The sequence below is a fragment of the Arvicanthis niloticus genome, chromosome 1 (assembly GCF_011762505.2).
Source record: "Arvicanthis niloticus isolate mArvNil1 chromosome 1, mArvNil1.pat.X, whole genome shotgun sequence".
NCBI lineage: Eukaryota > Metazoa > Chordata > Mammalia > Rodentia > Muridae > Arvicanthis > Arvicanthis niloticus.
In genome coordinates, this window is record NC_047658.1 from 34,182,728 (window position 1) to 34,326,906 (window position 144,179).

Consider the following 144,179-nt stretch of genomic DNA (forward strand, 5'->3'; position numbering starts at 1 on the left):
CTGATGTACAGCTAATTCAACCAGTTGTTCCCAAGAACTCGAGTTTTTCTCCAGTCATCTATCAGACTATTTCTAAGTATCCTGCCTTCTGCCCTATTTTGCCTTCTGCAAAAACTTTTCTGTTTCAGCCCCTGGATCTATAACTATACTGATTAATTATATTTCTAATATACTCTCTCTACCTGACAGTGTCTCACCTCCTATATTCTGTCTCAGCTCATTTGTCATCACTTTTTTTATTGGGGTGTGATTCTTACAAGACATTCTCTCAACAATTGAGAACATTAGTAATGCATTTTTGTTTGTTATTCTTTTGAAACAAGTTCTGTCTATGTAGCCCTCCTGTTCAGCATAACACTTAGTAGATCATACTGGCCTTGAACTCACATATATTTGCCTATGTCTACATCCAGAGTAGTAGGATTAAAGGTGTGTACAACCACAGTATGCCAAAAAGATCATTGGTAGGATGTTGTATACTTTTAAACCAACTTATCAGAAGGTAGAGTCATCTGAAAGGAGGGAAACTCAACTGAGAAAAAGCCTCTATACTTGGGCTTTAGGCAAGCCTTTATGGAATTTTTTAAATTAGTGATTGATATGTGATTGATATAGCTCGTTGTGTCTGTGTTGACACTCCTGGGCTGGTAGTCCTAGACTATAATAAAAACAAAGCAGGCTGAGAAATTCATGGAGAGCATGCCTGTAAGCAATTCTCCTCCATGAGCTCTGCATCAGTTCCTGCTTCCCAAGTTCCAGCTCTGCTTGAAATAGATATTTTCCTTCAATAATGAACAGTGATAAAGAAACATAAGTCAAATAAACTCTTTCCTCCACAAGCTTCTTTGGTCATGGTGTTTCATCATAGCAATGATACCCTGATAAAGATAGGAAGTGTTTCTCTTCCTCCTCCTTTTGTATATTTTCTAAGGTTAATTCTAACCTTATTTTTTTATCACAATATTGTGAGATAAGTGTGTATTTATAGTATGCTTATGTATATGTGTGCATTTTTGAATGCATGTTTATGTTTATTTGTCTGTACATATGTGTGTATTCATATAAGTGTGTGTGTCAAGTATGTTGCAGCTAGCTATTTATCTTGTCTCCTGCTTTTCTTCCTGTAAGGCATAAATATTTAGCTTGCAATACACAAAAGCATTTGACCAAATTTGTGAACCCCTTAAATAATTCACAAGCCACATTTTTACACACCTGTGTATATTTGTTTTCAAACCATCAGAGAAGTTCATGTTTCCCAGTATCTCTTTCCATCCTTTCAACAATGTGCTGTGTTCATCCTACTGAATCTCTACTTCACTGAAGAAATTCTAACCATGTCTTGTCCAATTCCTTTTTGCTTGACCATTGTCACAACTGAGTAGAAGCAAGTAAGTGGGCTTTCTCTCAAGCAGAAGTAGTTTCCTTTGTTATCTAACTTTTTTAAACAGACATGTATCAATTATACATAACCACAGACTTCATAGAGACAATTATATACTCCTAAATTGTGTTCTTTGAGCATGTGTATATGCATAATGATGCACTTTCTTTCTATCCTATCCTCTCCTGACAGTTTCCTTGACTATTGCAATCTCACCCCTATTTTCTCTTCATAAGTTTGATGGATCAGGCCCTTGATACATTTTATTCTGATAGTGGCCCTCACTGTGCTCCCTGTGTACCACTTTCTCTCAGTGCACATTTGTACCTGTACTTCTCAATTTTTATGCAGCTCCTTATTCAGTTGGATGCTTTTAAAATACACAGGATCCCATGGAGTCCCCTATTCTTTAAGATTAAAGGGATAGTGAAGGAAACCTAGCCAGCATGGCAAACAAGGCTCTGGCAGGCCTGCTCCTCTCTCCCATTCCCTTTCCCTTGCTAAATGGTAATTAGCTTGCATTTCTAAAGCTAGCCACCAAGATGTATTTCCTTATGTGAAATTTTTTCCTTCTGTGGCTCACTTTGAAGCTCTATGTATCTAAGTATTTGAGTACAGCAAACCAAGGCCACTTTGGCTCACCTAATTAACATAACCAATCAAAATTAAACATCACATTCTAATACAAGCAATCACATTTTAACTTTGTAAGTCACACCTGTCTCCTACCCTCATCACTACTCATTTTTCTGCTCTCTCATGTCCTATAAAGATGTCAGTTTAGCATTTTTATGGTAGACATGAGTATATGAACAAGTGAATCTATGACTCGTGTGCCTTTCTTGAGGTCTCTTTTTCATCTGCTTGTTTGCCTTGATTTTTTTTTAAAAATATTGTCATATTTTATTATTATCTTTTAGCATCCTGATCTTGTCTAATGATGGACAAAGTAGGAGTGGATCTGTATGGAAGGGAAGCTAGGCAGTTACTGGTAAGAGTAGAAGTGGGGACTATAATCAGGATAGGATGTACAACAGTGATTTATGTTCAATGAAATAGAATCAGAATGACAAGAACTGCTGAATGTTGTCTTGTTATTTTGTAATTAAACTACTCCTTATTTAGAAGTATCAATAATGACCCAATATGCTTGACTGAATTATTGATAACATACTGTACTGTACATATTAAATAAATGTTAAAATTCCAGAAGTTCTAGGGCATTAATTTTCAAACTTTGTCATGTTGTAACACTTCAATATAGTTCCTCAAATTTAAGTGAGTCTCAAACATAACATTATATTAGTTGCTACTTTATAACTGTGAATTCTTTATTCTTATGTGTTATGATGTAAATATTTGTATTATATTTATTCTATACTTCTCTGAATCTATGTTAATTTAGTATTGATTAGCCTCTAGCAGAAGGGTGAGGGATGCTTGATAGTAAAGTAAGGATATTTGACTTTGCTTTCTCTTTTATGTGTCCATTAAAATAATCAATAAGCAATGCTGTGAGGATATTTCACAAGCTAGCACAACTAAACTGTTCAAGATATCATATGTCTGGCTTACAGTATAATTCTTTGTTGACTTATTTGCAGAATTCCTAGTGAAACAATTAGAATAATGAGAAACAAATAGCTGGCATGTTTGGTCATTGTTTAAAAGATCATATTTGAGGTTTATCACAATTCTAGCTTCCTAAGATGAGAAGACAGGAATCTTGGAAGCTAAAAGACATATGCTATCTCTTTTACAATACTTATATCCTTGCATTACAAGTAGGAATAGCGAACAGAAATTACTTGCACGCATATTACTGCTCCTTTACAATTTTGTCAACAATATATTACATACATAAATGGCTGCGTTTGATCCACTATTACTTGCATATGACTATGCAGAATTAAAATTCCATACTTACTGTTATAGTTTACTATAGAACCATGAGACCAAATATTCAATATAGATAAAGTAATGCTCGCAGAGAATGAAGTTTCAGAGAGGTAGGAACTTCAACAAGAAACTGTCTAAACCTTAGTATAAGAGGATAGCGAGAACTATTCTCAACAATAAAAGAACCTCTGGGGGAATCACCATTCCGGACCTCAAACTGTACTACAGAGCAGTAGTGATAAAAACTGCATGGTATCGGTACAGAGACAGACAGGATGATCAATGGAATAGAATTGAAGACCCAGAAATGAACCCGCACACCTATGGCCACTTGATCTTTGACAAGGGAGCTAAATCCATCCAGTGGAAAAAGGACAGCATTTTCAACAAGTGGTGATGGCTCAACTGGAGGTCAACATGTAGAAGAATGCAAATTAATCCATTCTTATCCCCTTGTACAAAGCTCAACTCCAAGTGGATAAAGGACCTTCACATAAAGCCAGATACACTGAAACTAATAGAAGAGAAGTTGGGGAAGACCCTCAAATACCTAAGCACAGGGGAAAAGTTACAAAACAGAACACCAATGGCTTATGCTCTAAGATCAAGAATCGACAAATGGGACCTCATCAAATTGCAAAGCTTCTGTAAGGCAAAGGACACTGTCAACAAGACAAAATGGCAACCAACAGATTGGGAAAAGATCATTACCAATCCTACATCTGATAGAGGGCTAATATCGAATATTTACAAAGAATTCAAGAAATTAGATGCCAAACAACAAAATAACCCCATTAAAAAATGGGGTACAGAGCTAAACAAAGAATTCTCAACTGAGGAAACTCGAATGGCCGAGAAGCACCTTAAGAAATGCTCAACATCCTTAGTCATCAGGGAAATGCAAATCAAAACAACACTGAGATATCACCTGACACCAGTCAGAATGGCTAAGATCAAAAACTCAGGTGATAGTAGATGCTGGCAAGGATGTGAAGAAAGAGGAACACTCCTTCATTGTTGGTGGGGTTGCAAGCTGGTAGAACCACTCTGGAAGTCAGTCTGGCAGTTCGTCAGAAAATTGGACATAGCACTACCTGAGGACTCAGCTATACCACTCCCGGGCATATACCCAGAAAATGCCCCAACAAATAACAAAGAGATATGCTCCACTATGTTCATAGCAGCCTTATTTATAATAGCCAGAAGCTGGAAAGAACCCAGATGCCCTTCAACAGAGGAATGGATAAAAAAAATATGGGACATTTACACAATGGAATATTACTCAGCTATTAAAAATAATGAATTCGAGAAATTCTTAAGTAAATGGATGGAACTAGAAAATATCATCCTGAGTGAGGTAATCCAATCACAAAAGAACACACATGGTATTTACTCACTGATAAGCGGAGATTAGCCCAAAAATTTCAAACAACAAAGATTCAACTACCAGATGACATGAAGCTCATGAAGAAGAAAGAACAAGTGAGGATGCCTAGGTCTTTCTTAGAAGGAGTAACTAAATACCCAAGGGAGCAAATATGGACACAAAGTGTGGGACAGAATCTGAAGAGGGGGTTGTAGGGAGACCATTCCATCTGGGTATTCATTCCATGGGCAGTCACCAAAAATAGACTCTGATAGGGATGTCAGGATGGAAAAGCTGACAGCAGCCAGATAAGGCTGTCTCCTTAGAGGTCCCCCAGATTCTGACATACCTAGAGACAGATACTCACAGCTATCCATTAATCTGATCAAAGGTTCCCAATGGAGGAGTTAGATAGTAAACTGAAGGAACCTTAAGGGCTGGTGGCCCCATGAGGAGAGCAACAATACCAACCAGCCAGAGATCCCCAGGGTCTAAACCACCAGCCTAGGAGCACATATGGAGAGACACATGACTCCAGCTGTATATGTAGAGAAGGATGGCCTTGTTGGGCATAGGTGGGAGACAAGGTCATTGGTACCCTGAAGGCTGAGCACTGGGGGGGGATATGAGAGTGGGGCAGGGGCCTAGGGGTAGGTGGGTAAACACCTTCATAGAAGCAGGAGGAGGGAGGATGGGATATGGGGTTCCTGGGTGGTGGGGGAAATGCAGTAAGGGGATAAAATTTGAAATGTAAATATTATATCCAATAAAAGAGAGGAAAAAATAGAAAAATGGTTAGAACCAACATTCTTAATAAAATATCAGCCCTCTTTAAAAAAAAAACTATCTTGATACTAAATTTTGTTTTGAGAATTGTGTATTGCAGAATGATCAGCGTTGGTGTATCTACTCAACAAGCAAGCTGGGCAGACCTGCTCAAACCTCTGAGGTCCAGGAATTCCATCTGGAGGCAGCGAAGACACAGCATCAGAGGATTGTCAATTTGCTCTTCCCCCCACTCCTCTTCTAATATCTCAACGCCCATAATCAGATTGAAGAAACTCATGAAGAGTCAGTGCCCCTATTCCCTGGGCTTGGGGACTAAGGTGGTAAATGTTGGACTCTTTCTAGGGAAAAGTAGTGGTTTTGTGGGAATAGAGAGGATTAGCTAGGGTTTATTGCATAGCCATAACCTATTAGTAGAAATCTGTATAATTAATATCAAGATGAAGATATAAATTCTTAAATGGCACCAATTTACTTTGATTACAAATTTTAAGGTTTTCATTGGCATGAGCATCTTAGTGATATAAGAGTGAGATGAATATTGTTACTCTCATAGGCATTGTACCAGTATAACACATTTAGGAATACAAAGCTTAGACCCAGTCCTTCTTTAACTTTTTAAAACTGATTTGAGATGGTCAGCCTGTGAGTTAAGGGACTATAGCAAATTCATGACTTGGAGTTTATTATAAGGGTGTTCTCTATGTTTTATTTAGAAATAGCTGAGTGGAGTTAACAGGCAACAGTCCAGATTACCTTACATGGATAGCTGGTTTTCAAAACATCAGAAATCCTTAGAATTGACATGACAAACATTTCATTATTAATGTTCATTTTCATTAGAGAACTGTCTGCTCTGGACAGCTTCCTATATTGAATTCTAAGAAGAAATTGAGCATCCTTGGAGTTACTCCAGTTGTGGTGAGACAGCCACTAGGCAAGAATTGCCACTTTCCTTCTACAGACAAATTACTGTCCAGAAATGGACACACTTGTAGAATAGTCGACTGATTATATCTGCCTAGACAGAGTAATCAGCTCTTAATAATTCTGCAGCACTAAGGTCTGTCAGATGATCCTGGGCCAGAAGGCAGAAGAACAGATGCTCCAACGTTTTGAAGTAGAGCGAGTGTCCAGGTGTTCAGAGGTCTCTATAAATTGTCTAAGTTTTAGAAACTATGATTTGTGCTTCCCACAATTATAGTTAACTCAGTCATTCTGGATTTCTGATGGGGTTGAAAACATATAGCTATTGACCTTAAGAGAAAAGACTTGAGTGGATGGTTGTCAGCTGACATTCATCCTAAAGCCAGGTTCAGAACTACATGTTTTAGTTAGAATAGATGACAGAGGATCTGGTTAGTCAACAAAAGGATGGACTGGGTATTAGGACTATCCTGTACCTCACTGGTACAAATTGGCATAATTATGTTCTAATTGTATTTTGAGAGAAAAGTTTCATTTTAACAGGAAAGGTGATGTGTAGGAGGAGCTAAGGTAGAAGGAGTACTGAGAGGAAGAAAAGGAGTAAGAAGAGGAGAAGAAGAGAGGAGAAGCTAGGTGAAGAAAGAGAGAAAGAGGGGGGAGACAGGGAGGCAGAGGTTCAAGTGTCTCCACCAGTCAAAGATAGTTGTTATATCTAGGTTGGTCAGTGGGTTACACCTCTGATTGAACAATTCCAAACTTACAAAGCCTATGATTAACATTATTTTTTTTAAAAATGTATAAATGCAAAAAGGAAAAGGGGGCTTGGGATAGGGGTTTCCTAAGGGGGGTGGGGGGAATGGGGAAAGGGGATGCCATCTGAAGTGTAAATAAAATATCTAATAAAAAAATTTAAAAAAAAGGAGTAACCAAATACTCAAGGGAGAAAATACAGAAACAAAGTGTAGAACACAGAAGAAATGAGGGGGTGGTCTGGAGACTGTCCCACATGGGGATCCAGTCCATGTCCTGACACCAAATGCAGATACTGTTGTGGATGCCAGTAAGTGCATGCTGACAGGAGCCTAATATAGCAGTCTCCTTAGAGGCTCCACCAGAGTCTGACATATACAGAGGCAGATGCAGTCAACCATTGAACTGATTATGGGATCCCTATGGATGAGTTAGAGAAAGGACTTAAGGAGCTGAAGGGGTTTGCAGTCCCATGAGGAGACTGGCAATATCAATCAACCAGAGTTCCCAGGGTCTAAATATCCAGCCTGGGAACACACATGGAGAGACCCATGGCTCCAGCCTTATAAGTAGAGAAGGGTGGCCTTGTCAGGCATTGGTGGGAGAAGAGGCCTTTGGTCATCTAAAGGCTGGATGCCTTAGTGTGAAGAAATGCAAGGACACAGAGACAGGAGTGTGGTGGGGTAGGGTCACACTCTCATAGAAGCAGGTGGAGGGGGATGGGATGGGGGTTTCAGGAGAGGAATGGGAAAGGGAATAACATCTGAGATGTAAATGAATAAAACATTCAATTATTTTAAAAAATAGAAATGCTGAAAACTCAACCTTTTAATTTGTATGCTTATAACCAATATATAGCTCATGGTTTACAATAACTTGAAACTGTTCTTTTTTAGATACTGCTAATTCTTGAATTTTGTAATTACTTATGCAATGCAATTAAATTTAATAGAATGTACTGTTCCCTAACTTTATAGGAAATTTAAGAGCTCATACTGAATTGCTTGGACCCCTTAGGGCAATGGCACAACAGATTTGTATACCAGAAAAATTTTAGGCCTTAAACAGGAACAGTTAGCCACAATCTCATTCTACATCATTAAAATAGTAATAGCTTGAAACAACAATTTGGTATTTATAGAGAATGTGCATGTCAAATTTATAAAACTTGTTCTGAATGTACTCAAGTTCTACCTGTACCACATAATGGTGTTAATCCTTGAAAACTCATACCTAATCACTTATAGTAAATAGATGTTACTCATATTTCTGATTTTGGACAATTAAAATACAGACATGTGATTATTGACACCTTCTTCGGCTTTCAAGTTGCAAATGCTTTAACAGGAGAAGCAACTAAAAATGTAATTAGTTATTTATTACATTGTTTTTCTATGTTGGCTGTTCCAAATCAGATTAAAACAGATAATGGAACTGGCTATTGCAGTCAAGTATTTGAGATATTTTGTCAACATTTAATATTAACCATATTACTGGGATTTCTAATAATACTCAAGGACAAGGTTTTGTGAAATGTGCCCATAGAATTTTAAATCAATATCTTCATAAAATAAAAACAGGGGAAGTTACATCCCCATGCACCACAAATTTATTTAAATCATGTTCAATTTATTTTAAATTTTTTAAAAATTTGGATGTCAAGAAATTTTCTGCTGAGTATCTATGGCAACCTACAACTAGGCATACTTATGCCTAGATGAAAAGGAAGGATCCAATTACTGTCATGATCCTGATTAGGTATTTAATATGGGGAAGATGGCATGTTGGTGGTTTTTCTGCAGGATGCTGAAGGAGCATGGTGGCTTCTAGAGTGATTGGTGAGAAATACTGATTCTGGGACAAAGAATAATTCTGACATGTGATCTTGCTGAATGCCCAGACAATGGGGACTGGAAAACTGTATTGGATATAGGTTCCTGATGCACCTTTATTTTCCTATATCCCAGATGGGACAAGCTGCCTTGCCTTGAGTTTTTAGACTTTGTGGGACAGAGAATCAAAAAGAGAAGTTATAATGACTCTTGTATTTTTCTTAAATGTGACCAGTTATTCAGACTCAATCATGGACTGGCTTAGAAACCAATCCAATATTGGAAATAACAGTCTTTACTCAGAAGGCCAATTCTGGACATTTTCAAAGACACATTTTAAATTTTCATATTTGGAAGTTAGATGCATTTCTCTATGATGTTATTTTAGCAAGAGATAAATTTGAGACAGGATAGGGATTTCAAACAAGTGTTAGTGCATGTGTTAAAAATCATTTAATTGTCATGTTAAAATTAGTTTTGTTTCTTCTACAGCATTCAATGTAAGTTGTATTGATTGTATACTTTCTAATTGTATTAGTATGTTGAAACCTGGCATGTCTATTATGGGGTTCTATCAACCAGATTTTGTTTTATTGTCCTGAGTATTATAGGGCCTAGGAATTCTGAAAAAAAGCTTGCAAGAACTGGAAGAAATTAGTCAGTCTTTAAACAGAAGCAAGAGGGTAGTGGGCTTGATTATTGCTGATATAACAGCTTTAACTACATTAATTGCTAGCTCCACTCCTGCAAATGCTTTGACACAAGAAGTTAAGACAGCTACCTTTGTTATCCATTTAGCCAAAAATGTTACTAATGTGTTCAGTATACAAGATGATTTACATAGGCATTTTGAACAATAGATTGATGCTCTTTATCCTATTAAAATTACTGGAAGTAGGTTCAGAGTTTAAGAGTAAGGGGCCATCTAGAATGTCATGACAAATACCACAAATAGGATTTGTGTTAGTTCTAATATTTGCAATGATAGTCATTATAAATAGGAAAAAGTTTAAAGACACTTGCATGGCATTTTGCAGAATTCAAGTACCTCTCTGGATGTTTTAATTTGTATACTAAGATTATAAGTTTAAAGAATGCTGCTCTGCTGAGCTTTGATGCTGCAGATACTGCTGATAAAATTATCATGGCCTGAGGTCTGTATTTCCATTTTGGTCACATTTCACAAATGGCATATGTACCTGGATCATGTTAGCCTTTTTTTGTCCTGGGAGTAATTTTATTCCTGCCTGTGATGTTAAAATTTTTTGTTAACAACATCAATATGTTGGCAGCCAAAGTACATGGCTTGAATCTAAAAATGGACCTGCAAACAGAGTTTTTAATATAACAGGCTATCAAACCAAGAATGGGGAAGTTTCTGCACAGTCGTACCAACCTAAGACAAAGTGCATTGCTTTTGATAATGCATACTTCACAGCAAGTAAGTAAGGCATTCTTGTCTGAATGACCTAACACTAGATCAGTCATTTTATGAAATAAAAGATGGGGACATATGGAGAGCTTTGGGGGCTGCTTGGCAAGAATCTGACATTGGCCATGGATAAAAAATGGGCTGCTTGGCAGTAATCTGACATTGGCCAAGGACAAGGAAATGGGCTTCAGGCAGGAATTTAACATTGAGCTAGAACAAAGAAGTAATTTCAGCCAGGAATCTAAATCTTAGGCTAGAACAAAAATCAGGCTTCAGGCATGAAAATGACTTTGGGCTAGGATAGGAAAGTAGGCTGAGATATTTTGGTCATCTTGATAATCCCTTAGAAACAGTGATCAGGGAAGTTATCATGGAACTTTTTTTAAATTGTCTTGTTTGTTCTTTGACTATTTGTGTTTATTGTCTTATTGTAAGTAAGAAAAGGGGATGTGTGTCAGGCCCGACGTCTAATCTCCATTCAACCTGCACCCTTCAGTCACGTACACAGGTTGATGGCATGAGATGTGGACTTGCTTAGAAATAGATCTTTGGGGAATTTGAAATCTCTGTCAGGACACCAAGTAGTACAGATCCCAATTCAGTAGTGTTAGAGTCAGCAACGATGGCATGGTACCTTAGAAACAAGCAGACTTCCCCCAAGTCAGCACAAGTTAGCAGGAGAGAACAGAACCATAGAGGACACAGTAGAAGTTCTCTACTCTGCCTCATTTAAGGAAGTAAAGATGAACTAAAACATGAGACCTTTTAATCATTACTAGCTACACATGTGCCCCCATTACTGTCCATTGAATACTGTTTATTCTCTCTCCAAACAAAACAGCATGAGAGTCTGCATCTGCAAAATACCACTTGATTCTGCATCATGTGACACAAGAATTTTGCACTTCAATATTGCCCATTTCTCCTTCTGATTTTCCTATACTTACATCCTGTTGTTACTGTTCCTACTTTATTTATGCCTCTCCTTTGTATTTCACATTCACATATGTATTTTAGCAATGGCAGAGTGAAATAATTACAGGGACATGAGTAGACAAAAAACAGGCACAAACTCACTTAAATACTCACTTGAATGTAGTGGGGAACTTCTTCCTGTATAACATTTCTAGAAGAAATGAAAAGAAGTCCCAGGGATAGAAGCAAAGACAGGAGCATTAGTGGAAATGGAAGACTCTTGTTCTTTTTAAAACATCTAATCCGAAGGTTATTAAACAAAATTCTAGGTATGGGCTGTTGTCACCTCTAATACTGGAATATCGTGTTTATTTTACTTTCTATAAAAGACTTATTTCTTTAACAAGGAATACAAATCATAATTTATAATTATAATATAATATAATATAATGTCACCAATAAAGTATAATGTCACCAATATATCCACTTCCTGGGGAACATTCCTTACAGTGTTCCCTGGAGTGAGTTATCACTAAATTTTATTGACAATCCTTAAGAAAGACTTAGATATTGCCATAAATCCAATTCTCATTTTAGTTAAGGGGACTAATACCATCATGACTAGTAAAATTGCATACCACTGTCAGTTTCCACACTCAGCAGAAATACAGAGAGTACTAGGATTCTCCTCCTATGTGTCATTGATGTATAATTTTGTATCTCTCTGTCAAGATTTCTCCTTAATAATTCTTAGAGGAAGAATTATTGATTGTGTTAGAATGGAGGGCTCTATTTGTCTATTGTAAATGTTGTAGGGGGCTGGAAGTTCTGAAGGGATTATTATTTTGTTCAGAACTCACATGATACTAGAATTTAGTACTTACAGGCCCTTTGAGATATCATTATGAGAGGCATAAACAAGCTTACTCAATGGCTTATCTCCATAGTGATGATGGATAGTTTGGGGTCTGTGCTTTTTCTTTACTGTGGTCATCATATGGAATGTGATGCGGCATCTTTAGGAGGTATATGGTACAGCAGAGGCAGGACATGTATAGGAAATGCAGGTATGCCTTTACAGATGCCACATCTGTAGATGATGCCCTGTCTCTATGCAGTCTCCCTTCTTCTATATTGTGTTTGTGTGTGTGTAAAGAATTCTGCATGTATTGAAAATGACAATGGGTTTATACTTTCCAATGATGTGGGAGAAGGTAAGAGAATGGTATGGAAATTAACTTTATGCCCAAATAATGTGTTTCGGTGATAGAAAGCCTCTCTAATATGGGAGACACTAGATTTCTTCCACAAAACTAAAATTGACAATTGAAGGGGGGATGAATACATTTTGTCTAAAAGTTTAATATTTTCTCCAGGCTTTTGAGTCTGATTCTAAGATAGGTAAAATTTGGAAGCTTCAGAAAAATTCCCAAAGCTCTGAGTCTGGTGATAAAAAACTCATTTCTAGTAACAACCAGAAACAAATAGTATCTATTGTTTTCTTTATAAATTAGAAAAATTAGGGTACAATTGAGACTTAATGTTTGTTCTTCTTATCAAATATCACCAAACACTTCACTGATTTAAAATATATTCTAAATTAGATATTTTTTCCTTCATGCTGTCTTCTTTGATTTCTCCTATACTATGTACAGGGAATTTGAAGATTTGTTTTAATTTTCCAGTTGCTGTCACATAGACAAGTTAACCTTCCACTTTAAAACTAATATACCTGTGAGTTAAAGTATTGACATACTTCATATTAGCTTGCTTACAGATTATACATTTAAAAAAATAGAATGGATCAAATGAAACACTTTCTTCTGTTGCTTTGTTTGTTTGGTGAATTCTAGAAGACCATAAAATAGTAATAATTATTTCAGGTTACTGAAAATAGATAAAGGAGTCATTTTCAGAGCACCAATTATAAGCAATTAAAGTATACATTAGATATAGTCATGATCACTCAATCTGACATGGTCAGAAGAAGTAAAAGAGGTTAAACACTGTGACTCTGTGTTTTAATGCACTTCGCAGAATACCTAGAATGATTATCCTTCATCATTTTTTCTTATATGTAAGAATGATATATACTCCCTTGTCTTACTTCTCTCTTGGTCTTTACACTATTTTTCCATTTTATACAGCAGCTCTTGTGTTACTTATAATCTGGTCTGTTTGGGTAGATCTTCTATATATAAGGCAAACCACTATTATCCTAAGGGTAAATAGTTTCATTGCAAATGTCTACATTTCAAGCCATAGATTCCTCTGTCCTGATGATACTTGAGACTCTCACCTCCCTCCCACACACATACACACATACAGTTAGGTACCATTTGCCAGTATTTCTTTTGATCTCTTCTTTTTGAATTTTCTCTGACTACTTTCTGTTCATAGTCTACTTGCTCAAACTAAAAAAAAAAATACTTCTATATTAAAAGATAATAAGGATAATAGATATTAACTGGCAGTTCATTTTCAAACTGATCAGAAATTGGCAAATAGCAGTAGCATGTGTCTGAAAAGTTGGTGGCATATATTGAAATGACAAGTGAGCTTCATGTTATTAACATCTTTTGGCTAATCCTACACCCAGGGCCAAGACAGTGGTGTGAATCTTAAGTTGATGTCTCCCAGAAAGATATCCACCCCACACATTGTTTGATAATGTAGGAATGTGATTAGCACCTGGTGTAAGGTAGGACATTAACCCTACCTGAAATCTATAGCAGATTGTTCTAATTCCCACATAGAATACCAAAGATATTCAAAAGACCATTATTTGATTATGTGTGTCCAGCCTCTCCTACCCAGATGTTATATTAAATTTTTCCTTAAATTAATATGGCCTCAGAGAGATATGACATATACATGTCAGAAAAGACTAAAAGAGGAATATTCCCTACACATAACCTACAGAATCTTATTTTCTAGATTTGTCATGGTTATTGAACAGTGAACTCACATAAAAACCTGCATAAAACCTCCACAAACTCAAATGACATAAAAAATTCAGAAAGTAATGGGAGATATATGGAGGCCATATTACATGTTGAAAGAATATATGCAGTAGAAAGATGCAAGAAAGATTGAGTTACATTTCTTGGGTTATATACTACTATTTATAGAATAACAATGTCAAGGGAATTACCTATAACGTAGATAAATTAGATGCAGTAGATTTAAAACAAACAAGTATATAAATGTGAGCTTAAAGTTCATGGGGGGGGCTAATTTTGGTGATGACTCCTGATTTGGGGGGATGAGAGTGAATATATGGATGTTTGTTGCCTAGCATTTATAAAGAAAAGCTTTCATTCATATATGATAAAAATATTTGTGGAGGACAATATATGTGGTTCTGATTACAATAAATACTCTTTCAGTCCATCTAAATTATTTTGACTAATACACAGAATATATTTGTAAAAACTGCAGAGGGCATTCTTTGAAAATAAATGAATATTTATAAATAATTGGCTAATATATGTATATAGATAGATAGATAGATAGATAGATAGATATAGATGGATATAGATATATAGATATATTAATTTTTATGGTTGTTGAACAGTGAAGCCACATAAAAACCTTCATAAAATCTTCACAAACTCAAAATGACATGAAAAATTTCAGAAAATTATGGGATGTATATGGAGGCCATATTACATGTTTAAAGAATATGTGCAGTAGATCAATATATATATTTGTGTGTGTCAGAAATATTACTTTATGTAGATATTTATTCCTAAAATTATTTTAATATGTCTTCTTCTTCTTCTTCTTCTTCTTCTTCTTCTTCTTCTTCTTCTTCTTCTTCTTCTTCTTCTTCTTCTTCTTCTTTCTCTTTTATTTTTATTTTTTTGCTTTTGATGCAAAAGCAAGAGGTTTGTTTTCCAGTATGTCCGGTCAACACTCAATCAGTCCCTCTAGGCGAAGGATGAGAGGGAACCCTGAATGGCTATTACAAGCAATTTTTATACTTTTTAGGGGCACAGGTTACATCAGCAAGGTTATGGTTCAAACTTATTGGCTAAGTATATTGACCTTTAAATCTATTGGCTAGCAAGCATGACACACATTTTAACTCTACCCTGGACTTTCCAGAGGGTCAGGTAACAGCCAGTCAATACATTTTGAGAATGTTTTACTCAAGAATGTTCCTGTGGGTGGAGAATGAAACTTGGCCTAGCCTTGACCCCAGGTGGGAGGAGGAAGTTGTAAGGAGGGTATGGGACTGAAAAAAAAAACCCTTAAGGTTTCTCATTCCCCCTTTTTCTTGTACAAACTCCAATCCTGGTGTTATGCTCAAGAATTTTGGGTAACTAGCTTATATCCTTCAGGTCCTGTCCTCAAGGTCTCATATTGTTGGTGCAGGACCATCAGCTGCACTGCTCTTATTCTTTCTTTTATGGTGACTATAATCTTGTTCAATACACAGAGTCCAAAAGTCAACAAAAGAAAGAGAACAATTAGGGTTCCTAACTGCGACACGCTACCTCGCCGATAAGGAGCACGTCACACTCAAGATTCTTCTGACAGCGTCTTTTATTGTTACAGCTCTTTTAGTTAGAAGGATGCAAGATGGAGAACAAAGGAAGGACCCCAAGCCCCAGAATGTACTGACTTATATACTATTAAAGAGACATGATCTGTCTTCATTGGCTTATAGACTGGGGTCTCATTTACATATCCACTGATAGTACTATCAGCGGGAGAATTTGCGCCTACGCATGTGCACAGCTGCAGACACCAAGGCCAAGAAGAACCAGGAACAGGAAGCCAGCGCCATCTTCTAATGGCTAGCGTATAGCTACTTCAGCAAACGCAGCATGGCTCCTAACACCTAACAATGTGGATATGAGGGTGGTTAACAAAGGGGAAGGGTTAAACCACGACTCAAACCAGCCCTTACTCTGTTTTCTTTTTCTCTTCTGTTTCTCTAGCCCTTCTCTCACCTTGGCCATTGAGTCTTTAACAACTCATCTATATAAAAGCAACACTCCTCAACTAAGGAAGCACATAGTATTTCTTGCTGGAGGAAAATTTTAGTTTCTTGTAGAATTCATCTCAAATAGACAGACAAAGTATCAAGTGTAGGGATGGAGTTGCCATTCCACAGTCAAAAGCTCTGACTCAGAGTTGTCTCGGTCTGAACAAACTGCAAGGATAAAAAATGGAACAGAGACTGAGGGAAAGGAGGTCCAGTGACCAGCTCAAATTGAAACCCATCTCAAGGGGAGGCACCAACGCTTGATTTTATTACAGAAATTATGATTTAACTACAGACAGGAGCCTAGCAAGGCTGCCCTCTGTAAAACCCAACAAGCTGCTGACTGAGACAGAAGCAGATACTTACAAATAACCAATGGACAGAAGCCAGAGACCCCTGTGGTTGAATTAAGGAAAGGGTGGGAGAAACTAAGGAAGAGGGCACATCCATAGGAAAACCAGCAGTCTCAACTAAACCAGACTACTGAGGTCTATCAGACATTGAGCCACCAGCCAGGAACTATAAACTATCTGGTTCTAGGCCCCCAACACATTCATAGCAGAGAACTGCCTGGTCTGGCCTCAATGAGAGAAGCACCTAAGCCTTGAGAGACTTGAAGACCCAAGAAATGGGAGAAATGGGAAGGTGTGTGGGAGGGTGAGAGTGTGGAGACATTGTTTTGGAGATCAGGGAAGAGAAATGGGATGAGAAACTGTTGGAACAGAACTGGAGGGGATAACTACTGGATTTTAAAAGAAGATAATAATAATAATAATAATAATAATAATAATAATAATAATAATGATGATGATGATGATGATAATAATAGTAATAGTGATTTTAAAATGTATTGAGGACACTTTCTACTATGAAACTAAAGTTAGAAAAATGATAAAAATTAAAAACTGGAAAACTAGTTGTTAGAACATGCTCACATGATAAAATGAGATGCTTCTCCAGATTTGCTTCAACAAGTCAGCAGAAACAACCAGGTAATCATCAGCTGCCAAAAATGACACTGTTGCCAATGAGTCTCATGCTTTTTATAAATCCCATGCCATTACCCATTCCCTATTTATTTTTCTAGTATCCCCAAGTTCAATCAGCTTATCTGACTGTTTTCACAAATGTAAGGATATTTGCTTCTGCTTGTTTTTCTCACCCACAAAATTTTAATCCAAATTATAGAGTCCAATTCTTCACCTATTGCTTCTCTCTACCCTAGAAAAGCACCTCTCTCTTCCTCCCACAGCCTCATATGCCTTTGGCCATCTATACTAAAATGGGCATTTCCCTGTACCTACTCTCTCCCCTAACTCTCTCACTTTGGCTCCCCAGGAGCCATCATTTTCACCTTCAGTAACATAAGACTTTTTCCTCTGCATCCTTCTACTCAAAACTATTCTCTATATGTTTCCTTGTGACTTCCTAGGGCTATACTTTTTGAATCTTCTTGCCCTCAACTTCTAGATGCTATCTGTTCCATGCTGCAGGTCTTCTACACCCTCACAGTATCTACAATATTTGTATTCAGGTGGAGTTCCTACTCATTTCTCATTGTACCTTACAGGATCTTCTCCTTGTCTATATCCAATAGTCTCTTTTGCTCCTAGGCCCTACTGTCCTGTTATCCATCATGGGATGAACTTTCTAAGGCTGTGGCCTGCTACACAAGTCTGGGTTTCTCTACAGCAGACACTTACTGGATCCCATTTCCCTTGAACTCTCCTGGCTTTCATTCACTACCACCTGTAGTCCTGCAGCTTCAGCTTTCACGTTTGATTAGAACACCTTTGCATAGAGTTTCCATTGTAACCCCCTACTCTACAGCCAGGAATTTAAATTTTATTATTATAGCTTGGCTACAATATAAGGTAATATCTAAGAATTGGTGCAGTTGATTTCCATAATCTTACATATTGGAGAAACGTCTGCCACCATGCAAGCAAATGATCTCAAATCTCCTATTTATAATATTTTACTACGTTAAAAACTTCTATATTTTTTATTTCTCTGTGCTCTACCCTCAGAAAATCTCTTAATGCTATAAGGAAACTCTATCTAAAGATTTTTAGGTTCATTTGCTTCCATTTAAAACTCATAAAAATATGTAACAATATTTGTCTTTTAAATTACATTTTAAGGATTATAAATAAAATATGTATATACAAATAAAAATCTGTATAAGGTAATATTAAACATATTATATGTGTTTTAAGACTTGTTTAGGATATATTTTGTGTGTGACCTGTATGCATGTATGTATGTATGTATTTTGAATTCAACACTGTGTGTGTGTTTGTGTGTGTAAAGCTTACTCAACTCTGTGTATATATATATACATATAATGTGGATTCTTTTCTTTTTTAAAAATATAGATCTCCTAGAGAAACAGATGTCTTTTGAAATAACTACCATATAGATCCCAACCATCTCTGCTGATGTCTTCATTAAGAAGTAAGCAGCCATGAGACTGTCAGCTATCTTTACTAAGGTTAAAGTGTATATAACACTTGAATTAAATGTCATCTTCATATAACAACTTGGCATAGAACAACTTCTTAGTCCTAGTCAACTCTTTGTTTATCACAGTACCTTCTTTAGGCAAAAGAAGCAACAGTCTCTAAAAATATTTTGGATTGTTATATATTTTTGTAAGATAATCAGAATTTAAATTTACATGTGATACAATCAAGTCTGGTTTATAATATAGTGTATATGGCAGTAGAAAATTAAGGTTACAGAGGACTATTGAGGTTAACAAAAGCTGACATATAGAGATTTATAGCTAAATACTTGTGATTTTTGCTTAGGTACTTCCAGACATAGCCATTAAGGCCAAGGTGATTGTTCTTCAGCTAACCCAACCTGCCAACCTTGTAGCTACACCTTTGTAGTCTCCATAGGTCCTACTTGGGCTATGTTCTGCTTCCTGCTCTCTTCTACCATCCCACCTTTGAAATGCCTGTTAATCTCACAGCTCCTCTTAGACAGCATGGTTTTGTGACTCTCTTCCTCAAACTTTTCATTTGGATGAAAGGATAACACTTACAATTGAATTTTTTGCTCACCCTGTCTTCTATGAAAACCCTGGTACCAAATGTTGAGATTCTCCTCTGTTTTAGGCAGACTAAACCACTGACCCTATTGACTGTGATTACAATTTGACTCACAGAATGGTCCCATTGAGTCTTCCCTGCACCCTGAAGACTGTTGGCTGCAGTGATGTTTTCTTCCTCTCATCTGAGAAAACAGTGTCTTGAATAACCTTTCATTACTCCTCGTGATTCCTCTTAGAAAACCTGCATTCTCTATACCTGATACCACCTTAAATGACCTTATATTTATACACCTTTCCATTTAAATTTTTAATTTTATTGAGAACCTTTGAAATAATAACAAGAAAAAGGAGAAAAAGAAATAGATTCCCTATCCCCAATTTCTCTTTTCTCCCAACCCTGTTTCTTTCTGTTTGGTCTCCTCACATTGCTTAAATATCTTGTCTATAAACTGTAACAGATCAAGGTAGGTCCAGGGACTAAAACACATGATCCTGCTAATGGCTGCTCTGAATCAAGTTGCTTATCTAACCACTCCTGAGGTATGCATGATTATTTGTTTGTAAATTTGATTCCAACTTAGTTAAAATCCCATTCTTCCTTATTGCTCTTGCTCTCAGCTTACACACATTGATGCTCAGATGCCTTTGTCCAGTCTCTCTTTCTGGCTTCTTGCAGCCAGTCTGTACTAAACCAGGCATGTTCTTCTTCTTTCTCTTCATGAACTCAGATTTCATTTCAAAACTTGATCTGGCTTAAAAGTTTGAAATTGGCACACCTAATTTTCAATTCTCACTGCCATAATCAAATGATGCCCAATTATTTTTATCCAAACTTTTCTGTTCTATGCTCAGAAGGTCTCTTCCCTCATAGGTTCCAATTCCCCATTCTTAAAAGTCTTTATCTCTGATTTTTTTCACTCTAATCTCAAAAAAAATGAAAAGGAAAGAAAATATTTTAAGATTATGCTGTAAACTCCTTTCTAAGGAATTGTAGTTAGCTCATTGTGTATTACTTAACATCGCTATTGTATACAAAAATATTCGGCTTAAAATTTTTATAACATAAATTAAGTTTAACTTAATATATCAATTAAATTTATTTAATAAAACAGCTTTAAGTACATATGTTTAAATACTATTTAGGATATATATATATATATATATATATATATATATAATTGTAAGTATCTCTAATTCAACTCCATATGTGCATATGTGCATGTAACTTGGATACAACTCATAAATACCAACCATGTAGAGATGGCTTACAAACTGACATGTTACTTTACCATCTTAAGAAGACCACATTGTATTAAGTAGCAGCTATGAAACTTCTCCCATGGTCATGAATTGGCAGGATTAACATAGAAATATGGTCATATTGCTGAAATTAATCTATAGATTCAATGCAGTCCCTATCAATATTCCAACTCAATTCTTCACAGAGTTAGAAAGAGCAATTCTCAAATTTATTTGGAGTAACAAAAATCCAGGATAGCTAAAACTATTCTCAAAAATAAAAGATCTTCTGGGGGAATCATTATTCCTGAGCTCAAGCTGTACTACAGAGCAGTAGTTATAAAACCTGCATGGTATTGGTATAGACAAAGGCAGGAAGATTAATGGAATAGAGTTGAAGACCCAGAAATGAACCCACACACCTATGGTCACTTGATTTTTGACAAAGGAGCTAAAACCATCCAGTGGATAAAACACAGCATTTTCAACAAATAGTGCTGATTGAACCAAAGGTCAGCATGTAGAATAATGCAAATTGAACCATTCTTATCTCCTTTTGATTATAATTTCAGCTCTCATACCCTTGGTCCAGGGCTGGCTCAAACACACTGATGACTCAAGGGCCAGCTACACTCTGCTGCCCTACCGAGTCAAAGCTTAGAGTACACTCTCCCAAATGCTGTAGCCTGTGAGAATAGAAACTCAAGGCTACCTTTCCCAATTGAGATAATTGGTAAGATAATTGGAAAGAGGGACATCACTTCCCTGTCACATCCATCCCATGGCAGACTAGGCTGGATCAGACCCCTCAGAGCTTAAATACTAAGGCAATAACCAAAGAGCATATATGGTCTGGAACCTGGCTTCCAGCACATATGATACAGCAGAAGATTGCCTTTTCTGGTCAAAATTGGAGAGGATGCTTCTAATCTTGTACTGACTTGATGATCCAGGGATGAAGGATGGTAGTGGTGGGGAGGCATGAGGTGAGTGTAGTAGGTGGGTGAGGGAGCACTCTCTAAGAGCCAAAGGGGAGCAGGAATGGAATGGAGAACTCTGTAATGGGGTACTGAAAAGGGAGGAAAAATTTAGAACATAAATATATAAAACAATTTAATTTAAAAAAAGAAAAGAAATGTTAAATTGGCCTTGGCATACATCCCTGTTGTTTGTCTTTTCGACATCTCACATGAAGAATTAGGTAAGGAGTGGGGTAAGGGGATAAAATCTGAAATGTAAATATAATACCCAATAAAAAAAGAAAAAAAAAGAATTAGGTAAGGAAGTGGTAAAAGTTTTGTTGATATATATATATATATATATATATATATATATATGCATATTCATATGCATATATACATATAAATATATATATATATATATATATATATATATATATATATATATATATATATAACTGAATAGAAGAGCCATTCCTAATATTAACTTTTTCATCACAAATGTTATATTTGATTCAATCATCAACTTCACTTTTGCATAAAATGAGAAAAAAAATTCTACCAATTCTACCAAATATGAAATGATAACTTCAGGACTCATTCTTGCATACTATCCATGTATCATAATAAGCATAATACTTAAACAATGAAAATTTCAAATCATGAAATAAATTCTATACTTTCCATTCAGACACAACTTTGTTAAGGCTTTTTAATCACCTTATTCACTGTTACCTGAGCACTGTCAATGTCTATACACATCACATAATGTAGAAGTGGGGTTTTATTTTTAAAGATTTCATGATTCTTAGAGCACTTGCCTTTCTCAGAGACCACAATAATATTTCATGTTGTAATAAGGAAATGGTGAGGTGTTTAAGAAAACAGTATGTGTGGTTTCATGTCAATAACCATATTATGAATTCTCTCTGCCTAATATATAATCTCTACTTACAAAATATATATTAAGGTTTATCTAATAAAATATTAATATATTATTTATTTCTCCTTTAAAATTAGATTGCTCAGCTACAATATGGCATGATATGATAAAATTTGTTTTAGAAAATTTGCTCTCAATTACCACATTATATTTAGGCACTTAGTGTTTAAAAAACATATATCCTCACCAAGCTTAATGTAATCACAATTGAATGATGGGGAAAATTCCAATAAGAACGGTGTAGAAATCTTTGACAATGTCTTGGTTTCTGCTTCCTACAGCTACATCAAAGTGATCCATCTAGGCACCCATCTCCTTATGCTCCCAGTGCTAAACTTCTACTGAAATTCGTTTCAAGTTTTGAGTTGTTCATGTAGCCCAGTTCCTTCTGTTCATGAAGAACCAGTATAGTAACTCCTGCTTAGACAACATGAGAACTCCTGAATTTGTGCTTTCCTTGTGTAAAGCTATTACAAATATGAGCCCTTGGGAAAGTCTGTGTAAAATAGTAAATCATATGTTGTTCACTTTTCTATTTTCCTTTTTTTCTTCATTTCTTTCTCTTTCTTCTCTATATTTACAGCAACACACATTTACTAATGCCAGATTTTGGTATCAATGAGACATTCTGTGAAACATGCAAATGTCCTACTTTGATATTTATTAATAATGAAGTACTTGCAATGCTGCCAGCATGTGTTTGTATAGTTGTCAGTAGTGTATATCAATTGACCAATAATTTTTATCTTAAATTCTTTCTGTATCAGATGTTTTATAAGAAGAAAAACTTGGACATAATAAAACTATAGATGACCAGAAAAAACACTAGATAATATGTGATATATATGACTGAAAATGTTTTGTGATTGCATCAGTAATTCAGACAAAGCTGTATAACTACTTAAGCACATTTGATATAGAAATAAGTATTATGAACAGAATACTAATAAAGAGATAGTGGTGTGTCAGTGGGAGATTAATTTTCAGAGAATGACAAGGAAATTGGTAGGTAATTTTTTTTTTCAATGGAGACATGAAATACTAATTTTATAACATGGAGAGGAAATTGATTTTCTAATTTTCTCATGACTTGCCTGATCTCACATAAAAGAACAGACAAACAAGGAACAGAAAAAACTATAAAAGCTAATATTTGTGGAAGGGCAATGACAGTTATCCATGACTATATAACATAGATTGGAAAAGCTGAATCTCTGAAAACTTTGATGGCACTAGAATAGTTACAAATAAAATGTCAGGGTTATTTTTGTTTGCTCTGAGAGAACATTATGCAACAAGAATGATGATGTGTGAAAATCCTACAAGTCAAAGAGATGATAGTGTCAGTGGGCCAGATAAAAACTCTCCCCGACTTTGCGAATATTACAGCTTTCAGAGAGAATGTATTCTGACAGTCGAGAGCCAAAGCATATCCGAAATTCACAGCACATATTTAAACTCACACAAGAGATTTATTGGAAGGAAAAGACACAGGAAGATGGTTTCCCCCATTCAGGCTAGAACCAGCAGAGAACTGAGCAGAAAAGAGGGATTATATAATGTTTATTGGGGGCAGTGCTTTCTGGAAATTTCCAGCGTTTCAGTTTCAGAGCATTTTTTTTTTTTTTTTTACTCAATAGGACAGAAGGCTGGATCCAGCTTTTAGTGCAATTAGAATATTCTGTGTGTGAAAAGTGCTGGTTGAAAATCATCAGAGTCAGGGTCTAGCCAGTTTTGTGCCTCAAGTTGCTTAGAGCTATAGCAATTCTTCACAATGGTCTCCCCAAAGAATGTAACAAGCAGCAAATCCCTGTACTCTTTCAGAAATTTATTCTGAAACTGAATCATGCCCATTGAAGATGATGCCGGAATCCAAGACTCACAAAAAATAACCGCCATATTTTAAAACAGAATCAGTGGCTTCAGAGAAACACACACACACACACATTTCTTTCACAGAAGATAGTATTTCTTAACTCAGAACTGTAATCCTATGAATCATACAATTTCTACTTTCCATTGTCTTTATTTCCTGTAGATTTTAGGAACAGTCTTCCTTCTTGTGAGTATCTCATAGGCAGGCTTTGGTTATACCCAGAACCAGTTGAGTCCTGGACTACAGCTTGACTGATTAAAAACTCTCACTACAAACAATTTTGTTAGTTCTCCTTTTATTTGAATGGAGGAGATTTTGTATCCAAACATGAATGGATTTTAAACCAGTCAGGGAAGAGCAAAGAAGAGAAAGCAAAAGCTTGGTGATCATGATCTGAACTGCTGATTCATCTATCTATTCCTCCCCCTGAGCAAATAGAAAGTGGAAGACAGGAAAAACTGCTATTTATCTTGGGCTCTCTTTTCAATTAACAATAGAACAAAAACAATCATTAGTACCTGATTACTGATTATCTATCTGGAGTCTGCAAGTGAGGAAATCTATCAGAAAGGCCCAGTTTCTGTATGGAAATTTCTTATTGTGACTCTGGGCAGCCAAATGAAACTTTCTTTTGATTATTTGTGATATGATTGTATAAGTTATCCTCATGTTCTATGATTATATGAATGAATTATACCAATTTATATCACATTATTCTCTATTATAATTTCCTCAAAAAGCTGCTAGGATTGTAACAAGAAATAGTGGGCTCAGTCTCTTTGTCAGAAATAGAGCCAATTAACACAGGTTAATTTCAGTGATATTATGATAAAGAAATAACTTAAGACATATCTATTTTACAAATAAAACTGTATTTATATGCAAATTCTCCACAAATTTTTACGTGTGTATGTAGTTTAATGTTACATACATGTGTGCATCTAGATTGCCACCTTAGGACAATTTATATTATTATTTATTAGTGACAATATATTTGATAAAAATAGTTTATGCCTTAGCATTAGTTGAATAGTTTGTGATTTAAAAAGTATACTCAGTTTCCTATCATTGAATATCTACCGCAAAATAAGAGTATCACTATTCCATCTAACCTCATATACTTTCTTACTCTTTAATAACAATTGATTTTTAAGGCATCTATAAGTGGATAGGAAACCACTTGTATCCACAAACTTCGGAGTTCTAGGTCATCACTGGGATGTATTCATCAAACTTCACCCCACTGATGGATAGAGAAGGTCAAGAGACTTTATACATAGGGCCAGAACAGGTTCAAAACAGAGAGAAATACTAATACTAAGAAGGGAAAGTAGACACAAAGTACCATACTTAACTAAGACACAATTTGTAATTAATACCTGCTGTGAAGAAAGGCAAAACTCATTTTTCCCAATAGAGTGCAATTGGTTATATTACCCACACCCAGGGCAGGAACCATAGACAAGAACAGAGAAAACAGATCCATTATTGTTTCATTCTTCCTTATGGGTATTTGATTCATTTTATTTTTGTACTATTTTGCTTTTTGAGTGTTTATTTGGTCATTTTTTTTAATTGGTTTGTTTTTATTTTTGGGGAGGTAAGACAGACACAAGGATAGTTACCTTTACACAAACAAGAATGGTTAAAATTTTATTGGTAGGGAGACAAGAAAATCTGGGAGTAGCTGGAAAAGTAGAACAATGATAATTAAAATATATTGTATGAAAAACATCAAATAATAATAGAAAATGAAGTTACATACTAACAAATACAATTGAAACCATTCAACAAATAGCAAAGTTTTTACACTATTATATTATGTGACCTAAATACGCAGGCACAGCTTAACATATATAAAGAGCTCATATAAAGAACTACTACATTAATACATTTAATGACAAAGAACTACACAATCATTACAATGCACAGTAAAAGAAAATAAAAATCTTTGAAAATCCATAACCACTTCCATGATTTGATAAAACAATTCAATTATTAGTTACAAAAATGAAATTTCATAAACATAAGTGAAAAACTAATATATACAGATCTTAAATACCTCAGCACATCTGCCATTTTAAAATAAAAACATTTGATATACACTGTCGCTACTTCCATTGGACATGGTCCCAGATGCTGTGTTCAAGGTAGTCATTAAGTAAATTAAATACTAGACTTTTTTCTTAACTATCAGAAAATGTACAAGTTATGAAAAGCAGATTCTCACATAAGCAAGAGACTAGACAAAACTAACAGATTAGAATGGGGATAGAATCAAGTAAGGAATGGGAGAAGAGAGGAGACTGTGGAAGAGAAAACAGGGAGAAAAAGCTAGGGTGAAGAGAGTGGATTGTGGAAAGGAATACAGGAGGAACAGATAAAAATATCATGTCACTAGAGGGGTACTAAGAGGGGTCGTAGGGAAACATAATACAATAACAACATTATAAATTACATATATATATATATGTATCTCTCTCTCTCTCTCTCTGTCTCTGTGTGTGTGTGTGTGTGTGTGTGATCTAAATGAAATCACCAAATAATAAGTTTCCATTTGCTATCATTTGTCACCAACAAACTTTCCAGTACTGGAATTGGTTTATTTTTAATTTAGTTACCCGCCCAAAAAGGGCTGTCATAAATAGAACAGAAATTTTCAAACAACCCAAGTTGCTGCTATGACTATGGGGTTTTCTCCTCAAACTGACAGGAAGGTCCCATTTTTGATGACCGTACTTAGAAATTTCATTAAAATTGAGATGTCAAGTTAGTGCCCACATAGAACTTACACTGCTATATTGCAGGGTCTTTAGTAATGTACTATGTCCTTCTCACATATACTATGCCTTCCAATTAAGAAATTTTATTGGATATCTGAGTGTAAAAATAGGTGGGTCTCTCATTCTTGTGCCTTGTCTTGGGCTCATGTTTTTCTGTTGATTTTTCTTGCACAATGTCATTATCATAGTTGTAGTTTTTAATAGACTTTTAAAATAAATCTCTAATAGACTGACTATCCAAGTCAATTGTTAATGTTCATAAATTAAACACACACAGAGCCTTTATATTTAATTTGACTTAAGCAGCACAATATCTGAGCAACTGCTTAACTTCTGTTCTGTGAGAATCTACCTCCCACAGACAAGTGTGAGTTACTACTTATTAATTTTTTTGTTCTGTTTTGGCTGCTGTTGACTTAACTGAGCAGCCCTCTGGGCCATGTCATCATGGCCTGATTGCATGGTAGCTTTCCTTTTCTCCCATGCACACACCTTAGGTATGGCATCTTTCTGTCTATCCTCTTCCTCGTGCTCCCATAACTGGGAGCCTTAAATCCTGCCACTGTCTCTCCTCCCCAGCTATTGGATGCTGGCATCTTTATTTACCAATCATAATTAACTGGGGGTATGTTCCCAGAAGCTACTTAAAGATCCTCTCCTCCAAACAAGTATTGAGGATCCAATTAACAATAAAATACAGTTACATTGAGGCAGGTGATAACTCCACGCCAGTAATGATTAGTATATTAATACTATAGATAGTTTTATTTCATTTTTTATATTTATTTTTTTATATTTTAAAAGGAATTGATGAGTGTATGAATAAATAAATAGATAAATAAATAAAAATTCTCACATATAACCATTCAGAAAGTCAAAATGTAGTTTTTCTAAAAATGAAACTATATACATAAACTAGGACAAGCCTCAGGGTCAGCAGTAATTGAACAACAAATAATTGTTGATTCCACAGTTTTCTGAGTTTTTGAGTGTGTATTTACCTGGATACAGTTTGGTAAATTTTTTTTGTTGTTTTATGTTTGTTGTTTGTTAGGTGTTTTTTGATTGTTTGTTTTCAATGTAGTTTTCTTTTCCTGATTGTGCAGGATTTGGTTTCTATTCGATTTTTGTATTTTTTTTATGCAAAGAGGCTTAAATTTGGGAGGGAAGTGGAAGAGAATCTGAAGAACTATAGAAGTGGTATGATATAATTGAATATTTTAATTAAAAAGGTTGTTTTAAATAACTAAAAATATAATATGCAACAATATCAATCAATGACACTCCACAGAGCTCCCAGGGACTAAAGGACCAAAGAAAGAGTACATAGAACGGCCCATAGCTCCAGCTGCTTATGTAGCAGAGGATTGCATTATCTGGCATTTATGGGAGGGGAGGCCCTTGGTCCTGTGGAGACTTGATGTCCTATCATAAGGAAATGGTTGAGCAATGAGGGGGGAGTGGGTGGGTGGGTTGGAGAGCTCTCTCATGAATCGGGGGAAGGAGGAATGAAACAGGAGGTTTGCAGAGATGAAACCTGGAAGGTTGATGCCACTTGAAATGTAAAGAAAAAATATAACCAATAAAAATTACAAAATATATTTCAGTACATAATTATTTTTTGTAATTTAAAAAAAGATGGCAAGTAATAAAAATATGGTTACATCTAAATGTAATTTAAGCAAACCTGTAGTAAATGAGAAAATATAAAATTTTGATTCAATTTTACACATAAGCAAGCAAAAATGAAAGTCATTAATGAAGAGATTTTACAATACCACCAGCTAAGCATGGTGATCTGCATCTTTTGTGATCTTCTTATGATGCTGAGAGGAAGCATGGATTCAGTAATGAACTTGAAGTCTCAGATGGCAGCACAGAGACACTCTATCAGAAAGATATAATATGCATTAAAAACACACTGAGGTAAATGTAACATGCACATATTTTAAACTACAATCATAAGTAAATATAGATAAATATTTCATAATTAAACTTAAAATACATGCTGAGAGCTTTTGTAAAGAATGGTGTAGAGATTAAAGAAATGTTCAACATCCTTAGTAATTAAGGAAATGTAAATCAAAATGACCCTGAAATTCAATCTTATACTGGTCAAAATGCCTAAGGTCAAAAACACATGTGATAGTACATGCTGGAAAAGATGTAGAGTAAGAAGAACATTCCTCCATTGTTGATGGGGGTGAAAAATTTTACAACCACTTTGGAAATTAATTTGACAGTCTCTCGGGAAACTGGGACTAGCTTTACCTGACACCCAGCTATACCACTCCTGGGTATATAAGCAAAAAAAAAAAAAAAAAAAAAAAGACACTATATATATCACGGGGACACTTCTCACCTATGTTCATAGCAACTTTGTTCATAATAACCAGAAAATGCAAGCAACCTAGATTCCCTATACTGAATAATGGATAAAGAAAAGGTGATACATATACACAATGGAATATTATTCAGCTATTAAAAACAGACATCATGAATTTTACAGAGGAATAGATAGAACTTGAGAATAACAGCCTGAGTGTGATACCCAGAGCCAGAAAGCCATATGGTAAACACACATATATGAGGGGACATTAACCAAAAAATACAGACAAATATGACACAATCCATAGACCCAAAGAAACTGGATAATGTGCAAATCCAAAGGTAAGATGCCCAAATCTCATTAATAACTAGATAGTCATAACAGGAGGATTAAAAGACAGAACCGGACTGGGTTGGAGAAAAAGTAATAAGGGGACCAGGGATGGTGACCAGGTTTGGCTAGGGGGAGGGGGGAGAGGGCTGGGAATAAAAATTAAAATAAATACAAGGACATCTCTGGTGACTAGCTGCAGGACTGTGATGGGAGAGGATACTGAGAGTATAGGAAGATGACATTAGCTGAGATTTCTACCAGAGGGGGATATAGTGACTAAATTTGCCACATTCTATATACAGGCAGGGCTCCTAGAGAAAGGAGGTTGTCATCAATTAACCCACAAAGTTTTCAACAAAAAAAAATTGTCTTGCCTAGAAAGTGTACCAGGACAAAGATGAATCAGAGAATGAGGAAATAGCCATCTGATGACCGCCCAAACTTGAGAACAATCTCATGTGAAAGAAACATCCTGACATTGTTAATGATACTCTGCTATGCTTGCAGACAGGAAATTAACATAATTCTTTCCTGAGAGGTTTCATCTAGCAACTGATAGAGACAGACACAGAAACCCACAGTGAAATATTAGGTAAGGCATACAGAGAGTCTTGTGGGAGAAGTGAGCAAGACAGGAGTCAAGGCCACCAAAAGAAGACCAACAGTGTTAAAAAAAACCATGGGACCACAGTGACTCTCAGATCCTGGGCTATCAACTAGGGACCATGCAGGCACTGGACTTAGACTTCTTAAGCATTTGTAGCAAATGTGAGCTTGGTTTTCAAATGGGTTCCCAAAGGAGTGGGTTGGAGACTGTTTTAATCTCTCTTCTCTGGCACTGGATCCCTGTCCTCTACCTGAACTGCCTGGTTGGGCCTCACTGGAAGAGAATGTGCTTGGAAACCTTCAGCAATAGATGACTCAGGGTGGAGTGATAGCCAAGGGGACCCATCTCCTCCTAATAGAATGGGTTAATGGGTGTTCAGGGATTTGTAATGGTGGGAGTAGGAACAGAGGAGGCATGAGGCTTTCATTGGTATGTAAAGTAAATAGGTAAACAAAATTTAAAAAAAAAAATGGACAGTTCTTCCAAGCAAGATAACAAATGAAACATGAAAAAAACAGGGGGATGCCATAATACATATAAAATAAACAAGTTAATGAAGTGTTTCCATATAATTCATGAATTAATACAATAAAAGTGCAAACAAAACCTTAGCTATTGACATAATATATAGGTAACCATATTTGATCTATTAACAGACTTTCACATTCAAATCTTTCTTATTTCATTTTCTTTAAGTTTTATGCAAAATTGCCTTATGCTAAGAGCATAAGATTTTTTTCAAATTCTTATTTCTGATATTTGTGTCTATAATTAAGCTTGTATTGTTTTACATGGAATGTTAGAAAAGTATCTAATGCTTTTGATGATCTGGTTCTTGTACTGAAAACCCATGTAAATCCCTCTTCTGTTAAAATAGGAAATCAGTTTACTTTGATGTGCTAACTTCATTCATATACCAGAAACTGATTTATAATTTTGTGGTATAAAAAAATGTTTTCAGTACTGACAGCAGTAGGTTGAATTAGCACGTTACACAAGACTTTAAAGTAGGTTGCCCCTTAGCACACTTTACTTAGAATAATATTAGTCATTCATTTTAAATGCTTTCGTTATGAAATCCCTGTATGTATAAGGAATTTTTAACAGAACAAATTTGAAAATGACCACAAAAACTTTTTAAAAAGTAGGAAAAATACCCACATACATTTTATATGTTCTGATTATTTCACTAGAATCTTAATATTGTGGATAACCCCCGAATTCAAAAATCAATGTAGAGGTTATGAGTATACTCCTCAAAAGACAGATAATTTATTCTTGGTCCTATGGCCAAACAATTTGAAATTTGTAAGTAGATCTATGACAGTCAGCTTTGAAAAAAACACCCCCAAAACCAAAATTGAATTGAAAGCTTGATATATACTTTCTTTATCTGAAATCATTATAACTATGATATTCCCTATTGTTATTTCTTTAAATATATACTTCAGTGGAATAAAATCTATTCCTCAAAAAACATGAAATTAAACTAAGGGTAGTGGTCTGTGTCTTTTAAATCCTAGTACAAAGAGAATTAGAATCATGTGGATCTCTCTGAGTTTGAAGCCAGCTCAAATTACATATGAAGTGCTATATCCTAGGTAACATAATAGTTCTTTTCTAAAGAAAAGTATTAATTCTAAATCATATGTGTGGAAATATATGTGCATTTGCTAGTTTATGTGTGCATGGATGTGAGGTTTGAACATAGATATGTAGTGAAAAAGGGTAAAGATTACTTCTTTTTTATTCAATTTCCCCCATACATTTTGAGGTTATTGTGAGTCTATCATTAAACTCATATCACTATAAATTTAGATCAATACATTATTAGACTACCTAGCCCATGGTGGGAATACAAATAGACAATGTTCTGTCAATCTTTTGCTTGTTTATACATATGAAGATTCAAAGGACCCAAACTCAAGTCTTTATGCTCAAATTCATGCATATTATACAGAAAGTAGTCTCCCCAGAATGGAGCACATATATAATGTAGCCTTTGTACACTTAAGTAAAACAGTAATTGCTAATATATGTAGCCAAAGAAGTAATGATTTAGAAATATATTACAGTTAGCACAGTTAAACAACTTTGGAATATGAATTATATAATATGAAGGTTAGCATGGGGCAAATAAAAAGCTCAATTTTGTTTGATAATATTTACTTTAGAGAGGTAGGGAATGTGGAAGAAATCCTGAACACTGGATTAGTTAGCTTTCATATGTATCACGGGAGATGTAGTAAACTTAGCTACTCTGTTTTTCTAGTTTGCTATGCTACTGCTACTTCAGTTTTGTTTGTTCTCTCTCTCATGCATTATATATTATGGGGAGTAATTTCATTCAATGCATTACCTACTACAAAAATGATAGTCAAAACTTAGAAAAAATTTTTAACAATAATAGAAAATTATGAGCTCACTGTTACTAAGTGTAGACATCTGCAACAATAAAATAACGGATTTTAAAAGCATACAAATGAGAAGAAAATATCACACTAGGTATATGAAATGCAAGTCTGATAAAAATGTAAAAAAAGTGTCTTACCTACACGAGTAAATCTTTGTTTACACATTTCTTCAAAGCTATACAAGGATACAAATAGAAAATAAAATGCATATCAATATGTTAAATCTTATGAAGGCACAAATCTAAACAGTCTTAACATAGAGTCATGACTCTATACTGCTGGACTCATGAGCCATACTGCTAAGTGAAGAAAAACATTTTTGTAATAGTTTTCAAATGGGAAATAGATCAAAAAAGGTAGAATTAGCAACTAAATTTGCTATGTAAATTGTATGTGGTGTTTTTAGGAGTTTGAATCTTTTCTGTTATCTTTCACTTATTTTAATAGAATTTCATGTTTGAGTATTATATTTACCAACATTTCTAACCCACCAAACTCTTCCCATAAACGTAGATACAATCACTCATTATTTCTCCTTCTCCTCCTCCTGGTGTTCCTGGTCCTCCTGGTCCTCCTGTTCCTCTTGCTCTTCCTGCTCCTCCTGCTCCTCCTGTTTTTTCTCCTCCTCCGCTGCTGCTGTTGATGCTGCTGCTGAAGTTGCTGGCATTGCTGGCAATGCTGCTGCTGCTGCTGCTCCTCCTGCTGCTGCTGCTGCTGCTGCTGCTCCTGCTCCTGCTGCTGCTGCTGCTGCTGCTGCTGCTGCTCCTGCTGCTGCTGCAAGTGCTGCTGCCGACGCCTCTGCCTCTGTAATTTAAATGTGAAAGATAATAAGAATATCAGATTAGAAAACCTCACATATTTAACCATGCAGCCATCACTTGTTTTTCTGCTCAGGGTTCCAGATGGAGATCTATAAAGAAGTTTTTTAGAAAAGCAGATACTCATGCCCATATATTAGTTTATAAGTTTAACTCCATGGTATGTTCAACAGAAAACAATATATTTTTCCTTTAAAAAAATGAAACAATAATTAAAAAAAACAAAACTTAAAATAAAATTCACAGGTATATAAGACAAAAATTTAATTTTCACTACAAAAGAAAACAATTTTTCACAATACACTCATGCAAAAATTATAAGTTCTTAACTGACAGGAGGTATAGGAAGTTTTTCCTGAATCCAAAACTGATTCACAATAAATATTAGACAGAATTTATTCTCTATTCTCTCTCTCTCATATACATATATATATGTATATATATATATATATATATATATATATATATATATATATATATATATATAATTTTAATGGATTCATCATGGATTCAAAATTGGGTATAGGTGTTAGTCCCACTGTCTACACCCTGACATGCTGTGAGGACTGATGAATATGTATTTTTATGGAAGTCTGTGATAAGAGAATTAAAAAATATGTATTTCATTTTTATCTAGGGATCTTTCATGAGGTAAGTGTTGAATAACCTGAATAATTGAATGGAACTCTTGAAAAATATTCAAGAGGGAAGCACAGAAGCACAAAGCATAGCTTCTAAAACTTAGCCAATTTATAGAGACCTCTGAACAGCTGGACACTCCCTATACTACAAAACATTGAAGCATCTGTTCTTTCACCTTCTAGCCCAGGATCATCTTACAGACCTTAGTGCTGCAGAATTATTAAGGGCTGATTCTTTGTGGAGGAGTGACAAGAAAGATGATAAAATTTAGAATATAAGGCTATTTGTTGTAAGAGTATGTCTTCTTGAATGCCAACAATTACACAAACAAATTTGATTTTCAAAATACTTCAAGAACTTAAATACTGATGACAGTAAGAGACAGTTTTCTACAAAGAAGAACAGCAATTGGTGATCCAACACAAAATGATCAGACCTGAAAGATATATAAAAAACATTATCCAAACTAAATGGCTGTATTTATGACTTCAAGAATAAATATGTACATGTATACAGATAATATGCATGTATAAAAAAGCAATGTATTTGAAAAGGAGCAAAGAATGTTATAGTTTTGGTTAGGAGAGAGAAAGGGGAAGGGGTAAATAAAACTGTATTATTTCAGAATAAAAAAAGATAAGTTTAAAAATTAATTTCCAAAAAATAGAAGTGGAAGCAATGTCTACTCCCCACCCCATCTATTATTAAATCAAGTCAATATAAAAATTTACCAAAGTTCTTCCTAAGTAACTGGTGAGTTTATTGTGAAAACTTAAAGAGCATTTTTATTGTTATTGTTGTTGTTGTTGTTGTTGTTCTGGTCCATTGTGCTCAGAAAAGTGCTGCCCAGAAAAATCATTACCCAGTAATGATGATGACTTTCTTACAGGTCACATGACACAGCCAACCCTCCATAATCTTTCTTGGTCTGAATTTTCCAGCCTCTTACAAGGCTACATTCAGTAAATGTTGATTTTCCACAATAAATTTTCTGAGCATGTCGATACTAGAGTGAGGATCTCTTGCCTTTTCCTGTCATTTAATTAGTTGATATATACAAACTGTAAGCCCAGATAAGGTGTCTACTTATCAGGTGGCACAGAAAATTGCCCAAGATGTTTGATGTTTGGCTTGGAATGTAGAACTAGACAGCACCTGGATCTAATCCTCTATCTCTTCTTTTCTTACTAGCTCTTTTTTCTCAAGAGTCTCTGAAATTTAGATAGTGTTATATAAATTACTCACTATTTTCTCAATGCTGGGGTTTACTGAACCCTGAAGCACTTTAGCCATAATACTTCTCTTTGAAAAAGCCTTATTGAATATCTGTTAGATTTTTTTCTGAGTAAAAAGCAAAGGTGAAACAAGTGATGAAAATTAAGAAAAGAAAACATGAAATTAATTTACAAGTAATATAATATTAGCTTATGAGGATAAGCACAAATATAGGGGATTATCTTACCACGTACTACATTTAAGCAAAAAATATCAGATATATTTCACAGGAGACTATGCCTTTTTTCCACAAGTATTTGTATAAGTCACCCATAAAACCATATAGATTCTTTTTTTCCACTAGCATGGATATTTAATCCAATAAGATATTTAGTTCTAGGTAAAACCCTCATACCTTTATTGAACTTTGTGGCAGATAGATGCTAACAGGCATTTTTTTAATGTCAAATATGAAAGATTCAAAAGTAATTAGGATTTCAGTTTACTTTTCCCTGTCATCTTTAGTGGCACCTATAGGGGATATATGAGCTATTTTCCAAGGAGAGTATATTTTTGACTAGTCCTGAAATTTTATAATTAAGCCTCACCAAAAAAAAAAAAAAAAAAAAAAAAAAAAAAAAAAAAAAAACCAGCATCCTGAGAAACAGAACCTTCCTTTTCATCCAGTCCCAGAATGTAACCAAGAAATTTGTTAACAGACTTTTTTTGATTTAGAATTCTTCCTCTAAGAAATCTGGGAACAAACTTACTAAGAACACAACCCATTTCTATCACTGACATTCATAATTTAAACATTTGTGCCTCAACAATTATCTGCTTTTATATGTGTGCACTTTTTACACTAACAGGCAAAGGCTACTGTAATTTATCCTAGTCATTTTGTTTGATATTACTTGTGCAATACAAACTAAATTGTCCAATGATTCTAGTACAACCTTTGTTTTGCACCCATTTTCAACTAATTTTTCATGCTTGGTTATTCAGATGTACAATCATTTCTCTTAAATGAGCCCCAAAATCTGTTAAATCCTCAAAATTTAGTTTTATGTCAGATACAAAGAAGCAAAAAGAATACAGATGAAGCACCAAATAATAAAGAATACAGATGAAGCACCAAATAATAAGAGAAATTACTGAGCCAAAACCTTATAGTTAAGTATAGAGTTACCAGGAACATAGAAAAGAAAAATTTGGTAAAGACTTTGATAAAAATATTTTATGTTCTAATCAAATGATAGGAAGTTAAAAACTGATGAGATACTAATGATAAAGTTAAGCCAGATATATCTTGATAGATTCAATATGTTATCTTCAATTAATTCTTCCACATATCAGTATGTACGTAAAATTATGTACAATTAATGCTTTTAGATTAAGCACAAAAACAGAAACTTCAATTTTATAAAATTACAACAGAGCACACAGTAGCCACAGTATAATAAGTAATAATATTGAAAAGACTGTCAATGACTCTAAAGAGTAATTAAAACAAAATAATATAACTAAACTAATTAAACTAATATACTACGACTCCTGAAAAGTGGCTGGTTTTGAAAACCTCATTAAATTGAAATTCAAAGTCAAAAAAAAAAAGAGAGAAAATGTGGTATATTAACCTTTTTAATTAAAATATATGCAAGCTCTTTGCTTTGGCTGTTTTTAAGTAATGAAGTATGCAGAAATTTGATTTTGAACATCAAACTATATTTGTTTCCAACAATAATAATGTAAACCTGACATTAGAATTTTGGTTAAATGTAATGTAAAACATCTGATATGTTTGATGATATCAAGATGGTAACAAAGAAGAATTACAGTATTTGTATTTTAGTATTGTCAGAGGGCAGTGGCATACTAAATAAAGTGATGTCAGAAAATGTTCTAGACAGTCTCATGGTGCCAAGTGATCACTGCTGTACTGATATAAAAATCCTTTACAGAGCTGTTCTGCCAAAGCAGATTAAGGAGCAACAAGTTTCCTGTCTCTGTCAGATACTGAAGGCTGACGTAATACACCATCCTTGCAGATGAAGCAGAACTCCAAGTCTGAGTCCTGAATGATAGATCTAAAAACTGAAGCAATGAACAGAAACAATAACAAATACCTAGCTCAGCAAACAGGAGCAGTTTCATTCAGAGCAGGAATGTGAAGAATCATAGCAAGTTACCTGATGACGCTGACGTTTTCTTTTCATTTTCATCTGCAGGTTTCCAGAGCACTCCTCCTTTTTCAAAAAGCAGCTTGTTGTCAATCTCCAGCAATAGCTTGGTATGAGCTAATAGCTAGACATCAACCAGGAACACTACTGGAAAATTTTTATGGGAATAAATTTCTTTAGCTCTGGTTGACGCAGAATGGCTGAGTATACTTAGGAAAATAGAGAAAAGATGTGAGACCAATCAGAAGAGAGATCTCAACAATGACGAAGAAAGCAAAAGCCTTTTGTTACCATGGAGATTTCTCCATCAAAGCTCCTCCATCTCTTCTCTCCCCTCCCTGCCTGTTGCATCAGGAATGAAAATAAAGATGAAATAGGAGAAAGACCAAAATATTATGTAGTTATTCTTTGGTTTCTGGCTCTGATTAAAAACAGAGAAACCTATACCCTAATGACTGGGCCTTTGACCTTATATCTGGCTAGTGACACATGTAATAAAGCCTCCATTTGTTTCTAGGGATTTCTGCTTGTAATCACGTGCTGTCAAATGTACTCCAGTGCTGAACCTTTGTAATCTTCCTGTGACAATATCCTGAGGAGGTATGGTTATTTGGATATTTATTATACTGGCTCATATATTTAAACACATTGCAACTTGCAAACCATTCACTTGAATCGTCTAAAGTTGTACTTGTGCCCAATTTCATAAAGCAATTTACCATGTAATACAGTGTCTTAAATTATAAAATTGGTGAGGGGATATTAAGATGAGCTAATTTAGAAAGAAATTTCCAAAATCTAGACATACTGCAGTCTTTTCTTTCTGTGTTGATATATGTGTGCCTTTTTATGCAAGGAATCACATTGTGTATATTGATATTGAGTTTATATGAGAACTTATAGTATTGTTATTAAGGTGTCATTATTTTCTAAATATGTAACTCAATATTTACATATCATATAATGTTTTAAAAATCTAAACATAACATACAATACATTAGGGTTACCCACAATATGTATAACTTAAAATCCAAGGTCAATTAATTTGATACCTTTTTAATATACACTCAGCCCATTTAGCACTGTTGATATGTACTCAGATAAAGACACATCACTAAACCAAACAAGTAATGATCATATGAATCCAGAGATACAGGAGTGATAACCACAGAGGATAAATGATTCTCCACTAGTTCCTCTACATATATCAGGAATAAAAATTAGAAGTGACATAGAAGGAGAAGCAATAAAATTATTATGTAATTATTCTTTGGTTTCTGGCTTAAATTATAAAACAAAGAAGGCTCCACCCATCTGAACCTACCCATAACCATAGGCAGCTTTTGCCTCCAGGCTTCTGAAAGATCCAGGATTATAAGTCAAACCCCAACCCCCAATACCTGTCCTCTGACCTACCTGGAAACCCCCAGAACCCAGGGGATGCAAGCGTCTCTGCCAGCTGGAGGTCCGCATTTCTTCAGGCTTGCACCTGCCCCTGGAAGAAGAGCCTCTGCTCTCCCTTCCCCAACCCAACACACTCAGAGGCAGCATGTTCCCCAGGACTTCTTACAGTTCTAGGATCAGAGGAATGCCCCCAACTCCAGCCCCAATACTTGGCCCAACTTAGACTCCCCAGGACACAGGGGACACAGGAACCAATGCTCAGATAGAGATGCAAGTTCCTTCCAGCTTGCACCTGAGCCTAGGATCAGACACTGTGCTCTGGATGTCCACCTATTCTGACCACACCCAGAAGCATCTAGTCCTCCATGACTTCTGACACAGCCAGGATCACAGGATCACAGGATCACAGGATCACAGGATCACAGGATCACAGGATCACAGGATCACAGGATCACAGGATCACAGGATCACAGGATCACAGGATCACAGGATCACAGGCCCAATGGAGGGAGATGCTCCAATAAGAGACAGCAAGGCCAGCTCACACAAGAGATAACCAGATGGCAAGAGGCATGTGTAATAACATAAGCAACAGTAATAAATGCTACTTGGCAATATCAGATCCCAGTTTTCCTACCACTGAAGTTTCTGGATACCCCAACACACCTGAAAAGCAAGATTCTGGTCCAAAATCCCATCTCATGAATAAGATAGAGGACATTAAGGAAGACATAAATAACTCCCTTAAGGAAATATAAGAGAATACAGGTAAACTAGTAGAAGTCCTTAAAGAGGAAACACATAAATCCTTTAAAGATATACAGCAAATCACAAACAGGTGAAAAAAGTGAACAAAACTATCCAAGATCTAAAAATGAAAATAGAAACAATATAGAAATCACAAAGGGAGACAACCCTGGAGATACAAAACATAGGAAAAAGATCAGGAGTCATAGATGCAAGCATCACCAACAGAATAAACGAGATAGAAGATAGAATCTCTGGTGTAGAAGATATCATAGAAAACATTGACACAACCATTTAAGAAAATGCAAAATGTTAAAACCTCCTAATTCAAAGCATCCATAAAATCCAGGACAAAATGAAAGGACCAAACCTAAGAATAATAGATATAGAAGACAGCAAAGATTCCCAACTCAAAGGGGCAATAAATATTATATTTATTATCTATATTATAAATATATAAATATATAATAAATATTATATATTATTTATTATTATATTATTCAACAAAATTATAGAAGAAAACTTCATTAACCTAAAGAATTAAATGACCATAAACATGCAACAAGCATACAGAATGCCAAATAGATGGGGCTAGAAAAAATTCCTCCAGTCAAATAATAATCAAAACACCAAATGCACAGAACAAAGATAGAATTAAAATCAGTAAGGGGAAATGTGAAGTGACATATAAAGGCAGACCTATCTGAATTACACCACACTTCTCAACAGAGACTCTAAATATCAGAAGATATTGAGCAGATGTCATATAGACCCTAAAAGAAAAAACAATGAAAATAGACCCATATTTGTCACCTTGCACAAAGATCAAGTTCATGTGGATCAAGGACCTCAACATAAAACCAGATACACTGAATCTAATAGGAGAGAAAGTGGGAAAGAGTCTTGAACTCATTGGCACAGGTGGAAATGTCATAAGCAGAACGACAATGGCTCAGGCTCTAAGATCAAGAATTGATAAATATGACCTCATGAAACTAGAAAGCTTCTGTAAGGCAAAGGACATAGTCAGTAAAACAAATCTGCAACCTACAGATTGGGAAAAAAAATCTTCACTAACCTCACATCTGATAGAAGGCTAAGGTAGAAAGTATATAGTGAACACAAGAAACTAACTGCCAAAAAACTAAACAAACCAATCAAAAATGGGATATAGACCTAAACTGGGAATTAACAACAGATCAATTTCAAATGGCTGAGAAACATCTAAAGAAATGTTCAAATTCTTAGTGATCAAAGAAATGCAAATCAAAATGACCATGAGATTCCACCTTACACCAATCAGAATGGCTAATATCGAAACCTCAGGTGGCAACACATGTTGGCAAGGATGTAGAGAGAGAGGAACATTCCTCCATTGGGATTACAATTTGGATTACAAACTTGGTTTGTTGGATTACAAACTTATACAACCACTCTGGAAATTAATCTGGAGATTCCTGAGAAAGTTAGAAATAGATCAACCTGAAGACCCAGCAATACCAGTCTTGGAAATACATCCAAAAGATACCCCACCATTCCACAGGGGTACATGTTCCACTATGTTCATAACAACCTTGTTTGTGATAGTCAGAAGCTAGAAAGAACGCATATGTATCACAATAGAAGAATGGATACAGAAAATGTATTCATTTACACACTGGAACACTACTCAGCTACTAAGAATAAGGCAAGTCAAGGACAGGTAAGATTCTTCACAGAGCCTTACCAACCTAAGACATAAGTGAATTGCTTTTGGTAATGCATATTCCGAGACATGTAAGGAGAAAATTCTTGTCAGAATGACCTAAGACAGGCTAAGTCTTGGTTATGAAATAAAGAAGGAGGAGAGTCCGAGAGCTTTTGGGGCTGCTTTGCAAGAATGCGTCATGGGCCACAGACAAGAAAATGGGCTGCTTCCCAGAAATATGACATTGGCCAAGGACAAGGAAATAGGTTTCAGGCAGGAATCTAACATTAGGCTAGAACAAAGAAGTAAGTTCAGGCAAGAATCTAAATCTTAGGCTAGAACAAAGAATTAATTCCAGGCAGGAATCTAAATTTTAGGCTAGAACAAGGAAGTAGGCTTCAGACATTAAAATGACTTTGGGCTAGGACAGGAAAGTTGGCTCAGATATTTTGGTCATTCTGATAAGTCCTTAAGAACAGTGATCACGGGAGTGTTCAAAGAATTTTGTTTATTGTCTTATCAACCTAGAACTGACCTAAATACTTGCATATAATTAAAATGGTATAAAAGCAAAAAAGAGGAGGGGAGATGAGATTTGGGTGTGTCTAGGGAGAGAAAATGGGGAAAGGGGATGTCATATGAAATGTAAATAAATAAACTATCCAATAAAAAACCAAGGACATCATAAGTCTTTCAGACAAATGAATGGAACTAGAAATACTATCCTGAGTGAGGCGACTCAGACACAAAAAGAAATGTATGGTATAAACTCAATAATAAGTGGATATTAGCAAAAAAAATATAGAACACCCAAGATACTGTCCACAGAACTGAAAAGGTCAATAAGCTCAACAATCCAAATGAGGACACCTCAGCCCTACTTCAGCAGGGAAAGAAAGCAATCACCAGGCGAAGGGGTGGGGGGGAACTGTGAGGGAAAGTAGATAGGTAGGGGAGAGGGGAACATAATCTGATATTGTTTGGGGAAAAAGGACTGAAGCCTTGCAGGCCACCAGAAAGAATGGAAACAGGGAACCTCAGGAATTAGGACATTGGGAGGACCTTCAGAATATATCAGAGACCCAGGAGGTGTGAGACTCTCAGGAATAAAAAGGAGGGAACTTACATAAAATGCCCTATGGTGGGCAAAGGGAACTCTGCCTCCATAGAGACCACTTCCATCAGAAATACAGGGCATCAATTGTGAGATGGTGATGCCATTCCACAGTCAAAACTTTGACCCATTATTGTTCCTGTTTAAAAGAGGTACAAGGATGGAAATGGAGAGGAGCCCAAGGGAAAGAAGAATGAGCAACAGGCCCAACGTGGAATCCAGCTCAAGAGGAGGCCCCAAGGCCTGACACTATTAATGAGTTATGGAACACTCACAAAAAGGGACCTATCAGAACTGCCTTCTGAAAGTCCCAACAAGGAGCTGAAAGAGTGAGATGCTGATACTTTCACCCAACCAATGAACAGAAGCTACTGATCACTGTGGCTGAATTAGAGAAAAGATGAAAGAAGCTGAGGAGAAGGGCAACTCTTTAAGAGGACCAGAAATCTCTATTAACCTGGACCACTGAGATCTCTCAAACACTGGACTACCAACCAGGCAGTATACACCAACTGGTATAAAGCCCACAACACATATACAGCAGTGGACTGCTGCCGGGTCTGGACTGAGTCAGAAAAAATGCACCCAGCCCTCAAGAGACTGGATACTTCAGGGAGTTTAGAGATCTGTTGAGGTGGGTGGTTGGTTGTGGGGACATGCTCGAAGAGACAGTAGGGCAGGGAAAAGGTATAGGATGTAGAATTACCAGAGGATGGACCAGGAGGGGAAGAAATTCTGGAGTATAAATAAACAAACAAGCAAACAAACAAACAAATAATTTAAAAAAGAAAAGGGAGCCATAACAACAGCAACTGAAGAAATCCAAAAAAAAAAAAAAATCATCAGATTTTACTATTAAAGCTTATATTCAATAAAATGGAAGATTTAGATGAAATAGATCATTTTCAAGACTGATACTAGGTACCAAAATTAAATTAGGATCAGATAAACCATATAAACAATCCCATAACTCCAAAGAAGTCAGAAATGGTCATTTAAAGTCTTGAAAAAAAAACTCAATCATGGACTGGACTAGAAATCAATCCAATATGAGAAATAACAGTCTTCATTTGGAATTCTGTTTCTGGACATTTTCAGAGAAATATCTGGAAGTTAGCTGCAGTTCTCTATGATGTTATACTAGCAAGAAATAAAGTTGGAACAGGATCTGGATTTCAAACAAGTGTTAGTGCATGTGTTAAGGCTCTTTTAATTGTCCAGTTAAAATTACTTTTGTGTCTTCTGCAGTATTTAATGAAAGTTGCATTGATTGTACACTTTCTAATTGTGTTAGTATGTTGAAACACAGCATGTTTGTTATAAGTGTCTATCAACCAGCATTTATTTTATTGCCCTGAATATCACAGAGGCTTGGTATTCAGAAAAAAAAGTTTTCAAGTATTGTAGAAGTGTGTCAGGTTTTGAGCAGAAGAAACAGGGTAGTGGGCTTGATTATTTCTGGTATAACAGCTTTAATTATAATAATTTCTAACACTACTGCTTCTGGAATTGCTTGACACAAGAAGTTAAGAAAGATATTTTTGTTAATCATTTAGCAAAAAAAAAAAAGTTAACATTTCTATTTTGGTCAAGCTTCAAGAATGACATATATAGCTTGATCATACTAATCTTTTTTGTTCTGGGTATACTTTTATTCCTGCCCATTGTGTTAAAGCTTGTCTTAACAACATCAAAATGTAGGCAGCCAAAGTACATGGCTTGAAACTGAAAATGGACCCATAGATGGAGTTATTAAATTAACAGGCTGGCAAGTCAAGGACAAGTAAGATTCTGCACAGAGCCTCCCCAACCTAAGACAGCAGTGCATTTTCTTTGATAATACATATTCCATGATGAATAAGAAAGGCATTCTTGGCAGAATGACCTAAGACAGGCTCAGTCTTGTTTATGAAATAAAACAAGGAGAGAGCCAGATAGATTTTTAGATGCTTTGCAAGAATCTGACATGGGCCAAGACAAAAAAAATGGGCTGCTTCCCAGGAATATGACATTGGCCAAGGACAAGAAAGTGGGCTTCAAGCAGGAATCTGATATTAAGCTAGAACAAAGAATTAATTCCAGGCAGAAATATAATTCTTAGTCTATAGCAAGGAAGCAAGTTTAAGACATGAAAATGACTTGGGGTAGGACAGAGAAGTAGGCTCAGATATTCTGGTCATCCTGATAAGCCCTTAGGAACAGTGATCATGGGAGTGTTCATAGAATATTGCCTTGCCTGTTCTTTGACTATTTGTGTTTATTTAATTGCTTGTTTCTTGACTATGTGCATCAATTGAATTGCTGGTTCCTCAACCTGAAAATGACCTTAATACTTGGAGGAAATTAAAATGATACAAAAGGAAAAGGGAGAAGGGGGATGGGATAGGGTGTATCTAGGGAGACGAAATGGGGAAAGAGGATGTCATCTGAAGTAGAAAGAAAGAAGGGGGAGGGAGAAAGAGAGAGAATATCTGAATAAACAAGCAAACACACAAACAAACAAAAGTAAAAAACAAAGCCCAGATCTAGATGGTTTTAATGTAGAATTTTATATGACCTTAAAAGAAGACCTAATACAGATACTTTTGAAACTTTTCCAGAAAATAGAAATAGAAGGAACACTACCTAATTAGTTTTATGATAACATAGTTATGTTGATACTTAAACCTAACAAAGACCCAACAAAGAAAGAAAATTTCAGAACAATTTTCTTCATGAATATTGACTCAAAAATACTGAATAAAATTCTCTCAAAAAGAATCCAATAACAGATCAAAATGATCGTTCTCCTTGATCAAGTAGGCTTCATTCCAATGATGGAGTGATAGTTCGATATAAGGAAATACCTCAATGAAATTTACAATATAAACAAACTAAGATTAAATAAACACATGATCATCTCATTAGATGTTGAAAAGTCCATAGACTCTGAGATACTGCAGAGAACACATATAGCTGATAAACAACTTCAGCAAAGTTCCTGGATAAAATAGTAACATAAAGAAATCAGTAACCTTCTTCTACTCAAAGATAACCTGGCTAAGAAAGAAAGTAATGAAATGACAACCTTCATAATAGACACAAATAATATAAAATATCTTGGTGTGACTCTAACAAGCAAGTGAAAAATCTGTACAAGAACCTTAAGTCTCTGAAAATAGAAACCGAATGTGACCTCAGAAGATGGGAAAATCTCTCATGCTATGGATAAGTAGGATTAAAATAGTAAAAATGGCCATTTTACCAAAAGCAGTATACAGGTTCAATTCAATTTCCATAAGAATTCCATCTCAATTCTTCACAAAGAATGAAATGGCAATTTAAAAATTCATGTGAAGTAACCAAAACCTAGGATAGTGAAAAATAACTTGTTCTCAACAAGTTCTCAACAAGAAGAACTTCTCAAATAATCATACCTGACCTCAAGCTGTACTACAAAGCAATCATAATAATAACTTTGTGATATTGGTACAAAAACAAACAGGTAAATCAAAGTAATAAAATTGAAGATCAAGAAATGAACCCACATATTTATGCACACTTGATCTTTAACAAAGAAGCCAAAAATACCCAATGGATAAAAAGATAGATATTCAAAAAATGTTGCTTGTTCACAACAACAGTTGGTCCACATATAGATGAATGAGAGTTGATACATTCTTATTTTTTTGTAAAATCACAAGTCCAAGTGTATTATGCAACTTCATATAAAACAAGATACACTGAATCTAACAGAAGAGGAAGTAGGAAAGAGCCTGAACACAATGGCACAAATGAAAAATTCAGGAACAGAACAAATAGCTCATGTTCTAAGATCAACTTTTGACAAATGGGAACTCATAAAATTTAAAATCTTCTGTAAGATATAGGACACTATCAATAAAACAAACTGGCATCCCACATATTGGGAAAATATCTTTTTCAATCCTACATCCCATAGAGGACTAATATCCAATACATACAAAGAATTCAAGAAGTTAGACTCCTGAAAAGCAAATACCTCTATTAAAATGGAGGACAGAGCTAAATAAAGAATTATTAATCGAGGAATATCAAATGGCCAAGAATCACCTAAAGAAATGTTCAACATCTTCAGTCACCAGGGAAATGCAAACCCAAACAACTAAGATCAAAAACTCAGGTAACAGCAGATGCTAGAGAGGATATGGAGACAGAAGAACACTCCTCCATTGTTGGTAGGATTGCAAGCTGGGTACAACCACTCTGGAAACCAGTATGGAGGTTACTCAGAAATTTAGACATAATACTACCTCTGGGCCCAGCTATACCAATCCTGGGCATATACCCAAAAAGTGTGTTAACATATAACAAAGACACATGCTTCACTATGTTCATGACAGTCTTATTTATAAGAGCCAGAAATAGGAAAGAATTCAGATATACTTCAAAAGAAGAATGGATACAGAAGTATGGTACATTTACACAATGGAGTCCTACTCAGCTATTAAAAAAACAATAATTTCATGAAAATTTAGGGAAGTAGATGAAACTAGAAAATATCATCCTGAATAAGGTAATCCACTCACAAAAAACACACATGGTATGTATTCACTAATAAGTGGATATTTGCTCAAAAGCTCCAAATACCCAAGATACAATTCACAGACCACTTGTAGCTCAGAAAGAAGAAAGACCAAAGTGGTGGTACTAAGGTGCTTCTTAGATGGGGGAACAAAATACTCACAGGAGGAAATATGGAGGCAAAGTGAGGAGTAGAAACTAAAGGACAGGCCACCCAGAGACTGCCCCATTTGGGGATCCACCCCAGACAGATACCAAACCCAGACACTATTGGGGATGTCAAGAAGTACTTGCTGACAGGAGCCTAATATAGCTGTCTCCTGAGAGGCTCTGCCAGAGCCTGATAAATATAGAGGTGGATGCTTTCAGCCAAGCATTGGACTGACCACAAAGTCCCCAGTGGAGGAGTAGTTAAAGGACTGAAGGAGCTGAAGGGGTTTGCAACTCATAGGAAGAACTATAATATCAATCTTCCAGATCCTCCAGAACTCCCAGGAACTAAACCAACAACCACAGAGTACTCATGTAGGACATGTATATACACATCTAGCCATGTACGTAGCAGAAGATGACCTTGTTTACCATCAGTAGAAGAAAAGGCCCTTTGTTCTCTGATTGCTTGATACCACAGTGTAGGGGAATGAGAAGGTGGGGAGATGGGAGTGGGTGGGTGGTTGGGTGAACACCCTCATAGAATCAGGGGGAGGGAGGATGGGATAGAGGGTTTCTGGAGAGAAAAGCAAGAAAGAATATAACATTTGAAATGTAAATAAATAAAATATCCAATTAAAAATGGGTACAGAGCTAAACAAAAATTCTCAACTAAGTAATCTCAAATGGTTGCAGAGCACCTAAAGAAATGTTCAACATTCTTAGAAATCAGGGAAATACAACTCAAAGTGAAACTAAGATTCTATCTCACACAAGCCAGAATGGCTAATATCAAAAACTCAGTTGACAGCAGATGCTGGAGAGGATATAGAGAAAAGGAAACACTCGTTTATTTTTGGTGGGATTGCAAGCTGGTACAACCACTCAGGAAAACACTCTGGTGATTTCTCAGAAACCTGGAAATAGTTCTATCTCAGGACCCAGGTATCCCATACCTGGGCATATACCCAAAGGATGCTCCAACATATAGCAAGTTCACATGGTCCCCTATGTTTATAGCAGCCTTATTTATAATAGTCAGAGGCTGTAAACTACACAGATATCCTTCAAATCTGGAATGGATACAGCAAATGTGGTACATTTACACAATGAAATACTATATAGCTATTAAAAGCAATAACTCCATGAAATTCACAGGCAAATGAATGAAATTAGAAAATATCATTCTAAGTGAGGTAACAAAAGAACATACATGGTATGTACTCACTGATAAGTGGATAGTAACCCCAATGTTCTTAATACCCATTATACAACTCACAGATTATATGAAGACCAAAGTGTGGATGTTTCAGTCCTTAGAAGGGGAGTAAAAACTAATTATGGGAAGTAGAGGGAGGTAGGAATATCAGAGGGTGAGATGAGGGATAATAAAAGGGGGAAAGATTCAGGTGTTGAGATGAAGGAAAAGTTTTGAGGGTCAGAAAATTGAATGAAGGTTTGTAGCAGTAGGGGATAGGGAACTGGGGGTAGCCAGTAGAAAGTCCCAAATGCCATGGAGGCAAGAGTTTGCCAGGACACAATGGAGATGACATTAGCCAAAATGCCCAAGAAAATGAACATAGAACTTTTAGAGGCTATAACCAGTGGATAGGCACAGCCCCCTGGATAGAGACACTGAATCACCTCAGAAATTTTAACCGAGACTTTTTTCTATCTTAGGAAAATACAGGGAATTAGATGAAGAGAGACTGAAGAAAAGGCCATCCAGAGACAGCCTCACCTAGGGATGCATCCCATCTGAGACACCAAACTCGGACACTATTGGTGATGCCAAGAAGTACTAGCTGCCAGAAGCATGATATACTTCTCTCCTAAGAGGCTCTGCCAGAGTCTGACAAAAACACATGTAGATAGTCTTTGCCGACCATCATAGGAATGAACACAAGAACCCCAAAGGAAGAGTACTGAAAGAGCTGAAGGGGGTTGCAACCCCACAGGAAAATGACAATATTAACTAACAGGACTTCCCAGAGCCCCCATGGACTAAACCAACTATCCAAAAATACAAGAGGAAGGACCCAGTGGCTCCAGCTCCAAATAAAACATGGGATTTCCTTATGTGGCATCAAAGGGAGGGAAGGCACTTTGTCCTTTTGAGGCTCAATGCCCCAGCATAGGTGGATACTTGGGCAATGAAGTAGGAGTGGGTGAGTGGATGGGTAGTGCATGCTTATAGAGGCATGGGGAGGGGAGATGTGATAGGGGACTTGCTGAACAGAAACTGGGAAGCAAGATAACATTTGGAAGGTAAAAATGTAAAATAACCAATAACAATAAATAAATAAATAAGAATAAACCTATACATTCATCCAGGTAATATGTATTCAACAATAATTACTGAAAACACACAACATGTTTTAAAAGAAGCAAAAAATATTACATTGGTTGTAGGGTGGTGGGCTGTGAGAGGCAGCTGGGTACCTGGTCGAGCATAGGCCTCAAACTCAGGATAATACCCTAATGGGACCTATGGTAAGGTGTTCAGCCTTGCTCCTGGGCCCTGGGCTCTTTCACTTACCCACAACCCCTCCCAAAGAAATGTTTGTGGCCTTATGTGACATAGTACATGTAGTATAGGTAGAGGGCATGACTACAGGCTGCAGAGCCTCAACATATCTCCATATTAATGAGATACCTAGAGGCCAGAGGGTGTAGTCAATTAAGCATTCCTTCCCAGACCCTCCTCCTTGCAAAAGACATTTAAGCTCAGTCTCACCCTGAGGACCCAGGGTACAGCTTCATCCACTTTCTGCCATGACAATAAACCATTTAAAGCCATGGACTTCCTCTTGTCCTTGGGGCCCACCATGGAGAACCCTAGAGGAAGACTTCAACCAATGAGCTTCTGCCTAATCTACCCAAGCAAGCTAGATGAGTCAGCCATGACCCAGGTCTGGTCCATCCAGTATGTCTCCCACCCCAGTCTCAATCTTTCTGCAGCCTCAAAGTCCGGTGCTCCTGCCTTCCTGAGCCGTGGCAGACATGCAGGATTGACAACTCAGCCCAACAGGACCCACGTCCACACATGAGCCAAAGCCCACAATGGGTTATTATATTGATGAATAAGAGAGAGAAAGGAGAAGTGTTAAAAACTCATTTCCACCAAGTAGATATAGAAGCAATGTCCACCCCCCCCAAACTAACATTAAAATAGCAAGTCAATATAGAAATTAATCAAGGTTCTACATAGGTAACAGGTGAGATTATTGGAATATTTTACAGAGCATTTCTGATTGTTTATTTTCTGGGCTGGCTGTATGCAGAAAAGAAGCTGCCCAGAAACACATTACCCAATAAGAATAATGACTCTTAAAAAACACATGAAAGAGCCAACCTCCCATAACCCTCTTTGGTTTGTATTTTTGAGCCTCTTACAAGGCTACATTCAGTAAGTTTAGACTTTCCTACAATAACTTGTCTCAGCATATGAATACTGAAGTAAGGATCTCTTTCCTTTTCGAGTCATTTAATGAGGAGATGTAAACAAACTGTAAGACCAGCTAGGATGCCATTTTATCAAGTAGTACAGAGGATTGCCCAAGATGGTTGCTGTTTGGCTTGGAATAAAAGACTAGAGAACACCTGGATCTATGTCTCTCATACTTACTTCCTTTCCAGCTGCCTCTTTTCTCAACAATCTCTGAGTTTTATATATTGTTGTATAAATGATTCATGAGTTTTTCACTACAGTATTTTGCTGAACTCTGAAGCACATTTGTCATAGGACAGACTCTGGAAAAGCCTTATTGAAAATTCATTGGATTTTTTTTTTATTCTGAGTACAAGCCAAAAGTGAAGCAAATGATGAAACTTAGACAATAGATTCCTGAATTAGTAGACATGCAATATAGTATTCACTTATGAGAATAAATACAAATGTAGTGTATTTTACATGAAATAACATTTAATATCAAGTGTTTCTTCACTGGAGATTATGTTATCTTTTTTCACAAATATTTTTATAAGTGACCCAGATAAAAAAAATAAACACATAGATTCTTGCCTCCACCAGGAAGAACATTTAATCAAGTAAAAATTTGGTTCTATGTAAAATCCTCATACTTTTATTGAACTTACTGACAGATACACATTGACTGGCACTTGTTAATGTGAAACATTCAAGACTCACAAGTGATTAGGATTTGATCTTACCAGTCTTTATCCTCTTTAATAGTACCTATAGGGTTTATATCAGCAGTATTCCAAGAAGAGTATATTTTTGACTAATCCTAGATTTTTATATACAAGCCCCACATTCAAACTAATAATCATAATGATAAACAGAACCTTCCTTTTCATTCAGTCTTGGAATATGACCAAGAAATGTGTTAACACATTTTACTGATTTAGAATCCTGCCTCCATGGATTCTAGGTACAAACATAAGAACACAACCCATTTCTGTCACTGTCATTCATAATTTAAAATATTTGGGCTTCAACAGTTATCTGCTTTTATGTGTGTGTACTTCCTATAGTTACAGATAAAGGATATTGTGATATTTTCCAGTCATCTTCTTAGGTTTCATACATATAATACACAACAAAGCTTCCAAGGATTGTACTACAACCTCTGTCTTTTCACCAATTTTCAACTAATGTTCCATGCTTGGTTTTTCATATGCACATTCATTTCTCTTAAACGAGCCCCAAAATCTCATAAATCCTCAAAGTTTCGCATTAAGTTAGATACAAAATGCAAAAAGAACACATATGATGGACAGAAAAATAAGACAAATTACTGAGTCACAACCCTATAGCTAACTATATGTTTACCAGGATAATGAATCTTAACTTGGTGAAGATTCTGATAAGAATATTTTCTGTTCTAAACAAATGTTAAGAAGGTCAAGAAAGATAAAAAACCAACAATAAATTTAAGCCAGATATAATATACCATGATTAATTCAATCTATTATCATCAATTGATTCTAACACATATCAATATTTAGATAAAATTCAATGCAGTTGAGGCTCTTAGATTATGCACAAGAACAGAAACTTGAATTTTGTAAAATTACCACATAACATACAACACCCACAGGATGGTAAGTAATAATTCCTATAGAAAAGTAATTCAGTGATACAAAATAGTTATTAAGACAAAACAATATAAATACATACTATTATGCATGAAAAGTAGGTGGTAGCTCGTAACGTTAGTAAGTTGAGATTCAAAGTAAAGAAAAAGAAGTTTTGGTATATTGATCTTTTTAATTGAAGTATATGTAAACTCTTTGCTTTAACTTTCCTTAAAAAAAGAAGTATGCAGTTATGGAATTATGAACATAGAACTATTTTTCCCAACAATAATATTGTAAACCTGATGCTAGAATTTGGATTGAAATGTAATGTAAAATGTCTGAGATCTATGATGATATCAAGATGATAACAAAGGAGAATTGCAGTGTTTGTGTTTTAGTACTGTCAGTGGCATACAAGGTAAGGTGGTATCAGAAAATGCTCTAGACAGTCTCATGGTGCCAGGTGATCACAGCGGACCTGATATAAAAGTCCTTTACAGAGCTGGTCTGCCAAAGCAGATTAAGGAGCAACTGGTCTCCTTTCTCTGTCTGATATTGAAGGCTGACATAATACACCATCCTTGCAGATGAAGCAGAACTCCAAGGCTGAGTGCTGAATGATAGATCTAAAAACTGAAGCAGTGGTCAGAAGCAATAACAAATACCTAGCAGAGCAAACAGGAACAGTTTCATTCAGAGCAGGAATGTGATGAATCATAGCAAGTTACCTGATGATGCTGATGTTTTTTCAATTTCACCTGCAGGTTTCCAGAGCACTCCTTCTTCAAAAAGCAGCTTGTCAATCTCCAGCAAGAGCCTGGTATGAGTTAATAGCTAGATATCAACCAGGAACATTACTGAAAATTTTTATGTGTATAGATTTCTTTAGCTCTGGTTGACAGAGAATGGCTGAGTATACTTAGGAAAATGGAGAAAAGATGTGAGACCAATTAGAAGAGAGATCTCAACAATAATGAGAAAAGCAAAGCCTGTGGTTAACATGGAGATTTCTCCATCAAAGCTTCACCATCTCTTTTCCCTGCTCCCTGCCTGTTGCATCAGGAATGAAAATAAAGATGAAATAGAACGAGACAGATCAAAATATTATATAATTATTCTTTGGTTTCTGGCATTAATTTTAAAAGAGTAGACTGTCCAGTAATGCTTTTCCTTTGACCCTGTATATGGCTAATATTACCTATCATAAAGCTTCTATTTGTGTCTAGGAACTTCTGCTTATAAACATGGGCTGTCAAATGCACACCATTGCTGAACCTTTTTAGTTTTCCTGTGTTAATATCTGGAAGAGCTACACTTATTTGGAAAATTTTCTCACAATTTTGTATGTTTATCCATATTTCAACTGGCAAAAATTGCACTTGAATTATCTAAAGGCATTCTTGTGTCCAATTTCATAAAGCTATTTACCACATAATACATATTTTTAAAATTATAATTGTAAAGAAATACTAACAGGAGTTTATTTTAGAAATGAAATAACTAAAACCTAGGCATATTAACATCATTTTATTGTGTGTGGATACATGTGTACTTTTTATGCAGAGACTCACATTGTTTATATGGTTATGGTGTTTACTTGAGAACTTATAGAGGTGTTATTAAGATGGCATTATTCTGTATATATTTAACACAATAGTCATATGTCATATAATGTGTTAAAATACAACTATTACATACAATATATTTGGGTTACCCACAATATCTGTCACTAATAATGTGAAGCCAATTAACATGAATTCTTTTTAATATACACTCAATCCATTTAGCACTATTAATATGTGCTCAGATGCAGAGAGAACTAGAGAAGCATGAGTACCCTCTCTTGCTAATCTTCTCTGAAAAATATTACTTTCCTTCTGTAACCATTTCATCAAATGCCAACCAGCTACTCCAATTTTCTTCCATCCCAAATCTGATGCATTCTTGTAAAGTTATCCTCAAATATCAACTTTAGATTTTGCATAATTGAGTGAAATTTTGGAAGATATTACTGTGTTTATACTCTTCCCCTGTGAGCAGCATATACATAGATGAAGACAAGCAACACAGAAGACTCTCTTATACTTTCCATGTCACAAATGACCCAACCTTCTGGCAAAGTACAAACCAACATGATTATAGTTTCCAATTATTTCCAACTGTCTTTTCTTTCAGTGCAGTAATTTTCATTAACTTCTTCAAATGTATACTGTGTTTGTCATTTTGAATTGCATAGAGTTTGTTAATGTTAAGGGCTGAAAATTTATTATAGTGTCAAGTAATACATGCATAAAAATAATAAAGATAGAATACAATAATTCAGCAATTTCTAAATGAATAATTCATGTTAATAATAAGAATTATTGTAATCCCTTCTACAATGTTCCTCATCTGTTTGTGTTCCTAATGGTTCAAGCCATTTCCATACAACTCTCATAGTGTTAAGTCCCTCATTTTCTTCCATTCATTCAACTTTTGATTTGCTTGTTTGTTTGTTAGTTTTGGGTTTTGGTTTGTTGTTGTTATTGTTGTTGTTGTTGTTGTTCTTGTTCTTGTCACACAACTTCCCAATTTTATTTGCTTTGTGTTGTTTGTTTGTTTTTAACATATCACAATGTATATTCCAAGAACTGATGATGGCAAAACAAGGCACACATTTTCAAGTATATAATACCTATGTCTCTGTGCTATCAATTTTCTGGCTCTACTTAACTCAACAAATGTTAGTTATGTGTTCTGACTCAGATTAAGTGTGCATTATAGCAAATCTGATGTTAGTTACTTCCACAAGATTTCTACTAATTTTTCAATAGAACTTTTGCAGGCCAGTCAGCATTACAGATCAAAAATTTTGATATTAAGTTGCAGACTACGCTTTTAGTAGTCTGTAGAGAATATTCCAAATGAGAGACACCGCTATGTAGGTATGCATGTTCCCTTTTAGAAACTTGGTTAACCTCTTTGTTTTAGGAGATTTGTGTAAGTGTTATGATTAGCAGTGACATTTTTTGAACCTTCCTCTTTGCAGGATATGAGAACAAATACAGAGATACACAAGCAAATATGAAGCAGAGAGTGGAAGAGAAGAGAAGAGAAGAGAAGAGAAGAGAAGAGAAGAGAAGAGAAGAGAAGAGAAGAGAAGAATAGATAATACTGCTGTAAATGGAATGTCTCCATCAAGTCACTCCACTCAGAGTTCAAAAAACTTCTTGGAGAATGAAAAGTCAAAAAGGATGAATGACGCCAAGAAGATTAGGCTCACTAAGCCAAGTAAGGAATGTTCATTTGAACTCATAGATATTGGAGCAGTAACCACAGAAGCTACATGAGTCATCACTAGTTCCTCTGGATGGAGATATATATATATATATATACATATATATATATATATATATATATATATATATGTATATATATATATATAATTTATTTGTTTTATTTACTTATTTACATACTAAATGTTCCCTCCTCCAAGGCCCTTTCTCAGTTCCTCCCCTTCTCCTTTTCTCTTTTGCCTCTGAGAGGGCAGCTCTGCCCCTATTCCTCAAGCCTGGTGCATCAAGTTCCTACAGGATTAGGTACATGATATCCCTCTAAGGTTACATGTGGCAGCCCTCTGCTATATATTGGCTAGGATCTAGCCCCTGTATGCTCTGTGATTGGTGACTCGGACTCTGGGAACTCCCAGGACACAAGGTTAGTTGATACTGTTAGTCTTTCTGTGGGGATGCCGTCTTCTTGAGGACCTTCAAGTCTTCCCCTAACTATTCTATAGAACTCTATCCAGTGTTTGTTTGTGGATATCTGCATCTGTCTCAGTTACCTTCTGGGTAGAGTCTCTCAGAGGGCTCTTATGCTAGGCTTCTAGAAAACAAAAGGACATCAAATGATACAAACTGGAAAGGAAGAGGTCAAAGTACCACTAATTGTAGATGATATTATAGTATACTTAATTGACCTCAAAAATTCCAGCAGAAAACTTTTACAGCTGATAACTGCAGCAAAGTAGCTGGATATAAAAGTAACTCAAATCATTAGCTTTACTCTATTCAAAGGAGCCCCCAAAACCCAGAGAAGGCTGGACTCCCAGGAGATGGAGGTCTAACATGTCCATGTAGGTAGGCCATGACAATCCTCCCCCCCCCCCAAAAAAAAAAACAGGTAATAATTGTGTCTTGCAGGGACCCAGGAACTCCCTCACAGTCAGTTGCACAGGATCCTTACAATCTGTGCCAGTGCTGAAAGCAGCCCTAGGGCAGCAGCTCTGCATACAATCCCCCAAAACCCAGAGGAGGCTGGACTCCCAGGAGCTCTAACACACCAAGGAACATAGTAAAATAGGATTACAGGATCTCAGGAGCTTGGGCACCCCAGGATTTTAGGATCCAAGATATAGCCTCACTCCAAGGAACTATCACAATCAGGATCTCAGGATCACAAGATCACAGAGACAGCTGGACTCTGAGGAGTTCTAATACAACCATGATAACAGGAGAGACAGGCTCCAGTCAGAGACAGTGCCTAAAGGTAGAACTATAAATAACCATATGGTGAAAGGCAAGTACAAGAACATAAGCAACAGAAACCAAGGTTACTTGGCATAATTGGAACCTAGCTCTTCTACCATAGCAAGTCCTGAATACCCCATGACACCAAAAAAACAAGATGCAAATTTAAAATCACTTCTCATAACAATGATAAAGGACTTTAAGAAGAACATAAATAACTCCCTCAATGAAAAACAGAACACAGGTAAACAGGTAGAAGCCCTTAAAGAGAAAACACAAAAATTCCTTAAAGAATTACAAGAAAACACAACCAAAGCGGTGAAGAAATTGAACAAAACAATCCAAGACACAAAAATGGAAGTAGAAACAATAAAGAGATCACAAAAGGAGACTACCCAGGAGATAGAAAACCTAGGAAATAGATCAGGAGTCTTGGATGCAAGCATTACTAACAGAATACATGAGGTAGAAGAGAGAGTCTCAGGTGCAGAAGATACCAGATAATACATTGACACAACTGTCAAAGAAAATGCAAAATACAAAATACTCCTAACACAAAACATTGAGGAAATTCAGGACACAGTGAGAAGACCAAACCTATGGATAACAGGTATAGAAAAAAGCAAAGATTCCCAACTTAAAGACCAGTAAATATCTTCAACAAAATTATAGAAGAAATCTTATCTAACTTAAAGAGTAGCCTATGAACATACAAGAAGCCAACAGAAACCCAAATAGATTAGATCAGAAAAGAAATTCCCCCTATCACATTACAATCAAAACACCAAATGCACAAAACGAAGAAAGAATATTAAAAGCAGTAAGGGAAAAAGTCAAGTAACTTATAAAGGTGGACCTATCAGAATTACAGCAGATTTATTACCAGAGACTATAAAAGCCAGAAGATTCTCAGTAGATGTCATACAGACTCTAAGAGAACACAAATGCCAGCCCAGGCTACTATACCCAGCAAAACTCTCAATTACCATAAATAGAGAAACCAAGATATTCCATGACAAAACCAAATTTACATAATATCTTTCCACAAATCAAGCCCTACAAAAAAAATAATAGAGGGAAACCTCTAACACAAGGATGAAAAATATACTGTAGAAAAAGCAGGAAAGTCATCTCCTCCCAACCAACCCAATAGAAGATAGCCACACAAACATAAATCTACATTTAATAACAAAAATAACAGGAAGAAACAATCACTTTTCCTGAATATCCCTCTACTCAATGGATAAATGGCCTGAAAAAGAAATTAGGGAAAATGACACCCTTCACAATAGTCACAAAGAATATAAAATATATTGGTGTGACTCTACCAAGCAACTGAAGATTTGTATGACAAAACTTCAAGTCTCTGAAGAACAAAATCAGAGAAGATCTCAGAAGATGAAAAGTTCTCTCATTCTCAATAATTGGCATGAATAATATAGTCAAAATGGCTATCTTACCAAAAGCAATCTACAAATTCAATGCAATCCCCATCAAAATTCCAACTCAATTATTCATAGGGTTAGAAAGAGAAATTTGCAAATTTATTTAGAATAACAAAAAAAAAAAAAACCCACAAAACAACAACAAACAAAATCCGAGGATAGCAAACACTATTCTCAACAATACATGAACATCTGGTAGAATCACCATCCCTGACCTCAAGCTGTATTACAGAGCAATAGTGATAAATAGTGATATTTGTACAGAGACAGGAAGGTAGATCAATGGAACAGAATACAGAATTGAAGAGCCAGAAATGAAGTCACACACTTATGGTCACTTGGTCTTTGACAAAGGAGCTAAAACCATCCAGTGAAAAAAAAAAGACACCATTTTTAACAAATGGTCCTGGTTTAACTGTTATTCATCATGTAGAAGAATGCAAATTGATCTGTTCTTATCTCCTTGTATAAAGCTCAAGTCCAAGTGGATCAAGGACTTCCACATAAAACTAGATACATAGAATCCAATAGAAGAACATGTGGAGAAGAGCCTCAAACATATGGGCACACAGGAAATTTTTCTTAACTGTACACCAATGGCTTATGCTCTAATGCCAACAATTAACAAATGAGACCTCATAAAATTGCAAACCTTTTGTAAGGCAAAGGACAAAGTAGGGCACTTTGTAAATTAGTGATTGATATGTGATTACTGTAGCTCATTGTATGTGTTGCCACTCTGTGGCTGGTAGTGCTGGACTATATAAGCTAGAAACCACTCTGAATAAGCCATGAGGAGCAAAACAATAATCAATACCCTTCTATGGGTTTTGCATCTGCTCTTGCATCCCAAGTTCCAGCCCTGCTTGAGCTCCTGTCTTGACGTTTTCCTTCAGTAATGAACAGAGATTGAGAAACATAAGTCAAATAAACCCTTTTGTCCACAAGCTGCTTTGGTCATGATGTTTTATTATGGCAATTTTAGCCATGATGAATATAAGAAGTGTTATTGTTCCTATTGCTTTTATATGTTTTCTAAAATTAATTTTAACCTGATATTATATATTAAAATATTGTATATTGAATATTTTATATGTGTGTGGGGGGGTGAGTGAATGTGTGTATGTTTGCATGTGTGCATATAAATGCATCTTTATTTGTCTTTAGATGTATGTGTCTGTGTGTGTGTGTGTTTACATATAAGTGTGAGTGTCAAGGGATTTGCAACTAGCTATTTCCCTTGTCTTCCCCTTTTTCTTCCTGTAAGACATAATTATTTAGCTTGGAGTCCACAAAAGAATTTTGTCAAATTTGTGAATGCCTTGAATAACTCACAAGCCATAGATTTGCATGCCTGTACATATGTGATCTCAGAGCATCAGAGTAGTTCCTGTTTCAAAGTATCTCTTTCCACCCTTTCCTTAATGTGCTTGGTGTTCTTCTTTCTGATGCTACACTTCTCTAAAGCAATTCATTCCATGAATTGTACAATTTCTTCTTTCTGCCACATAGTAACAACTCAGTAGAATCAAGCTGCAGTAGTTGCTTTTATTTCCTACCTTTTTAAAATTGACATATAATAACTAGATATAACCAAATGCTTCATAGAGATATTTTATACTAATATATTATGTTCTTTTCTGTATTTACTTGGCTACTGCAACCTTACCTCTATATTCTTGCCATATGTTGATGGATTAGTTTCTTGCTACCTTTTATTTTGTTTTTGGCCCTCACTGTGCTGTGTGTCTGCCCACTTACTGTTAGTGTTCTTTTGTACCTATTCTCAATGTTTAAGTAAGACCTTTTCAATTGGTTATTTATAAAACACCCAGTTTCCCATGAAGTCCTTCCCTATTCTCTAAGATTCAAAGAATATTGAAAGGACCCTAGCCAGCATGACAAACATGGCTCGGGAAGGCCTGCTCCTCTCTCTCATTCAATCCTTCTCCCTTGCTTACATTCCTAAAGCTAGCCCCCAAAATATATTAATATATTTCTCTATTTGGAAAACCCCTCTAGTCTTTTTAATTTTTTTTTTTTTTTTTTGGAAAATCTCTCTTCTTGAGGCTTACTATAAAGGTCCATTTACCAATGTATTGGAGTTCAGCTCATCTAATTAACATACCAAATCAAAATTAAGTATCTCATTCTAATACAAAGATTCCCATTTTCCCTTTATAAGCTCTTATTTGCCTATAAGTCACCTGAGTATATTCTCTATCTAGAGACAGTCTTTTGTTGTCACTTACCACCACAACAACTTTCTCCCCACTCCCTTTAACTGGAAAAGAATGGAAAGTAAAAGATAAGAAAGTCATAATATAATTTAGCATGAGTTCTGGCTTCTTTTAACTATACAGTAAAACAGCTTGTGTTGATTGGAGCCTGATTTTGTACCTGGATACCCTGGTCTAGATCCTAGCTATCTCTAATAAAGCACACATCTGGGCCTTTCTAATTATAACTCTTGGCTGCCACATGAAGTTTCCTGCTCATGTGTGTCATTTCCTCGATGTGATATGATGACACCAATACATTATGGCATTATATAAGATGTGTATTTATACTTAATTTTCCTACACAAAGGGTAATTAGATTTTGAAAAAGAAATGTTGAATTCCAATTTTGCTTCAGAATTTCATCCAGTTACCATAGATTATCACTCAGTGACATGGATAAACAAATAATTTAAGAAGAATTATTTTATTAAAGAAATGTTTAACCTATATGAATATTCTCAGGAATTATATGTCTTTATGGAAATTTTTGTAGGTCTGCACATGTGTCTATATAAGTGTGGCATTTTTTATATATCAGGTACAATAAATACTCTTAAAATATTTCATACAATGCTCAGATATGAATAGTGTGTGTTTGGCCAAATCCATTGCATCCTCTAAAATGAATTGCTATTCAGTCATTGCTATGACTATTCCATCCAAAGTTCATATGTTTTCTATCTTTAAGAACAACTGAGTTCTACTGTGCTGCCAACTTGAGGTGCAGGGACAATATTTTTGAGTGCTGCAGCCAATGCGGATTAGAGACAGTTTACCTGCTTTCATAACCCTAACATAGTCTCTCTGGACTACCTCAGGTGGCTAGGGGAAAGAGGGCATTGCTCAGCACACAGGCTACCTCATGGCACACAGTGTTGGCCTAGCACTCACCTACTCATCTGCAACCACTTTGTTAGGTCTAGGTGCTGAACATGTGAGGAATGAGGCAAGGTCTGAGTGCTGCAAGGGGCATGGACAGATGTCCCACTCTCAGAACATAGGCCAGCTTTATCAACAGCCAGAAGTAGAAGTAGAGCCAGAAGTACTGGGGAAGAGCATCACCCCCACACCCTTACTATCTATGGCAGACAAGAGGTGGTGTCAGCTCTCTCACACTAAACCCTTAGGGCAGCTCACTCATATTTAATGGGATATGGGTAGCCTCTTAGGGCAAAAATACATGGAAAAATCTAGACTGTTTTTCTTCAGCAGCCCATTAAATGCCAGTAGTCACTCTAATAATGCTTGGGCTTCTGACTTGCTATTAGCCATGATGAGATATGCCTGGCTTGAAATAGTTTAAGAATTATACAAGCAGTAGCAGACCTTTGCAATTCATGACTGCATCTGTGTTTAAATATTTGTCAAATATTAATTCAATGCTGATTTGTATTACCACTAGCTCATGTCATAACAACTTTATCCAAGATATATAAACTACCAAACAATCCAGTCTAGTGGAGTATAAAATCTTAGATCTTCCTGTTAACTCCCTTCCTTCCAGTCACATGATTGAATGCTAATACCAATATGCCTAATTTTATTATATATATTCTAGAAATAAATACTAGTTGCTAATAATTTTAAGTAAGCATGTTGCCAAATTATCCACCCACCTGGCTGTGTATATTAAAACCTTAAGACCAAAACCTAACTGTATGAATTTAACTCAAAAACCACACCCACATTTTTAATCTCTGTTCTGAGTTCCTCCTCTTTCAACTTTTTTTTCTGGTTCTGACACAAAAAATACTAAGAAAGGCCAGATATATGTGCTGTTTCCTGTGATTCCCATATATTCAATAAAATATGGGCAGCAGAGCAAACTCTTACATATATTGCATCTCAGAATGGATCAAAACTTTACTTTAGTCCTCCCTTCTACTTTTCAGGAAGTTCCATTTAACATTTATTACAATATTATGGTCTTAGAAAAAGTTCCCTCTGTTACTCAGGATGTAAATTTTTCCATTCTTTATCACCACGGTGTGTTAATGTAAAAACTATAACTTACTACAACTATAATACCTCAAGGTAAACTTCATGATTTTCCCAAATTTTACTATTTTCTAGAGTATATTTGGACAGTCATAGCAATTACAGGAGTATTCATAGTGTGATGCTTATATCTTAATTTTTCACTACATGCCTGCTGTGTGATGTAGACTATATCACAGAACGCATGCAAATTTATGCCTATCAGAGTAAATCTAGTTTACTTTCAATGTCAGGTAATGTTATGATCTATTAAGGAAAAGGTGTATCTGTTAATTTTCTGAAATAGTCTAATTTCTAACTGTCTGTATACACAGAGAAAATTTTATCTTTCACTGTCAGCAGATTATTAATTTTACAGCACTAAGAGGCAATTACAGTATTAGTGAACATGTTAAACTGCAAAGAATTTATAGTGCTTTGTCTAACCCTGACAGATGAATCTACAAAATACATTATTATTCAAAGACGTAAACACTATTGCAAAATGTGAGCAGAAAGATTTTAATATCTAGCAGAATTTGAAACCAGTTGTTTGCAAACTGTCTTATTGTAATATACAATATCTAAACACATAACATCTCAAAAACAAATGTATCTAAAAAAGATTAACAGAAGAACAGTGTATTGAGGAAGCCCAGGAACATGTATATTCAGTACAGTATTTCAAACACCTGAAGAAATATGAGATCAGAAAATAAACTTCTATAAGGAAGAGAATTCCAGTTTTGATTTAACACAAAATGGTCATCACTAAAAGTACACAGTCACACAACTAATACTATACTCCAAAACATTTAATTTATGTCTCAAAAGTGAAAGTATATATAATATATAATTATATGTAAATAATATATATAATATATAAATTATATATATAATATGTATACATTACACATATTATATATAATATATAACATATATAATATATAATATAAAATAATAATATATAACATAATATATATTATATATAAAATATATATTATATAATATAATACATCAATATATAATAGAATATATATTATATGTATTTGTGTGTATGTGTGTGTGTGTATAACAAGAATCAGTGAAAGTGGCATGAACTTTAAAGAGATCAAATAAAATATGTGCAAGGAATAGAAGAAAAAAATTATGTTAAATAATTATATTAAAATTTCAAAAGAATACAAGACATAATTACAAATAATTTCCAGTAACAGAGAAATAAAAAAAAAATGTTTTACCCATCAAAATATTTGACTTAACATTTGGAAAACAAACCTATGTAGAATTTCAACAAGGTCCTCTCTGGGAAACCAAAGAGTTTATTGTAGTAATTTATAAAACACAGGCAATGGGCTTCTTACTGTCCTGTGTACCTTGTGACTAAAAAGTTGCACCACAAAGCTTTTATATAGCACAAATTATGGCATTCCCATAGGCACAGTGATGAGCTCAATTTTTCTGGACTTCCTTGGATAACAGACTCAAGCCTTTTCCTGAGGTACATGAAGTTATTTGAGTTGCATAGTAATTGAAGGAACATATTGCTGCTCAAATTCTGTCATTTAATGAGGGGTTGTGAATAATTAAAAAACTCAAATTAACAATAACATATCAAAATAGACGGAGAAAATTCCAAAAGTCCTCACTCAAAGATGCAAAAGTACAGACAAACATTCCTTACTAAGATAAGGAGAGCCAATATCATCTAGGGATTCAATCCAAGAGAGAAGATTAAATCCAATACCATTAGTAAACACTGTATAAATATGTATGTAAAATCTCTACTATTACTCATCAAGCTATATCATTAATGAGGATAAACACACATACACACACACATACACACACACACACACACAGAAAGAATGAGAGAGAGAGAGAGAGAGAGAGAGAGAGAGAGAGAGAAAGAAAGAGAAAGAGAGAATTACATACACACACACATATATACATACACATAAACCCAGACAAAAAACACTGTGCATGTAGAGGTGACAGTATGTGGAATGGGCAAGAGATGAACTGAAGGGAATACTAGAATTTATATAATTAAACTACAATGTTCATTTATGAATTAAAGGAAATGTATAATGAAATTAATTTTGTTCATATGTGTGTTTATAAAGTCCATCATAAACCATACACACACACAAAGGCAATCCTTATGTAATACATAGTAAAATCTGTGATTTTACTTTTCAGTGAATTCAATTTACACACAAAGGAAATAGTGATTGTGAAATTTATTCTTGCATTTCTTCACATTAGGAAGTAATAAATCACAAGACCTTTAATCATTGTGTGGTGATTTGTTTGTTTCTTCCTGTAATAGGACATTCTGACTGAAAATCATTTTGTGTTCCTTTCTGTTCACTTTATCATTCTATACAGGTCTCTAAGTCACATGAGAAATACATCAGCAGCACTCAAGGTCAACAAAATGATGGTGACAAAAGTAGCAAACATTACCAAAAAATAATAGAAATACTCGTGAAAATATTTGGGGACACTCAAATTGTTTGAAAAATTGCAACAATTTTTAATTTTTCTCTGCCTGAAAATAAAAGTGGACATATACATTTCCATTTATTTTCTTTTAGAAAGGTTCTGTCTGCCTACAGGTAGTCCTGAATTTTCTCAGGTCTATTCAGAAATGAAACATCTTAAAGAATATTGGGACACAGTTCTGGATATATTTATTTGGGTACCAGAGGTTCTACAATAATTTTTCATGAAAATATTTTGTCCTATCTATAAAGAGCTGGAGGAAGACAGTGGAACAATTCACAATACAGTGGCCCATTTCCTTCCCCTATATCTTAGTCTACATGTAATCTGATAGGTAGCCTCACAATTGAGTATAGTGTTCTTATTTGTCCTTTCCCTTTCACTCCTATAATCTTTCTTTGGTCATTTAAATTGTTTGTGTGTTCATGATCGAACCTTGGTTTAGCATCCCTGTAGCTCCAATTAAACTAGGGCATTTAAAAATAATTTTCCTTAAAGTCTTAAATGTGTGTATTTAAATCACAGGAACTCAGGAGCACAAAAAAATTAATGACATTTTTAGTTTATGATCACTGATGATGCTGTTACAGTTTAACTACACATAATTCCAAATTCTATGGTTAATAGATTTTCAATGGTCAATAGCTCCCATGATTTCACAGTTAAAGCTCAGTTTAAGAAAGTGGCAGTTAGGTTCTACATCATTGGTGGATTATTAAAATATCCATGCATTAACCCAGTATAATCTGGCAAAAATATTAATATTGAGTTCCTTTTAACAAATGCACAATTTGTGTTCTGCCTTCTGTTTCTTTTTTGTTTTTGTTTTTTGTTTTGTTTTGTTTTGTTTTGATACAGGGTTTCTCTGTGTAGCCCTGGCTGTCCTGGCACTCAGTTTGTAGACCAGGCTGGCCTCAAACTCAGAAATCTGCCTGCCTCTGCCTCCCAAGTGCTGGGATTAAACGTGTGTGCCATCACCTCCCGGCGTGTTCTGCCTTCTTAGTTCTAAATAAGTATGAATAAATTTTCCCAGTATTAGTCAGTTGTAAAAACAGTATCAGCTAAATATTCAAATCTACAGATGTTTAAAATTACAGATCACCCAAGCTAGAATTAAGAAACATGAACATAAAACTTTTTAAAAATGCTTTGAATTATGCAGAAAAATGGAATAGTCAATAATTATTGTGGAGAAAAAAATTGGTTCAACCTATTTAGAAATCAGTAGCCAGAGATTTCACAAACCTAAATATAAATACCATATGCTACAGTTACATCACTCCTTGTTATATACTCAAAGGTGTTCAGCCACCTTAGCCATAGTTAGTTTCTTGAATATGTTTACTAGTTTTATATAAACAATACAATTGAAATGGAAACAATCTAACTATGCCTTACTTTCAATGTACAGAGTAAATATACAATGTGAAATGATAACCTGCAGTACAAAAGTTATATTTTATAATAGAGGGATAGAACTTGAACAGTCGATAGTGAGTGTGATAAACTAGACCTTCAATGACAGATACCAAATATTTTGTCTCATTGTTGACTCCTAGATCCAACCCTTTATATCAGCATACCTGTACATGGGTAACATTGGGAACAATAAAATTAAAAAGGGACAATTAACAGTATGAAGTGTAGAGTACTAGGGTAAACATACTCCATATCAAATGATCTGATGGAGTAAATAAGAAGATTAAAGGGACATTATTTTGAAAAGTAAAAGTAGCAAATATAGATAAACAAAATGGAAAATATCATAATATTAATGCTCTACCCAAAATACCTATAATAAATAAACAGAATTGTGTAGATAACCACATGTTCTTTGTATGAAAATTCCATATCAGCTGTGAAAATGCTTTATAAAAGGCCCATAGGTAATTCAACAAATAAATGCAGGAAACCATAACCAATCAAACACAGTGTGGAACACAGTCATAAAACAGTTTGATAAAATATTTTGCGTATCTAAACCTCAGGGTTCATTGTAGAAGAGGGAGAAGAAAGATGGCAAAATCTAGGGTATGAGGCCATTTGCTGTGAGATTATGTCATCTAGGGATGCCAATAATTACACCAACAAATTTGAATTTGAAAATATTTTAAGCAATTAAATAATACTGACAGCAGAAGATAGAGTATTCCACAAAGAAAAACAAGCAGTTGGTTATCCAACAAAAAATGATCATCCTAAAAAAATATATACTTAACATTCAATCTAGAATGGCTGTTTTTTGGTCTTTAAAATAAACCTGTACATACACACAGATAATATATATTTAATAATAATTAAATGAAAAAAAAGCAATGTATTCAAAAAGGAATGGGACAGAGAAAGCAGAAGGTATAAATAAAAATGTATTATAATCTAAAATGTAAAGAATAATTATAAAAAATCATTTTCAACAAGAAGAGTTAGAGCAATGTCTATCCAGAAATGAACTAACATCAAAATAAGAAGTCAATATTGAAATTTACCCAGGTTCTCCAAAGGTAACTCTTGAGTTTATTGGGAAAACATACAGAGTATTTCTGAATAGTTATTTTCTGGACTGTGTGTGCTCAGAAAAAGGCTTCCCAGAAATTCATTACCCAGTATTGATGATGACACTCTTATTATCACCTGACAGAACCAACCTTCCATACTCTTCCTCATCCTGTATTTTGCAACCTCTTAAAAGGATACATTCATAAGTGTAGAGTTTCCTACAACAAATTGTCCCAGCATGTGGATACTTAAGTGAGAATATCTTCCCTTTTTCTTTCACTTAATGAGTAGATGTAAACAAACTGCAAGTCACGCTAGGATATCTATTTATCATGTGGCACAGAAAATTGCCCAAGATGGCTGCTGATTGCCTTGAAATATAGGACAAGAGAGCACCTAAATAAATTCCTCTATCACCTCCTTTCTTTCTAGCTTCCTCTTTTTTTAAGAGTCACTGAGCTTTAAATTGTGTTACTTAAATGACACATGATTTTTTTCACTGCAGTGGTTTACTGAACCCTGAAGCACTTTTGTCACAGGACTGTCTCTGGGAAAGCCTTATTGAAAATCTGTTGGATTTATTTTCTGGGTACAAAGCAAATGTGAAGCAAAATGAAGACACTTAAGAAATGGAAACCTGGCATTTTGGCTGAGGCAAACACCTACCTGGTCTGTTCCAGTGAAAACACAATAATCTGAGACATCCTAGAGGAGCCACTACACTCAAAGCAGCAGGTAAGAACCTCTTCCCACTACCCTATGCCCCAAACCTACAACTGGGACCTGGGGCACTCAGGACCCATCAGCCAACCAAACTCCGCCCCTTCAGAATACCACTCCCCTTTCACTCCTCACTCAGTCCTTTGGCTGGGGCAGACACCTAGCTGGTCTGCTACCATGAAGACACCATATCCTGAGACATTCTAGAGGAGCCACTACACTGAGAGCAGAGGGTGATAACCTCTTCTCACTACCCTATGCTCCAGACATACACCTGAGAGCCTGAAGCACTCAGGACCCTTCAGCCACCTAAATAGCACCCCTCTGGAATACTACTCCCTTTCTGCCCCTTGCTTGGTCCTTGTGACTGGGGCAGACATTTAGATGGTCTGCTCTAGTGAAGACACCATATCCTGAGACATCCTAGAGGAGCCACTCCACTCAGAGCATCAAAAAACTAGCTGGTCTGTGCCCCTGACGACACCATATCTGGAGCAGTCCTAAAGGAACCACTGCTCTCAGAGCAGCCGAATTTTATGATCCCAGAGTCAGCCAGAATCCCAGGATTTCTTCCACCTAGGAGTTCAGGATCAATGGAACACAGAGACATGTGAACTCAGAGGAGTTCTAACACAAACAACATAACTGAAAAGACAGGCTCCATTCAGAGACAGTGAGTGCAGGTAGCACTAGACTTAACCAGATGACAAAAGGCAAGCACAAGAACATAAGCAACAAAAGCCAAAGTTACTTGGCATCATCAGGACCCAGTTCTCCCATCATAGAAAGCCCTGAACACCCCATCACACAAGGAAAGTGGGATTCAGAAAATCCTTCTCATGATGATGATAGAGGACTTTAAGAAGGACATAAATAACTCGATTAAAGAAGTTCAGGAGAACACAGAAAAACAGGTAGCAGACCTTAAAGAGGAAACAAAAAAGTTCCTTAAAAAATTGCAAGAAAACACAACCAAAGAGGTGAAGGAGTTAAACAAAACCATCCAGGTTCTAAAAATTGAAGTAGAATGAATGAAGAAATCTCAAAAGGAGACTACTCAGGAGACAGAAAACATAGGAAAGAGATCAGGAGTCATAGACACAAGCATCATCAAAAGAATACAAGACATAGAAGAGAGAATCTCATGTGCAGAAGATACCATGGAAAACATTGACACAACTGTCAAAGAAAATGCAAAATGCAAAAAGCTCCTAAACCAAAACATCCAGGAAACCCAGGACACAATGATAAGACCAAACCTATGGATAATAGGTATTGATGAGAATGAAGATTCCCAACTTAAAGGGCCAGTAAATATCTTCAACAAAATTTTAGAGGAAAACTTCCCTAGCCTAAAGAAAGAGATGTCCATTAACATACAAGAAGCCTACAGAACTCCAAATAGATTAGACCAGAAAAGAAATACCTCCCATCACATAGTAATCAAAACATCAAATGCACATAACAAAGAAAAAATACTAAAAGCTATAAGGAAAAAAAGGTAAAGTAACATATAAAGGCAGACCTATCAGAATTACACCAGAATTCTCACCAGAGACTATAAAAGCCAGAAGATCCTGGACTGATATCATACAGACCCTAAGAGAACACAAATGCCAGCCCAGACTACTATACCCAGTAAAACTCTCAATCATTATAGATGGAGAAACTAAGATATTCCATGACAAAACCAAATTTACACAATATCTTCCAATGAAGCCTGTACTTCCAAGCATAGCTGATAGAAATCTCCAACAGGAGGAGGGAAACTATAACCTAGAAACACCAAGGAAGTAATCTTCCAACAACCTCAAAAGAAGATAGTTACACAAACATAATTCTACTTCTAATAACAAAAATAACAGGAAGTAACATAATTTTTTCTTTAATACCTCTTAACATCAATAGACTAAATTCTCCAATAAGAAGACGTGGACTATCAGACTGAATACATAAACAGGACCTAGAATTTTGCTGCATACAGGAAACACACCTCAGTGACTAAGAGACGCTACCTCATATGAAGAGGACAGAAAACAAATTTCCAAGCAATGGTTTCAAGAAACAAGCTGGAGTAGCCATTCTCATATCAAATAAAATTGACTTTCAACCAAAAGTAATCAAAAAATATAAGGAAAAACACTTCATACTTACCAAAGGAAAAATCTACCAAGATCAACTCTCAATGCTGAACGTCTATGCTCCAAATGGAAGGGCACCCACATACATAAAAGAAATTTTACTAAAGCTCAAATCACACATTGCACCTCACGCAATAATAATGTGGGATTTCAACACCCCACCCTCAGCAATGGACATATCATAGAAACAGAAACTAAACAGAGACACAATGAAATTAACAGAAGTTATGAACCGAATGGATTTAACAGATATCTATAGAGCATTTCATCTGAAAACAAAAGAATAAAAGAATATACCTTTTTCTCAGCACCCCTCCAAAATAGACCATATAATTAGTCACAAAACAGGCCTCAACAGATACAAAAAAATTGAAATAATCTCTTGCATCCTATAGGATCACCATGGACTAAGGGTGGTAATCAATAATGACAAAAACAATGGAAAGCCGAAATAAACATAGAAACTGAACAACACTCCACTCAATGATGACTTGGTCAAGAAAGAAATAAAGAAAGAAATTACAGACTTTTTAGAATTTAATGAAAATAAAGACACATAATACCAAAACTTGTGGGAATCCATGAAAGCAGTGCTAAGAGAAAATTTATAGTTCTAAGTGCCTGCAAAAGAAACTTGAGAGAGAATACACTAACAACTTGACAGCACACCTGAAGGCATTAGAACAAAAAGAAGCAAATACATCCAAGAGGAGTAGACAGCAGAAAATAATCAAACTCAGGGCTGAAATCAACAAAGTAGAAACAGAAAGAAATAAACAACTTACCAACAAAACCAGGAGCTGGTTCTTTGAGAAAATCAACAAGATAGAAAAACACTTAGACAGACTAACCAGACGAAATGGAGACATTTAAATTAATAAATTCAGAAATGAAAAGAGAGAAATAACAAAAACAGGAAATTAAAAAAAAATATCAGATCCTATTACACTGGCCTATATGCAACAAAACTTGAAAATCTGAATGAAAATTACAATTTTCTAGGTAGGTAACAGGTACCTAAGCTAAATCAGCAGAAAATAAACCATCTAAACAGTTCCATAATGCCTAAAGAAATATCTGCAGTCAATAAAAGTCTCCCCACCAAAAACAAAAAAAGCCAGGACCAGAGGCTTTTACTGAAAAATTCTATCAGAATCAAGGATGGCCTAATAGCAGTACTCTTCAAACTATTCCAAAAATTGGAAATAAAAGAAACACTGCACAATTCTGTCTATGAAGCTATAATTATGCTCATACCTAAACCACACAAAGACCCAACAGAGAAAGAGATCTTCAGACCAAACTCCCTTATGAATATCAGTGCAACAATACTCAATAAAATTCTTGTAAACTGAATCCAAGAACACATAAAAACAATCTCCATCACTATCAAGTAGGATTAATCCCAGGAATGCTGGGATATTTCAATACTTGGAAATCCATCAATGTAATCCACTATATAATCAAACTCAAAGAAAAAGAAATACAGGATCATCTCACTAGATGCGGAAAAACCATTTGACAAAATTCAACATCCTATCATAGTAAAAGTCTTGGAAAGATCAAAAATTCAAGGCCCATACCTAAACATAGTAAAAGTAATATACAACAAACCAGTAGACAACATCAAACTAAATGGAGAGAAATGTCAAGCAATCTCACTGAAATCAGGCACTAAACAAGGCTGCCCACTTTCTCCCTTCCTAATCAATATAGCACTGGAAGTCCTAGCTAGAGCAATTAGACAACAAAAGGAAGTCAAAGGAATACAAATAGGAAAGGAAGAAGTGAAAATATCACTATTTTCAGATAATATGATAATATACTTAAGTGACCCCAAAGCTTCTACCAGAGTACTGCTAAACCTGATTTTAAAAAGTTCAGGAAAGTGGCTGGTTATAAAATCAATTCAAACAAATCAGTAGCTTTCCTCTACATGAAACATAAACAGGCTGAGAAAGAAATTAGGGAAATGATACCCTTCACAATAGTCATAAAGAATATGAAATACCTTGGGGTGAATCTAACCTATCAAGTGAAAGATCTATATGACAAGAACTTCAAGTCTCTGAAGAAAGAAATCAAAGAAGGTCTCAGATGATGGAAAGAGCTCCCATGCTCATGGATTGGCAGGATTAATATAGTAAAAAGGGCTATCTTGCCAAAAGCAATCTACAGATTCAATGCAATCCCCATTAAAATCCCAACTCAATTCTTCACAGAGTTAGAAAGAGAAATTCTCAAAATCATTTGCAATAACAAAGTACTCAGGATAGCAAAAACTATTCTCAAAAGTAAAAGAACTTCTGGGGAAATCGCCATCCCTGAGCTCAAGATGTACTGATTAAAACTGCATGGTATTGGTACAGAGACAGGCAGGAAAATCAATGGAATAGAATCGAAGACTCAGAAATTAACCCACACACATATGGTCACTTGATCTTTGACAAAAGAGCTGAAACTGTCCATTAGAGACAGGACAGCATTTTCAACAAATGGTGGTGGTTCAACTGGAGGACATCATGTAGAAGAATGATGTCCTCTCATTTACAAAGCTCAAGCCAAGTGGATAAAGGACCTTCATATAAAACCAGATACACTGAAACTAACAGAAGAGAAGGTAGGGAAGAACCTTGAATACTTCGGCACAGGGTAAAAGTTCATTAACAGAATATAAATGGCTTAGGCTCACAGATCAATAATTGACAAATGGGACCTCACAAAATTGCAAAGTTTCTATAAGCAGAGAACGCTGTCAATAGGACAAAATAGCAACCAACCGATTGGAAAAAGATCTTTACCAATTCCACATCTGATAGAGGGCTCATACCCAATATATAAAAGAACTCAAGAAATTAGACTTCAGACAACCAGATAACCCTATTAAAAATGGGGTACAGAGCTAAACAAAGAATGCTCAACAAAGGAAACTCAAATGGCAGAGATACACCTAAAGAAATGTTCATCATTCTTAGTCATCTGAAAAATGCAAATCAAAACAACCCTGAGATTCCACAGCACACCAGTCAGACTGGCTAAGATCAAAAAATAAAATCAGGTGATAGTAGATGCTGGCAAGGATGTAAAGAAATAGGAACACTTCTCCATTGTTGGTGGGATTGCAAGATGGTACAACCACTCTGGAAATCGGTCTGGCTGTTCCACAGAAAATTGGACATAGCATTACCTGAGGATCCAGCTATACCACTCCTGGGCATATACTTAGAAGATGCTCCAACATATAACAAGGACATATGCTCCACTATGTCAATAGCAGCCTTATTTATAATAGCCAGAAACTGGAAAGAACCCAGATGTCCTTCAACAGAGGAATGGATACAGAAAATGTGGTAGATTTACACAATGTAATATTGCTCAGCTATTGGAAACAATAAGTTCGAAAAAATCTTAAGTAAATGAATGGAACTAGAAAATATCATGCTGAGTGAGGCAACTCAATCACAAAAGAACACACATGGTATTCACTAACTGATAATTGGATATTAGCCCAGAAGATTGAAATTCCCAAGATTCAACTCACAGACCATATGAAACTCAGGAAAAAGAAAGACAAAGTGTCAGTGCTTTGGTCCTTCTTAGAAGTAGTAACAATATTCAAGGGAGCAAATATGGAGACAAAGTGTGGGACAGAAACTGAAGTCAGAGCTGTCTGAGGGCCATTCCACCAGGGTATCCATCCCATGTGCAGTCACCAAAGGTAGCGGCTGATTTGGATATCAGGAAGTGCATGCTGACAGGAGCCTGATATAGCCATCTCCTTAGAGGTCTGCCAGAGTCTGACATATTTAGAGGCGGATGCTCACAGCTAATCATTGAGCTAATCACGAGGCTCCCAATGTAGGAGTTAAAGAAAAGAATAAAGGAGCTGAAAGGGTTTGTGGAGGAGAGCAAAAATGCCAACCAATGAGATCTTTCAGGTTCTAAACTACCAGCTTGGGAGCACATAGGGAAGGACCCATGACTCCATCTGTATATGTAGGGGAAAATGGCCTTGCTGGCATAGGTGGGAGAGGGGATTCTTGGTCACGTAAAGGCTGAACACTGAGTGGGGGGAAATTTGAGGGTGGAGAGGTTGAAATGGGGGATAGGTGGGGGCACATCCTCATAGAAGCAGGAGGGAGGGAAGGGATAGGGATTTCCTGGGTATGGAGGGGGTGGGGTAAAAGGATAACATCTAAAATGTAAATAAAATATCCAATAAAAATAAATTAATAAAAAGTGTTAAGGACAAGGAAGATAGTCAACCCAAAAGTAGTAAAAATTAAATGTGTCCTGGTGTGTTAGATAAAACCTTGGTAACCTCTTGTGCACCACCCTCTCCCTGGTAACAGCTGCAAGTGTTTGCTTTCTTTCTCTAACATATGCCCAGGCCCTGTGTAAACAGAGTGGAGGTCAGTGTAGGGAAGGATCTGAATGGTGTATTTCAAGGTTTCTTAAAAATACAATGAGCTGGGACAGAGTCTGAAATAGGAGTTTCTCAAATGCTTTATGACAATGTCAGCAGCAGTTTCCAGTGGCACTCTGAAGTCTCTTTTTACTAGTAGTTTGTTTTTTGTTCCTTTAAATGATATCCACAGTCTAGGTTACTTGAAAATTAAATAAGTGTTTTTTTCTCACAGTCTGGAGGTGGAGAAATGCAAAGTCAAAGACCATCTGTGCTGAGGACCTTCTTATTGATGGAGCTCCAAGGTGGCACTGCACATCACAAGATGTGACAGAGAAAGATTGCCAAGCTGAAATCTCTGTTCTTCTACTTATGAAGCCAACTACAGTCTCTACTCTGAGGACTACATTAAATTGCATCAGCACCACTTGGAAATACAATGAATATGACTTTGAGGATGATTTTGATATGAGGGTTGGAGGAATCAGACATGGGCATCTTAGCATTTGCCTATAATTCCCTTTCATCTCATGATGTAAAAAGCAGTTCACTAAAGGTCTGGTTGGTGCAAAGTGCTCTGGACAATTCAGATTCCTCATTTTACCATTTGAATAATGAGATGGTAGAGCCTTCCCTAAAGGTTCATAAAACATTACTATTCCGTTTTTACATCATATTTCTAAGTTATCTTAGCCCCATGATCATCCCACAGGGACATTCCTAGCTACTGCTTCTCTTGGGCTACTGGACATAGCACTTTAGAGATTAAGAACACTCCAATTCCATATTTTTGTAGCAAAAACTCCTCACAAAGAATAAGTTCACACTAACAGTAATGTTAAAGATAGAAGTCAATCTATCAACAGCTTGCCTTCAAAAATCACACACACACACACAAACACACAGAGAGAGAGAGAGAGAGAGAGAGGAGAGAGGAGAGAGGGAAGAAGAGAGGGAGATCAAGACGTGCTTAATTTAAAACATGACTTAGATATTCAAATATACTTTTAAAGTTTGCTAATGTATTTTTTTCTTCTAAAAAGTTTGTTAAGTTATGGTCTTCTTTGGAATAAATATACTAATTAAATATACTAAATGAAAAAAAAAGAAATGGACACCTGGTTAATAGACATGGAATATAGTAATAGCTTATGATAATAAACAAAAATATGGGGGATTTTATGCGATACTACATTTAACCAATCAATAACAAGTGTTCCTACACTGAAGAGTATAAATTAATTTTTTCACAAGTATTTGTAAAAGTGACTCATAAACACCACATACATTCTTGCTCCTACCAAAATGGACATTTAATCCAATATGAACATTGGTTCTCTGTAAAACCCTCATACCTTAATTGAACATAGTGGCAGGTACACATTGACGGCACTTCTTACTAGGAAACACAAAAGATTTAAGGATGACTAGGATTTCAGCTTACTTGTTCCTATCAATTTTAGTGGTAACTATAGGGGTTATATGACCTATATTCCAAAGAGAGTATGTTTTTATTAGTCCTATATTTATATATCCAAGACCCAAATTCAAAACAATTAGTATGCTAAGAAAGAAAAATTTTCCTTTCATTCAGTTCTGGAATGTAAACAATAAATTTGATAACAGATTTTATTGATGTAGAATCCTTCCTCCAAGGAATCTGCAGCCAAAACTACTATGAAGGCACTAATTTATTTTGAGTTTCACAATATAAAACATCAAGACCTCAACAATTATCTGCTTTTATATGTGTGTACTTTCTATAGTAAAAGGAAAAGGCTACTGTAATCTTCCCTAGTCACTTTGTTAGATTTTATTTTTACTATAAAATAAATCTAAGGATTTGACTACAACCTCTGTCTATGCAAATATTTTCAAATAATTTTTCATGCTTGGTAATTCAAATGCACATTCTCTTAAATGAACCTCTAAATCTATTAAATCCTAAAAGTTTAATATTATGTTAGACACAGAGAAGAAAAAAGAATAAGGATATAGAAAGAAAAATAAGACAAATAACTGAGTTACAACCCTGTAGTTAACTACATAGTTATAAGAACAATAAAAATGATAACCTTGGTAACGATTTTGATAAGAATATTTTCTATTCCAAACATATGTTAGGAAGTTCAAAACTGTGGAGAAACCAACAATAAATATAAGACAGGTAAAATAGATCATGATAGATTCAGTCTATTATCATCAATCAATTCGTCAACAAATCAATATTTAGATAATGTTTAATGCAACTGAGGTTCTTAGGTTGTGCACAAGAAAAGAAACTGGAATTTTATAAAATTACCACAGAACAAACACAAAAGAGCCATGTTACACAGTAATCATTATTGAAAAAGTGGTCAAACATACTAAATAGTAATTAAGACAAACAATATAACTAAACTAACATACTGCGACTCATGGAAAGAGGGTGGTGACTAAAAACCTTAGTAAGTTGAGATTCAAAGTAAAAAAAAAATGGGATATAAACCTTTATAATTGAAGTATATGCAAACTCTTTGCTTTGCCTGACCTTATAGAATGAAGTATGCAGGTATGTAATTATAAACATAGAACTATATTGTTATTACCAATAATAACAATGTAAACTTGATGTTAGAATTTGAATTGAAATGTAATGTAAAACATCTGAGACATTTGGTGGTACCAAGGTGATAACAAAAGAGAATGAGGTATTTGGGTTTTAGTACTCTCAGAGGGCAGTGGCATACTAGGTAATGTGATGTCAGAAAATATTCTAGACAGTCTCATGGTGTCAATTGAGAACAATTGTCCTGATATAAAAGTTCTTTCCACACCTGGTCCCCCAAAGCAGATTAAGGAGCAACAAGTTTCCTGTCTCTGTCAGATACTGAAGCCTGATGTAATACAACATCCTTGCAGATGAAGCAGAACCCCAGGGTTTAGTCCTAAATAATCGATTTTAAAACTGAAGCAATGTCCAGAAACAATAACAAATACCTTACCCAGGAAAGAGGAGCAGTTTCATTCAGAGCACAAATGTGAAGAATCATAGCAAATTACCTGACCACGCTGACGTTTTCTTTTCATTTTCATTTGCAGGTTTCCAGAGCACCCCTCCTTCTCTGAGAAGCAGCTAGTAGTCAATCTCTGGCAAGAGCCTGATACCAGTTGAGATCTAGGCGTCAAACAGGAGCATTACTGGAAATTTTTATGTGAATAGATTTCTTTTGCTCTGGTTGACGCAGAATGGCTGAGGATACTTAGGAAAATAAAGAAAAGATGTGAGACCAATCAGAAGAGAGATCTCAAAATGAGGAAGAAAGCAAAAGCCTGTTGTTACCATGGAGATTTCTCCATCAAAGCTCCTCCATCTCTTTTTTCCCTTCCCTGCATCTAGCATCAAGGAATGAAAATAAAGATGAAATTGAGGGAGAAAGACTAAAATATTATGTAATTATTCGTTGGTTTCAGGCTCTAAATAAAAAGAGACTATTGTCCAGTAATGCCTGGGTGTTTGAGCCTGTTTCTGAATAATGATACCTATAATAAAGCTTCCATTTGTTTCTAGGGATTTCTGCTTGTGCTCATGGGCTGTCAAATGCATTCCAGTGCTGAGCCTTTGTAATCTTCCTGTGCTAATATTCTGAGGAGCTATGCTAATTTGGAAATTTTTCACACTAAGTTTATTTATTTGTTTTATTAACTTATCTATATCCTGAATGTTGTCTCCTCCAAGGCCCTCTTTCACAGTTTCTCTCCTTCCTCTCCCCTTTGAATCTGAGAGGCAGCCCAGCTCTTATGCCTCTATCCTGGTACATCAAGTCTCTGTAGAGCTATGTATATTCTCTCTCTCTCTCTCTCTCTCTCTCTCTCTCTCTCTCTCTCTCTCTCTCTCCCTCCCTCCCTCCCTCCCTCCCTCCCTCCCCCCCCTCCCTCCCTCCCCCCCTCCCTCTCTTTCTCTGAGACCAAATGCAGCAGCCTTCTGCTACAAATGTGACTGTGGCCAGCTCCTCATTATTCTTTGATTGGTGGCTCAGTCTCTGGGAGCTCCAAAATGTTCATGTTACCTGACACTGTTGGTCTTCCTGCAGGATTTCCTTCTCCTTGAGGGCCTTTTATTCTTCTCATAACTCTTCCACAAACCACTGTCCAATGTATGTCTGTGAGTATCTGCATCTGTCTCAGTTATCTTCTGGGTAGAGCCTCTCAGAGGGATGCTATACTAGAGTTTTTTTCAACAAGTATAACATAGCAACATTAATAGAGTGAGGGATTCCTATGATGTTCAGACAATTCACCCTGTTGCTCCTAAGAACTCAAGGCCTTCTACAGTCATCTACTAGACTGTTCCTAAGTGGTCTTTCTCACTGTTATACTGTACCTTTGTGCTTTAGTGAAGTTTGTAGGGCATTTTGTAAATTAGTGATTGATGTATGATTGATGTAGTGCATTTTGTGTACTGCCACTCTTTGGCTTGAAGTCCTGGATTGTATAAGAAAGATAGCAAGCTGAGCATGCAACGAGGAGCAAGCTAGTAAACAGTACCACTCCATAGTCTTTGCATCAGCTTCTGCTTCCCAGGTTCCATCCCTGCTTGAGCTCCTGTCCTGAAAGTTTCCTTCAATAATGAACAGTGATATAGAAACATTAGCAAATAAACCCATTCCTCCACAAACTGCTTTGGTCATGGTACTTCATCACAGCAATGACAACCCTGATGAATATAAAAAGCATTACTGTTACTCTTGCTTTTCTATGTTTTCTAAAGTTAATTCTAACCTGATATTTTAGATCACAAGTTTGTGGGGTATATGTGTATGATTGTGTATGTATGTATGTTTATTTGTCTGAAGGTATATGTGTATGTATTTATATAAGTGGGTATGTGTCAAGTGTTTTGCAGCTAGCTAGTTACCTTGTCTCCTCCTTTTTCTTCCTGTTAGAAATAAATATTTAGCTTGGAGTTCGCAAAAGCATTTCATCAAATTCTGAACCCCTTAAATAATTCACAAGCCATAGTTTTCACACCTGTATATATGTGTTCTGAAACAATCGGAGCAGTTCATGTTTCCAGTATCTCTATTCTTTCACCAATATATTTGGTGTTTATCCTTCTGAGGCTACACTTCTCTAAAACAATTCTTTCCAAGTCTTGTCCAGCTTTTATTTTTTTTTTTTTTTGCTTGATCTTAATCATAACTCAGTAGAGGCAAAAGAGAGGGCGTTTTCTCAAGCAGCAGTAGTTGCCTTTGTTTCCTTAGATTTTAAAATTGACATGTATCAATAATTCATAGCCATCAGCTTTATAGAGACATTTTTATACTACTAAATTGTGTTTTTTGACTATTTATATCTCCATATAAGTGCATCTTCTTTCTGGCCTACCCTATCCTGACTGTTTCCTTTGCTACTGCAACCTCACCTCTATGTTTTCTTCAAATGTTTGATGAATCAGCTATTTACTATCTTTTATTCTATTTGTGGCCTCACTGTGCTGAGTGTCTGCCCACTTACTGCTAGTGATCTTTTGTAACCATTCTTCTCAATCTTTATGCAAGTGCTTTCTCAATTGGAGGTTTTTAAAACACACAGTTGGCCATGGAGTCCTCTAATCTTTAGATAAAAGTGATAGTAAAGGGACCCAAGTCAGCATGACATACATGGCTCTGGCAGGCCTGCTCTTCTCTCCCATTTCCTCTTTCTTGCTCAAAGGATTATATTCTTAAAGCTAGCCACTAAAATATATTCCCTTAGTTGAATAATTTCTCCTCCTGAGGCTTACTATGAAGGCCCATCTATCAAAATATTGGAGTCCAGTTCAGCTAAATAACATATCCAATCAAATTAAACATCTCATTCTAAAACAGGGATTCTCATTTTACCTTTACAAGCTTTTGTTTGCCTATGAGTCACCTGAATCTACTCTCTATCCAGAGACAGTCTTTTTGTTGTCTTTTATCAAAACAACTATTCCTCTTTCTCCTGTCCTTTGTGGTTTATAGATTGGAAAGTGAAAGAGTAAGACATTAAAAATATAATTTACTCTGAGTTTTGGCTACAATTAACAATACATAAAAAAAGCTAGTGGTGCTGGGAGCCTAATTTTTTTACTTATAAAAAATTAGACTTTATGGTCTAGATCCTGGCTATCTCTAATAAAACATAAATATTTGTCAGGGTATTTCTAATTATAATTTTTGGCTGCCAAATAAAGCTTACTGCTCCTCTCTGTCATTTTCTTAAAGTGCTATAATGACATCCATAGATTATGTCATTATACAAGACATTTATGTATATTTCAGTACTCTACACAAAAGGAATATAGATTTTGAAAAAGAAACATTGAATTCCAATTCTGCTTCAGAATTACATCCAGTAACCATACAGTATAGCTTCATGATCCATTGATATGCAAATAATTTAAAAGCTATTTATTTTATTAAAGAAACATGTAACATATATCCACATTCTCACCAATTTTATATTTTTATGTAAATTTTTGTAGGGCTGCACAGGTGTCTTAAGAAAGTGGCATTTATTTTTCTTTATCAGGTGTAACTAATACTCATAAAATAATTTGTTCAATTCTGAAATATTATTATTGCAAGTTTTGGGCATATCAATTTTATTCTCTAAAATAGATTGTTACCCAATCATTGTTATAGCTACACCATCCAGATTTCATAGGCTTTCTTTCTTTAAAAACAACTGAGTTTTACTGTGCTGCCCATTTGTTGTGCAGGGACTATTCTTCCAAGTGCTGCAGCCAATGAGGAGCAGAGCAAGTTCACCTGCTTTCATTACTCTTCTCCTGACTACCTCAGGTTGCCATAGGAAAGAGGGAACCACCTCAACACACAGGCTACCCCATCGCACACAAGTGGCCTGATCCAGCACTCTCCTGCTCACCCCCACTCACACCACTAAGTGCGTGTGTTTTGCAAGGCAGGCACTTTTGAGTGCTGCATCCACTAAGGGGCAGGGACAGATCTTGTACTGTCATGACTTAAGCCATCTTTCCCAACAGCAGAAGTGGCGGGGAGATCTGAGGTGGAACATCACATCTGCACTCTCACTATCCCATGGAAAACAAGTGGTGTGGTCACCTCTTTTACACTAATATCCTATGGGCAGCTCACTCACATTTATGGGAATAGGGGTTACCTCTCAGGCAAGAATTCATGAAAAAGTCCTGACTTTGTTTTTCAGCAGCCCAATAAATGCCAGTAGTCACTCTGATATGGCCTAGGCTTCATGACTCTTGTTTCTAGCCATACTGGAAATGTGGCTGGCCTGGTATAGTATAAGAGTTATAGAGACAATAGTAGATCTTTACAATTCATAGCTGCATTTCTGTTCATTTTTTCTTTTTCTTTTTTTATTGGATATTTTATTTATTTACATTTCAGATGTTATCCCTCTTTTCCATTTTCTCTCCCTAGAACCCCCTATCCTATTCCCCCTCCTAGTTTTTGCTTTTATGCCATGTGAATTACATGCATGTATTAAAGTCAGTTTTAGTTTGAGGGTCTAGCAATACAGTGGATGCAAATAGTGAAGGAACAAGCAAGACAATAAACACAAATACTCAAAGAACAAGCAAGGCATTAAACCCAATTATGTGAACACTCCCATGGTCACTGTTTCTGAGGGCTTATCAAGATGAGCAAATTATTTGAGCATACTTTCTTGTCCTAGCCCAAAGTCATTTTCATGTCTGAAGCCTAATTCCTTGTACTAGCCTAAAATTTAAATTCCTACCTGAAATTACCTTTTTTTGTTCTAGTCTAATGTCAGATTCCTGTCTGAAGCCTACTTTTTTATCCTTGTCCCATGTCAAATTCTTGCAAAGCTACGTACAGTTAAGTGTAGATTTTACAAAAATAAGTTGCCTTAGAATGTGAATACTCTTACCTTTTCCTCGCATTTAATGAGTAGATGTAAAGAAACTGTAAACCCAGCTAGTATATCTAGTTATCAGGTGGCACAGATGTTTGCCCAAGATGGCTTCTATTTTGCTTGGAATATAAGACTAGATAGCATGTTGATCTATTTAATTATCTCTTTATTTCCAGTTCCCTCTTCTCTCACCTTGAGCTTTAAATTGTGTTACATAAATGATTCACAATTTTCTCACTACTGAGATTTACTGAACCCTGAAGCATTTTAGCCATAGCACTTCTCTCTGGAAAAGTGTTATTGAAAATTTGTTGCATTTTTTTTCTGAGCACAAAGCAAAGGTGAAGCAAATGATGAAAACCAAGAAATGGAAACCTGAAATTAATAGACATGAGATATAGTAATAGCTTATGAGAATAAACACAAATATAGGAAATTTTACATGGTATTGCATTAAACCAATCAATACCATATGCCATTTCACTGGAAACAATGATTTCTCTTTTCACAAGTATTTGTGTAAGTCATACAAAAAAAAACCTCATAGATTCTTTCCTCCACCAGAATGGACACTTCATCAAATAATAATTTTGGTTCTATGTAAAACCCTCGTATCTTTATTGAATGTGATAGCAGAAACATATTGCCTGGTACTTCTTACAATGAAATATGCAAGATTCAAAGTGATTAAGATTTTATCTATCTTTTCCTTTATCATACTTAGTTATAACTATAGGAGAATTGTGAGCTATCTCCTAAGGAGTGGATATTTATATATTCAAGAGCCATATCCAAAACCTATTAGCATTCTGAGAAACATAACCCTCCTTTTCATTCAGTACTGGAATGTAATGAAGAAAGTGATTAACAGATTTTATTAATTTAGAATTCTTCCTTCAAGAAATCTGAGAACAAAACTACTATGAAGGCAACCCATTTCTATCACTGCAACTCATACTTTAAAACGTTAGGGCCTAAAAAATTATTTGCTTTTATATGTGTGTACTTTCTATATTAACAGGCAAAGGCTATTGTAATCGTTCTCAGTCACCTTGTTAGTCATCACTTGTATAAAACACAATAAATCTTCCAAAGATTCTACTACAAACTCTGTGTTTGCATCCATTTTCAACTAATGTCTCATGCTTGGTTATTCAGATAAATATTTAAATCTCTTATTAGCATTATTTTAGATACATAGATGCAAGAAGAATAAAGATAAGGAATAATGCAAATAAGACAAATCACTGAGTTACAACGATATAGTTAACTATATAGGTACCAGCAAAAATAGAAATGATAAATTTGTTAAAGCCTTTTATAAACAGAGTTTCTGTTCTAAACAAATGTTAGGAAGTTCAAAACTGATGAGATACCAACATAAGTATAAGCCAGGTATAACAGCACATGATAGATTCACTCTATTAATATCAATTGATTCTTCCATATATCAATATTTTAAAAAGCAAATGTAATTGAGGCTCCTAGATGCATGTGACCAAAACCTTGAGTTTTTTTTAAATGATCACATCACAATTCGAAAAAAAATTGTGGCAATATTAAAGAGTAATTAAGACAGAACAATACAACTGGTTTTTGGTTGAAAATCTTAGTAAGTTGAGATATGCAACAAAAAACATTAAAATAAGAAATTTGGTATGTTAAGGTTTTTATTGAAGTATGTACAAACTCTTTGCTTTGATTGCCCTCAGAGAATGAAGAATGCGGATATGTAATAATGATCATAGAAGTATATTTGTTGCCAATAATAAAATATTAAACCTCATTTTAGAATTTGGATTGAAAACTAATGAAAAATATCTGAAAGCTTTGATGGTACCAAGTTGATAACAAAGAAGAATTGCAGTGTTTTCCTGTTAGTACTTTCAGAGTGTGATGTAAAAATGTGATGTAAAAAAATACGCCAGAATACTCCATTTTGCCAAGTGACAACTATTATCCTGATATAAAAATTATTTACAGATCTGGCTCCCCAAAGAAGATTAAGAAGCAACAACTATCTGTTCTGTGTCAGATACTGAAGGCTGACCTAATACCTCATCCTGGCAGATAAAGCAGAACTCCAAGGATGAGTCCTGAATGATAGATCATAAAACTGAAGCAATGATCAGAAGCAATAAGAAATACCTTGCACATAAGAGCAGCTATTTTCAGAGCAGGAATCATAGCAAGTTACCTGACCATGCTGACATTCTCTTTTAATTTTTCATCTGCAGTTTTCTGGAGTGTTTCTCCTCCTAGAAATAGCTTGTAGCCAATTTCCAGCAAGAGCATGGAATGAGCTGAGAGCTAGACATCAACCAGGAGCATTACTGGAATTTTTCTATGTGAATAGATTTTTTTAACTATGGTTGATGCAGACTGTCTGAGCATATATAGAAAAATAGAGAAAAGGTTTGGGACCAATGAGGAAAAAGGTCTCCAAAATGATAAAGAAAGCAAAAGTCTGTTGTTAACATGGAGATTTCTCCATCAAAGCTCCTCCATCTCTTCTCCCCCTCCCTGCCTGTTGAATCAGAAATAAATATAAAAATGTAATAGAAGAAAAAAGAACAAAATATTATGTAATTATTTTCCATTTTCTGGCTCTGATTAAAATCAAAGCAATCTGTCCAGTAATGCCTGGGGTTTTGAGCCTGTATCTGGCTAATGTTATCACTAATAAAGCCTCCATTTGTGTCTAAGACTTCTGCTTTTAATTTTAGGCTATAAAACACACTCCAGTGCTGAATATTTATAATTGTCCTAGTCCAATATCCTGAGTAGCTATGCATATTTGGAAATTTATCACACTAGTTTTTTTAAGTATTTATGCACATTACAACTTACAAACAATGCACTTTAATTATCTAAATTAAAAAACAATTTGTCCAATTTCATAAAGGTATTTACCACACCATACATTTTGTCAAAAATTATATAATTATAAAGAAATATTAAGAAAAGTTTATTTTAGAAATTAAATATTCAAAATTTGAGCCTACTACTATCATTTCTTTGTTTGTGGGTACATGTGTTTTCTTAATGCAGGGAAGCACATTGTGTATATGTGTATGGTGTCTATTTGAGAATTTATAAAATTGTTATTAAGGTGTCATTAATTTGTAAAGATTAAACTTAATATATCATATAATGTCTTAAAAATAAAACTGGTACATACAATACACAAAGTATCTCTAACTAATAATCCATGGCCACTTAATGTGATTTCTTTTTATTATAAACTCAGCCCATTAAACATTATTGATATGTGCTCAAATGCAGAGATATTGAGAAGAGTATGAGTACATTCTGATGCTAATCTTTCTAGCTGCAATCAGTACATCAAATACCAACAGCTGCTCCAATTTCCTTCCATCCCAACTCTGATGCCTTCCTGTAAAGTTACCTTCAAGTTTCAACTTTATATTTTACAGAGTTGACTGAAATTTTAGGAGCTATGACTGCGTTTATGCTGCTCCCATGTGTACAGCACATATGTAGTTGAAGAAAAGCAACACAAAAGACTCTCTTATACCCTCTATGTAACAACTGAACCAACCTATTGACATAGTACACACTTGCACTGAATATACTTTCCAATATTCTCCAACATTCTCTCCCTTGGTAAGCAGAAATTTGTATTATGTATATCATGGTTGTCAATTTGTATTGCATAGTTTGTTAATGATAATTCCTGAAAATTTATTAAAGTTTGAATTAACATATGCTACCAAATGATAAGGATAAAATACAATAATTTAATTATTACTAAAAGAATAACGCATGTTAATATTAAGAATTATTTTGATTCCTTGTACAATGCCATTCATCCTATTGTGGTTCCTGATTCCTCAAGTTCTTTCCAATAAAACCTGCATAGTGGTATCTCCCACATTTTCTTTTATGCAGTCATATTTTGTTTTGCTTGCTAATTTTGGTTTGTGTGTGTGTGTATGTGTGTGTGTGTGTGTGTTGTTTTATTTTCTTCAAAATACTTCCCTATTTTTCTATATTTTTGTTTTGTTTATCTATAGATGTATTACAATGTAGATTCCATGAACTGGTGATGGCTAAGTAAGGCATAGATCTACAATTATATAACACCTAGGTCTCTGGGCCATCTAATTTCTGGTGCTTTTTCATTCCAGTCTCAGTTATGGCTTCTGAGTTATGGAGTATGTTTGCATTAAGGCAAATCAGATAGTACTTAGTTACTTTCACAAGATATGTACTATCTCTGCCCTAGATATTTTGCAGGGCAGTCAGAATTATATAGCAAAGATTTTTATATTGAGTTGGGCCTTACATTTCTTTTTTGGTACCCTACAGAGAATTTTTCACCCAAAGACACTAATATACAGAGATTAAAGATCTATTTTAGGCACATTTTCAACCTCACTGTTGTTAGTGACTTGTGTGTTATTTTTAGCAATGGCATTTCCTTAAGCTTCCTCTTTGCAGAATATAAGAAAAAATATAGAGACCCAACCAAAAGTATATATTAAGCAGAGAGAGAAAGAAGAGGGAGAGCAAGAGAGAGGAAGAAGGAGAAGAGGAGGTAGAAGAGAAAGAGGAGGAGGAAAAAGAAGAGAAGATAGGAGAGAGAGAACATAGAAAATACTTCTCTAAATGGACTGTCTCCATCAAGTCCCTCTACTCAGAGCTCAGGGATACTCATTGAAAAGAAGGCAGAAAGAGTGTAAAAGCCAAAATAGATGGAAGACATCAAGAGATCTATGCTCACTAAATCAAGTAAAGAATGTTCATATGAACTCAGAAAACATGTAGTAGTAAAACCAGGGATACAGATACATGAGTCTCCAGTAGTTTGTGTGTGTGTGTGTGTGTGTGTGTGTGTGTGTGTTAAAGTAATTATTTAAAACAGCATTTTCTTCAGCTGACTATCTAAGAAGCTGTGGCTCTGCCTAGCTCAGTTGCCATGTTCCATGGTCAGAGGCCACGTGGATGCCACAGCTAGAAATGGACAGCAAGAAACACCAGCCCTGTCACTCATGAGATGCCAGAGTGGGAGATGGCTCTGCCAATCTTCCATGCTGACTCCACAAGGCTGGGCTGTGACCAGACCATTCTACCATCCTTACAGGCCCTGTAGGAAGTGAGATTCTAATGCTTAAATATTAATCAAAGGCATTATGTTTGGTGATGTTCAATAACAATATGCCCATACAATTAGAGGTGTTTCCCAATTAGCTAACCTAAATATGAGTTGATACCCAGGACTTCTCTCCATACCTGTGTGGCTCTTCATCCTCCTACATCTCTGCCCTCTCTCACTTCACTCCTCCTCTTCCTTTATCTCTTCCTTTCCTTATTCCTCCCCCATTAGTTCCTCCTACATGTATACGTGTGTGTGTGTGTATATATGTTATATTATATAATATTATATAATACATAATTTAAATATAATATATTATACACAAACATACACAAACACATTAGAAATAAAAATAAAGATGAAATAGAAGGAAAAAGAACAAATATTATGTAATTATTCTTTGGATTCTGGCTCTTACTTAAAAAACCTAGAGGGCTCTACCCACCCTAACCCACAGTCAGGAAGATCAATGGTATAGAATTAAAGACCCAGAAATGAACCCACACACCTATGGTCACTTGATCTTTGAAAAAGGAGCTAAAACTATTCAGTGGGAAAAGGACAGCCTTTCCAACAAATGGTGCTGGCTTAACTGGCACTCAGCTTGTAGAATAATGCAAATCAATTCATTCTTTTCTCCTGGAACAAAGTTCAAGATCAAGTGGATAAAGGACCTCCACATAAAACCAAATACATTGAATCTAATAGAAAAGAAAGTGTAAAAGATCCTTGAACACATTGGCACTGGAGAAAATTTCCTGAACAGAACACCAATGGCTCATGATCTAAGATCAACTTTTGACAAATGGGTTCTTATAAAATTGAAAAGCTTCTGTAAAGCATAGGACACTATCAATAAAAAAAACCCAACAACATACCAATTAGGAAAACACCTTTACCATTCCTACATCTAATTGAGAGATAATATCTAATATATACAAATTACTCAATACCTTAGGCTCTAAAGAGCCAAATAATCCCATTAAAATGGGATACAGAACTAAACAAAGAATTCTCAACCAAGGATTCTGAAATGGCTAAGAAGCACCTAAGTAAATGTTCAATATCCTTAGTCATGAGGGAAATACAAATCAAAATGACCTTGAGATTCTACCACACACCAGTCAGAATGGCTAAGATCAAATTACAGGCGATAGAAGATGCTGGCAAGGATGTGGTAAAAGAGGAATGCTCTTTCATTGCCAGTGAGAATGCAAGGGGGTAGGTACACCCACTCTGGAAATCAGTCTTGAGTTTCCTCAGAAAATTGGACACAGTACTACCTGAGGACCCAGTTACACCATTCCTGGGCATATACCCAGAAGATACTCCAACATATAATAAGGACACATGCTGCACTATATTTATAGCAGCCTTATTTATAATAGCCAGAAGCTGGAAACAACTCAGACGTCCTTCAACTGAGAAATGGATACAGAAGATGTGGTACATTTACACAATGGAACATTATGCCACTATTGACAACAAAGACTCCATAGAAAGTCTCAGGCAAACGGATGGAACTAGAAAATATCATCCTGAGTGAGGTACCCCAGTCAAAAAATAATATATATTGTATGTACTTACTGATAAGTCAATATTAACCCCAAATCTCTTAATATCACCATACAACTCACAGACCATAGGAAGCTCTGGAAGAAGGAAGCCCTAAGTGTTTTCAGTCTTATTTAGAAGAAGGAAACAAAATAATTACAGGAAGTCGAGGGACTGAGTGATTTGTGAGGGTGTTTGCAGAGGAAGGATACAATAGGGCAGAATCAGATGTATGAGGAGACATGAGAAAAGTTCTGAGGGTCATGCAACTTAATGGAAGTGTGTCACAGTGGGATATGGGGCACTTGGGGTAGCCACTAAAAAGTCCAAGATTCCAGAAGGAGGTTTTATGAACACAACGGGAATGACATTAGCCAAAATGCCCAACACATGTGACATAGAACCTGTAGAGACCATAACTGGTGGATAGGCATAGTCCCTGTTGAGCAATAGGGCCACCCACCCATCTCAAGGATTTTAACCCACAATTGTTTCTGTCTAAAGCAAACACAGAGACTGAGTGCATCTGAGACTGAAGGAAATGCCATCCAGAGACTGCCCCAACAATGTATTCATCCCATCTGCAGACAATAAACCCAGACACTATTGCAAAAATGCCAAGATGCATTTGCTGACAAGAGTCTAGTATTGTGGTCCCCCTAGAGGCTCTTTGTCAGAGTCCAACCTATATGGATGCTGATACTCTCAGCCAACCATCATCAGAGTGAGAATAGGGACCCAAATTGAAGAGTTAGGGGAAGAACTGAAGGAGCAGTAGTGGATTGTAACCCCATAGAAAGAACAACAATATCAAACTAACAGGACACCCCAGAACTCCCATGGAATAAACCACTACCCAAGAATATATAAGGAAAGACCCCATGGCTCTAGCCCAAGATGAAGCAGAGGAATGCCTTATCTGGCATCAAAGGGAGGGGAGACCTTTTGTCCTCTGGAGACTCAATGCTCCAACATAGGTGGATGCTAGGGCAGTGAGTTGGAAGTGGGTCACTAGGTGGGTTGTTCACCCTTATAGAGGCATGGGGAGAAAAACTGAGAAGTAGGACAACAATTGTTAACATAAACAAATATACAAAGAATGAGAGAAACAAAGAATAAACATGTACATACGTACAGATAATATACATGTAATAATAATTAAATGAAAACAAGCAACACATTTGAAAAAGAGCAAAGAATATTATATTAGTGGGTAGGAGAGAGAATGCAGAAGGTAAAAATAAAACTGTATGATATTCTAGAAATTAAAGAAAAAATTTGAAAAAATATTTCAAACAAGTAGAGATACAAGCAATGTCTACTTACCCAACTCCTATTAACATTAAAACAATAAGTCAATATCGAAGTTTACCAAGCTTCTTTCTAGGTAATTGGTGAGCTTATTTTGAAAACTTACAGATCAGTTTTGATTGTTTATTTTCTGGGCCGTGTGTGCTCATAAAAAGGCTTCCCAGAAAATCATTACGCAATAGTCCTTATAGCTATTTACCTTAAGAGAAAAGATTTGAGTGGATGGTCGGCAGCTGACATTCATCCTAAAGCCAGGTTCAGAACTAAATGTTTTAGTTAGAATAGATGACAGAGGAGCTGGTTAGTCAACAAAAGGATGGACTGGGTATTAGGGCTATCCTGTACCTCACTGGTACAAATTGGCATAATTATCCTCTAATTGTATTTTGAGGGAAAAGTTCCATTTTAACAGGAAGGGTGATGTGTAGGAGGAGCTAAGGTAGGAGGAGTACTGAGAGGAAGAAAAGGAGTAAGAAGAGGAGAAGAAGAAGGAGAGGAGAAGCTAGGTGATGAAAGAGAGAAAGAGGGGAGAGACAGGGAGGCAGATATTCATGTATCTCCACCAGTCAAAGATAGTTGTCATATCTAGGTTGGTCAGTGGGTTACACCTCTGATTGAACAATTCCAAACTTATAAAGCCTGTGATTAACATTATTTTAAAAAAATGTATAAATGCAAAAAGGAAAAGGGGGCATGGGATAGGGGTTTTCTAAGGGTGGGAATGGGGAAAGGGGATGGCATCTGAAGTGTAAATAAAATATCTAATAAAAAAGGAAAAAAATGCGTAATTTTTTCCCAGAAATGTGTAATTTTTCCCAGAAAATCATTACGCAATAAGGACTATAAATAGCAATAAGGACTCTCTTATAGATCACATGACAAAGCCAAGCTCCAATAATCTCTCTTGTTCTGAATTTTCCAGCCTCTTCCAAGGCTATATTCAGTAAGTGTGGATATTCCTACAATAAATAATCTGAGCATGTAGATATTAGAATGAAGACTTCCTGCCGTTTCCTTTCCTTATGAGTGGCTGTAAACAAACTGAAAGCCCAGCTAGGATATCTATTTATCAGATGGCACAGATGATTGCCCAAGATGGCTGCTGTTTGGCTTGGAATATAGGACATGACAGTACCTGGATTTATTCCTCTATCTCTTCCTTCCTCTCTAGCTCCCTCTTTTCTCAAGAGTCTTCCAGAAATAGATATTGTTACATAAATGATGCATGATTTTCTCACTACAGTAGTTTAATGAACCTTAAAGCATTCTTGTCATAGGACTGACTCTGAAAAAACCTTACTGAAAATCTGTTGGAATTTTTTAGTACAAAGCAAAGGGGAAGCAAATGATGAACATTTAGAAATAGACATCTGAATTAATAGACAATGAATATAGTAGTAGCTTATGAGAATAAACACAAATGCAGGGGATTTTACCTGGTACTACATTTAATCAATAAATACCAGATTTTTTTTTCACTGGAGAATGTGGCTTCTTTTTTCAGAAATAAATTGGGTAAGGGACCCATAAAACCACAAAAATCTTGCCTCCACAAGGATAGACATTTAATCAAGTAAGACCTTTGGGTCTATGTAAAACTCTCATGCCTTTATTGAGCTTGCTGGCAGATATACATTGACCAACATTTCTGAAACAAGCAAAATTCACAAATGACTAGGATTTGATCTTACTTGTCCCTCTCATCCTTAGTAGTTCATATAGGGAATATGTCACAAAGCTATCTCACAAAGAGGAGATATCGTTGACTAGTCTTGTATTTATATATCCAAGCCAAATTTAAAAATATCACCATTATGAAAAACAGAACTTTCATTTTTATTCAGTCCTGGAATGTAACCAAAAAAAATTATTTTAACAGATTTTATTGATATAGAGTCCTTTCTTGATGGAATCAGAAAACAAATTATTATGAAATCAACCCATTTCTATCACTGCCATTTATAATTTAAAACATTAGGTTTCTTAAATGAGCCCCCAAATCTGTTAAATCCTCAAAGTTTAGCATTATGTTTGATACATAGGAGCAAAGAGAATACAGGTGATGGAAAGAACAATAAGACAAATTACTGAGCTACCACCCTATAGTTAACTATAGAGTTCCCGGGACAATATAGATGAAAAATGTGGTAAGGATTTTGGTAATAAGATTTGGTAATAATAGATTTTCTGTTCTAAACAAATGTAAGGATTTCAACACTGATGAGATAAAAACAATAACTATAAGCCAGATATAATAGAGTATGATAGATTCAATATATTATCACCACTTGATTCTTCCAACTATCAATATTTAGATAAAATTAAATGCAATTGTGACTTTTAGATTATTCACAAGGACAGAAATCTGACTGTTATAAAGTTACCACAAAATACATAATAGCCACTAGATGGTATGTAATAAAAAAATTTTAAAAAGGCTCAATTATAAAAATATTAAGTAAGAGATAGCAATATAACTAAACTAACATACTTTACCTAATGAAAGTGTGTGCTGTTTGGAAACCTTTATATGTTGAGATTCAAACTCAAAAAATGAAAAGAAATTTTGGTGTATTAACCTTTTTAATTGGAGTATATCCAAATTCTTTGCATTGACTGTCCTTGAAGAATAAAGTATGCAGATATGTAAGAATGAACATAGAACTGTTTGCTCACAACAATAACAATTTAAGCCTTATGTTAGAATTTGGATAGAAAAGTAATGTAAAATATCTGAGACCTTTGATGGTAGCAAGATGATAACAAAGGAGAATTGCAGTGGTTAGGTTTTAGTACTCTCAGATGGCAATGGCATACTAGGTAAGGTGATGTCAGAAAATGTTCCAAAATGTCTCACATTGCCAATTGAGAACTATTGTTCTGATATAAGAATCCTTTACAGATCTGGTCCCCCAAAGCAAATTAAGAAGCAAAACATTTTCTGTCTCTTTCAGATACTGAAGGATGATGTAATATACCATCCTTGCAGATGAAGCACAACTCCAAGTCAGAGTCCTGAATGATAGATCTTAAAACTAAAACAGTGACCAGAAGCAAGAACAAATACCTTGCACAGCAAACAGGAGCAGTTTTATTCACAGCAGGAATGTGAAGAATCACAGCAAGTTAGCTGATCATGTTGACCTTATATTTTCATTTTCATCTGCAGGTTTTTCAGAGCACTCCTTTTTCTTTGAGAAGCAGATTGTAGTCAATTTCTGAAAAGAACCTTGTAAGGGCTGAGAGCTAGACATCAACCAGGAGCATTACTGGAAAAATTTTTATGTGAATAGATTTCTTTAGCTGTGGTTGAAACAGACTGGCTGAGTATATGTAGGAAAATAGAGAAAAGATTTGGGACCAATCAGAAGAGAGATCTCAAAAATGATAAAGCAAAAGCCTCTTGTTACCATGGAGATTTCTCCATCAAAGCTCCTCCAACACTTCTCCCCCCTCCCTGCCTGTTGCATCAGGAATAAAAATAAAGATGAAATAGAAGAAGAATGACCAAAATATTATGCCATTATTTTTCAGTTTCTGGCTCTAATTTTAAAAAAGAAGAAAACAAACCAGTAATGCCTTGCTTTTGGTCCTATAACTGGCTAATGTTACCTATAATAAAGCCTCCATTTGTGTCTAGAGACTTCTGCTTGTAAACATGGTCTGTTACATGCCCTGCAGTGCTGAAACATTGAAATCTTCTTGTGCTAAAATCCTGAAGAGCTATGCTTATTTGAAAATTTATCACACTAGTTCATATATGTATACACACTTCCACTTACAAATAATGCCTTTGAATATATAAAGGCATAATTGTCTTCATTTTTATAAAATTATTTACCACATAATTCACCATGTCATAAATTATAATAATGTTAAAGAAATATCAAGAGTTTATTTTTGGTCATTATCCTAGCCTTTAACGCCTGAGCCATCTATATCATTCTGAGTGACGTAACTCAGACCCCAAAGGACATGCATGGTATATACTCACTAATAAGTAAATATTAGCCACAAGAAAAGTACTGAATATTGAAGATACAGTCCACAGAACTCAAAAAGGTCTACAAACTGAAGGCCCAAGTGAGTATGACTCAGTCCCACATGGGAGGAAGAAGAAAGCAATCACAAGTGGGGAGAGAGGGAGGAACCTGGGAGGGAAAGTGGATTTGGGGAGGGAAGAGGGGAACCAGATCTGGTATTGGGTGAGGGAAAAGGACTTAAGCCCTCAAAGCCAGCAGAAAGAATAGAACCAGGCAACCCCAGGAGGTAGGAGGTTGTGGGAACCCTCCAGAATGCACCAGAGACCTGGTAGGTGAGAGACTCTCAGGACTCAAAGGAAGGGACCTTAGATCAATTGCTCAACAGTGGGGAGAGAGGACTTATAAAGCCCACCTCCATCAGAAGATATGGCATCAAAAGAGGGAGGGAGCTGCCATCCCACAGTCAAATTCTGACCTATAATTGTTCCTATGTGAAAAAATTCAGAGATGTAAATGGTGAGGAGCCAGAGAAAAAGAAAGTCCAGCTACAGGCCCAAAGTGGGAACCTATTCAAGGAGAGGACCCAAGGCCTGACACTATTACTGAGGCTATGGAGTACCCACCTAAAGGGACTTATTATGACTGCCCTCCAAAAGACCCAATAAACAGCTGAAGGTCAGATGCAGATATTTGTAAAAAAGCAACAGATAAAAGATGCTAATCCCTGTGGTTGAATTAGGAAAAAGCTGGAACACACTGAAGAAGAGGACGTCCCTGTAGGAGGATCAGCAGTCTCAATTAACCTGGATCACCCAAGATCTCTCACACATTAGATCATCAACCAGGCAGCAAACACCAGCTGATATGAGGACACCAACACATATACAGCTGAGGACTGCAAGGTCTAGTTTCTGTCAAAGAAGATGTACTTAACCCTCAAAAGACTGGAGGTTCCAGGTATTTTAGAGGTCTGGTTGGGTGGGTGGTGGGTGGCAGAGACATGCTTATAGAGACAGGGCATGGGGAGGAGGTATGGGATGTGGAAGAGTAGGAGGGTGGATAATGGGGAAAACAAAATCTGGAGAGAATAAATAAATAAATAAATAAATAAATAAATAAATAAAGGTTACATTTAAAACGATCAGAGTTTATTTTCGAAAAGTAATTTCCAATATCTAGGTAATCATTTCTTTGTGTGTGAATACATTTGTGCTTTTTTAATGAAGATAATCACACTGTGCATATGGTTATGGACTATGTATGAGAACTTAAAGAATTCTTATAAAGGTGTAATTATTTTCTATATATTTAACTCAATATTAATATGTCATGTAATGTGTTAAATATACAACAGTTACATACAATACATTAAGGATACCATTATATCTCTTACTAATAATCCATAGTCACATAATGTGTTCTTTTTTTAATACAAACTCATACCATTTAGCTGTTAATATGAGCTCAGATGCAGAGAAATCTACAGGAGCATGAGCACCCTCTGATGTAAATTGTCCCTGAAAAATATTACTTGTCCTCTACAACCAGTATATCAAAGCCAACAGTGACTGCAAATTTCTTCCATACCAAAACTGGTGTCATCCTCTAAACTTATCCACAAGTTTCAACTTTAGATTTTGCATACTTGACTGAAGTTTTAAGAGATATGACTGTATTAATGCTGTTCTCCTTTGAGCAACACATATGTAGCTGAAGAGAAGCAACACTTAAGACTCTTATACCCTCCATTTCACAAGTAAACCAATCTTCTGACAAAGTACACCCCTGAGCTCAATATACTTTCAATTTATCTCCATGTTTCTTTTCTTTGATAAACAGTGATTTATATTACCATGTTCAAATGTATATTATGGTTGTAATTTTGCATAGCCCAAGGTTTGTTAATGTTACTCCCTGAAAATTTATTATAGTTAGAAGTATTATATGCTACCAAATGAAGAGAATTATACCCTAGAAAAAGCAAGAAAGTAATCTTCCTCCAAAAAGCCAAAATATAGATAGCCACACAAACATAACTCCACATCTAATAACAAAAATAAGAGGAAGCAACAATCACCTTTCCTTCATATCTCATTAATGAAACCAATTCCTCAATATAAAGATATAGACTATCGGACTGGATACATAAGCAGGACCCAACATTTTGCTGCATACAGGAAACACACCTCAGTGATGAAGACAGACACAATCTCTGAATAAAAGGCTGGAACACAATTTTCCAAGTAAATGGTCTCAAGAAACAAGCTGGAGTAGCCAGTAGGTATCAAATTAAATCTATGTTCAACAAAAAGTTATCAAGAAATATATGGAAGAACACTTCACAATTTTAAAGGAAAAACCAACAAAGATGAAATTTCAATTCTGAACATCAGTGCTCCAGTTGCAAGTTTTATGAACCCTCATTCATAAAAGAAACATTACTAAAGCACAAAGCACACATTGCACCTCACACAGTAATAGTAGGAGACTTCAATACTCCACTCTCATCAATGGACAGATGATAGAAACAGAAACCAAACTGAGACAAAGTGAAACTAAGAGAAGTTATGAACCAAATGAATTTATCAGATATCTATAGAAACTTTCATCCAAAAACAAAAGAATATACCTTTTAGTCAACACCTCACAGTACCTTTTTCAAAATCAATCATATAATTGTTCACAAAACAGTCCTCAACAGATACAAGAAAATTGAAATAATCCCATGCATCCTATCAGATCACCACAGGCTAAGGCTGGTCTTCAATAATGATAAAAATCAATGGAAAGCCCACATACATATGAAAACTGAACAATGTTCTACTCAATGATAACTTGGTCAGGGAAGAAATAAAGAAATTAAAATATTTTTAGAATTTAATGAAAAGGAGGACAGACAATACCAAAAGTGGTAGGACACAATGAAAGCAGTGCTAAGAGAAAACACATAGCTCTAAGTGCCTACAAAAAGAAACTTGAGTGACAGAAACTATCATCTTGACAGAACACCTGAAAGCTCTAGAACAAAGTGAAGCACATACACTGAAGAGGTGAAGAGATCCAGAAATAACCAAACTCAGAACTGAAATTAACCAGGTAGAAACAAAAAGAACTATATAAAATATCAATAAAACCAGAAGCTGGTTCTTTGAGAAAATCAACAAGATAGACAAACTCTTAGCCAGACTAACCAGAGGGCACAGAGATATTTCCAAATTAATAAAATCATAAATGAAAAGGGAGACATGACAACTGAAACTGAGGAAATTTTAAAAATTATCAGATTCTACTACAAAAGCCTATACTCAACAAAACTGGAAAATCTGAATGAAATGGACAATTTTCTAGACAGATACCAGTTACAAAAGTTAAATAAGGATCAGAAAAAGTGTCTAAATAGTCCTATAACCCCTAAAAAAATAGCAGCAGTCATTAAAAGTCTTCACACCAAAAAATGCCCAGGACCAGATGGTTTTAGTGCATAATTCTATCAGACTTTCAAGAAAGACCTAATACCAATTCCCTATACAAACTATTCCATAAAATATAAATAGAAAAAAACTCTACCCAATTCATTCTATGATGCCACAATTATATTCAAATGTCAGACCAATCTCCCTTATGAATTACAATGGAATAATATTCAATAAATATCTTGCAAACTGAATCCAGGAATACATCAAAACAATCATCCATCATGGTCAAGTAGAAAAGCAAGGATGGTTCAATATACAGAAATACATCAATGTAATTGACTATATAAACAAACTCAAAGAAAAAAAATTATATCACTAGATTCTGAGAAAGCATTTGACAAAATTCAACATCCCTTCATGGTAAAAGACTTGGAAAGATCAGGAATTCAAGGCCCATACCTAAATATAGTCAAAGCAATATACAGCAAACCAGTAGGCAACATCAAACTAAATGGAAAGAAACTTGAAGCAATCCAACTAAAATCAGGGAATAAACAAGGCTGCTTACTCCCTGTCAACCTATTCAATATGGTACTCAAAGTCCTAGACAGAGCAACATGATAACAAAAGAGGTCAAAGAGATGCAAATTGGAAAGTAAGGAGTCAAAATATCACTATTTGCAGATGGTATGACAGTATACTTATGTGACCCCAAAACTTCTGCCAGAGAACCCCTAAACCTGATAAACAACTTGAGCACAGTGGCTGGATAAAAAGTAAATCAAACAAATCCATATCATTCCTTTACTTAAAAGATAAACAGGTTGAAACAAATTAGGGGAATGACTCCTTTCACAATATTCACAAAGTATATAAAGTATCTTGGTATTAATCTAATCAAGCAAGTGACAGATCTGCATGATAAGAACTTTAAGTCCCGAAGAAAGAAATTTAAGAAGATCTCAGAAGAAGAAAGATCTCCAGTGCTCATGGATTAGCAGGATTAATGTAAAAAAAAATGGCCGTCTTGCCAAATACAATATACAGATTCAGTGCAATCCCCATCAAAATTTCAACTCAATTCCTCACAGAGTAAGAAACAGAAATTCTCAAATACATTTGGAATAACAAAAAAACAAGAAGAGTGAAAACTATTCTCAATTATATAAAATCCTCTGGGTTAATCACCATCCCTGAACTCAAGCTGTACTACAGAATAATAGTATAAAAATTGCATAATATTGGTATAGAAATAGGCTAGAATATCATCCTGAGTGAGGTAAACCAATCACAATGAACATACATGGTATGCACTCACTGATTAGTGGATATTAGCCATAAATTCACAATACCAAAGATATAACTCACAGACCTCACGAAGCCCACAAAGAAAAAACAAAGTGTTGGTCCTTCTGTCCTTCTTTAGAAAGAGTAACTAAATACTCACAGGAGCAAATAAAGAGACAATTGGGGTACAAAGACTGGTGGAAGGAACTTCTGGAGACTACTCCAGCTGGGGATCCATTCCAGGTACAAGAAAAAAATATATACAATATTGTGTATGTCCAAAAGTGCTGAAAGGAGCCAGATATGCCTGTCTCCTGAGAGGCGTTGCAAGACCCTGATATACAGAGGTGAATGCTTACAGCTTATCATTGAATTGATCATGGGGTCCCCAATGGAGAAGTTAGAGAGAAGATTGAAGGAGTTGAAGGGGATTGCAGCCCCATGGAGAGAGGGACAATACCAACCAACCAGAACTCCCGGGGTCTAAACAGCTAGCCTGAGAACAGGCATGGAGGGACCCATGGCTCCAGCTGTATATGTAGTGGTGGATACCCCTGTTGGGAATCAGTGGCAGAGGATGGCATTGGTCCCCTGAATTCTGGATGTCCTACTGTGAGGGAATTTGGTGGCAAAAATGTGGGAGAAGGTGGATGAGTAGGGGCACACCCTCATAGAATTTGGAGAAGGGGGGGATGGGATAAGTGTTTTCTAGGGCGAGATGGGGAAAGGGGATAACATCTGAAAAGTAGATAAATAAATTATCCAATACTACTACTACTACTACTACTAATAATAATAATAATAATAATAATAATAATAATGAAACAGATAATGGAAATGGCTATCTCAGTCAAGCATTTAAGACATTTTATCAGCAATTTAATATTACTCATATTACTGGGATTCCTTATAATGGTCAAGGACAACGGACTGTAGAAGGGGCCCTTGGAATTTAAAAAAAAAAAAAAAACATTTTCATAAAATAAAAAAGGTATCTCTTCATACACCAACAATTTATTTAAATCATGTTCTTTATATTTTAATTTTTTTAAAAAAAAATAAATGCCATGGAACTTTCTGCTGAGTGTCAATATCACTCTACAACTGATGCATAGGTTAACGGGTAGGATCCACTTACTGGCATATGGCATGAACCCAATAAGGTACTTAATATGGGGAATAGGGCATGTTTGTGTTTCTTCTGTAGGATGATGAAGGAGCATGGTGGCTGCCAGAGCAACAGGTGAGACATTCTGATGCCAGGATAAAGAATGATGCTGACCTGTGAGTTTTCTGAGTGTGCTGACAATGGTGACTGGGAATCTGTAATGGACCTATGTTCCCAACCTACTTTTGCTTGCCTATACTCCTGATGGGACAAGATGCCTTGCCTCAAGTTTTTCCACCTTCTGGAAGAGAGAATCAAAGAGAGAAGTTATAATAACTCTTGTAGTTTTCTTAAATATGACCAGTTATTCTGACTCAATCATGGACTGGTCTAGAAATCAATCCAGTATTTGAAATAACAGTCTTCATTTGGAAGGCTGGTTCTGAATATTTTCAGAGACATTTTGGAAGTTAGCTGCAGTTCTTTGTGATGTTATGTTAGCCAGAGATAAAGTTTGGACAGGATCCAGGTTTAAAACAAGTGTTAGTACATATGTTAAGTCTCTTTTAATTGTCAAGTTAAAATAACTTTTGTTCTTTCTAAAATATTTAATGTAAGTTGCATTGAATATACACTTTCTAGTTATGTTAGTATGTTGAAACTCAGCATGTCTGTTATGGAGGTCTATAAACCAGCTTTTGTTTTATTGCCCTGAGTATCACAGAAACTTGGTCTTTTGAAAAATATGCATGCAAGTACTGGAAGAAGTGGGTCAGGCTTTCAGCAGAGGTGTGAAGGTAGTGGGATTGATTATTTCTGGTTTAACAGCTTTAATTACATTAATTTCTAGCACCACTGCTTCTGCAAATGCTTTGACACAAGAAGTTAAGACAGCTACTTTTGTTAATCATTTAGTACAATATATTACTAATGTGTTGAATATACAAGGAGATTTAGATAGGCATTTGGAAAAACAAATTGATGTTCTTTATCATGTACAAATCATTGGAAGGAGCTTCAGAATTTAAGAGTAAGAAGCCATCCTGAGTGTCATGCCAAATACCATTGGATTAATGTTAATTCTAAAATTTACAGTGGTAGTCATTATAATTAGGAAAATGTTTAAAGATACTTGCAGTGTATTTGGCATAATTCTAACATCTTTCTGGATGTTGTAAATTTACATAGTTTACTTATGAATTTCAAAATTTCTGCTCTGTTAAGCATTGCTGTGGTAGATACTGCTGATAAAATTACCCATGGCCTGAGGTCAATATTTTTATTATTTTTACTTTTATTTTTATTTTTATTCAAGAAGGGCACATACAGCTTGATTATGCTAGTTCTTTTTGTCCTGGGAATATTTTATTCCTGTCCATCATTTAAAGCTTGTCTTTAACAACATCAACATGTTGGTAGCCAAAGCACATGGCTTGAACCAGAAAATAAACCCCCAGACAGAGTTATTAAATTAACAGACTGGCAAGCCAGGAACAGATATGATTCTGCACAGAGCCTTACCAACATAAGAAAGAAGTGCATTGCTCTTGATAATGCATATTCCATGACAGGTACAGAAGGCATTCTTGGTAGAAGGACATAAGACAGGCTCAGTATTATGAAATTTAAAATGGGGATAGGTGCAGAGCTTTTGGGGCTGGTTGACAAGAATTTGATATGGGCCAAGGAAAAGGAAATGGGCTGCTTCTCAGGAATATGACATTGGCCAAGGACAAGAAAGTAGACTTCAGGCAGGAATCCGATGTCAAGCTAGAACAAAGAAGTAATTTCACACAGAAATCTAAATATTAGGCTAGAACAAGGAAGTAGGCTTCAGACATGAAACTGATTTTACTAGGGCATAAAAGTAGGCTCAGATATTTTGATCATCCTGATAAGTCCTTAGAAACAATGATCATGGGAGTGTTCATGGAACTTTGTTTATTGCCTTGCTTGTTCTTTTACTATTTGTGTTTATTGTCTTACTTGTTCCTTGACTATTTGCAACTATTTTATTGCTAGTCTCTCAACCTAGAACTGACCTTAATACTCACATATAATTAAAATAGTATAAAAGCAAATAGGTAGAGTGGGGATGGGATAGGGGTTTCTAGGGAGGGAAAATGGGGACGGGGATGACATTTGAAGTGTAAATAAATAAAATATCAAATAAAAAGAATACAATCATTTAATTATTACTAAAGAAATAACACATGATAATAGTGAGAATTATTTTTCTACCTTCTACAGTGTCATTCATCCTATAGTTGTCCTGATTTTTAAAGTAAGTTCCAAGACAAGCTTCATTGTGTTAACTCTCTCATTTTCTTTTTTCATTCATATTTTGTTTTGCTTTCTTGTTTTGTTTTGGTTATTGGTTGGAGCACCTTTTAGGTACATTCCCAGGAGTGGTATATTTGGTTCCTCATGTACTTCTATGTTCAATTTTGTGAGGAACCTACAGACTGATTTTCAGAATGATTGTAGAAGCTTTCAATCATACCAGCAATGGAGAAGTGTTCCTCTTTCTCCACATTCTCACCAGCATTGTCTGTCACATGAGTTCTTGATCTTAGACATACTCACTGATGTAAAGTGGAATCAGGGTTTTTCTGATTTGCATTTTCCTAAAGAATAAGAATATTGAAGATCTCTTTAGATGCTTCTCAGCCATTCAAGATTCATCAGTTGAGAATTTTGTTTAACTTAGTATCCAATTTTTAATGGTACTATTATTTGATTCTCTCAGTCTAACTCTTGACTTCTTTGTATGTATTGTATATTAGCCTTTTGTCAGATGTAAGACTGGTAAATAGCATTTTCCAATATGTAGGTTTCTGTTTTGTCCTGATGACAGTGTCTTTTGCCTTAAAGAAGCTTTACCCATTTATCTATAATTCATCTTAAAACCTGGGCCATTGGTGTTCTGTTCATAAAAATTTCCCCTATGTATATATGTAGCTGCATCTGTCTTAGTTACCTATAATGTAGAGCCTCTCAGAGGACTGATATGCTAGAATTCTTTCTGCAAGAACATCATAGCCTCATTAATAGTATGAGGAATTTCTATGATATAGGAACAATTCAGCCAGTTGCTCCTAAGAATTCAAGGCTTTCTCCAGTCACCTATTACTTTGTTCCTAAGTGGACTTCCTCCATGCCTTACTGTACCTTCTATCTAAACATTTCTGTTTCTGTCTCTAGATCTTTAGCTGATGTTTTGTATCACAGGATTTTGTAGCATGTGTATATGTATACGTATGTACGTATGTATGTACGTATGTATGTATGTATGTATGTACGTATGCATGTATGCATGTGCGTGTATGTGTATTTGTAGATATGTGTGCATTCATATAAGTGTGAATGATTTGCAGCTCTCTATTTACCTTGTCTCCTGCTTTTTCTTCATGTAAAAAAATAAATATTTATCTTGGATACCACAGGAGCACTTCATCAAATTTTTAACCCCTTAAATAATTCACAAGCCTTATTTTTGCATACCTTTGTATATGTGTTCTCGGACCATCAGAACAGTTAGTGTTTCCAGTATCTCTTTTGATCTTTTCAACAATGTGCTGGGTGTTCATCCTCCTCAGGCTGAACTTTGTTGATGCAATTTTTTCCATTTCTTTTCCAGTTCCTTTCTGCTTACCCTTAGTCACCACTCAGTAGAAGCAAATAAGAAGTCTATCTCCCAAGCAGCAGTAGATGCCTTTGTTTCCAAACTTTTTAAAATTGACATGTATCAATTATTTTCAGCCATAGGCCTCATAGAAATTGTGTTCTTTGATCCATGTTCATTTGCATATCAGTACAGTTTCTTCCTGGCCTACACTCTACTGACATTTTCCTTGGCTACTGCAATCTCACCTCTATGTTCTTTTCATATGTTTGATGGAACAGGTCCTTACTACCTTTTATCCTGTTTGGTGCCCTCATTATATTTCATGTCTGCCCACTTACTGTTAGTAGTTTTTGTACCTGATCTTTTCAATCTTAATGCAAGCCCTTTCATTTCATTTTTCATTTTTAAAACTAACAGGATTTCATGGAGTCTCATGTTCTCTAATATCAAAGGGATAGTGAAGGGACACTAGCCAGCATGGCAAACATGGCTCTGGTAGACCTGCTCCTCTCTTCCATTCCCTCTCCCTTGCTAAAAGGTATTAGGTTACATTCCTAAAGCTAGCCACCAAGATGTGTTCTCTTATTTGGAAAATTCCTCTCCTGAGGTTCACTATGAATGTACATGTGTCCAAAGCCCAGCTATGCAAAGCCCCCTAGGCCCACCTAATTAACATAGTCAATTAAAATTAAACATCTTATTCTAATAGAGCCAATTTCATTTTACCTTTATAAGCTACACCTGTCTCCTCTCTGTCCAAAGACAGACTTTTGTTCTCCCTTACCTCCACTACTTTTCCCCTCTGCCTTGTTCTCTATAGATATCAGTTTAGCACTTTTATGGCACACCTGAGTATATGAACAAGTGAGTTTATGATTTTTGCCTTCTCTTGAGGTATCTTTTCCTTCTACTTGTTTGTCCAATATTTTAATCTTAATATTTTTTTTGCCATATTTTATTCTTATCTATTAGAATCATGTTCTAATGATGGATGGAGTAGGAAAGGATCTGTTTGGGAGGGAAATTACAGAGATACTGGTAGAAATTGGAATGGGGACTCTAATGAGGTTATATTGTATAACATAGTAATTTATGCCAAATGAAATGGAAACAGAATTCCAAGGACTCCTGAATATTGACTTGCCATTCAGTAACTGAAGTGTTCCATATTTAAAACTATCAGTAATGACCCAATAGGCTTGAGTGAGTCATTGATTACATGTTATGCATATTAAACACATGCTAACAATCTTTTAATATTTTAATAAAATATTTAATAAAATATTTATTTTAATATTTTAATAAAAATACAGGAGCTTCTAGGGCATTAGTTATACTTCCTCATGTTGTGATACTTCAATATAGTTCCTCAAACTGTGATTAGTCTCAATCATAAAATAATATTTGTGGGTACTTCATAACTGTGATTCCATTATTCTTATGAGTTGTGTTGTAAATATTTGTATTTTACAATGTCCTGGAGCAACTACTTTGAAAGGTTTGTTCAACATGATGCACAAGTTGGAAACTACTGTGCTAGGTCCCTATATTGAATATGACAGGATTGAAATAGCAGACTATTCCTTCAATGAAGCTAATATACACAGCATGTTATGGCCATCCAAGAATATTTATAATTGACATCATTGTAGAAAACAATATTTTCAGTTAAATATTATTTGAAACTGAATATATGAAGGTCCAAAATAATCTTGAAATAAAGTCTGCACTATACATAAAAGTTTTAAGACTCTTATTAATGTGAATCTATTTAGACAACATAAGACAGCAATTAGTATATTACTTAATAAGATATTTATTATATTTAGGATAAATGTATTGATCCTGATTAAAGATTGAAATAAGAACTGTATTTATTTTTCTGTTGGGTGATATTTTCTGTAGAGATATTAGAGAGTGTCTGTTCATCCATAACAGTATACAAAGACAAAATAATGCAACAATAAACATTTTTATTCGAATCTATTTTTAATAAATTAAGTGGCCTTCATTTAATATAATTATTTCAAGCCATTGTATACCTCAATCACCATGCATGGGACATAGATGATGATTCTGCAAATCTATGCAGTAGGCAATTATTCTCATAATATCAGGCAGCTCCAGCAATAGTATCCTGTCTCAAAACCATTGTTTATAATTTATATTTATAATCCCTTAAATTATGTTTTTGATTCTCACAAATGTTGATATTGATATACACTTTCTCCTGCCTTCATGTGAGAATGGTTCACTTCAGGTGTAATAGCCATAAAAAGAAATAGTCCTCAATAGGTGAATTTGTATAAATGGATCATAAATGGGTGGCAATTCTGTATTGCATAGCAAGTTCAACATCAGCCTGAGATACACAGCAAAATTTATCTTTATTTGAGGATATAACTAAAACATTTCTTCTTTCTGTTCCTCTCTCTTTTTATCTCACATACCCTCACAACTCTCTTTCAAATCCTTACCTCTTTCATTTACTGATCACTGTTTCATATACTCCTAAAAATAACCTGCTTGGCTACATATAATGTTACTTTTCTGCATGTTTGGTTTTCTGGTATTTTTTGTTTTTTGTTTGTTTTCTGTATTCTTCTGGTTTGTTTTGAGAAAAAGAATATGAAGCAGTATATTAATTGATGTTGGTCATAGGTATTGAAATAGACAGAGAAGCTCACCAAGATGCTAAGCTTCCCATTTCAGAAACAGAGAAGTTCAAGCTTTCTAGAAAAGACTGACTCTGACTAGCTTATTTCAGTTACTTTTATTTAATCATTACAAAAATTAATTGAGGCTGTGAAAGATTCAAAGTACCAAAGTTATCTGGCCCTTACTGCTGATGAGAGCAGAATGCTCACACAAATCTTGGTCGTGAGCCATAATCCAAAATAATGACTCTGTATTTTCCAGGAGTATATTAGGGCTAAGGTTTATGAGATGTAAGCTTATGTAATGCTAAATATAGACTTTCTAGGGATCCAACATTCTTCAAGATTCAATCTCAAAAACATTTCTCAGCTTCTACATATTAACCCAAAAAGTATCAAAGGCTTTGCTGAAATATCTCACTCTAAACTAACACAAAGGCGTTCCTATACATTTCATTACAGTTGGGTAGTTAAGGGAGATGGGATCATATTAGAAAAATTCAGGAATAGGAAAGAATAAGATCGAACATGTGGTATAATATCAATAAAGACAGTCCTAGTCAGCCTCTATGTCCAAGAGTAATTGGCCAAAACAAATTGAAGTTAATGATTTTGTATTTTGTATTTTCATTTTTTGTTTGCCTGTTTATGGTTAATTTATTAATCGTTTATTTTGAATCAAGTTCACATTTACTCTAGGCTACACACTAGAATTCTACTAGAATAATTTAAAAGCAGAATAAAAAGAATACTATATATGAGCATGTAATTTTGAATAGACCAAATATCCACTTAGAATGGAAAAGGATGAGATTGTTTGAATACAAATGAAGAAGTAAAGACATATAAAGATTTAGAAGACAAGAAAAAATTTCATCTATTCTTGAAAATATGAAATTGACCTTCAAAATGTTTTGATAAGTCATAAATTTTGATTATGTCTCTGTCATCTTAAAATTATCTTATACAGTCTCAGGTATATTGTTCACACATGTTACCTTTTCTTCAGTTGCAACAGAAGTTGATGCATCTTATTTTCAGGAAAGCTTGGGTATGTCCCCAGTAGTGCTGCTAACTCTGCTTTGGGACTCAGAAATACTAATGAATCTTTACATGGACTAATTCAGGCAGTGAATGCTGATCACATTCTTGGGCTTTAAATGTTCATTTTATGTGCACCAATTAATTTACCACCAAGAGCTAATTAAAATATGAATGTATTTTCTAGATTTTGACTTATGAATTGCAAGATACTTATATTTATGTAATCAAGTTCAGATACATACAGAGATGATCTAACAACAAAGTTTCCAACCTTCTTAATGCTGAAACTTTTTAAGACTTCCTTGTGTTGTGACTCTCAACCATAAAATTATTTTTGATGCTATATCATAACTGTAATTTTGCTATTGTTATGAATTATACTGTTAACATCTGTTTTTTAATGGACATAGGAAACCTCCGTGAAAGGGTCCTTTGGCTCCAAAAGGGGTCAAAATCCACAAGTTGAGGAATACTCCCCTATGACATTTGTGACAATGATTACTAAGGAGGTAACCCATTCCTAGCACTGTAATTCACAATTCACAGTGTTAGTACCTCAGTCTGTATCTACTTTTATCTTTCACGTACTTTTTAACTTTTACAGAAAAAAAAATCTTTTTTGATATTTACCAGTTTAGTTGGAAGGTTTCACTATGCCTTTTACAACAGTAAGGATTTCAAAAATGCTAAAGCAACCAATGTTATTTATATTCAACTGTATATGTTTTTAAAGTTACATCTAAATCAAGTGAGAATAAACAAGAACACTTGTTTAAATATACTTAATAGATAAATATTCCTCAAAATCTTCTGATACATTCTGAATATTGCATTCAAAATATTCAATTAAAAAGATTCCAATAATATAAAAAAGTACCAATTCTTGGAGTCATGTCAGTAAAATGGCTGGAGAATGCAGAGAGTTCTTCACGCCAGGCTGTGTGTAGTTGGTTGGGAAAGCTCTGGGTTCCTCCAGCTAGAAGTTAGGCCCAGCTGCTGTGACTCCACAGGTCCTCACCACACAGCCCCAACACACAAGAAAGTCCTTGGGTTTCCAAATCTGGTTTATTGGCATGACAGATGGTGGATGAATCTAGATATACCCCCCCCCCCAAAAAAAAAAAACCCAGGGCAGACCTGAGTTAAATAGGGAGGGAAAGAGGGGGGAGAGGCTGGGGAGGAATGCTTATTTGGCTCCACCCTCTGGCCTTCAGGTACCTTATTAGTATGTAAATCTCTCTAGGGCCTGAGGCTAGTTTATCATGCCCTCCACCTGTGTCCTATGTGACTGAAGGGTGCAGGTTGAATGGAGATTAGACCTCCTGTCAGGAGCCTGGGTTCTGGGAGTGTGGCCAAACTGACAACCCAAGAACCATAACCTTCCATTGCCTGACAGACTCACCCCTTCAATCTCTTCCAAAGAAGATGATGGAGCACAAAATAAAGCACCTTCAGCTTCCTTGAAATGTTGCAAAGATGACCACTAGGTGAAAAACTGCTCATTGCTTTGCCTGAAGTTAGAACCCTTTCCAAACTGTGGAAAAACAGGGCAGTGAGAAGTTTGATTTACTTTACCTGCTTCATTTACACTAGGCATCCTGGTCCATCAAGTTTCTACTTCACAGGAATATCTGTTGGATCTTTTCAGCCTGTCACCCAAAAATGATACTATCTTGTAACCTCTGGCATCAGTGAAGTTGAGACTACCACGGAGTAACATAATAATCACTAAGAGATTGCCATTTTTCTTAAATCCAGGAGCTGCTAGGTTTGTACTTCCTGCTTACTCAGGTAAACTATATCTTTATTAGAACTCTGATAGCACTTACAAGTAAGCTAACAATGGATTTGCCAGATTAATAGCAACAAGTAGCTACACTGCCAAGGTTTCAATTGTATTATCAATTTTCTTCCTGTGGATAAAGCTGGCCTTGAAGACCCCCAAACTCGGGAGACCCTTCCTCAAGTCTCAGGAAATCACGACCACCCAAAAAATCACAAGAAACCATACCTGGAAGCAATCAGCAGAGGTTTATTGGAGAGTTGGCTAGCCAAGTTCAAAACTGCTCATCCATGCAGGAACAGAGTTTTGACAAAAGGCCAGCAAGCTGAGGGGCCTTTTTTATAGCATGGGGTGGGGAAAAGGAGGCATTTTCACACGGTTACACATGATTGGTTGTTTTACAAATTTTGAACATCAGCAGGCTGTAATACTGGGGAAAAGTCAAGTGGGGGAGGTAACCAAGAACAGTGGAACATTTCAGAGGAACCCACCCTAAATGATTTAGAGCCACGTGAAAATCACTCTGCATACTCATTCTTCTCAAATATGTAGTTTTACCTTGTCACTGTACCCTACCCTGTCATTACCAACTATTTCAGGTTAACTATTTCTCACTTGCCATAGCCCTACCTTGAGGCTTCAGGAATGTTAATCCAGCAGGTGTCCTCTGATTCAGGCATAATGCCCTCCACCCGGAATGTGTCCCGGGGCAATGAAAGCCTGAAATTTTACATCCAGTTCCGATTTCTGAAACTTGCATTCTTTTGCTCAGGTTTGGGGTAAAGGAAAAGCCTATATATATTTCATAAAATGGTCTTTATAGTTTTTCACTTTACAGCCTCAGTACTGATTTTGTTGAGCTACTACTATGTTTAGACTCAACATCACTTGCAAATAGACTCTAAAATGAGTGAAACTCACAAAACGGTTTTAATATAACATTTTATTCTTCTTTATTTAAAAGAAATCATTTCATAATGACTGCTTTTAGTATTCAATATCCCATGCCTCATAGTAAATGATTGAAAAGAAAAAAAGTGTAAAATTTAAGTAAAGTCTGAGAATGTGAAAGTTTAAGTTGTAAGGGTATGAAAATGTTTTAAGATATGTAAATTAAAGTTAAAAAAGGTCAAAGAAAGTGTCTCAGAGTGTGTAACTGCAACTTTTAAAGGTATTAGTGGGAGAGGAAATCCTTGGTTTGGTGAAGGTTGGGGAAATTTGAGAGCAGGGAGATGGTAGTGGGTGGGAGACAGACCGTCATAGAAGCAGGAAGAAAAAGAAATGAGATAGGGAGTTTCTGTGGGGAGAAGGAAAGGGGATATCATCTGAAATGTAAATAAATAAAGTATCTAATAAAAAAAGAAAAAATAGAAAGTGACTTAAAGGCTTTTTCAGCATCTAATGATATGATCATGTGTGTTTTTTTTCTTTGAATTCTTTTTATATAATGGATTACTTTGATAGATTTATGTTTATTGAAACATCCCTACATTACAGGGATGAAGCCTTCTTGATCACAGTGAGTGATCATTTTGATGTGTTCTTGGGTTCAGTTTGCAAGAATTTTATTGAGTATTTTTGCATCAATATTTATGAGGGTAATTGGTCTGAAGTTCTCATTCTTTGATGGGTCTTGGTGAAGTTTCAGGATCAGTGTAACTGTGACTTCATAGAATGTATTTGGTAGTGTTCCTGCTGTTTTTATTTTATGAAATAGTTTGAGAAGTATTGGTATTAGGTCTTCTTTAAAGGTCTGATATAATTCTACACTAAAACCATCTGGTCTTGGGGATTTTTTGGTTGAGAGACTTTTAATGACTACTTCTATTTCCTTAGAGATTATGGAACTGTTTAGATGGTTTATCTGATCCTGATTTAAATTTGATACCTAATATCTGTCTAAAAAACAGTCCATTTCATCTAGAATTTTTGAGTTTTGTTGAGCATAGACTTTGGTAGTAGGATCTGATCTCTTTTTTTGAATTTCTTTATTTTCTGTTCTTATTTTCATTTCTGATTTTGTTAATTTAGATACTGTATCTGCCTTCTGGTTAGTCTGGCTAAGGTTTTATCAATGTTGTCGATTTTCTCAAAAAAATCTCCTGGTTTTGTTGATTCTTTGTATAGTGTTCTTAGTTTCTATTTTGTGGATTTCAGCCCTGAGTTTGATTATTCCATGCTGTGTATTCTTTTGAGGTGTATTTGCATCTTTTTTTTTTCCTAAAGATTGCAGATATGCTATTACCTGCTAGTGTAGTCTCTCTCCAATTGTTTTATGGAAGCACTCAAAGCTATGAGTCTTCCTCTTAGCACTGCTTTCATTGTGTTCCATAAGTTTCTTTATGTGGTGTCTTTATTTTTGTTAAATTCTAAAAAGACTCATTTCTTTATTTTTTCCCTGAACAAGTTATCACTGAGTAGATTGTTATTCAGCTTCCATGTGTATGTGGGCTTTCTGTTGTTTCTGCTGTTGAAGACATGCCTTAGTCCATGATGCTCTGATAGGATACATGGGATTATTTCAATCTTCTTATATCTGTTGAGACTTGCTTTCTGTCCAATTGTGTGGTCGGTTTTGGAGAAGATACCATGAAGTGCTGAGAATAAGGTATATATTTTTGTTTTAAGGTGAAATGTTTAGTAGACATCTGTTATGTCCATTTGATTCTTAACTACTTTAAGTTTACATGATCTTTCCATTAATGAGATTGGGATGTTAAATTCTCCTACTATTATTGTATGAGTTTCAAGGTGTGTTTTAAGCTTCAGTAATGTTTCTTTTAAAATCTGAGTGCCCTTGTATTTTGGATAGAGATATTCATAATTGAGAGTTTCTCTCAATGAATTTTTTCTTTGATGAATATGTAGTGTCCTTCTCCATCCTTTTTGATACATTTTGGTTGAAAGTCTATTTTATTAGATACTAGATTTGCTACTCCAGTTCTTTTCTTGGGACCTGGAAATTTTCTTCCAGACTTTGCTTTGAAGTAATGTTTCTCTTTGTCAGTGAGGTGTATTTCCTATATGTAGCAAAATCCTGGGTCTTGTTTGCATATCCAGCCTGTTTGTCTATAAATTTTTATTGGGGTATTGAGTCAATTGATGTTGAGAGATATTATGGACCAATGATTATTGCTTCCTGTTATTTTTTTTGAGGTAGAATTATGTACATGTTGTTTTCGTCTTTTGGGTATGTTGAGAGAAGGATAGTTTCTCACTTTTTCCAGGGTGTAGTTGCCCTACTCATGTTGGAGTTTGCCTTCTATTATCCTCTGTAGGGATGGATTGGTGGATATTGTTTAAATTTGGTTTTGTTATGGAATATCTTGGTTTTTTTCCTCTATGGTAATGCTAAAGGTACTGGCAAGATCAGGAATTCAAGGCCTATAGCTAAATATTTTAAAAGCAATATACAGCAAACAAATAACCAACATCAAACCAAGCCAAGACAAACTTGAAGCAATCACACTAAAAACAGGAACAAGACTATGCTGTCCAGTCTGCACCTATCTATTAAATATGGTACTTAAAATTTTCCATGCAGAGCAATTAAGCAACAAAAAGAGATCGATGAAATACAAATAGAAAAGAGGAAAGCCAAGTTATTACCCTATGAGTATGACCTGATAGTATACATAAGTGACCCAAATAAATCCAAGAGAGAATCCCTAGAGCTGATAAATCACTTCAGCTAAGTGACTGGTTACAAAATTAACTCAAATCAAAAGCCTACCTCTATTGAAAGGATAAACACACTGAGAAAGAAATTAGGAAAATGCTACTCTTACAGTAGTCACAAATAATATGAAATACCTTGTTGCAGCACTAACTGAGCAAGTGAAAGATCTGTATGACAAGAACTTCAAGTCTTTGAAGAAAAAAATGAAGACTTCAGAAGATGGAAAGATCTCCCATGCTCATGGATTGGCAGCATTAACATAGTAAAAATGGCCATATTACCAAACATAATCTGCAGATTCAATGTAATACCCATCAAAACTGCAACCCAATTCTTCACATATACAGAGAAAAATTCTCAAATTTGTCTGGAATAGCAAAAAACACAGAATAGCAAGAACCAATCTCAACAATAAAAGAAATTCTTGGGTAATCACCATCCCTGACTTGAAGCTATTTCAGAATAATAGTTGTAGCTGCCTGCAGCCAAGAAACAACTGGGTTTACCTGAAAGGGGAGCTGGGAATGAAAGGGGGATGAAGGGTGAAAAGAGATAAAGCCAAGACAACGTTCTCTGACCAAGGCTCAAATCTTTAATGTTCAGGTCTCAATTTAAAGGGAAAGGCCCAATCCAAACCCTTTCTGGTTTAAACTGAAGGTAGGTGGAATAACCCCATAATCCATTCTTGGTTGCAGCCAGAGATATCTCAAGGCAATTTCAGGGGCAGTTCTTCTTTTACGTTCTGTGCAGCCAAAATGGGTAACTCCATCTAGATCTTATCACTTGATCTGTTGTAAAAAAGGTCTCTCAGGCCTGCTCAAGGCTGGGGAAAGGGCACAATTCCACCTTTTTTAGTTTATAATGATGAGCAGTGCCAGCAGCTAGATGGGGTACATGATTTCATCCCATCCAGGGTAAAGACTGGCCGGGCAACCGTGCCTGGTTTAGGTTAGCATCTATATTGCTTCTATATTACCAGTCCTCGAGGAAAACATACATAGCATATTGATGTATGCCTCTGCCTTAGTTTTATAGGACCGCAAGAACACTCTTACCCATCTTTGACTAACCAGCCATCGTTAGCACACTCTTTTCCAAATAGACCATAGCCACATTCAAAAGACCAAAGGACTTGTGAACATGCACTCAATGCAATTCTTCATAGTAACTGCCATGATGAATGGCTGGGCTTCCTGAGAGCAATCCTGTGTGAAGGTAAACTATCTGCTTGAGACACAGGGTTCAAAGGTTAACAGCAACATAATTATCCAAGCAATGTAGAAAATTAGGTTGAAAGTGGAAATGTTTCAGTGTCTAATCCAACTGCTGGTTGACAGGGATCAGACACAAAGTCTAGCCACCAGGTATATAGTAGGTGGCTTTAAATATAGACTACATGCCAGCTAAATCAGCTGGCTGATAAGGATTTAGAGACATCTTTATCATAAGAATCATAATTATTAGGCTCAAGATCTGTGTCCACTTGACAGACCAATTTTTGAGGCAGCCGTCTGGCTCCATTTTCATTTTCTGAAAAAATACAGACTGAGTCACAACCCCAAATTAAAACAGGGTCAGGACCATTCCATGTGTTAGTTAAGGAGGGTCTCTCCATTTGACCCTGGCAAATGAGCTGGAAGTGACTGGATACCAGTGGCAATCTGCCGAAGACTGACTTTTAATCTCAGTTTGCAGAAAATTTAAAACAAATAACACAAAAGCAAGATGTGCTTTTGGTGACCATGGAAGGTATAATTCCACCCTTTTAGTTTTAACAAGCCAATTTTTTAGAGTTCGGTTTGAATGTTCAACAATTCTGTGTCCCATTGTGTTACAAAGAATCCCAGTTTTATGTTCAATACAAAATTCTTTACAAAATGATGTAAAGTTGTTTCCTGTATAGGCTGGCCCGTTGTTTGTCTTGAGAACTTCAGGTAATGCCATAGCATAAAAGGCTTGTAAGCAATGATCAGTTACATTTCTAGAGGCTTCTCCTGTGTGAAGAGAAGCAAAAGGGAATCTTGAGCAAGTGTCAATACAGACATGTATATTTTCCAATTTTCCAAATTCTGTATGAGTTACATCCATTTTCCAAATATGATTGGGCTTAAGGCCTCTTGGATTAACACCTAAATGGGGAAGTGAAGATAAAGTAAGACAGGACATTGTTTTACAATCATTCTATCTTGCTCCTTGGTGATCTTATGTTAGAGCCTTAAGGTATGACTAGAGTAATGAAATTTATTATGATCTCGTCTAGCCAATACAACAAGATCCAAAATTAAGGCTTCTCCTATTAAAGTTCTGTCAATATGATCATTGCCTGTAACTAAAGGTAAGGAAGACAAAAATGGGCCAATATAAAAGCTATTTTTTCTGGTAATAATGAGGTTTTGTAGTTGTGAAAACAGAGATTTAGCTGGTGTATTGAACTGAAATACACCACAAGTTTCTAACAAGGGGACAGACTGAGCCACATATAGGGTGTTGAGAACTGCACTGCCCCACACTTTGGGGCTACTAGTTTGCTGTCTACACTGCCTCATGCTTTGAGGCTAAGTGCTTTGGTCAAGAGAGAGAGAGTGGCGATGGAGGGGCAAGAGATTTGAAGAATGGAGACAAGACAGGGTGTGTGGTAAGATCTTAAGTTTTGTCCTGTCTCATTCATTGAAAGGAAATCTGAGGTATTTATAAGCACAAGCAGGGGAACACATGTGAAAACATTTTACCATGTGCACCATGCAGCTGGGGTCACTAAACAGCAAAACAAGCTATGTGGGATAAACAAAATGTTTGTCAGAGTGTGCTCAGCTGTTGTATGCTGTTGAAAAACAAGTCTCTAATCAGGGTATATGGCTCCAAATGGCTGCAAAGTTGATCTAGCCACTTTCTGCTAAAGTCAGCTCCCAACAGGTCCTCCTTTTTAAATTTTTTTTCAAAAGGGAAGGCTGGGAAAACTTACAGAAACTGTTCCTTTCCTAGGTTGGAACAAAGGACCCCAGCCTCCCTTTCCCATCCTTGGATACTCAACAGCCATTGGTTGAGCTCCTGTCTTAGGATGGTGAGGCCTCCCTTTTTTTAGGGGCAAGGGTCTCGATACGTTCTCATTGACTATCCGGCTTAGCATGTAAGTTAGGGGTTAATCCTCATCAGTCTTGATGACAGAGGTTTCAGAGTCCCCTACTTCCAGCCTGTAATATTGGACCTGTATGGGTTTCATTTGCTGTCTGTTGCTGTACAAAAGCTATCAGTTTGTTGAACAGCATGAACCTGAGAGACAAGAGACTTAATGCCTAAATAGTTGATAGAAAAGCAACACTCTTTAAGGCAACATACAACTTCCCCTGTTGGAGAAATAATAGGTCTAAGCCTTGTACCCACAAATTTTCAATAGAAGAAATTATAACAATAAAATCCTTGAATTTGCATCAGCTTAGTAACAATTATACAGATTTCTACCAATAGATTATGGCTGTGTGATCAATTTTAGCTCTTTCTCCCTGTTCAAATAAAACCATTACTTTTCCCTAGAAAGACAGCCAAAATCACCTCAGTCCCTAAGTTCAGGGAATTGGGGTGCCAACTCTTCACTAACTTCTTCAAGCTGAACATGGGCATTGAGATATTAGAAGAGGGATGAGGGGAAGGGTAAATTGATAAGCCTCTGATGTCTGTCTTAACTGCATCCAGCTGGAAGTCCAGGGCATCAGTGAACATGCAGGTGATAAGAAGATTCATTCACCAAAGCTGTGTATTCTGTAATATACAAATCTCAAAAAAAATTTTAGTATCAAGATAATTATTTTGTTTGAGTCTCTGGAATCTAGTGTTCTGGAGGCCTACCTCTGTCGTATCTGATCCATATAATTCTGGAAGACATAACTACTACCTTAATGACCTCATCAGAAAACTCATAGAAAAACTTTTTTTTCATATCAGCCTTTCCTTAAGCCAGTAACCAGAAAAACCTTTACATTGAGTTTTTATTCAGAAAAATATAACTATACAACTCAGAATCTCACCCATTTTCAAAGTTAAATAAATTGACATTATCATTCTGCTCAGCTCTCTGCCTAGAGCAGCCTTCTATTTATTTATCTATTTGGCTCTCTTGACTCAGAGCAGCCTGCAATTTACTCCTTGCATCTTTAAAACCTTTTTTTATCTGTTTCTGCTAACTTATTTCTTGCCCCATTTTCGTTACTATGACCTACTGGTCTCCCTGCAATCACCTTTTTTTCACCTCTGAATTCAGCCAGCTCCATCAGGCGACTGGTTCTCCAGTGCAGGATCGTGGATGGCAGCTTCCAATTCCTGTGGTGTCCTTCACTGTATCCTGCTTACTGGAGCTGTAACATTGAAGCTCTGTCAGTCGACTGGTTCTCCAGCACAGAGTGTCCTTCACTATATCCTGCTTACTGTAGCCCTATGTTGGGCGCCAAAATGTTGGGGACTGCACTCTGCCTTAACACTTTGGGGCTACTATGTTGCTGTCCTCACTGCCCCATGCTTTGGGGCTAAGTTTTCTCGTCAAGAGAGAGAGTGGGGATGGAGGGGCAAGAGATTTGAAGAATGGAGACAAGACAGGGTGTGTGGTCAGGTCTTAAGTCTTGTCCCGTCTCTTTTATTGAAAGGAAATCTGGGGTATTTATAAGCACAAGCAGGGGAACACAGGGGAAAACATTTTACCACATGCACCATGCAGCTGGGATCATTAAACAGCAAAACAAGCTATGTGGGATAAACAAGATGTTTCAGCTGTTGTAGGCTTTTGAAAGACAAGTCTCTCATCAGGGTATATGGTTCCAGATGGCTGCAAAGTTGATCTAGCCCCTTTCTGCTAAAGTTGGCTCCCAACAATAGGGTATGAGTAAAAAGATTAAAAGCATCATTTACAGACTGAAAGACATTCAGAACTGCTATCAGTTCTGCTAACTGAGCAGAATCCAGGAGTATCTGTGACTACCTGTTGATTATTTATGAGCTATCCTGCTCATCCTTTAGAGGAGCCATCAGTAAAAATGAAAAGAGCATCATGTAGTGGGTATAAAGAAGTTATGTTAGGAAATATAAACTTATGCACATTTAAAAATTGTATCAATCTATCTGGAGTATAATTATTGTCTATAATGCCATTAAATCCTATTTGAGCAAGCAAACAATCTGTACTATGCTGATTTAACCAAGTATTTTGATCTGTATTAAAAGGCTGAATAATGAAGTCTAGCTCTTTCCCAAAATAAATCAACACCTAAGTATAATCATATGGGCTACTGCCTCATAATATAGTAGGATGTTACATTTAGGGGATATCTTTGAATGTACCTGAAGACCCCCATACCCGGGAGACCCTTCCTCAAGTCTCAGGAAATCATGACCACCCAAAGATCACAAGAAACCATACCTGGATGCAATCAGCAGAGGTTTATTAGGGAAGAAGCCTGGCAGCCAGCGGTCTCACCACGCACTCCTGCAGGAGTGGGGTTCGACCCCAACATCCAGTCCGTGGAGCGTTTTAAAGAGAAACCCACAAACCAGGGGAGTGGGGCGAGGGGTGAGGGGGTTGCCAAGGATACATAATATAAGAATAGTGAAACATTCCAGAGAAACCCACCCTGAATGGTTACCATGTCACTGTGTCCCACCCTGTCATTTATCAACTATTTCAGATTAACTATCTTTACTTCTTCCTGCTATAGCCCTACCTAGGTGGCTTGCATCTTTTATCTGTGGTCAGGAATGCCTTCCTGCCTTGGGCCTCTTCCACCTGGAATGTGCCCCAGGGAAAGTGAAGGCCTGAAATCTTATTTTCAGTTCCTCCTTCTGGAAGCTGCACTTCTCTGCTCAGGTCTAAGGAGAAAAATCTACACATATTTCATAAAATGGCCTTTATAATTTTTCACTCTGCACTACTTGTTGTAAGGCCAACAATCCATCTGGGTTTAAAAATCAAGGGCAGGTAAGATCAGTACTCCCTTTGAGAATATCAAATAGAGGTTTCAATTCCCCTGTAGTAAGCTTTAAATAGGGATGAAGCCAATTGATATTACCTAAGAGCTTTGGAAAATCATTTAAAGTTTTTAAACTATTTTCCCCTCATAGTCATTATCTACAACACCTGGCTCATAAACTGTCTGCTGTGAATGTCTTTGGCCTGAGGCTGACCCCTCTCCAAGGAACAAGCAAGGCAATAAACAAATTCCAGAAAACACCCTTCTAGGGGCTGGTCAGGATGACCAAGACAAAAGAAATGTCTGTCACACAAGCTTCTGCTGTGCTCACTCTGTGCATAGTTTTAATTCAAATGTAAATGTCATTAATCTCAGCCTATATCTGAAGGCCTGGCCCAAAGATTATCCTTTCTACACCAAGGACAAATTTCTGGCTCTTGACCTGATGATCTGATAGCTATGTGGCAGGCTGAATTAGCATTCTCATAAGCAAATTGTGTAACAAAAGGAATTCCTGCTTGAGGATCTCCAAAAATTCTCATACACTCTTGAAGGCAGTTCAATCTGATTAGCATTACCTTCATATTGACCTTCTCCTATAAGCATGGTAAGATTCCAATCTGCATTACCTGCCTGAGCATTCATTATGGTGGTTCTTTTACTTGCATCACTCCATTTTGAGCTCCAAATCGAATAATCTCCTCCTGACAAAGTAGCCTTACATATAGTTTTCCAATCTTGAGAGATTAAATTTGCATCTACCACAGTATCTGATAAAGCTTGTGTGAAAAAAGGCAATAGGCCCATATGGTGCAACAGATGTTTTTAACTATTTTATTCAACTCTACCTGTTCTAGCCTTTTTTCTATAAACATGAGCTGTTGGACTTTAAGTATCCAAAACCAAGGTATGTGCTCTCACAGAGAACCCACAGGCAGGTCTCATTGTAATAGCATGAGGTTTATTGATACTGGTGTACCAGGACTCCCTTGTGTGCAGGCAAAAGACAGTGTTGAATCAGAGTTGAGGCAGTTTATATACCAATATTCACAAGGCTCATAAAGGCAGTTTTACCTCTTAATCAATAACTACAAAGGCTGATTTTAACATCTGTTCTCAAGCTTGGTTTCCTTCCCAGTCTCTGTCCCTATTTACATCTGTTTCTTGCTCAGGAGAATTCTTTTAAGTGCCTGTTTACCCAAGTCCTTTATTGCCTCTATCTTGGGTCCTTTGTTCTTTTAAAATGTTAGTTCAAGACCCTGGGATGCAGCCCAGGGGCAGCTAACACTTGAGTGTAAATTGAAATTCTGAACCTAAGAATCTTTAATGTTGAGACCAAAAATTTCATTTTTACAATTTATTCTCACAGAGCAAGTCAAAAGATCTCAATCTCACGATTGAATTGTCTGTCAGCTGCAGTCAATGGAATGTTGGCTGTTTAACTACATTTTTAAGTTTCTTTTGCAACATTAGGGTATAACCATAATTTTGCAAAGCAAAACCAATTTTTAACAATGTAAACAATCCATTTTCTTTAAAATCAACACCAAGTAGAATACTTTCATGTTATAAAGTTTCACTGCCAGTTCTTATATATGAATGCATGCTAGTGCAGCTTTTAATATCTCACTAAAGAGAAATTGTTTTTAAATCTTTTATACATCTGGTTTTTGAATAACTCTAACCCTGAGTTACCAGTTTTAAGCCAACCTTTTGTTACCAAAGTTGTAAGTTTTTAATAAAACTCAATAACATTTTTAAAATTATTTTCTTCTTTTCTTTATTGGATAGTATATTTACATTTCAGATTTTATCCACTTACACCATTCCTCCCACCACCCAGGTACCCCATTTCCCATTCCACCTCCTCCTGATTCTATGAGGGTATGCTCCCATATACCCCCTCCCACCTCTCCACCCTAGAATTCCCCCCTCATAGTGTTCAGCCTTCATGTGACCAAAAATCTCCTCTCCCACCTATGCCCAACAATTCCATCCTCCCCTACATATACTTCTGGAGTCATGGGTCCCTCCCAATATGCTTCCAGGCAGGTGGTTTAGACCATGGGGAGCTCTGGTTGGTTGTTATTATTGCTCGACTCATGGTGCCACAAACCCTTTCAGCTCCTTCAGTCTTCTTTCTAACTTCTTCATTTGGAACCCTTGATCAGATCAATGGTTAGCTGTGAGTATCTGCCTCTGGGTATGTCAGACTCTGGAGGACCTCTAAGGAGACAGCCCTATCAGGCTCCTGTCAGCATGCACTTCCTGTCATCCATATCAGTGTCTATCTTTGGTGATTGTACATGGGATGCATGCCCAAGTGGAAAGGTCTCCAGATGGCCCCTCCTTCAGTTTTTGTTCCATAGTTTGTCTCCATATTTTCTCCCTTGGGTATTTTGTTACTCCTTCTAAGTAGGGCCTAGGCATCCACACTTGTTCTTCCTTTTCATGAGCTTCATGTGGTCTGTGATTTGAATCTTGGCTATTTCAAGCTTTTGGGCTAATATCCGCTTATCAGTGAGTAAATACCGTGTGTGTTCATTTGTGATTTGGTTACCTCACTCAGGATGATATTTTCTTGTTTAATCCATTTACCTAAGAATTTCTTGAATTCATTATTTTTAATAGCTGTGTAATACTCCATTGTGTAAACCTACCACATTTTTTGTATCCAATCCTCTGTTGAAGGACATCTGGGTTCTTTCCAGCTTCTGGCTATTATAAATAAGGCTGCTATGAACATAGTGGAGCATATGTCCTTGTTATGTGTTGGAACATCTTCTGGGTATATACCCAGGAGTGGTATATTGGGGTCCTCAGGTAGTGCAATGTCCAATTTTCTGAGGAACTGCCAGACTGATTTCCAGAATGGTTGTACCATCTTGCAATCCCAACAAAACAAACTTGAGTTTTTGATCTTAGCCACCTGGACTGGTTTGAGGTGGTATCTCAGGGTTGTTTTGATTTGCATTTCCAGGATGATTAAGGATTTTGGGCATTTCTTAAGGTGCTTCTCGGCCATTCAAGTTTCATTGGTTGACAATTCTTTGTTCTGTACCCCATTTTCTAATAGGGTTATCTGGTTGTCTGGAGTCGAATATCTTGAGTTCTTTGTATATGTTGGATATTAGCCCTCTATTGCATGTAGGGTTGGTAAAGATCTTTTCCCAATCTGTTGGTTGCCATTTTGTCTTATTGCCTTACAGAAGCTTTGCAATTTTATGAGGTCCCATTTGTCAATTCTTGATCTTATAGCATAAGCCATTGGTGTTCTGTTCAGGAACTTTTTCCTGTACCTAGGTATTTTCTTTGACAGTTGTGTCAATGTTTTCTATGGTATCTTCTGCACATGAGATTCTTCTGTCTCTTGTTTTCTGTTGGTGATGTTTGCATCTATGACTCCTGGTCTTTTTCTAGGTTTTCTATCTCCAGGGTATTCTCCCTTTGAGATTTCTTCATTGTTTCTACTTCCATTTTTAGATTCTGGATGGTTTTGTTTAATTCCTTCACCTGTTTGGTTGTGTTTTCTTGCAATTCTTTCAGGGATTTTTGTGTTTCTTCTTTAAGAGCTTCTACCTGTTTACCTTTGTTCTCCTCAAATCCTTTGAGAGTGTTATTTATGACCTTCTTAATGTCTTCTAACATCGTCATGAGAAATGATTTTAGTTCTGAATTCTGCTTTTCTGGTGTGATGTGGTGTTCAGGGCCTGCTATGGTGGTAGAACTGGGTTCTGATGATGCCAAATAACTTTGGTTTCTGTTGTTTACATTCTTGCACTTGCCTTTCTTTATTTGGTTAACTCTAGTGCTACCTGCACTCACTGATTCTGACTGGAGCCTGTCTTTTCAGTTATCTTGCTTGTGTCAGAACTTTTCAGGGTCCAGATGTCTCTGTGATCCTGTGATCCTGAGCTCCAGCTGCTCTGGGTTCAGTGTCTCCTCTAGGAAGTCTCAGGATAAGGTATCTTCATGGGAGCAGACCAGCTAGGTGTTCATTGCTCTGAGTGTGGTGATTCCTCTAGGATGTCTAAGGATATGATGTCCCCTGCTCTGAGTTCAGTGGATCCTCTAGAATATCTCAGGATATGGTGTCTGCTGCTCTGAGTTTTGTGACTCCTCTAGGATGTCTTGTGGTATGGTGTCCCCTGCTCTGAGGTTGGTGGCCTCTCTTGGATGTCTTGAGATATGGTTTCCCCCTGGGAGCAGACCAGCTGGGTGCTTCAGCCACAGGGATCCAGAGAGGACCAAACCCAATAACGTATAGGCCAATAATCTATAACCAAGACACGTAGAACATATTTATACTTTTAAAACCAGTCAGAAACAAAAAATGAAGTGGCTACTCATCTTATATATTTAGACCAAACAAAGTTTTCTTGACTTTTCTAGCTGTAATTTCAAGAGAAAAGCACCTTGTCACAGAGATTTTTTTTAGGAAAGAAAATTTTCAGCGTCCTTCTCATATAAGCCAAAAAGCTCCTGGGCCTTTTAAAAGCAGCTTATGCCAACAATCAGTTCCTGGAAATGATTTTTCAGCTCAGCTCGACTCTTAGCTACAGGTGTAGGGTAACTTATCAGACTCTACTGTGCATATTAAGACTGCCTTTAAAACCAAGTGAGATCAAGGGTTGGCTCAAACAATTTTTAAGAATCTTATTTTTTGAACATAAAACATAGAACACCAATCATTCAAACAACGAAACAAAACCAGACAATTGACACACATGGACATTGGTGCACCAAGGACAGACAATGAACAAAGAAAGCAGAACTAAGAATATCTCCTGTGGAAACCAGATAGAAACTCAGGACATCTCCTGAATTTTCTCCTGTTCCTATGAGAGCCCTGAAACAGCCTTTTCTTTCTTTCTTTCTTTTCTTTTCTTTTCTTTTCTTTTCTTTTCTTTTCTTTTCTTTTTTCTTTTTTTTTTTTTTTTTTTTTTTTGCTGACACAGTCCAAAGAGAGAACAACTGCTTTTCTGAAACCCTTTCTTTCTCTGATATTCAAGATATAATGCTTCATCTCTTTCTTTAGGAGATGTAGAGGCAGCTGCTGATTTTTACTCCTGCTTTCTTAGTCTTCCAATTTCTTCTAACCCTGTTCCTCTCACCTGAGGCAGCTCTTAGACTGCTGGTAAATGCCTGTATGGAATTCTCTGGTACCCAGATTGCTGTCACCTCCTAGATAAGGTAGGTATCTGGTGAATACCAATTCAACCCTAGAGACCATATCCCCTTAAACATACTTCCTGTAAACACAGCCATTATTAGCTAGCATCAATTCTGTTTGTTGCTCACCAAGTACCCGTATACTCTTCTTCTTCCATTTTCTATGGAGCTCCACCCAAGACAACATTCCTCAGCTGGTCCCCCTGTTTTCAAGCCTCACATTGGGCACCAATCTGTAGCCACCTGTAGCTACAAAAAAAATGGGTTCACCTGAAAGGAGGGCTGGGAATGAAAGGGGGACAGAGGGTGAGAAGAGATGAAGCCAAGACAAAGTTCTCTGATCAAGGCTCAAAGCTTTAATGTTCAGCTCTCAATTTAAAGTAAAGGCCCAACCCAAACCCTTTGTGGTTTAAGCCGGAGGTAGATGGGATAATCCAATAATCCATTCTTGGTTAAGGCCAGAGGTATTTCAAGGCAAGCCCAGGGGAAGTTCTTCTTCTAAGTTCCATGTATCCAAGGTGGGTAACTCCATCTAGATCCTATCATCTGTCTGTTGTGGTAAACAAGGTCTCTCAGGCCTGCTCAAGGCTGGTAGGACACAGATAGTGATAAAATCCACATGATATTGGTACAGAGATAGGCAGGTAGCTAAATGGAATAGAATTGAAGATTTAGAATTGAACCCTTTGGTCACTTGATTTTTTAACAAAGGTGCCAAAGCCATCCAGTGGAAAAAAGACAGCATTTTAAACAAATGGTGCTGATTCAATTTCCAATCTGCATGTAGAAAATTGTCAATTGAGCCATTCTTTTCTCCTTGTACAAAGCTCAAGTCCAAGCGGATCAAAGACCTCTACATGAAACCATGTAAGCAAAATCTTATAGTGGAGAGAATTGGAAAGAACCTCAAACGTTGGTACGGGGGAAAATATCATGAGCAGGACACCAGTGGCTTATGCTCTAAAATCAAGAATTGACAAATGAGATCTTTTAAAATTGAGAAGCTTTTGTAAGGCTAAGGACACTGTCAATATGACAATATGACAAAACAGCAAGACACATATTGGGAAAAGTTCCTTACCAACCCTAGATCTGAAAGAGGCCTAAAATCCAAAATATACAAGAAACTCTAGAAGATAGACTCCAGAGAACCAAGTAGCCCTATTAAAAATGTGTTAAAAAGCTAAACAGAGAATTCTCAACTGAGGAATCTCAAAATGACTGAGAAGCATTTACAGAAATGTTTAACATCCTTAGTCATCAGGGAAATGAATATCAAAAATACCCTGAGATTCCACCTTACACTTGTCAGAATGTCTAAGATCAAAAACTCAGCTGACAGCAAATTCTGACAAGATTGTAGAGAAAAAACACTCCTCTATTGCTAGTTGGATTGAAAGCCAGAAGCTGGAAACAACCCAGATGCTTGCAACAACAACAGAGAAATATATACAGAAAATATGGTACATTTACTCAATGGAGTACTATTCAGCTATTAAAAACAATGACTTCATGAAATTCACAGGCAAGTGGATGAAACTTGAAAAAAATCACACTGAGTGAGGTAATCCAGTCACAAAAGAACACACATGGTCTGTTTTTACTGATAAGTGGGTATTATCCAAACAGAAGCTTGGGATATCCCTGATACAACTCACAGACCATATGAAACTCAAGAAGAATTATGACCACACCAAAGTATGAATACTCCATTTCTACTCAAAAGAGAAAAGATCTTCTCCAGAGGTAGAGGAAAAGAGGGTTCTGGGAGGGGAGAGGAAGGGGAGAGAAAGAGGGGGCCAATTCAAATACGAGAAGAGACAAGGGAGAAGAAAAGAGGGTCAAAAATTTGAAAGGAGGTATATAGCAGTAGGGACATGGAAATGGGCAATAAAAGTCCCAGATGCCAAGGACCCAAGAGATTCCCAGGTCCCAATATGGAGAATATTAGATAAAATAACCAACAAAGGGAGACAGAATTTGTAGAGACATATACAGTAGATAGAGATCACCCATGTTTGAGGGATTATGCAACCCAACCACCTCAAAAATAATAATCCAGAATTCTTCCTGTCTAAAAAAATGCAGGAAGAAAGAGTGGAGCCAAGACATAAGGAAAGGCCATTCAAAGACTTACCTACCTAGTAATCCATCCCATCTGCAGACACAAAACTCAGACACTATTGCTGATGACAAGAAGTACTTGCTAACCAGAGAATGATACAGCTGTCTCCTGAGAGGCTCTGCCAGAGCCTGACAAATACAGATGCAGATGCATGCCACACACCTTTGAACTGAGCATGGGGACCCCATTCGTGGAGTTAGGGAAAGGACTGAAAAATCTGAAGGGGTTTGCAACCACATAGGAAGAACAAAATGTCAAACAATTATACCCCTCAGAGCTCTCAGGGAGTAAACCAGCAACCAAAAAAATACATATAGAAGGATCCATAGCTCCAGCTGCATATGTAGCAGAGAATGACCTTGTGAAGCATCAATTGGAGGAGAGACCCTGGTTCCTGTGAAAGCTCAATGACCCAGTGTAGGAAAATGCCAGGGTGGTGAAGTGGGAATGGGTGAGTGAATGGTGGAGCACCCTCAAAAATGTACAGGGAAGGGAGATGCGATAGGCGGTTTGTGGAAGGGAAACCAGAAAAGGAGATAACATTTGAAATGTAAATAAATAAAATATCCAATTAAAAAGAAATATAAATAAATACAACCAATACAAATAGACAAAAAGAAAATGACTTAAAATATTTAAAATCCAAAAAATATGACTCAGATTTCTTTCACTTGTTAAAATCAGACTTCAAAAGCTTAGAATGTTAGCTCTCAAGATCTGACATCATTGTACATTAATGTAGCTGTGGTAATGTACTTCTAATATTATCATAGTCACAAGGTTAAAATTTAAACATCTTTTTGTTCTGAATATAGATTTAAAAAGGCACATATAAAGTGTGTTAATGCTTTTAACCCCAAATCATTTTGTGCTCATCTGTTTGTAGTATGTCACAAATCTGTGAGTCTTCTGCCATTTATAGAGTGCAAATTTCTGTGCAGATTGCAACCAGTGGTAATACCAACAGATCTAAAAGTTATATCCTGTTTTTAAACTGAAAAGTTCTTGTAAACTTCCACCTCTAGCAGGACTCCAGATAAGTACTGTCAACTGAGAGCTTGTTTTCTCACCCTGGCTATTCTGTTTATTCCTAGTGGTAGATCTCTCCCCACACCCAATCTCCCTGGTCTTAGGACTCCTCTCCCCCAACACCCAGGACCATGGTCCTAAAGGTTTCAAATGTACACTTAAGAAAATAATTTCTCCTAAACTTCTTTATGTTACCTTCTGTCTCTAATATACATATTTGTTCAAGCAACTCACTAGCTCCAGAGGTTTCCTCAAAACCTTTATCTCAGACAGCTTCAAAATTGCTAGCTTCAGATAGTCCAGATGTATAGAAGATGCCTGTACCTTCCTAACCCAAGAATGTAGTGAGAATTTTGTTTTCTATAAAAACTCATTTATATTATTAGAACAAGTGTTTTTTTAATCATAGTATAGAACAAGGAGCTACTTCAGAATGAACAAAGAAGCAGACTATTTACCTTATGTGTGCTCTGGAAGAAGCATGACCTTTGCTAGCTGCAGATAATTTAATTCTGAGAACACTTGAGAGGCTATAAATGTGAGAGCCCTCATAGTTCTTGAGGCTGCTGTTCTCTTTGTTCCTGTTCCTGCTGCTGATGGCTTGTTCTGCTGCTGTGTTTATTATTAGTGATTTATTGCACTTCTGGATTTTCTGAAAACAATGCAAGACCCTCTTCTTCTATATACAAGACCCATCCACAGAAAATATGTCTCAATTGTCTAACCTCTAGGTACTGGTAAAATAGAAGAAGTAATCAAACACTCCTCAGAGGTCCTTACTTCCTTGACATCCCCCCTCATAAATGGCACTAACTTGTCATTTGGCCCCCTGCTTCAGACCCTGACCTTGGCCTACCAACTCCTTAACATCACATGACCTGGTCACTTTAAAGATTGCTGGCTATGTGTAGCTCCTGGGACTAGCTCATAATTGCCACTTTCAGCCTTTCTAGTGATATTGCCAAGTAACCTCAACTCACATTTTATCAGCTCTACTGACTTTATCTGATGCTACCATGATCCATACCTTAGATCTATCCCTAGATTTGGCATGACAGACTGTTTTAAGACATCCAGGACACATTCTGTAAGAACACTAAGCTCCCTAGACTCCACAACCTCTGCCACATCCCTGCCACAGTGCAATGCAGTCCAAAACACATCAATTCTTTGTGGCACCCAGGAATATCATTGCTTACCTGGCAGCTGGTCAGAAGTTTGCACATTCTTGTTCCTTTGCCCTGAACTAGGAGTAATCCATAGAAAAGAGCCTTTACCATTCCTAGTTGTAGAACCAATATCTGCCCAACATGGCAAGGAGGCAGGTCAGGTTGTGTCATTGCTCTTCCCTGCAGGAGCAGCTATAGATGCTGGTGCTAGTGCTGAAGCAACGGGGATGACTAATTCCCTAACTTTATACAAAAGATTCTTTTCTCAGTGGAAAAAGGTTTTCAAGAGGTTACTGAAACCATGCTCAGCATCTAGAAACAGATCAATTTTTTGGCAGTGGTGGTGTTACAAAACTGACTGAATTAGATGTTCTTACAGCTAAAGAAGGTGGTCTTTTTCTGTTTTTCCAAACATCAATGAATCTGGGATAGTAAGAAATAAAATCTAGTAACTACAATCAGACATCCAGGAACACAGGAAAAAACATGAGGTCTCTGACTCCTGGATTAAAAAAAAAAAAAACATATATGGAAGTAGATATTGCTTTTCTTAATGCCTCTTCTTAGTTTTTGGGATTTGCTATTTGCTCCTTGCATCTTTAACCCTGTCTCTACATTCCTTCATAGACAAATTCAAAAAAATTCTAATCAAACAACCACCTCCTTTTAAAGCATAACCAGCCACTTTCCACAAAAGAGCCTGAAGGGAATGTCTATTAAGTGGGCCTCAATATTGAAATCAGCTACACCCCAACATCAATGATGTTCCTAGACAGCAAGAATCAGTATGATATCTGTCCCTCCTATTTTTCTTTCACCATTGGCTTTCTCCTCCCTTCTTTTCCCTCTATTCATGATAAAAAAGGGAGGAATGTTAGCATAAAAAGCTGTTTATAGCTAGCCGCTGAATACCTGGATGAAGACAGTCCCTAGACAAAAGGGACTTTCCTGCATCTGTTGCCATGGTAACTGCAGCACATTCTCTTTACATGCTTCACCTGCATCACCTTTGTGCAGTATTACATGGATTACCTACATCATGGCCTAGATAAAAGACGGAGATGCAGACCCATCTCCCTCTTTTTCTTTTCCTTGCTTCTTTCCCTCTTTCAATAGAGGACCTCTTTCATGTGAACTCTGCTGGTTCTGTGTGATCTGTCTAAAAATAAGCTATTTTCAACTAACTACTGAATTTGATCTCTTCAAGTTTCATCTCCAAATGGTTGGGCATTTCACTTAAAGTAAACCACATTGAGTCCTGGGAGCTTTCTCCATTCCAGGTCTCTGGTACTTTCTAGAGGTTTCCCCCAAACTCACCATCTCTTGTAGCTGCATATTTCCTGGACATTTGGGCTTATCTCCTGTCACCCCTAATACCTGATCCTGCCAGCTTTCTCCTTTCCATCTCCTCTCTCAGCCAAGTCCTTCCCTCTCTCGTCCTTCCATGATTACATGGTTCCCCTTTCTAAATAGTAATGAAGCATCATTACTTCCTTTACATCTTGTTTAACTTTTGTTGAATTGTGAGTATACTGCACTTTTAGGCTAATATCCACATTTCGGTGATTACGTTCTATGCATGTCCTTTGGGGTTTTAGATACCACACTCAGGATGATATTTTCTAGGTCCATCCATTTGCCTGAAAATTCATGATGCCTTTGTTTTTATAGATGAATAGTGTCCATTGTGTAAATGGACTACATTTTCTCTATTAATTCTTCAGTTGCTGGAGATTTGGCTTACAAATATGAATAAGGCTGCTGTGAACATAATGGAGCATATGTCCTGATGATCTTGTAGAGAATCATTTGAGTATAACCCCAAGAGTGGTATAGCTGGGTCTTCAGGTAGCACTCATTCCAAGTTTCCCTACGAATAACCAGATTGATTTCCAGAGTGGGTGTATGAGTTTTCAACTCCACAAGCTATAGAGGATTATTGCCCTTTCTCCAAATTCTCTCTAACATGTCCTGTCGTTTGAGTTTTAATCTTAGAACCTGGGCTATTGATTTTCTTTTCAGGAAATTTTCCCTGTGCCAATGCATTCCAGGCTATTTCTCATTTTCTCTTTTATTGGATCCAGCATGTATAGTTTTATGTATAGTTCTTGACACACCTGGACTTGAACTTTGTGAAATATGGATCAATCTGCATTCTTATCCAATTCAGACTTATTAGATCAGTACCATTTGTTGAAGATGCTTTCTTTCTTATGAAATGAATAGAAGAGAAAGTGGGAACAAACCTTGAACACATCAGCACAGGACATATTTTCCTGAACAGAACACCAATGGCTCAGGCTCTAAGATCAACAATTGCCTCATGAAATGGGGCCTCATGAAACTGAAAAATCTTCTGTAAGGCAAATAACATTGTCAATAGGACAAAAGTGGCAACCTACACTTTGGGAAAATATCTTTACCAATGTAACATCTGATAGAGAGATAATATCCAAAATATACAAAAAACTCAAGAAGTTAGACTACAGAAAACCAAATAACCCAACCAAAAATGGGTTAAGAGCTAAACAAAGAATTCTCAACTGCAAAATCTAGAATTCCCAAGAATAACAGGAATAATTGTTCAACATCCTTGGTCATCAGTGAAATGCAAATCAAAATGACCCTTACAAATATCAGAATGACTAAGATCAAAACCTCAGGAGAGAGGAGAAGCAGGTAAGAAAGTGGAGAAAGAGGAATACTCCTTGATTGCTGCTGGGATTGAAAGCTGTTACAACTACAGTGGAAAAAAACCTGGTGGTTCCAAAGAAAATTTGCAATAGATCTTCCTGACCCAACTATACCACTCCTGATATTCACCCCAAAGATGCTCCAACATATAACAAAGGACACATACTCCACTATGTACTTTTCTCACTCCATGGTTTTGCATTCTTTGTAAAAGATCAAGTGCCCATGGGTGTGTGAGTTTATTTTTTGATCTTCAGTTCTATTCCATTGATCAACCTGTCTCCAAATAAAGACAATGTGGTTTTACTAATCACTATTGCTTTGTAGTCCAGCTTGAAATCAGGAATAGTGATACCTCCAGAAGTTCTTTTATTGTTCAGGAACATTTAGTTATCCTTTTTTGTTTTTCCATATGAAGTTGAGAATTGTTCTTTCAAGTTCTGTAAGAGAGCAGAGGGAGGGAATGAACTGGGTGCGAGAGGGGAGAGAGAAGGGCAAAAGAAAAAGGGAACATGATCAGTTATTGTGTGGGGAGAACCAGGAGTGTATTCCTTATGGCCAGTAGAATGGTAATATATAACTTTGGGACATAGAAAGTAGGGGGACCCTCTAGGATGTACTAGATACCATGAAGGTAAGAGGGTCACAAGACTCAAGGGGAGGGACCTTAGATGAAGTGCCCAACAGTGGGGAGAGGAAACTTATAAAAACCCATCTCTAGTAGAAAACCAAGGGATCATGTGGAGGAATGGGGTTACCATCCAACAATAAAAAACTCTGACCCAGGATTGTTCCTGTCAAAAAGAGCTGCAGGTACAAAAATGGAGAAGAGACTGAGGGAAAGGAGATTCAGTGACTGGTTCAAATTGGAACCCATATCAAGGGGAGGATATAAGGCCTGACACTATTACTGATGCTATGATGTACGTACAGACAGGAGCCTAAATTAGCTGCCCTCTGAGAGGCACAACAAGTAGCTGACTGAGACAGAGGTACATACTTACTCTCAACCAATTGCCTGAAGTTGGAGACCCTGTGGTTGAATTAAGGAAAGGCTGGAAGAATTTGAGGAGGAGATTGACACCATTGGAAGACCAGCAGCCTCAACAAACCTGGACCTCTGAGATCTCTCAGACACTGAGCCACCAACTAGGCAGCATGCAGTATATGGTATGATGCCCCCAACACATATACAGCAGAGGACTGCCTGGTCTTGCCCCAATGAGAGAAGATACACCTAACCCTTGAGAGACTTGAGGTCCTATTGAAGGAGGAGGCCTGACAGGGTGTGGCAATTGTTGGGGTGTGGGAGTGTCAGGCTGTGGGAGTATAGGGACAACCTCTTGGAGACAGAGGAATAGGAGAGGGATGAGGAATTGTCTGAGAGCAGAAAGGGTGGATAACGACTGAGCTGTAAATAAAAGTGAAAACTAAGTTAAAGAGAGAAATGTTTTGAAGTTTTAATGGGAGTTGCTTTGAATCTGTAGATTACTCTTGTTAAAATGGACATTTTCACTATGTTAATCCTACTGATTCATGAGCATGGGAGTTCTTTCCATTTTCTGAAGTCTTCTTCAATTTCGTTTTTCAAGGGACAAGGGATCTATTCTTGTCAGATAGATCTCTCAGTTGCTTAGTATGAGTTAAACCAAGATATTTTATATGAAGTTTGGCTATTGCAAAGACTGTTGTTTCCCTAATATATTTTTTCCTAGTCTTGGAATATAACAATCAGCCTGACTGATGAAATCTCTCACTGCAGACTAATTTATTTGCTCTGTTTGCTACTGCTTAATGAGATCATGCATTCAAATTGAAAATGGAATCAGAACCAATTAGGAGAGATATCTTATATATAGACATAGACATCAAAGCCTACAATAACTTAGACATCTCCATCAGTGCTGCTGATTCATACCTCACACTTTCTTCCTCTGTTCCCTGAACGAAAAAGAAAAATTGAAAATAGATGGCAGCAAAACCTGTTTTTACCTCCTTCTCTCTACGCTGACCAACATAAAACAAGTCAGCTGAACCTTGAGGCTCTTCTATCTCCTTTTGCCTAGATTTAAGCTATTTGTCAGAGAGGTTCTATCTTTTTGATCCCACTTACTATGACACTTATCATGCAATGTTTGCTGCCTGCAGACAAACTGTGGTGTGCCTTTGCCTCCTTTTATATTTCACCTGTAGTATGCTCTGTCTAAAGCCTTTCCTAGAAAAATAATGTTTAGTCATGTATCCTCAAAGAGATGTTGGATTTTCTGGCCATGCCCTGATCCACGTATATGTAGTTTCCAATAAATGCTGGGATTTCCCATGAATCTGCACAACATTAAATGCAATTTATTTTTGAAAACAATGTTTATATGCTGTGATTATTTGCAACAAAATATGATGTATATGGAACATTTATTATTTGTGTTAACTAGGTCATGAAATTTACTGATGCATATACCATTGTAATGTTATTTCTACTGACAGGAATGAATTGATCAAAGAAATACATTTTCATAAATATCAAGCAGATATGACAAAGACCTGATTTATAAAGGCAGAATGAAAATAACATGCAATCTTAGCACTCTATGTGTCCACAATAAAAGATCACAATGGAAATTACTATGTTCATTTCTTCCTTTTACATTATGTGATAGCAATGTCAAGATGGTCGAAACAAGATGTGTTTATTTCCCAAATGAGTTAATGACTTAAGCTGTTAGAAAACAAAGGAGAGACCAGAAAAAACAAACATGATAGAAAATCTAGTAAAGTACAAAGACAATAACAAAATAAACACGAAATGCATTGTTGAATGTCTTTCGCCGTTAATGGTAACATGCTACAAGCATTAGTGTCCAAAGAATGCTTATTTTTTGAGTATCGTAGTATCTGTGTCTGTTAGTTACATCTGATTATTCTCAGAGTCCAAGGGGGGTATGTTGAGGACATTTGCTGCCATAACAGTTCTCACAGTGGCCGAAGTAAGAATATAAAAATGCCAGAAATTCCCTAGTCTTTGTCACAAGCTAAAATTTGAATCTTGTATCTTCTTTGCAGAAGATACAGCCCTGCATGTCTGAGAGAAAGAGGTCACACTCCAAAGCAGATAGCTGAATTTCCCATAGGGTGACAGTTATTATACAAAACAGGGAGCCAGAATCAGAGCATGGAGACTCTAAAACAAAGAAGCACAATCTTTGCAGCTTTCCTCTGGCTCAGCCTCCAGACATTTACATAAGCACTCTCCTTTTTTTTAGTACCATTCAGTCTAGCTCTGGATATACCCAGGGCCAGATAAGTCCTAGAATATAGCCAGCAGACTGACTAATAAAAACTCACTCTTCAGACAATTTTATTTGTTCTCCTTACTTCTGATTGATGGAGAATGCACATTCAAATAGAGAATGGAGTCAGATCCAATCAGGAGAGAGATCTCATATTTAGGCATGGCCATAATATCCTGTGGTTACCTTGGAGATCTCCATCAGTGCTGCTGATTCATCCCTGGGTTTCCTTATGAAAGCAGAAAAATCCAAAGTGGTTGGCAGCAAATGCTGTTTTTACATTCTCCTCTCCTCATTAAGCAAAAGTAAATAAATCAGTGGAACCTTGGAGCTGTTCCTCTTTCCAGCTCCCTCTTGCTAGATCCAAAAATTTTGCCAGAGTTCCTCTGCCTCTTTTTGAGCCTTTTTGATTGTGACAGTTATTTTGCAATTTTTGCTGCCTGATGACTAATTATGATGTGGCTGCATCTCCTGCTCTAATTGCCTCTGTTGAATGCTCTGATTATAGCCTCCTCGACTGCAATGATGTTTAATAGTGTATCTTCAAAGAGGTGATGGAATAGCACTTATGCACTGCTCCATCTCTACTCAGTTAGCATGTGACACTGACATGGCTCATAAACATGCACAACAGTAAGTGAAATTCAGAGTTGAAAACGATGTTTTCATGCTGTGGATATTCCCAAGAGTACAAAATCTTCAGGAAAATTTAACATGAGGTTTTACTGAGAGCAGAACTTTTTCTGATGCATATACACTTTTAATTTGTTTACTTCTGTCATATATGAATCAAAGTAATACACTTCATAATTATCTAGGATATACTACACTATACTACACAGACTTGAATTATGAAGACTGAATAAAAATACAGGGAAAGCATAGATCTCCAGATATCCACTAGTACAAGTTCACCATGAAAAGTTTTGTGTATATTTTTATACATTATGTAATATTAAGGTAGAGATCTTCTGGAGATAATGTATGGATTTCTTTGAAGGGCTCATGTCTCCCCTAAATAGGTAGTTCGCAATGAACTGACATAGAAGAACAAACATGCTAGATATTCTAGCATATTAAAAATAAAATAACCCTATAAACAATGGTTGAATGGTTGAATGTCTTTTGCCTTTAATGGTAATGTGCTAACAGCATCACTAATCCAAGGTGTTTAATTCTTAGATATGGTAGTATCAGTGTCTATTAGTTCTATCAGAAATTTTCAAAGATTCCATGGTGGTATTTTGAGGAAATTTTCTGCTACAGCATTTCTCACAGTGGATGACCAATTGCAGTGAAAATATAAACAATCCCTTTCTCAGTCACAAGCTGATGCTGGAACCCCATATCTCCTTTGCAGAACACACAGCCCAGCATAACTGATGCAAGGAATGCACACCAAAAACTGATACCTGAGTATGACATGTGGTGACATTTCCTGTGCAGAAACTAGAAGCCAAGGAATCAGAGCCTGGAGGCTTTGACACAAACAAGTAGTCTCTTTGCAGCTTGTTCACTGGCTCTGTATCCTGTCAGTTCCAGAAGCATTCTTTCCTCTTTAGCACCATACAGTCTGGTTTTGATTATATCCAGGAATAAATAAGTCCTATAATATAGCCATCAGGCTGACTGATGATATCCTCCAAATAAAGAAAAATTATTTGCTCTCCTTGCTTCTGATTCATGGATTTTGTGCATTCAAATGATGAATCAAATGGGTTCTAAGCAAGAGATAAATTTCACACCTAGTCATGGACATCAAAGCCAGCTGTAACACTGGCAATCTCACTTGACAGTGGTGGCACATGCCTTTAATTTCAGCACTTGGGAGGCAGAAACAGGCAGATTTCTGAATTTGAGGCCAGCCTGGTCTACAGAGTGAGTTCCAGGACAGCTGGGGCTATACAGAGAAACCCTGTCTTGAAAAGCAACAACAACAACAACAACAACAAAAGTTGGAGATCTCCATCAGTTCTGCTGATTCAAATCTCAACCATACCTCGGTGAGTTCCCTGAATAAATGGGAAAAATAGAAAGCATATGGCAGGAAAAGGTGTTTTTACCTTCTTCTCTCTACACCTCTACAGTGACCAACAGAAGAACATGTCATAACAACTCTGGAGCTGTACTTATTTCTGATTGTTTTGGTCTAGGTTCAAGCTATTTGCCAGAGAGGCTCTGTTTCTATATGACAACAAAGACTGTGACATTTATCTTGTAATTTTTGCTTGCTGCTGACTAATTTGGAGATTCCTGTGTCTCCTTTAGCAATTGCTTTTTGTGTGTGCTCTGATTATAGACTTTCTCAGAAAAACAATATGTACTAGTACAACCTTAAAAGAGTTGTTAGAATTATAGAGCTATACTCTGCCAATGACCTGCTCCACACATACTCAATTTTCATGAAGTTCTGGAATGTCTCATACAAGTGCACAACTGCAATGTGGAATTCAGTGCTGTAATGATGTTTATATGCTCTGAATATTCGAAAAAACCACGGTGTATTTTGAACATTTAATGCATGGTTATAAAGAGGCCAGGATACTTTGTGATGAGTATATAGTTGCAAGGTGTTTAAGAGTGTCAGAAATATCTTAACCAAAATAATACAGTTACTTAAACTTCCAGAAAATACCAGAGACCTGATCTCTAAAGATAGAAATAACCAGACAGGCATAGGTCTAGAGGTAGCAATGAAAATTACTGTATCTATTTTTTCTTTTACATGAAGTAATACTAAAAAGGAGATAATCCAAATATGATTACATGATTTCCTTAAAGAATTCAAGACCCCCTCAACTTTTATTTAGCAAAAAATTGGTTTGGAAAAATAAACATCCAGACAATGTTGTTCTACTAAATTAGAACAACAATCACTGTATAAACTATACTTATAAAGAAAAATGCATTCTGCATTAATGGCGACAGGTTACCAGCATCAATTTCCCAAGAGTACTTCTATTTTGGTTATGATAGAATCTATCTTTGGATTTTTTGAGAGGCTCTATGCTTGTTAGTTGAGGACATTTTCAGCCAGAGCAGTACTCACAGTGCCTAATCAAAAAATGTGAAAATGTGAGAAATTCCTTAATCTCTATCACAATCTGAAACATGAATTTTGTAACATCTTTGCAGAAGACACAGCCCAGCAGGACTGAGGCAAGGAATGCCCACCATAAGCTGATACTTGAATTTCACATGTGGTGAAAAATTTCTGTACAGAAAATAGAAGCCAAGGAAACAGAGCATGCAGGCTCTGAAACAAACAAGCACTGTCATTGCTACTTTCCACTGGCTCTGTCTCCTTTCAGTTACAGAAGCACTCTTCCTTTCCTTAAAGAACAATATAGATAGGCTTTGTTTATACCCAGGACTAGATAAGTCCTGGAATATAACTAACAGCCTGACTGATAAATTCCTTCACTCCAGACAAATTTATTTGTTCTCCTTGCTTCTGATTGATGGAGACTCTCTACTCAAATAGAGAATGGAATCAGATTCAATCAAAGGAGATATCTCATATCTAGGCATAGATATCAAAGCCTGTGTAAACCTTGGAGATCTCCATCAGTGCTACTGATTCATACATCACACCCTCCTCCCTGGGTTCCCTGAATGACGCAGAAACATAAATTGTGGATAGCAAAAAAAAAAAAAAAAAAAAAAAAAAATCCTGTTTTTACCTTATTTTTTCTACCCTGACCAACAGAAAAACCAGTCAGTGGAAGCTTGATTTGTTCCTATTTCTGACTTTTTCTGCCTAGATAGAAAGTATTTACTGGAGAGGCTCTGTTTATTTTTGAGTTCCCTGATTGTGTGTCTTATCTTGCAATGTTTGCTGCCTACTGAAGAATTGTGATGTGCCTTTTTTCTTCTTTTCCAATTTCAACCATTATATGTTCTGCTTATAGCCTTTCCATGAAATATGATGTTTAATGTTGCATTCTCAAAGGGATGTTTTAATACAAAATTTATTATTCTGTCCATGTCTTCCTCAACATGTGCAGAGTTTGCATGAAGCGCTGCAGTGACTCATAAATCTGCATAATATTAAGTAGAAATAAGTGGTGAAAAATGTTTATATACTATGATTATGAATCATAAAACATGGTGTTTATAGAATATTTAATGTGTGATTTTAAAAAGGCTAAGGTCTTTTCTGAAGCATATGCAGTTGTAATGTGATATTTCCTCTCAGGAATGTATTGATCAAAGAAATACAGTTTCAAAATTATTGAGGATATATGACAGAGACCTGATTTCTAAATACATAATGAAAACTTAAGACGATAGGTATCCACAATACAGGGTCACAAAAATTACTGTATCCATTTCTTCTTTTAAAATGGTGTAATATCAACCTTGAGATGATCAGCACATGATATATTGATTTCCCTTAGGAGCTCATGACTCCTGCATGCTGTTATGTAGCAAAGGACTGACTGGGAAGATCAAACATGCTAGAAAATCTAGTAAAGTACAAAAACAGTAACAAAAAATAACCAAAGGGGTATATTGTTGAATGTATTGTGAAATTAATGGCAACATGATATCAGCATCAGTGTCCCAATAGTAATTCTTTTTTGAGTATGGTAGTATTTGTGTCTGATATTGCTTAGCCTCCAAGGTTACGTATGTTGAGAACATTTGCTGGCATAGCAGTCTTCACAGTGGCTAATAATAAAATCTATCACAAGCTAGTCTAGACTTTCAGACAAATTTATTTGCTCTCCTTTCTTCTGATTGATGGAGAATATGCATTCAAATAGAGAATGCAATAAGTCCCAATCAGGGTAGAGATCTCATATCTACATCTTTTCTACACATGGACATCAAATCCTTTGGTTACCTTGGAGATCTCCATCAATGCTGCTGATTCATTTCCCAACACCCTCCTCTCAGAATTTCCTTATGGAAACTGAAATTTTCAAAGTTCTTTTTACATTCTTCGCTAAACTTTAACCAACAGAAAATCAAGTCAATAGAACTCAGAGCTGTTACAAATTCTATTTTCTTCTACTATAGTCAAGCAGTTTGCCAGAGTTTCTCTGCTTTTTTGATCTTTCAGATTTTGACTATTATCTCATAATTTTTGCTGCCAGCTAAATAATTATGATGTACCTGCCTTTCCTTCCAAATTTCTTTTATTTTATTCTCTTATTATAGCCTTTTCTATTACACTAATATTTAATAGTATATCCTCAAAGATGTGTTGGAATAGTCATTGGAATATTCCACACATACACTGTTCCACTTCTACTCAGTTAGTATGTGTTACTAAAGTGTCTCATAAATATAAAATATTAACTGAAATTCAAAGTTGAAACCGAGGTTTATTATGCTGTAGATATTCCCAACAATGTATTCTGTTTACGAAGATTTAAAGTATGGTTTTAATGAGGCCAGAACTTTTTCAGACACATACACAGTTGTAATATTTTTACTACTCTCAAGAATATATGAATAAAATTAATATATTTCATAATTATCCAGAGTATGTTACCAAGACCTGAACTCTGAAGACTGAATGAAAAGAACAAGAAAAGCATAGGAATCAAAGTACCACTAGTACTAGGTCATCAAGAAAATTCTGTGTCCATTACTTTTTTAAACTGTATGTAACACCAATGAGCAGATCATCTGTGGATGATGTATTGATTTCCATAAAGGGCTCATGACTTCACTCAACAGGTAGTTTGCATTGAACTGATATGGAAGAAAAAACATGCTAGAAAATTTTCTATTTTAAAAATAAAATAACACTATAAACAATGGTTTAATTGTAGATTAATGTCTTTTGCCATTAATGATAAAATTCTGCCATAATCTCTGGCACAAGGGTGCTTAGTATGTGGGTATGTTAGTATCTCTCTGTTAGTTCCATCATTATTTTTCACAGGTTCTATGGGGTTATGTTGAGGACAGTTTCTGCCACAACCTTTCTCACAGTGTATGACCTATTGTTGTAAAAATGTCAAAAATTAACTAGTCTATTTCACAAACTGAAGCTTGAATTTTGTATCTTTTCTGTGGAAGACACAGCCCAGCGTGACTGAGGAAAGGAATGTACACCAAAAGTTGATACCTGAATTTCACAGGTTGTGAAAGTCTCTAAAAAAATAAAAGCCAATTAATCAGAGCATGCAGAATCTGAAATAAAAAGAACTCTCCTTGCATATTTCCACTGGCTCTGTATTCTGTTATTTATAGAAGCACTCTTCCTTCTCTTTTGCACCATACCTTTGGCCTTTGGTTATACCCAGGAACGAATAAGTCCTGGAATATAGCCAGCTGTCTGCTCAAATTCTTCCATACGAATATATTTATTTGCTCTCCTTTTTTATGACTGATGGAGAATTTGCATTGAAATAGAGAATGGAATCAGATCCAATAAGAAGAGTGATCTCATAATTGTGGGGAGCCAACAGAAGGTGGATGTCATCCTTGCAGCCATCTTGAGCCATATATCCTGACAAGAGACTTGATTACATTAGCCTACAACAGCTGAGCACACTCAGATAACATCTTGTTTTAGATACCCAAGTTTTCCCCTTGGGTGTGAGAGATTTAAAGGTGTGTGACTTAAGGGCATGACTTAGAGATCAGATTTAGAGACAAGGCCTAAGGGCATGACTTAAAGTTGTGACTTAAAGGTATGGCTTAGAAGTGAGATATATAAAAGGCGAGATGCAGACAAAAGAAATCATTATTAGTTATTAGGCACTTGGCACTTGGAGGAAGAACAGAGAATTAGGCATTAGACATTAGGCACTTAGCACTTGGAAGAAGTAACTTGGAGGCACTAGGTACAAGAAACTAGGGACTTGGAGAGAAGAAGAGAGACTGAAGAATAAATGGGATTGAATCACACTCTGTCTGGTCTCCGTTCTTCTCGTCCGTCCTCACTCCCAACCCTCGGACTGGAGCAGCTTGGGGCAGTGCGGGCTCTAACAACTTAGCCCCCAAGGCTTTGGGCAGTGCGGGTTCCAACATTAACAGAGTGGTCCAAGACATTTGGCCCCCAAATGTGGGCTAGAGCTGTTCTCAATATTTTTGACACCCAGCATGGGACAGCTCTGGCCACAACATCACATCTAGGCATGGATGTAAAAGCCTGTGTTAACCTTGGAGGTTTCTATCAGTGCTGGTGATTCATACCTCACACCCACCTCTCTGGGTGTTGTGAATTAAGCAGAAAAGTTAATAGTGGATGGGAGAAAAAAACGCTTTTTGCATTCTACTTTCTACATTGACAAACAACAAAAAAAAGTCAGTTGAAGATTGGGGTGCTTCTATATCTGGCTTCTTATGCCTTGACTAAACCTATCTGCCAGAGAGGCATTGTTTCTTTTTGAGTCCACTGATTGTATGTCTAATCTTCCATGTTTTAATTCCAGCTGACAAATTGTGATGTGCCTTTTTCTCCTTTTCTAACTCAACCATTATCTGTTTTGCTTATATACTTTCCTTGAAAATACAATGTTTAATGATGTATCCTCAAATGGTGTTTTAACACTAAGTTTAACATTCTCACTATAACCTACTCCACATGTACTCAGATTGAATGAAATGCTGGAGAGTCTCATAAATATGCATAATATTAAATGGAATTCAGTGCTGAAAACGATGTTTATATGCTGTGATTATGCCCAAAACATGCTATATGTGAAACATTTAATGTGTAATTTTAAACAAGCCATGGAATTTTTGATGCATATACATTTGAAATGTTATTTCTACTATAAAGTATGCATTGATCGAAGAAATACAGTTTCATAAATATCCAGGATATATGCCAGAGACATGATTTCTAAAGACATAATGAAAACAACATGACAGTTACTGTATAAGCCATGGAGCCAAGGAATAAGAGCATGGAGAGTCTGAAACAAACAAGCACAGTCTTTGCAGCTTTCCACTGTCTTTGTCTCCTCACAGTTCCACAAGCATTCTCCATTTTTTTAGCACCATTCAATCTGAATCTGGTCATATCCAGGACCAGATAAGTCCTGGAATATAGCCAGGATCCTTACTTGCTAAATCTTGTCCTCCAGTTAAATTTATTTGCTCTCCTTTCTTTTGATTGATGAATAATGTGCATTGAAGTTAAGATTGGAATTAGATCCAAACAGAAGAGAGAACTGAAGTCTAGTCATGGACATCAAATCCTGCAGTTACCTTGGAGATCTCAATCAGTGCTGCTGATTCATCTCTCACCCCCTCCTCCCTGTGTTTTCTTATAGAAACAGAAAAACCTAAAGTAGATGACAGGATAATCTCTTTTTACAGTCTTCTCTCTGCTTTAACCAACAGAACAACAAGTCAATGGAAGTTGGAACTGTTCCTATTTCCAGCTCATTCTTTCTAGGTTCAAGCAGTTTGTCAGAGTACCTCTGTTTCTGAGCCTTTCTGATTGTGACAGTTATCTTGCAATTTTTGTTGCCTACTCACTAGTTGTGATGTGCCTGCACCACCCTTCCCAATAGATTTATTTTTATTTTCTCATTATAGTCTCTCCTAGTACAATAATATTTAATAGTGTAACTTCAATTAGGTGGTAGACTAGTATGTGGAATATTATACTCATAAACTGCTTCACATGGACTCAGTTTGCATGTTACACTGAAGTGTGTCATAAATATGCACAATATTAATTAAGATTCAGATGAAAAAATGATTTTTTATGCCTTGGATATTGCCAACAGTACACAGTATGTATGATAATTTAACATACGGTTTTAATGGTGCCAGAAAATTTTCTAACGCATATACAATTGTAATTTGTTACTATTATCAGGAATACATGAATCAAAGTAATACATTTCATAATCATCCAGGATGTACTACAGGGACCTGAACTTTGAAGACTGAATGAAATGAACTGTAAAAGTTTAGGCTTCCAGACGTTCAGTAGTACTAGGTCACCATGAAAATTTCTGTGTTCATTTATTATAATATATGTAAAACCAAGGTTGAAATATTCTAGAGATGATGTATTGATTTTACTTAAGGACTTATGACTCCCTTGAAAAGGTAGTTAGCATTGAACTGATTTGGAAGAAGAAACATGCTAAAGATTCTACTGTATTAAATATAAAATAACACTAAAAATAATAATAAATTGAATGGTTGAAATTTTTGTGTCATTACTGGTAACATGCTGCCAGCATCACTGCCCCTACTGTGCTTATTATCTGGGTATGGTAGTGACTGTGTCTGTTAGTTCCATAACAATTTTTCAGATATTCTATGGGAGTATGTAGAGGACATTTGCGGGTACAGCATTTCTCATAGCAGATCGTATATTGGTGTAAAAACATCAAAATTTCCCTAGTCCCAATTAGAATCTGAAGATTGAATCTTGTATCTTCTTTGCAGGAGACACAGCCCAGCATTAATGAGACAAGGAATGCACACCAAACACTTTCTGAATTTCAAGTATGGTGA

At 36.1% G+C, this 144,179-nt stretch overlaps 1 protein-coding gene across 6 annotated transcripts; it reads right to left on the bottom strand.

The window, feature by feature from the left end:
- Positions 1–28,941: 28,941 nt before the first annotated feature.
- Positions 28,942–94,044, bottom strand: LOC117721085 (uncharacterized). Of its 6 annotated transcripts, XM_076935223.1 has the most exons (5): positions 93,788–94,044; positions 77,898–78,012; positions 33,323–33,635; positions 32,969–33,006; positions 28,942–29,035 (listed from the first exon to the last, which is right to left on the bottom strand). In XM_076935223.1, exons 2-3 carry the CDS (start codon positions 77,928–77,930, stop codon positions 33,351–33,353), a joined length of 318 nt encoding a protein of 105 aa, XP_076791338.1. In that variant the 5' UTR covers positions 77,931–78,012; positions 93,788–94,044; the 3' UTR covers positions 28,942–29,035; positions 32,969–33,006; positions 33,323–33,350. The 6 variants fall into 6 exon arrangements, 5 of the variants coding, with proteins under 5 accessions (XP_076791338.1, XP_076791344.1, XP_076791341.1 ...); XR_013110763.1 differs by lacking the exon at positions 77,898–78,012; XM_076935229.1 differs by lacking the exon at positions 93,788–94,044 and having other exon boundaries at positions 33,319–33,635; positions 77,898–78,093.
- Between the last annotated feature and the right edge of the window lie 50,135 nt (positions 94,045–144,179).

Bases quoted from the DNA above. Each gene is read 5' to 3' on its own strand.
- LOC117721085 (XM_076935223.1), bottom strand. From the start codon at position 77,930: ATGAAAATGAAAAGAAAACGTCAGCGTGGTCAG. The intron at 33,636-77,897 runs GTAATTTGCTAT...TTTAAATTACAG, and splicing joins GAAAACGTCAGCGTGGTCAG to AGGCAGAGGCGTCGGCAGCA.